Below are 121896 nucleotides of genomic sequence, written 5' to 3' on the forward strand. Positions count from 1 at the left end.
CTATGACCTTCAACCGTGGTGTTTGAACGAAGGTATCTCAGCCGGATGTAGCGATCCTTTGCGGTGGTGGTGACTCTAGGTCATTAACACTCCCAGTATTGTTGTATCGGGTCCATAGGTTTGAGATGGCCTGTCTGGACACACTGAGGTGCCTTGCCACTTCATGCTGCAATGTCCCTCATTGAAAACGCTAGATGGCGTTGAGCTACACTGAGTCTTTCCATTCTCTTATCATCAATAATTGCTTTAAAAAGTGCATGTGGAGTTGTACCATGGATGTGGCTTTTCGTAAAGTCATATGTTTCAGTTCTAGACGATACACAATTTCATGATGTACGTGCATTTTATTTAGAATGCGTTTTGGCGAGTCACTACAGACGTTTCTGTTCATCGTTTCTTTTCTTAAACGTTTTGACGTCGTCAACCATTCTCCCACATTTTGGGATTCAACATGAATTGGTTTGTGTCAAATATTTTTCCTAAAATTCAAATTTATCCTATTTATAGTTGTCCACAAACCTGTATATTTATTTCGTCGTTCCCTCTCTTTGCAGCTACTTCGCGGAAGAGGAAGAAGCGGGAGGTACTGATTACCGATGTAACAAGATTTGCGATTGGCTACCTCCATTCAATGCCACCAATCACCGATCAAGCCATGTTATCAACTGTTTTATTGTTGTTATTCAGTGACGTTATTACATTGCGGAACAATCATTTGACCTCCCCTCTTGTCTCGGGACACAGCTGCTGGCTGGGATCCTGGAACAAATACAACCGATGTAGCACAAGGTCATCATTCATTATCTTCAGTCGTCAGACCAGTCAACTTTTGAAGTTTTATCTGGATAAATCTAAACAGTAATTTTGGAAAACTGCAATAAGAGGAATAAAACCTTTCATCATTTCACTGTCGTCGCTGATTGTTCTAGTGCAAGCTGGAGTGAGTGAGGATGCATCAAGACTGAACAGAGCCTTTGAAGTGGTACAATGCACTCAAACTCAATGTTCAGAGGTCAACTTCTTAATTTTGATGGACACGGGGTTTCGGGGTATATTCTTACTCTTTTATCCACCTGGTGAAGGAGTAAGAATTTGCTCTGAAACATCGTGTCCACAAAAATGAAGAAGTTAACATCCACAAATTCTTGCCTGGAATAGATGCAGCTGTACCTCGTTTTATGCCCAGTGCGGATGCTGATGGTTTCTCGTGGGAGATCTGCACAGTTTAAGTAAACTTAACCTCAGTACCTTTCGTTACACTCCACTACTGAGTCTAACAAAACCTTATAGGAGGTCTCGTCAGGTTACCTCTGAGAATGACCAATCAGAACACAGCTTACCATTCGCACACACCTTATGAACTTTCTATCTCGAAATGGTTTCGAAACGTTTTCAAATGCTATTTAGCGTACGATCGCTTCCGGGTGATGCACACGGCACACGGCACACGGCACACGGCACACGTTACAACCATGAGAACGGTGAGTAAACAGTCACTGAAAATAGTGTTTTGGGCAATATTCAAGGATGTCATCTTGCGGAAATATTAACTAATGGTAACAATGTCAACAGAAACCCCAAAGCCTATATACTGCAGGTCAATTAACTGTGTTATTTTTGTTTGTGGAGATATCTGTGTCAGTGATTTGAATGTTTTGTAAGTCCCTCCGATCCGTAAGTAGTAGCCGTTGTCAGACTGGTTAAATCTATTTAACCGTCTCGCCATTGATTGGACGGTCGTAGGTCGCCCAAAGATTACCTGACGCGACCTTCTACTGGGGTTTGTTAGACTCAGTGGTGGAGTGTAACAGATAACACTGTGACTACGTTTACTTAGACTGGAGATCTGCATCCGTTAATGTTTCCCACCTTATGTCGCTAACACGTCGACATATATATGGTACAGATGAAGCAGTAGATTATACATCACCATCCTATCCCTTTACATCTGTGTCCAGTGCAAAGACCATTCATAACTACTCGGCCCGTTCCGTAACCTGAAAGAGTAGGTTACGGAAAGGACCCAGTAGGTGCGAATGGTGAAAAAAGACATGCCACCGTTTAGCTGAAGAAACAAGAACTCGGGAACACACTGTCTGAATGGGTAATTCTGAACAGTTTATGCGTCACATTTAGCATATTCTAATGCTGTTGATCACTGGATTGTCTGGTCCAGACTCGACTATTTATATATTATAATGATTTGGAATGATTTCGACCATAAACAACCAACCAACTAAAGAATTACGACAATATTTAAGGATATACCAGATCTTATATTCTGTGAAGGCGACATTAGAATCTATGTCGAAACGTCGTCCTCTCAGAATACAGTTGTATATCCATAAATACTGACACAATTCTTCATCATCCCAACTTCAGAAATGCCAATCAAAGAAGTCAACCAACCAACGACCCTAAAAGATTTTATCACCTGACTGAAAGATTGGTTACAAATTGCATTGCAGGGATACGGCTACTCCGGCTACGAGGCATTCTCAACAAAACACTTCAGGAAGCATACAATTGTTTGCACCAACGACCACTCAAGAATGTTTTGAACATTTTTTCAGTCAAAATCTCTTTTCTCTCTGTAGCCTCCATGACAGCAATGCGACACTTATTTATGGTCTTATCGTGACACTGCTATGGAACATAGTGTATGCCCCGTTAGAATTGCATATACATGCTCACTTGTCATTCCGGCATAGTGTATTCTAGGTTCATAATCCAATGTACCAAGAACGGTTTACCCTGACATATATGTGTCCTCTGCGCACAGTGTTCCCATGATTTGTCACAAAGTGCTGTACACTTACCACTTTGTTAATTGCAAGTGAGAGTTTGATCAATCCACTCAAAGCAGCAAAGCGTGACCCCTTACTTTCGGTGAAAAAAACAAAACTTAAAACCATGTGTTCTTGTTGACAAACCTACACTGACAGGCAAAAGAAAAGCCTCACTCCTTTGAATGTCGCCAAAGGAAAAATCAAAGGCAAACATAGTCATCAAAGCAAGGTGGATTTAAAAGTGACGGATGTATCAAGGCGCTCCAAGTGCTGTTCTTTGGGGGATTATCTAGTGCCTATCATTGTGTAATAACCATATGTAACACTACATTTCACCGTACCGATGACGTCACTTTTCTAATGACGTGCAGACGTTCCGGTCAATTGTCTGTCCACGTGCGCCCACAAATGTTTAATAGGGTCCACATCCTGGGAACATCATGGCCGTGACAGAACCCGAACATTGTGATTGACAAGGTATCCCTGAACAATTCGAAAGGCATGTGACCAAGCATAGTATTGCTACAAAATCATTCCCTGAGGCTGTCAACGTAAGACTGCAAAATAGCACCGCTAGAAGAACCTCATCTCGATACCCTTGTACAATCAGGTTACGATGTACCATTCATTTATCACTAAACCTCACCTCATCACCTCAAACATGCTTAGTATCCCGAACACGGTACACAATAACCCACAGACAAACACATACGATTTTATGCAAACATAAAATTATGCTGGTTAAAGTTTTTGCACTCTTGTACATTTTCACGCCTCTTCATCCGACTTTATGTAGTGCATAAGAATAGACAGAATGTTCGTGTGTGCATTGAAGTTCTATTTTCACTTTGTAGGACATGTACAAAAAACCTCTCTTTGGAGAAAAATGAAGATTTCTGAGAAGAGAGAAAATCGTGAAAAACTCATTAAACATTATCTGCTAAAAATCATGAAAAACTGCGAATAAAGAGTAATCGAAAGAAGAGTAATTGCATTACTTTAAACAGAACCTGTACTTAACATAGTATTAACACGACGATGAGCAATGCATTGTTTTCCTTAAGTCTGGCAAATGTCCAAAGTCCGCGGTGTATTTAATTTTCATTGATTTTTTAAAAAATATGAATGTGGCGTATCCTTGATGAAACGGAACGTGCCGCTGTTTAGAGTCGTAATTGACGAAAAACAAATGCTTTGGTTTTCTGCGTTGTGAAATCCCTCCATCAAATATACGCCTACCGGGAGAAAAAAGATGAACTGAGATTAATACAATCGTCATTCTCATGATAAACTTAATGAACGTGTTATTCTTTTCAACCCTGCAATATTGTCTTTATCTGCGCGGCGACAAGGAGCCTCCGAGACAATTATTCTGGCTGCTTCATGGCCGACACTTGAGGATTGAGAGCCTTGGAAACTTATGCCCAGGACCTCATTGGTATGCCATCAAGGATGCACACACGGGTTTGGGTGGAATGGAACATGAAAAGACGTATCCACTAACTGAAATGTTGGCCAAGAGTTCGAAAGTCCAGACAATGTTCCTTGTTATATCAACACAATAACCCTGGTTATCACACGGGTGCGACACGTCTAACATCCAAGAGAAATCCTGTACATAACTACAGAAAGCAAAGTTAGAAATGGGCAAACAACCTCATATTACCATCACCCAACTCAGTATTACCATCACCCAACTCAGTATCACCATCACCCAACTCAGTATCACCATCACCCAACTCAGTATCACCATCACCCAACTCAGTATCACCATCACCCAACTCAGTATTACCATCACCCAACTCAGTATCACCATCACCCAACTCAGTATCACCATCACCCAACTCAGTATCACCATCACCCAACTCAGTATCACCATCACCCAACTCAGTATCACCATCACCCAACTCAGTATCACCATCACCCAACTCAGTATCACCATCACCCAACTCAGTATCACCATCACCCAACTCAGTATCACCATCACCCAACTCAGTATCACCATCACCCAACTCAGTATCACCATCACCCAACTCAGTATCACCATCACCCAACTCAGTATCACCATCACCCAACTCAGTATTACCATCACCCAACTCAGTATTACCATCACCCAACTCAGTACTACCATCACCCAACTCAGTATCACCATCACCCAACTCAGTATCACCATCACCCAACTCAGTATTACCATCACCCAACTCAGTACTACCATCACCCAACTCAGTATCACCATCACCCAACTCAGTATCACCATCACCCAACTCAGTATCACCATCACCCAACTCAGTATCACCATCACCCAACTCAGTATCACCATCACCCAACTCAGTATTACCATCACCCAACTCAGTATCACCATCACCAAACTCAGTATCACCATCACCCAACTCAGTATCACCATCACCCAACTCAGTATTACCATCACCCAACTCAGTATCACCATCACCCAACTCAGTATCACCATCACCCAACTCAGTATCACCATCACCCAACTCAGTATCACCATCACCCAACTCAGTATTACCATCACCCAACTCAGTATCACCATCACCCAACTCAGTATTACCATCACCCAACTCAGTATCACCATCACCCAACTCAGTATCACCATCACCCAACTCAGTATCACCATCACCCAACTCAGTATGACCATCACCCAACTCAGTATCACCATCACCCAACTCAGTATTACCATCACCCAACTCAGTATCACCATCACCCAACTCAGTATTACCATCACCCAACTCAGTATTACCATCACCCAACTCAGTATCACCATCACCCAACTCAGTATCACCATCACCCAACTCAGTATCACCATCACCCAACTCAGTATCACCATCACCCAACTCAGTATCACCATCACCCAACTCAGTATCACCATCACCCAACTCAGTATTACCATCACCCAACTCAGTATTACCATCACCCAACTCAGTATCACCATCACCCAACTCAGTATCACCATCACCCAACTCAGTATCACCATCACCCAACTCAGTATCACCATCACCCAACTCAGTATCACCATCACCCAACTCAGTATCACCATCACCCAACTCAGTATTACCATCACCCAACTCAGTATCACCATCACCCAACTCAGTATCACCATCACCCAACTCAGTATCACCATCACCCAACTCAGTATTACCATCACCCAACTCAGTATCACCATCACCCAACTCAGTATTACCATCACCCAACTCAGTATTACCATCACCCAACTCAGTATCACCATCACCCAACTCAGTATCACCATCACCCAACTCAGTATCACCATCACCCAACTCAGTATTACCATCACCCAACTCAGTATTACCATCACCCAACTCAGTATCACCATCACCTAACCCCATCTTACCATCACCCAGCATCACATTCACTCAGACTGAAATCACCTATCACCCAACCCGATATCACCAACACCCAAACCCATCTCACCATCACCCAACCTGATATCACCATCACAAAACCGATATCACATCACCTAATCATATCTTATCAAAACCCAACCCGATATCACAATCACCCTACCTGATATCACCATCGCAAACCGGATATCACATCACCCAAACCCATCTTACCATCACCCAACCCGATATCACAATTACCCACACGATGTCACCATCAGATATCCCTGTCACTAGACCCAATATCACCATAACCCACCCCATCTTACCATCACAAAAGCCGATGTCACCATCAGCCAAACCGATGTCATCATAAACGAACCCAGTCTTACCATCACCCAACTCAGTATCACCATCACCCAACCCAGTCTTACCATCACCCAATCCAATCTTACCACCACCCATCCCAATATTACCATCATCCAAACCTATATCACCATCAACCAACCCAATATCGCCATCACCCAACGCGATATCATATCACGCAGCCCCATCTTACCGTCACCCAATCCGATATCACCACCATCCAACCTGATATCGCATCACCTACCCGATATCACTACCATCCAACCCGATAATACTGCCACTTACCCGATATCACCATCACCCAACCCCACCTTACCATCACCCACGATCTTATCACTAAAGCCGATATCACCATAATCCAAACCGATATCACCATCACCCATCCTTATATCGCCATCACCCAACCCGATACCAAGGTCACCAAGCCCAGTCTTACCTTCACACAATATTTGTCATGTCATGAGTGTATGTATAACCAGCAACGGTTACACCGGGGACGTCACCTTCAAATTCTCATAGCAATACTATGATACTACTACTACTACTACTACTACTACTACTACTGCTACTACTACTACTACTGCTGCTGCTGCTGCTGCTACTGCTGCTGCTACTACTACTACTTCCACTGCTACTCCTGCTGCTACCACTGCTACTACTACTGCTGCTGCTGCTGCTGCTGCTACTCCTACTACTACTTCTACTACTACTCCTACTACTACTTCTACTACTACACTATCACCATCACAGATGTTTTGTTTTAGTTTATTGTGTGGTTTTCTTGGGTTGTTTTTTCAGTAATTATTAATTCAGCTTTGGTAACCACGGTTTTATACATCCAAGTGGCCAGGCACTACTGGTTTAGAGACTTAATATTAATAATATATTTTTTTCCCTCGAAAACCTAACATTATTGCTTCGATACCAAAGCGTGTTTCAACTCTATAAAGAAATGTTTCATAGCTGCTTATATATCGGGATAGTGAGACTTACATATAAATATTGTCAATGCACATTTATTCAAGAACTCAAATATTGGGTCAAAGTGTTGAACCGCACGTGAGTGTTTCCAGAGAAAATGGTTGCTCATGGTTAATGGTTAATCATCGATGTAACATTTCTACAATTATATAACTAATGCGGAACATCGATGTAACATTTCTACAATTATATAACTAATGCGGAACATCGATGTAACATTTCTACAATTATATAACTAATGCGGAACATAGATGTAACATTTCTACAATTATATAACTAATGCGGAACATCGACGTAACATTTCTACAATTATATAACTAATGCGGAACATCCCCCAAGAAGTTGCAGTTATCACAAACTGGTGAAATGTAATTCTTTGACACACTGGATAGATGGAGGGCCGCACAAAGACCATAAATCATTTCTAAAATATTATATATCATTAAATAAAAATGGTAAGGCGGCTTTGTTATCCATAATCATTGAATGGAGGTGCCTACATTTAACTGTATCATTCATAATTTTTAACAAAACTGAATGTTTTGCTATATTTATAAACATACTGCTCCCTATTGTCGTTTGAACACCATTTTGAAGCTGTACCATCATTTTAGAGGTTTATGTAAAGGGTTAGAGAAAAAAGGTTCACACCGATGATGATGTATTTAATCAAATAATTTGAGATAATAAATTAGTAATTCTAAATAAGAAGTCCGTGTATAACGATCACTGGGTAAATGCTTGATGAAAGCAGATGGTGGGAACTAGACTCGAATTACAAGAGGTATGTATTTTGAAGATAAACAATAGATATTTCGACACATATTTGTTAAAACCAGCTGTCGCTTTCTCCGCGTCGTCCATCTCTCTGAGACCAAATCACATGACATTATCACCCAAACATACCGGAAAGACCGTCACAAACGATATGCACCAGCCTGGTTCATGTTACTTTAGCGTTTTGTTTTGCTTCTTATTCAAATGTGGACCTCCTCGTTGCCACTGACATTCAGCCTGTTATACGGAGTGGATGTTGTAATCTGTGTAACGTTACTCACGGACATCACTCGATTCTTATTCCTGTGGCATAATAACCTCTGTATGAGGCATTTTTCACAGTGTCGAATTCCATGTTTGTTATTTTGTGGAGAACGGCAGCTAAAAAACCGAAAATGAGAAACTACAGAGCTTCAAAATTGGTTTTTGACGGCACAGATGACAAACGAATCTAACCGCATGTTTAATTCTCTTATAAATTGGCATATCACGTGACTGACATTCAAAGACGTCTTCCACTTTCAACGTGTGCATATTTGTACTTATTTAATTCAGTGTGATCACTATGACAGCCAGGTAAGAAAGCTTCTTCGTTTTGTCATATTATTAGATTTTGTTGTATGCATATCATAATGTACTTCCTGATAGCAAGCAAAAACGAGTATTTAATAACTAAAAGCTCTTTGAGCCTGTTTTCAACGGAAATGTGCCTTGGTGCGAGTGAGATCTGTTGTGATGATGGTAAGATCGTGATTTGTGCTGAGTGATAGTGGTATGCATATGTGACTTGGTGAGAGAGATAGATCTGTCGTGATGATAAAAAGATAGTGGTTTCTGCTGAGAGACAGTAACATGCATATGTGACTTGGTGAGAGAGATAGCTCTGTCGTGATGATAAAAAGATAGTGGTTTCTGCTGAGAGACAGTAACATGCATATGTGACTTGGTGAGAGAGATAGCTCTGTCGTGATGATAAAAAGATAGTGGTTTCTGCTGAGAGACAGTAACATGCATATGTGACTTGGTGAGAGAGATAGCTCTGTCGTGATGATAAAAAGATAGTGGTTTCTGCTGAGAGACAGTAACATGCATATGTGACTTGGTGAGAGAGACAGATCTCAGGGTTGTGAAATTAAGCAGGTTAATGGTGAGGCATGAGTGGGTGGTGATGGATACGTGCAGCCGGATGATGAGGCAAGCTGATGGAGTGAAATAGGTGGCTGTTTGTGCGATCAGGCCATGTTAATGATGAGGTATACGTGGTTGTTTGTGAGATCAGGCAGGCTAATGATAAGGCATTGATGGATGTTTGTGAGATCAGAACGTTGGTAGCGAGACAGAGGTTGTTTATTAGTTACAGAAATAGTCGCAGCAGAAAGAGTTGGATAGTAGTGAGATAGGGTGGGTGATATTGGACGTGATATGTGATGTAAACCTTGGCTGGGTGATGATTATTAATTGGAACTGGTTGAAGTTCGCGCTGGATCAAAGGAAGATAGTTGTCCTGGAACTCAGGAAGAAACAGTTGGGTATGTGTGGCGCAAACATCCCACAGCAAACAGCTTTATCAATAATAGTTCAGGAATGGAAATGCAAAAAAGGACCCATCTTATTTGCAACTAGACTCTAAAACCACAGTTTCACAATAAATGGTAAAGTTACGTCAATCACATGTATGACTGGGCCGAAGTCCTAGATCCGGCCACCCATCCGTTTGTTCATTGTAATGTCAGTCCCGTCTATTACCCAACATGCTGGACATGCAGAGTACATTTACCAAGTTAGAGCTATAGTCTTGGATGGATGATTTTAGAAACGTTTCATGGTATGTGAGTAACGAGTACTGTTTGGTTCATTTGTCTCTTAACGCTTGTTTCTAGTTCATGTGATTGTAGGACACCGATTTCTATTTCGTATCATGTTCATACGGACCAAGAACACTGGTGTGTATCTACTCTTGACCAAGAACACTGGCGTGCATTAACTATTGCCCAAGGACACGGATATCTATCTTCTATTGGCCAAGGACATTAGTTCTGTGTTCGTACAGACAAAGAACACTGGTTTAGGGGTAAATGTAGTTTATATTGTTCACTGAAACTTTTATATGTGTACATAGGAATTCAGTCAAACACAGTCTCAGCACAGATATTTGTTTCTCTGTCAGTGTTTCAAGACACGATGTTTCTTTTCAATTTATCAAAGGACACCCTCGTCCTTTTATTGACCTAGGAAGCTTGTGTCTAGTTCATACTATCCAGGCTGTTAGGAGACTGTGTTGTCTGGAAACTGTATTATTAATTAAGTTATAATTATTAGTAGGTCACAACGTTGATTGTTTGAATGATATGGGTCACATTCCGTATCATACATGTCAGCACTGTTCGTATTTTGGCAGCAGGCATCTAAGAAAGTGCTTAGGAGTTACCTCCCCTTGACCTTAATGTTGTGATTATTTGCGTACTTCCGGGAGACTTCTGGAGCATTCTACTATGATGGCGATGGTCGTATGTGCTCGAACTTTCGGGAAATGACTGAATGTATATATATAACGGCTAGTTGCCGTGTTGTCGACGGAAATACACACTGATTACTTGAGTACATATCTGCCAGTATCTCTGTCAACGCTTGATCGTCATAACCGCTGTCTGACTGCTCGCTGTCTTACATTCTGCTTAACTGTTTCTCACTCTCACATCAGGACTTGGGTGAGTTGACATTATATTGTAAACCAAAAGTTGCTGTGTTCTGTAATCTGATTGGTTGAAAAACATGATCAAATGGTATTAGATTCCCGGAAACTGCAAGACTATTCACTGCGTATTGACACGTAAACAATTGTTTTGTTGTGTCAGCAACAGTGGCGACGTCATTCAAATCATATTGTGACGTAAAATTAGAATGACGTCACAAATGAGCAAATCCAGATGATACCATCAGTACCATGGGAACCAGCTGAAACGGCCAGCTGATGACACTTCACTGCTGTACCCCTACTCGATGTGAACGAGTGCAGACAGTAAAACCCCTTTGGTTTACTTTTTTGTTTACAATGTCGATAAACATCATGTGTTTCGGGTGTTATTGAGTATTTGAAGCACGGGAATATTTCATGTTTATCTCCTAATTGTGACCCATTACTTTAGAATTGACTCAGTAGTATTCTACACGAAACCTTTCTTGTGAATCTGTATATTTTTGCCTTTGTTTTGCTGAATATAAAGAATCATTGAAAATCTTAAACTTCTCGGTGTTATATATTTTGCCGGTTCTAGGGGGATTTCTTACACCTTTTGTCACAGCAAATTTTTAACCTTAAAAAGGCCCGTGAAGATTCGTGGTAGAATTGGTTTTCAACAACCCATTCTTGCCAGAAGAGTCTACCAACGGTACACACACAGACTCGCTCACTTGGTTGACACATCTCATCGTATTCCAGTTGCGTAGATCGACGCTCATGCTGTTTATCTCTGAGTTTGCTGGTTCATACACGTCTCACTCGAATCTTCAGTACTAACTGCTGCTAAACTCACCCATTCTTTCACTCACTCCCTCATACTGTCACTCATTCACTCATACAACGTACTGTAATTCCCCATGGCCCCTAGTATGGTGAATCTCTATCGGTTGTTGGCGATCTAAAGCAAATTTTTCTGTTCTGTAGAAATATTGTTTTATGATTACAACCTAGTTTTAAGTTTCTATCTGTGATAGTTTACAGTCCTTCATTAACAGATATTTATTTTGCCTAAATTTATTTTTGACGTACACCAGTCATACGTAGTTATATACAATATGGCTAAAACACTGTCAGGTGAATTTACATTTTCACTCTCTCTCACTCACTCACTCACTCACTCACTCACTCACTCACTCACTCACTCACTCACTCACTCACTCACTCACTCACTCACTCACTCACTCACTCACTCACTCACTCACTCACTCGGACTCAGAATCAGTACTCCTAATCAATACTCCTGGTACACTCCTACATCGGCTGGTGCCTCCTCGACACTCAAAGAAGCCCACCTATGGTCAGGCCTATGTCCCCGATACGTTTCGTGCAAACACGAAAAATGGCGGATCAACATGCTCAACGATCGATTTGCTCGCGGAGAGATTTGAGATGCGTGCGTAAAATCTAAATCATACCCCGTGGGTTGGTTTGTTAGTAGTTTTATTTATTCATTTATGTATTATTTTAATTCATTTATTTATTTCTCCTTTCTTAGTCGATGTAATGTCACGAGATACACAAAAATAACTCTATGGGTGTGATGATATTACATTCGGTCTGAATTGATGAGGTGGCTTTCGGAAATATACGACCGAACAAACACCCGCTGAGTGATCTGACTAATACTGACTAAATACACTTCGAGCAAAGTGCGGTAGTGACAGACGGCGTCATCGGGACGGTTCCAGGAACGCAGGCATGATTTGTGACAGCAACGTTCATGGAAAAGGGGGATCGTTATGATGAGAGCGACCATACCGAGGAACCGTTCACAAGCGATGGTAATTCTGCTAGCATAATCACGATACATTTTCGAAATTTATTGACGAGTTGTAAATACCAGAAACAAGCATGAAACTGAACACTTTGTTTGACTGTGTTCTAAGGCCTAATCTACTAACACACGGAGTTAGAAGAGTAATATCACTTTCACGTCCCATAACTCAATGACTTTCGGGGGAAAAACTTTAAACATTAAATGATTTGGGATCTCTCTCTCACTCACTCACTCACTCACCAACCCTCGCATCCAGTTATTCACCCACTCAGGAATTTACCTTTTCACTCACTCAGTCACTAGGTCATGTATCCTCACTCACTAACTCACTAACCCACTTGTTCAGTAACGCTCTCATTACGCTACCAAAACGCACGTACATGTAATAATTACCAGACCAGGCGTCAGTGCTGGGGCCACGTCAAGCATACAGTCTCACACTGGTTATGGATATACGCCAGCAAGCGACTCTGGATTAGCGCGTTAAACCCACTAAGCCTTTAATGATATCCCTGAAGTAGCTCTGTCGGTGGTATGGTATCACCTGTATCGGCTACCCAGGTAATACAGACTGTTGGGTTGGGTGGTATCTCTCGGTGATGCGATGCCACCTTGCATCCAGGTGACCCCACTGTATAAAGGCTGCAGACACTGATCTCATTCCAACCATTCTCACATACTGTCGGTAGGATTGCAGTGTCTTATTATACTGCAAAGGCAACAACAATGCATATTTCTGGTGTGATGATGATATGTCATGAAAATACTCTGAAACACTACTGACTGTATAATTACCTCGGCATTTGACCGCACCGTGATTTTTTCCAAATGTTATCATCTAACAGAGATTCTAAAAAGTAATATAAATTGCTTCTTTCCCTGCCATATGTGTGTATACGTCGGAGCTGAATATACCCATTTCTTCAAACACTCTTCTTCGTATAGTTCTTTTTAATACCGCGCTCAGCAATATTCCAGCTGTAGGACTAGTGGTCTGCAACCAAGTCGGGACCATATAAACCAGTGCCTGATATCATGAACATCGAACTATGCAGTCGGTGCTGGTTCATCAACCAAGTCAGCGTGTCTGCTCACCCTCTCTCTTTAGAGTAATTGTGCACATAGATGTTCCTGATGTTGATCACTGGATTGTCTGGTCCTGACTCGATTATTTACAGACCATATTGCTGGCATATTGTTGAGTGCGGCGTAAAACTGAACTCATTCACGCACTCACTCTGGAAGGCATGGGAATGTCACGTAACATAATGTGTTGTTAGGTAAGAGTTGGTTATTTCGAGGCCATTCCGTTTGTCGACGTATGTACGGAGATTAGAATCACGACTGAAACCTGGATTGTGTCAGCCTCCAGCATATCATATCCCAGTTCATCTGTGATTACGACCTTGGAGTGGCGGCGGCATAGACAAGTGGTTAGAGCGTTCACTCTCCATGCCCAAAACCAGGATTCGATTCCCCATATGGTTGCAATATGTAAAGCAAATTTCTGGTATTCCCAGCCTTGATATTACAGGAATATTGCTAAAACCGGCGTAAAACCACACTCACTCATTGATTCACTACCGTCCGTGACTATTTCGCTTCCACGCCTTATTTCGAAAATCGTGTAACAATCATCTAATCAGATTTAATTCAAGAGTGATGGTGATCATTACGTCACCTACAAACGAACCTGTAGAACGGGGGTAGATGGGGTTTTTTTCTTCAGAAACGTGAACGGTATTTCAGATCTGTACTGGCGTGTGAGTTCGGTGGAGAAACCGTTAGCAATTATATGGGCGGTGGGGTAGTCTCGTGGTTAAAGCGTTCGCTCGTCATGCCGAAGACCAGGGTTAGATTCCCCACTTATGAACAATGAGTGGAACCCATTTGTGGTGTGATATTGTTGAAACAGTTCTAACAAAACGGCGTTGAGCAATATTCACTCATTCACTCATTAACAACTACGAGTATCTGTTTGTCAACTGCATCAATAAATATGGGTGAAGTGACAAAAATGAAGTATTTTTGTTACACTATCCAAACTCGATGTCGTAGGTCTTGATGTTCGGGGCCAAGGTGATTTTCTCCGACCCAGTGTATTGGACCTACAAGTACGACAGGTGGTGGGGGTCAGCGTGGTCATGTCCCAGTTAGACCTGCAGATGCACGTGCGACGCAGGTGTTCGAGCTCAACATGGTCACGTGGTCGTGTAACCCTTCAGATGAACGTATGACACAGACAATTAGCAGGATATCCTGTTACAACATTTGTCCCTGTTTGAATGTTTAAAACTATTGCTTGTAGAAACGTCCACATTCTTCTACACACTTTCTACATTCCATAACACAGGGTTCTGTGAACGCGATTTCCGATATTACGTTTCTTTGGACACCTTTTTAGTTACATAAGCGTCTCTCCTTACACATATTAGTGAGTGTACTTTGCCTAAGTTAACAAGACGTATTACACCTAAAGTCACAGCATCTGAAAGTAAAATCGATCACACGAGTGTCTGGACGCCTAATGAGTGGCACAGGTGCAGCATGAAATTCACTGGATGACCACTTCAGGCCGGTATTACGACAAGAGTAGGCACCAGTGACCTTTATATGTGTAACAGTAACGAAGGTATACATACAGGTGACATTTGCATAGACAATATAATCGTAAGCAATCTAACGTTCACCTGCAGGCGAACAAAGTGTAAAACCTCAAAACCAGATAACAACCAGTTTCGCATATCCACAACGACAGATTAACGTTGCAGCAAACCAGCAAAACAGCCATGGGAATTCTAATTTTATAGCTTCAAAACTCCCATCACGGCATCAGGTATCCGCGGCAGCACTGTGTCAATATCATGCGGTATCCTAGACTGGGATCGATTCTGATTGTAGCAGGATGCAAAGCAGTTCGGGAGAACCTTGACGGCGTGTTTCATTGTTCAGAATGTCAATCACTAGATCGTCTCGTCTACGTTCTATTACTTCAGGCTTTCGTTGTATCATTTGCTGGGAAACAGAAAGTATGGTCATGCCTGTAACATGAAAACATTTAAAGTTCAACACACGCCAGTAATACCCATATGAAATACACCAGAATGGAGTAACCAGGTCTTGTCTATAATACTTCTCTCCAGACGCTATCAGTCATCCCTGTAAACCTCCCTGTGTCAAACAGGTGCTCCTGGGAGTGGCGTTTAACAACACTGTCTCCACATACGTCAGAGATAGTGATGATAGTAGGTTAAGGAGGACAATATTACCCGTTATCCCACCTACAGGACATCAGTGAAATATCATCGGCCAGACACCCACATACCGTGCACTTCCGTTATCAACATGTAGGTGTGACTAGTTGTTAGAAAGCAAAGTAATGTGTTTTTTCGAATTTCAATTATGATAGGAAAATGAATCCTTTTCCGCCTCTCTCCAGTTCAACAATAAACCAGACAGAAGTACCAGATTTCGTTTGCTCTCGTGGGTGTTTAGGTGTGTAGGACATTTAATCCTTTTCCGCCTCTGACCAGTTCAATTACATGAACCAGACATAAGCACTCGATTTCGTTTGCTCTCGTAGGTGTGTAGTTTGTTTTGGGTTTTTTTATGTAACCTCGCACTACGTGTGTTTTGACCAAACAGAACTGCACTCTCCTCGTGTGTTTAGAGTGAGTCAGTTTGGTTTTACGCTGCTTTTAGCAATATTCCAGCGACATCACGGCGGGGGACACCAGAAAATGGGTCTCAGACATTGTACCCATGTGGGGAATCGAACCCGGGTCTTCAGCGTGACGAGCGAACCCTTTAACCACTAGGCTACCCCACCGCCCCTCGTGTGTTTAGAAATATAACGGGTAAGAGCGAAACATTTCCTTTTGTTATAGCATTATATTAGAAACGACCAAGGATTAACAATTACCGATGCGGCCTGGATGTGTGCAAGGGAAGCTGGAAAATTGGTTTAATGACTCTAGTTATGATATACAGATGTTCTTCCGAAGGGTATGGATCAGAACACATAGTACGTAAAGTCTCAGGGTTGAAATCACGCCAAGCCTCTCGGATGGTCCATCACCTATAAACTGGTATAAAACTGTGTCAAGATTATGAACAATTTGTGGCCCTCTACAGGAAGTATTTCGACTTGTAAGAGGACGCAGACCAGTCGACAGACTAGCGGTATTTCTCAACATATATACAATTCAGATAACAAACGTAAAGGCAGCATGTCAGACCCTCGCACAGAGACACTCACACAAAATCGCACAGACACTCACGCAGACACACAGACGCGAACACAGACGTGAACACATCTGTGATCAAACGATTATGAGACCAAAATCTGAAAAATACCAGCTATAAAATAACTGCTATAGAGGAAAGAAAGTTGACACAATATCAAATAATCTCTGCATCGAATTTTAATACCCTATCATTAATGAGCCTTGAGGCAAGCTTCACATGCTCCTTTGAACTGGTTAGATTTCTAAGGTTTCAAACGTTTGGGGCAGAGTCTACACATTGTGACATGAGTCTGAGACGAAACCAGCATTACAGAGTAGGGACTTCTTCCATAACTATGCTGCGGCTTCGTTCCATTTGCCTGATCTTAAGCAGTTGGATTTGACAGGACATAATTGTTACTTTTGTCATTTTGATGCTGGTTGAGCGTCTTTCTACTTCATAACATTATGACTCCAAACAGACTTATCATTGTCCCTTCGATAGACCATGATGAAAGTAGTTTCCCTTCCATAAACCAGAGTTAGAGTAGCTTCCCTTTGTTAGACCAAGGTTAGAGTAGCTTCCCTTTGATAAAGGAACCAAGACTGCCAGTAGAAGCAATCAGTGTGAGAAGGTACTAGGTGGGCAATTGTTATTTTACCAACCTGCATCACGCGTGTGTGCATTGGAATTGTTAATATCCAGTCAATGGGATATACATAGCACCCTGGGTATAATGCCACCCTGGCTATAATGCCATGTTTTTAGCCAGGTCGAATTTTCAGCCTATTTGACAACCTGCCAGTCTGGTATATATGTAATGCCATTTGCCGAATGATAGTCATTTTCAAGGTCATTTTCCACTGGTTATAATACCAACTGCACAGGCTGCACGGATTGGTTAACGGGTTCATGCATCAAATTAATTGACCGAACTCATCAATGCTCTAAGTAGTCATGAAAATCTCAGGTAGTCATAAACATGAGACAATACACTTCCTGGCACCTACAACCCCAAGTCACTTGCAGCCCCTAGATGCTGGAATTATAAGGCATCTAACTGCCCTACCTGGTTATAATGTCGTATTTTCTCCGAGACAAATGTTGGCATTATAACCAGGGTATACTGTAGTTCGCAAGATACAACAAATCTTGGTGTGATTGACAAGTTTCCATACCTAAAAGGTATTTGCTTCAGCACTGGTACATGAGCACATCTATGCAGAGTGTTCTTTTGTTAGCGCCTATACGTACTGATATTTTTAGATGGTCTCCGAGATCACAATGCCCATATAAGTTTAACTAATTCCACAATTGTTTTGAATTAAACAATACTTAATGACACTGAATAAGATTTGGCTTTCGGACCTGCCAACATGAACAACAAGTGATTTTTGCTATTTCAGTCTATTTGAACACACCTGCAACAGCGCACGAAAATGTGTCCTTCGTCACATCGAAGCAACATGCCGATTTTGGACGAACGGTCGATTCCTGCTATAGACAGCAGGGAATGAGCTAATTTCGTTAGTTTAATTCACGTATAAACAGTAGGCTTTTTCTGTAAAATGCTAAAAAATACATTTACTTGAAGGCAAACTGGAACATTGTACATGCGTTTATTTTGATACGCAGACTGCTAAACGCAGTCGAGTTGAGAGAACCTCACGCTCTGTTGTGTTTAGATTGAAGTGTACACCATTTGCTGATGACCTTCCGCATGCTGCCGGCAAAATAGTGACGCCTGTAGATACAACGTGGATTTACCACACACTTGGTGCACAGTAAACCATGACTATTCAATGAACCAAAAAGTTGGCCATCGATAGCTGGGCCGTACCTCTACGTGTTTGATACAATCTGCAGAGACTTGTCTCCATCGCAGTTTTGTCGCGTCAGATGGCCTCTGTTGTCACAGGGACTACCGGCGACCGAGGTAACAGAGCAATGTAACATGTAACAATGATGGGGTAACACTGACGAGGATAACATTGTTTATATAACAATGTTGGGAAATACTGATTGGTTTAACAGCAATGAAGGAACAGAGTTTATGTAGCGATGGCGGGATAACAGACTGATTTAACAGAAATTAAGGAACTGGGTTTATCAAGCGATGGCGGGATAACAGATAGGTTTAACAGTAATGGAGGTAACAGGGTTTATGCAGAAATTGAGGGTTAACAGATCAGTTTAACAGTAATGAAGGTAACAAGGTTTATGCAGAAATGGTGGAGTAACAGATTGGTTTAACTGTCATGGAGGTAACCGGGTTTATGTAGCAATGGTGGGGTAACAGATAGCTTTAACAGTGATTAGTAACAGTGATCGGGGTGACAATGTTAGTGGAGATGGTATTGATTAAAGTATGAGTCAATAAGGTAACACCGATATATATGCAAGGTTCCAAAACAAGGTTCTAAAACTCTGTGAGTTGCCTCTCCCACCAGTGTCTGGATCCAGAGTTTAGGGGTTGAGTTTAGGACTGTCATGTTTGTTTGGACAGTTCTATGCATTGAACCAAATGAGACTTCACATTACATATTAGCCACGGAGCTATATTCAAAAATGCAAATAAAAATCTATTCCTAACTGTTCTAGATGCTGCATCCCATTTTTTACAGGGAAAAGGCTTCCATTCCTCGGCCATGTGTCAAAGACGAAAGCATGGTGGTGCGATGTCCACTGGACCTATGTATTCACAGAACGTATGTAGCTAACATGACCTTGAATGGAATAACGCATATCTGTTTTCCTATTCGATACGGAAAAAACAAAGTGTAGTGACAGCACAACACGCAATGCATCGGCACATCTGCAAGTAACTCGGCCACGCTGGCATTACCAAACGTACAATCACATCCAGCAGTCAATATTCTGCAGCTTTGGGACCAGGGCTAATTTTCTTGTTATCCGTCACGCTGTTTAATGTTGTTAAAGTCCGGCCACAGCACGCAAAGCTGTTCCAAAGTCTGGTTGTTGCAAATGATGACCAATCGCCATGCGAAGAAACATCCCTTATCGCTCCCTGATCCAAACACGTACTCGACATTAACATGGAAACAATTTGTAATTCTCAACGGTAACCATTTGTTTTTCTTACTCATCGTCCTCACCCGACTGACATACTGGCCTACTTGTTTACACGCGGTTGTCTGCTGCATTGCAACCTTTGCTTCGCACCAATAAAATCAGGTTCTTGGGTAGTTTCCGCGGTAAACGTATTTCCCAAGGGGCGTAATTCAGACTTTCCTTGTTCCATATCTCGCCAATCTCACGTAGTTATGTTGATAGTAAATGAATTTGAAGCTTTTTGCCCCATCATATCTCTGTTTGACGTCTTGTCTAACGCCATTGTTTCCATGACCTACTGGCCCCTTGACCTTTCCGTCGGGATCTCCGCTGATATCGCTGACGTCATCATACATTTGAAGAGCGTGTCACGCAGTTATGTTTATGGAAGTTTAAAACGTCAGCTTTTCTGGACATTTTACATGCGATAAATCTTATTTCTTGAGGATTTATAAAACTTTTGGATAAAGCAAAATTGTAAAAAAAATTGGTCTTTGACATATTTTATCGAACTGATTGTAAACTTTGCATTCATGGGCGATAGTGTGGGTAACGTTATAAATCGGCAGTTGTAAATTTAACTGTAGCACGCTTGTAGATATAACGTCCATAAGTAATAGTCCGTGTGCAGCCGTGTAGCAATATAAACGTATAAATAAGTGGCAGATATTGTGTTGGTATTCGTATTTTATGCGTTTTACACCAACCCTATCGATTTGTGGTTTTCCGCTGATTTGTTTGGGAGTAACGCAGTTTAAAGTGGTTTAGAGCTAGTCATTCGCTGTAATAAATTTCGATTTTCTGCTTCAATTCGATTTCCGTGTCAAATGTCGAAAGCGTCATACTTTTTACTTGTTGGCCATTTTTTACGTCAGTGAGAACCAAAGCATGAACAGACCTAGTGAACCAGTACTTTTCATGAGTGTCCTCTCCGGTTCATTAATGATGGCCACTGGGGTATTTAGACAGGAAAGGTCACATCTTTAATTTACAGAATAGGAGTGCAGTTGCATCTGGTGTGAATCGCCATATGCCCATACTGAAGGTCAGTTGTCAGGTATTTCACAGGCATGGATGTAAACCACTGGCTGTGTTCACACGTGTATCTCGCTCACACATATATGATAATGTAGACCAGTATATTTAAAGACGTTGATTTTTCTGACAATATAGTTGTAAAATAATGAAGGATTTTAAGTGTGGAAGACACGGCTAGACGTGAGTGATGTGAGTGATTGAGGGTGATTTATGTTGATAGTGAGAGAAACAGTGACGAGAACGATGTAATGGAGGGTAATGTACACTAATAATGAGTAACAAACATTGATGTAAGTGATAAAGGTGATGTATGTTGATAGTGAGAAACACACAGTGATGCAAGTAATGGAAGGTGTTATATGTTGATAGTGAGAAACAAACAGTGATCTAGGTGATGAAGGGCAATGTATACTGATAATGAGTAACACACTGTGATGTAAGTGATAAAAAGGGTGATGTCTGTTGATAGTGAGAAACAAACAGTGATCTAGGTGATGAAGGGCAATGTATACTGATAATGAGTAACACACTGTGATGTAAGTGATAAAAAGGGTGATGTCTGTTGATAGTGAGAACCACACAGTGATGCAAGTAATGAAGGGTGATGCATGTTGATAGTAAGAGACACAGTGTGACACGAGTGATGTAAGTATTAGCGAGAAACGAACAGAGTTCAAGTGATGAAGGATGGTGTATGTTAATAGTGAGAATCGAACAAACAGTGATGTAAGTAATGAAGGGTTATGTATGTTGATAGTGAGGAACACACAGTGATGTAAGTGATTAAGAGTGATGTATGTTAATAGTGAGAAACACACAGTGTTGTAAGTGGTGAAGGGTATGTTGATAGTGAGAAACACACAGTGATGCAAGTGATTAAGAGTGATGTATGTTAATAGTGAGAAACACACAGTGATGCAAGTGATTAATAGTGATGTATGTTGATAGTGAGAAGCACACAGTGATGTAAGTGATTAAGAGTGATGTATGTTGATAGTGAGAAACACACAGTGATGTAAGTGATTAATAGTGATGTATGTTAATAGTGAGAAACACACAGTGTTGTAAGTGGTGAAGGGTGATGTATGTTGATAGTGAGAAACACACAGTGATGTAAGTGATTAATAGTGATGTATGTTAATAGTGAGAAACACACAGTGATGTAAGTGATTAATAGTGATGTATGTTGATAGTGAGAAGCACACAGTGATGTAAGTGATCAATAGTGATGTATGTTAATAGTGAGAAACACACAGTGATGTAAGTGATTAATAGTGATGTATGTTGATAGTGAGAAACACACAGTGATGTAAGTGATTAATAGTGATGTATGTTAATAGTGAGAAACACACAGTGTTGTAAGTGGTGAAGGGTGATGTATGTTGATAGTGAGAAACACACAGTGATGCAAGTGATTAAGAGTGATGTATGTTAATAGTGAGAAACACACAGTGTTGTAAGTGGTGAAGGGTGATGTATGTTGATAGTGAGAAACACACAGTGATGCAAGTGATTAAGAGTGATGTATGTTAATAGTGAGAAACACACAGTGTTGTAAGTGGTGAAGGGTGATGTATGTTGATAGTGAGAAACACACAGTGATGTAAGTGATTAATAGTGATGTACGTTGATAGTGAGAAGCACACAGTGATGCAAGTGATTAATAGTGATGTATGTTAATAGTGAGAAACACACAGTGATGTAAGTGATTAATAGCGATGTATGTTAATAGTGAGAAGCACAGTGACGTGACCGATGTAATGGAGGTAATGGAGGGTGATGTATGTTGATAGTGAGAGACATGGTTGTGTGGATTTATGAAGGGTGGACAATCTCTTAGCAAATGACTAATGTTAATGTTCAGACAAAAGAGAAAAAGCGACTCTTGTCGGTAAGTAAATTTTAAAGTTCAAGAAGAACTGAAGGCGTGAAGCGATGCAGGTCTTAAACATAATTATAAACTTGTATGAATTCTTCAGCACGATTGTGCTGACAAGTAAAGAGACTACTACCGGACGATCACTGGTTTCTGATACTCTGCATGACGAATCGGCCACCCACTTCCTTCAGTCATTGTACTGTCAGTATTGTCAAACCTTTTCAAAGAACAGTGTCTTTAAACCATGTCATCAAAGCGTGCACATATTAAACTTAAGCACCGTGCCTTCTGCTATAACTGCCCGTGTTCTGGTTATGGGTACCAAGCAGACAGCCAAACGTACACTGCTGTGCACTCAGTAGGTATGTTACTGACTTCTTTGAAAGCAGATGTTTCACTTTGTGACGTTATATGTATAATGGATCAATGTTTTAAACAGGATGGTGCAGTCTATGTTTTGACACTGCATGACATCTTGCACAACAAGAGTTTTCTTTTTCCAAAATAACCCAAAAATGTCTCATTATAAATCCACCGAGCAGCTACTGTAGATAAACTGTATATATTTTAAACAATATACTACTTACAATAGGGTGTGTCAGTTAAATGTGAAAGGACTAAAACATGTCCTAAGTTGTTAATTTAAACAGGGATGCAACTGGCTAACCAATAAGACGAATCTGAGAAAAGCAGGTGTTTGTACTTGCACTCGTGTATTTAAACGTGCCACCATCGTCAGTAACATCCAGAAACTGTACAGCACGATAGACGTATCATGATATAAATGCAATAAACGTACGCGCGATCTCTGTTGTCTGACCATTTCTCTTGTCCCAAGATGTTCTATATAAAGGAGTCCGGCTTTATTAGAGGATAATTTTATCAGACTGTACAAGCATTTTAGAGAGTATCAGCGTTGAAACCTTTAACAAGGCTTCGTCTGTCCGTTAGAGACCCAGTTAGTCACATCACTGTGGGTAGCTTTGCATTCCAGTGTAAGGAAGGGTTTATCTGGTCTTCCCTTGAGTTGTTCTGTTTTCTTAAGTTTCCATTGAAGTCGCCATCCCAGACAACTTATACCTATGCAGGCCGGCGGAATCCTCTCTTCTACACCTTCTGATGTGCTACGTTTACACCACGTCTTTATAATAAAGTCAGTTTTTCGCTTTAGTAATTGTATGCATTTCACCCTTTGCGACTCTCATAACGTTCACTAGACCCAGTCTTTGGGACAAATCCCCTTAACTCTCGGGTCCGGTTCCCCCTTTAACTGGCGTCACTAATCCCCCCTTTGTCCCTAGTTGGCTTAAAGGACGTCTGTGTGTACAACAGCCATACACTTAACACGTTCATCCAAAATGGCGACGGTGAATTAGCCAAGGGCGGATAACTCCCTTTGAAATATGAATTAAGACGTGACCTGTGATGCTTGATTGTAACCCGAAACTGTTCTGACTGTAGACTACAGAGGGTCGAGTAGATAAATTGTTACGTGTGTTAACAGGAAATAATCATGTCTCACTCAAAGATTTTCCACATGACAAAGCGTGTGATTTTTCCTTTTGGTCTAGCAGCCTCGTAACTTCTGTAGTCATACATTGCTCTTTGTGGAGTAGCGTCTACCGCAAACCATGTTCTCCTTGTCTATGTACACAGGGTCATGGGCTATTTACGTTCTTGTTATGTTTACTTCACTCTCAGTTGCACAATCTGGCCACGTTTCATTAAAAGGTGTTGCTGCAGCGAATGATTAATGCAAATATGACAATGGACCATAGTTTGTCACAAAGTTTTTTTAACATTTTTTTCTCTTGAAAGTGGAGCATATAAACAAAATATCCTCAAACTTTCACTTTTTTTTAAAAAAAAAAAAAGCCCATTATGTTGAGTCATGAGTCTTCCACCGTTTTTCACTCTCTTATCTTTACAAGTCTCAAGAAAATACGTCGAGATTAGTATCATGGAGAAGATATACGCCCCAGAGAATAAAATTTATCACACCCGCTTGTAAAAAAGATTGATAGAGAAACCTGAGTCCTCGGGTTGCTAAATGCTCCATTGTTTCGGGGAAAAAAATAAAGTTGAATAGCACCTGCATTACGTATTCTGAAAATGTTTCAGAAGTATAAAAAAACTGTGACAGGCTCCTATAGTGCAGAAATTGTTCTGAAGTAAAGAAAAGAACAGAAAAAAATGCTTCTGAAACCCAAGTCTGCGTCGCAAGTTTTTTTTGCAAAAAGATTGTGGTAACTGTATAACTAATATGAGGTAGACACAACACCACCACCAGACCATGCAATCCCATGACACAGTAGACAAAGCACTGGACCATTCCATGAAGATAGATTCACATCACAGGCCTATTACATCAAGGTAGAAAGGCCAGTTGCCTTCTTGACACAGACGTATAAATCATTAGTGTTAGAACATGTATGGCTGTATTAAGTATGGTTGAACAAGTGTTTATAATACATATTCATATAAAGTATGTAAATTGTCTAGAAACATGTTAAAGTGGTTGCAGCCCACGGGATGTCTAGTGATTGGTAGAGAGGAGACAGGGGATACACTTGAGAGCGTAGCTGACAGCCCTTCCGATCAGAGTTCCAAGACGTGTGTGCCTGGACGCCTATTACAGCCACGCAAGGCCCCTGTATTGAACTACTCGACTCCACACTCCAATGCAGATCTATAAGGTAAGTCATATGTTGACTAAACCATCCTACTATTCGCAAGTGTAAACGCAATCTGCATTAATGGCGCTCGCATCCTGTCAGGTCAATAAGCATACAGAAGTGGAATTGGATATCGTCTTTTTTTTCAGATGCAACTTCATTCTATGAATGTAACTATTGATATAGCGTTCTGTGGGAATTGTTTTTAACACGCCTTGCTTGGTCCCAAATGGGGCTGAACTAGTTTTGCACTCCTAAGACCATGTGTTTCACTGTGGTGTGTTTTAAAGTAAATGAGAGGCAGATAATGTGAACTGTTATCCATATTCGCTCCGTTGAGTTTAGATGACGGGTTGTCATCCAAGACTTCCGTGTATGCAATTACACTTGCTGTTGCCCCCGTGTAGTTTGTTTACCTCCGCTTGTTTCCGCAGTCCGTCGCACCCATACAGCCACAGGTGTGTGGAAATTACATCGTTACATGGATGGATAGTGAAGTTTCACAGAGGGTCCACTCTTATAACTCGTCACTATATGCACCCGTAGACAGCATCCGTCTATCCGTCTGTGAGTCTACCCGCCCAGATCTCTATATGCCTGTCCCACCTCGTCTACAGTATCTCTGACCACCCATCTTACCCCTATGTAATTGTAGAATCCCTGTCTGTCTATGTGCCCTCCTTCAATGTATCGCATCTGAGTCGCCAATCTGTGCCCTTTCACATTCCTCGTCTATCTGTCCCCTCCCCCCATCTGTCATGTCTCTGTCCACTATCTGTCCCCGCATTCATCTATCGTATATCTGTCCTTTATCTGTCACCTCCCGTATCTATCACATCTCTCTTCCCCGTCTGTCCCCCGTCAGTCCCCTCCCCCTCTATCACATCTCTTTCCCCTGTCTGTCCCCTCATTCATCTATCATATCTCTGTTCCCTATCTGGACCCTCCCCCATCTATCATATCTCTCTCGCCCGTCTGTCCCCTCGTTCACCTATCATATCTCTCCCCTGTCTGTCCCCTCATTCATCTATCATATCTCTCCCCTGTCTGTCCCCTCATTCATCTATCATATCTCTCCCCTGTCTGTCTCCTCATTCATCAATCATATATCTCTCCCCCGCCTGTCCCTTCATTCACCTATCATATCTCTCTCGCCTGTCTGTCCCCTCGTTCACCTATCACACCTCTCCCCTGTCTGTCCCTCATTCATCTATCATATCTCTCCCCTGTCTGTCCCCTCATTCATCTATCATATCTCTCCCCTGTCTGTCCCCTCATTCATCTATCATATCTCTCCCCTGTCTGTCCCCTCATTCATCTATCATATCTCTCCCCTGTCTGTCCCCTCATTTATCTATCATATCTCTCCCCTGTCTGTCCCCTCATTCATCTATCATATCTCTCCCCCCTGTCTGTCCCCTCATTCATCTATCATATCTCACCCCTGTCTGTCCCCTCATTCCTCTATCATATCTCTCCCCTGTCTGTCTCCTCATTCCTCTATCATATCTCTCCCCTGTCTGTCCCCTCATTCATCTATCATATCTCTCCCCTGTCTGTCTCCTCATTCATCAATCATATATCTCTCCCCTGTCTGTCCCCTCATGCATCCAACATTTCTCTGTCTCTTTGTCAACTCCCCCATCTATCCTATTCCTACCTCTGTCCCCTCTGCCTCCTCATTCATCTATCGTTTCCTTGTCAACTGACTTACCCGATTCGAAGCAATGAGAAAACCAACATACGACCACGGGACGGTTGTGGATGGTTACGATATAAACGGTGCATGTCGAGCTAGTGAAGTTCGGCCAAGTGAAATTCACTACTACGCTTTGGAAACACGAAAGGCTTGGAGTCATGCTGCTGTAGATACGTGCAATGGCAAGCCCCGATGATTAAAACGGGCAATTTGCATTGGAGGTGTAACTGACACAGGCCTATTGGGGCATGTTTTCAACCCAAAGACGTTTTTTAGGCAATCATAATAGCTTTTTACACTCTTTGTTAGAATTATAAAAAGCTTTAAGGAATAATGAAAATGTTTTGAATACCCCCACTTTTTATTCCGGGTTAAGGTTTAAAAGATGAAACGATAATAGCAGCTCGCATGACGATATTGTGCGATAGATCCCTTACTTTATACATGTAAGGGAGTCACCAGATTGTGAGACAGGTCGCTATTCTTGGTTGCATGGGGTGCACGGTGCACAATAGCGGTTACAGAAAAACTCCATGCTTTCAGCTTGAGTGATTTTAGTTAATGTTATCGCCGTTATACAGTGGTTATTAAAACACTGTAAATTCGACGGGACTTTCAATAAACATGCCTTCGTTACCATTACCCTTTGACCGTCAGTCGTTTAAATTGCCACCTTTTTTCAAGGCAAAGGAAACGGGGGACATTGTTGCTATACACCGGGGCTTCCCTTTTATTCTGCTGCCGTGATTTATGTCCATATCGAGACAGACACTGCAACACAGGATACGAGGTTGTGAATTTAAAATCATCAGCATCTGAATATCAGAGCGCCAGCGTTGCAATGAAAATGACATGGCTTTTTCTACTTATAACATCACGAGTTTACGGATAATGCTTGCTCTCTGTGTTTAATTGCTATAGGTTTATGCAGGGTTAAGAGGGATGACGAGGAGATTGTATCAAACGTCTTTGGTGAATTGGTGGACGACGTCGTTAAACACGACCTTGGAGGGCCGGAACGTCGGCTCAGTCTTCGTTGCCGACTTCGTCAATTACGCAGCATCTCAACTCATTTGTAAACATGAATATTGTTACACATAAAAGCAAGGAGTGAAAACAAGAAATACCTTAAAAGTATCGCGGCATGAAACAGCGTTTTATGTTTTGAAGAAAGGGACAGATTTGAAGATAAAAAGACGATGTATCTAGTGATGGAGCAATGATAGGGTGTATCCTCCATGTCAGTACGAATGCATAAATTAGATGTGCCATGTACATATAGTTAATAGACGTACGCGCGGAATATATATACAGTTTATGGACTTATAAGTGGACTGTGCATGTAGATTGTCATTGATATTCGGCACGTCATAAAAATATTATAAAATAGCATAGCCAATCTCCTTATTTTTACGATTTAGTCGGGCAGTACTTCACTTTGAAGAACGGCTCTATCTGACAGGGCGAACGGCTAGCGAGGGTATGGTCAGATTTCAAAGTCTGATTTATTGGCAGAATACTACTGGCACAATGGCATACGATGTCCACTCACGAGCCGCAGTCCAGAGTCAGGGGCGCTACTCCCTGTATTCTTAGCTTTGGTAAAGAAACAACAGTTTGGAGAGACTATGTATGAGAGCAAATATAGGTGTCGGCAGTTTTACATGGCTCAGTGGATCACGTTGTAGGACTTGGTGGACTACATGCCATTTTAATTCAAGTTGCCTGAATTCTAATGACAATCACCAGTCCAGACTCGATTATTACAGACCGCAGCCATGTAGCTGGAATATTGCTGAGTGCGGCGTTAATAAACAAACAGGACAAAAATGGTTTTCTGGTCGGTTAACGCCGCACTCGGCTATATGCCAGCGATCTGTGAATAATCGAGTCTCGGCATGACAATGCAGTGGTCAATAGCATGAGCATGGGATATACGACGACAAGTGTGAAACAAGTCAGGAAGCCTGACCACCACACCCATTTTGTCGAGTCTTACGAGAAGAATAGGTTGCTGAAGGTCATTTCTAACCGAGAATTTGTAACATCTCCTAAAGAAACGTGGACCCATATAAGTGAATTAGCTCACTGGTGCTTAAACCAAATTCTGAAAATGCCCCAATCATTTAGATGTCTTTTGACAATGTTTTCAGTTTGATGCCGCCAACCCCTGTTGGACGAGATGGTCAAACCAAAACGTTTATGAAAATGTTTTTGTGTTTTGGTTTCTTTCTCAGCAATCCCAATCCATATTAATGCTTTTTCATCCGTCTTTCAAAGTACAGTTTATAATATTGCTCAAGTCATTTTCGTGAGGGTTTTTTTTTGGACTGTACCATTATAACGTGTAGGTAACAGATACTAGCTAATCTTTTCGTTGAACCGTAAATGGTTTAAGGTGTCTTCGAACAGCCTGGCTGCTAAAAGGACACTCTGCTGCTACTTCATGTCATGTTGAGACAACAAGATGTTGTTGTTGACAATGTCTTCAGTGAAGCTGTTGTTCACATCAATAAGTTTCCAGTCATCATGTTTAGCCAACTTAAGACGTGTATAATTTGTAGTATGTCAATTGCGCAACTTCATAAATTAAACGGAAAGTTCAGAGATGTCGTTGGATAGCTGGTTAGCCCATTACCTCAACACTAAAGTCTGAAGTGTTTTGTCGCTGGAAGAGTACATTATCAAATAATTCGTTAAAGTAGTTTTCCCTAGGTATATATCAACATACATATATTGTGTGTGTGTGTGTGTGTATGTATATATGTGTGTATATATATACACACACACACATACATATATACATATATACACACACACATGTATATAGAGATAGATATATATATATATATATATATATATATATATGAACTCGGGATATGATTATTAAACGGAAATGTTGAAATTTTAGACTAACCTTGTCCTCTGAGGGTTCAAGCGTGAACTTCAGTATAACACACTGATGATGATGATGATGATGATGATGTACACCACTGCGATATATAATTCTGATAATAAACTCCATATCTGTGACGTAGTAACCTGGTGAATACTGACGGATTTGGACAATTCGGATGCACCTGTATTGTGCTAGAATGTGATTAACGTCATTGTGATTGAGCAAACAAGGTTATTCGGGTGTGAGTATGTGGGTATGGTTTTAAGCTGCTTTTAGCATTATTCCAGCAATATCACGGCGGGGACACGAAGAATGAGCTTCACACATTGTACCCATGTGGGGAATACAACCCGGGTCTTTGGCATAACGAGCGAACCCTTTAACCACTAGGCTACCCCACCGCCCCAGGTTATCTTGGATAAACATTAAATAGTATTAAAAGAGTATATCTACTTGATACAGCAAGTCATTTCTTCCCTTTGCACTGGCCTCCCGTGACCCAATCATTTAAGGGACCGCAATGGCTAATCTAGAGGTTAAACCGTTCGTTGGTCAAGTGTTCGATTCCCGACATGGGTACAATGTGTGAAATCCATATCTGCTGTCCCTTGTGGTTATTCAAATTTTGCTTGACTATTGTTAAGAAAATACTTACTCAGTCAGTCTCTCTTATGTTCGTATTTGTCACGTACTCAGTTGTGACTAGTTATCATTGAATCTACTGAAATCATTGTCCTTGCTCCTTTTACTCTTGCATGGGGAGACATCAATTGTGGACCAACTCGATAGTATAACTGATTGTCAAATTAGATATACAGTGAGTCTGGTTCAGCCCTAGCCTGAAACTAACATAATATTCGAACCGTAGTATCTTGGGGAAATACTTTGAATTTCTTCTTGGAAATACCCTTATCTTTATGTACACTGACACATACCCGTGGACTCAGTTGGTATGACGTCACTAGCCCAGATCTTCCGATAATATACATATTTTTCACTCGGCTTGTGCATGCCTTGGTTCTGTACGTACAGCCACATAGAGGCGTCCGGAGGTCTTCAGTACCCTCCAGACGTTCACCTTACCCGGCGACCCGACCGTATCAGATCTAGCAGTAGGTCTGTCCTGTCAAGTGCCTCACAGATACACGATTCATCACTACAACATGAACGTCAGATATCCTTGTTAACGATATGTTAATAAGCCTTGTCTTCACGTCGCTAACGAACCTTACAACCCACCATCGACTGGCCGCTGCTGACCTCCAATAAGGCGTAACCCACCATTGTAATTGAGTAATCGCCAGAAACGGCTTGGTAATCCCCCAAGGTCTGTTCGCGAACGCGAACGCGAATGATCTGGCTCACACAGTAGATACCGTAGTTCCCAAATTAACAGTATGGTGGACACACCACTAATAGGTTTCAGGTTTTGTTGGAAAGTTGAGTGATGATCTTAAGAATGAATCTGGTTTTTCGTCGCTCCCGGTGCTATGTCACCACAAATGTTTACTATTACTCCGATTAGAGACAAAGATTTTCACCATGCTGGCAATCAAACCCGTGTCTCAGTGTGACGAGCCATCACTCTAACCACAATGCTGAAAAGGTTCTGAAAGGTACACGTTTGGGTGAATACTTAGAGGTACACGTGTTGGAGATTAGCATACTGAGAGGTACACGCGTTGGTGAATATCATACTGAGAGGTACACGTGTTGGTTAATATCATACTGAGAGGTACACGTGTTGGAGATTATCATACTGAGAGGTACACGCGTTGGTGAATATCATACTGAGAGGTACACTTGTTGGTGAATATCATACTGAGAGGTACATGTGTTGGAGATTAGCATACTGAGAGGTACACGCGTTGGTGAATATCATACTGAGAGGTACACTGAGAGGTACACGTGTTGGAGATTATCATACTGAGAGGTACACGCGTTGGTGAATATCATACTGAGAGGTACACTTGTTGGTGAATATCATACTGAGAGGTACATGTGTTGGAGATTAGCATACTGAGAGGTACACGCGTTGGTGAATATCATACTGAGAGGTACACTGAGAGGTACACGTGTTGGAGATTATCATACTGAGAGGTACACGCGTTGGTGAATATCATACTGAGAGGTACACGCGTTGGTGAATATCATACTGAGAGGTACACATGTTGGTGAATATCATACTGAGAGGTACACATGTTCGTGAATATCATACTGAGCGGTACACATGCTGGTGAATATCATACTGAGAGGTACACGCGTTGGTGAATATCATACTGAGAGGTACACATGTTCGTGAATATCATACTAAGAGGTACACTTGTTGGTGAATATCATACTGAGAGGTACACTTGTTGGTTAATATCATACTGAGAGGTACACATGTTCGTGAATATCATACTAAGAGGTACACATGTTGGTGAATATCATACTGAGAGGTACACTTGTTGGTTAATATCATGCTGAGAGGTAGACTTGTTGGTGAATATCATACTGAGAGGTACATATGTTGGTGAATATCATACTGAGAAGTAGACTTGTTGGTGAATATCATACTGAGAGGTACACGCGTTGGTGAATATCATACTGAGAGGTAGACTTGTTGGTGAATATCATACTGAGAGGTAGACGTGTTGGTGAATATCATACTGAGAGGTACACATGTTCGTGAATATCATACTAAGAGGTACACTTGTTGGTGAATATCATACTGAGAGGTACACTTGTTGGTTAATATCATACTGAGAGGTAGACTTGTTGGTGAACATCATACTGAGAGGTACACGTGTTCGTGAATATCATACTAAGAGGTACACATGTTCGTGAATATCATACTGAGAGGTACACGCGTTGGTGAATATCATACTGAGAGGTACACTTGTTGGTTAATATCATACTGAGAGGTAGACTTGTTGGTGAATATCATACTGAGAGGTTCAACTGTTGGCGAATAACATGCTGAGAGGTACACGTGTTGGTGAATATCATACTGAGAGGTACATATGTTGGTGAATATCATACTGAGAGGTACATATGTTGGTGAATATCATACTGAGAGGTACACGTTTTGGTGAACATCATACTGAGAGGTACACGTATTGGTGAACATCATACTGAGAGGTACACGTTTTGGTGAATATCTTACTGAGAGGTACACGTGTTGGTGAATATCATACTAAGAAGTACACGTATTGTTTGATATCATACTGGAAGGTACAAATGTACATGTCATTCACACTATGAGTTAGGAGCATGGAATTTGATCAGCGAGACACAATAATGTGGCTCTGACATTTCAGTAAATTGAATTTGATCAGTAGTGGTGGACTTGATGCAGAATCAGCTTACAAAAATGAAAGCTGTATAGATACAACGTGCTTCATTAAACATGTCACCCAAAGCTTTGATATGACAGAACTGGCCATGTCAACATTCAGCAGGTTATAGTCTGTTAATATTCTACGAAAAAATCCCGAAGCGACTAATATTTTATGTGCATTATAGGAATGCCTATTTCGTGTGTGAATGTCGAGATCAACGCGTCCAGGTCCAACAGTCCGACAGCTGATTCGCTGCTGCAAATTGATTAGAGGAGGGTTCTAGTTAACATGGCCAGGCTGGACTTGCAAGGGCTGTAAAACTGTATATTACTATTATCTGAGGTTCTCTTTGGCAGAGGAGCTCAAATATCGGTACATCTAATTTTGCCCTACCTCACACATAAATGTAGGGTTTTATTGGCTAAACGCTCTTCTATTACTATTCAATGTACCCCACTGACAAGGGAGTTACACTGCAATGTACCCCGCTGCCAATGGCAGTTCATTTGGTACTTCATTGTAGTACTTGTTTATCTCGAATAACATCGAATCACGCATGATGCGGAATTACCGATGTTTTGCGAATGACATCAGACATAAGAATCTGCCAGCCTCTGCTGCCAGAAGATGTCCGAGGCTAGTTCCCTGGATTGGCGACAGCTGTGATATATCACAGTAACTGAGATATATAAACTAATTATCTTGTGGGGTCTTATGGGTTCTGACCTGATCAAGAACGATAAGTGTCCTGACAAAGAATTTAAGATACATATGTGAAATAAAAGCATATGAGAAAGAGAGAGACAGATTTAAGATACTGAAGGTGTAAGACGTGTTTTAAGTGTCTAAAAGAGCATTACAGGGTTGTGTGTTGTGGACTCAGAGGATATACTGTTTCTCAACCTATCCAGTCTCCATCCAGCCACTATCCAGCTACTGTCCAGCCACTGTTCATTCATTGTCTAGCTAATGAGAAGACAATGTTAAATTACTGTACTTCTATCATCGTGTGGATTGTTATTTGAAGAAGTGTCACAAGAACTTGTCATTAGAACTTTAGGAATGAAAAGGCATTCTTAAACCATTGGATTGAGTTGGAACTTCATATCCTCGGCCCTCACCATGGAGAGAATATAAGAACCCTCATTCAACGTGGAAAAACCTGTGGAAATCCGGATGTGAGTGTAAGAAATGGACGAAGAATTTGTGCTGACGGAATACAGCAAACTGGATTAAGGACTGAAAGCCGAAGCTAGTTACTCGTTTAAAAAAGATTGATATTAACATATCAGCGGGACTGCTATGTCTTCAAGAATGTGCCAGTGGAATATAAGAAAACCAAGTATTTATTCAGAAACAGGAGAGATTGTATTTCATTTGAAGTGTGTATTCTCGGAATTGGATTTCACGATTTAGGATTAAGGAGTTCAAGAACTGTACGTTATTCCAAGATTATTCTATCTGATTATCACCATGGCAAAACATCAGGTGACACTGTACAAAATGATAAAAAACTGAATACTGTGCCTCAAAGAAATGAACAATCTGTGATAACAGAATAGCGAATAAAAAAACTGGCGGAAAAGGGCCAAAGTTATCATCCAAACGTTAGACTGGAAAAAAGAAAAAGTTGATTCATGTTCAAACAGATTTCCCCAAATGTAAAATATATTGAATGTTTGATGAACTCTGATGCTCTGGATGATGTAAAACTTTAATTTCAAGAATGGAAAGAACTATTTTCAAAATTTAAAGATTTGACTGAAACTTATCACAATGGGCTTGAAAGTCAGTCAGCGAAAGAGGAAGACGAAGTCTGGCTACAGTCACAGTTAGGTGCCTTAGTAGAGTTTGAGACAAACGTTGCTTAGTTGACTAAACCTCATCATACAGCAAATGCAATAAAGCCTGAAGATGGCGTTTCGCAAATCGGAATATGCAAGAGTTCAGTCATGTCCTCTGCCTCCTCTGCTAAAATGGAAATTATGGCGAAAAAGGCAGAACTTATTGCCAGAACCAAGGCATTAGAAGAAGAAACAAGATTAAAACAAATGAGAGAGAAATTGCAGCTTGAAACGGAAGTTGAAATCGCTAATGCCTAGTATGCAATTTTGGCCAGTTTGACCAAGAACCTAACAGTTCTCAAGAGAAAGATCATTCTCAAAGGCCCATTAAGGTATTAAATAGCAGAGATGACAGGTTGAATCCAATAGCTAAAGAACTCGCACCAGATCAGAACAAAACCTCTCTAGCTGGAATCAGCAACGCACAGTTGGATGAAGTGTGTTAACAACAGAACGAAATAATCCAGCTTGTGGTAGAACATCAGAACCTTGCCACTCTACCCATCAAGAAAATACCCATATTTAGTGGAGACCCTTTACAATATATGCCATTCATAAGAGCCTTCGAAGATGGCACAGACCACTAGTCCCAAGAATAGGCTGTATTACTTGGATCAGCCCACCAACTGCATTCACATGAATCCGGAAAGTGGTTATGAACAAGCCAGATCACTGTTGGATCAGAGAGTTGGGAACAAATACAAGCCTGGAAATGGTCGACTATTAAGTCAGAAGACAGCGATGCACTGAACAGCTTCTCTATATTCCTGACAAGGTGTGGAAATACAATGGCAGATATACAATACATGAGAGAATTAGATCATCCCAAAAGCCTCAGAGAACTGATTCCAAAGTTACCATATTAGTTAACAGGAAAATGGAGGGCAGTTTCATTTGATATCTTGGACAGAAGAAATGTCACCTTTGCAGACCTTGTTCGTTTCATGGATAGACAAGTACAGATATTGTCACGTCCATTGTTTGACACAATTGTCGATGACAAACAAGCTCAACCAAAACCTAACCTGAAGTAAGCACCAAAGAGATTTGCTACCTGTACATCGAAATCAGAATCATCTAGAAGTCATGAGATAAAAACCAAAGAAACCTACTCTGGTCAGATAAAATCAGAGACGCGTAGCATGCCATTCAAAACACAACAAAGAGCTTTGAGAGCATTCGCCAAGCCATGCTGGTTCTGTGTCGAGGATCACAGTATGGAAATGTGCACACGACTTCAGTTTAAGACAGTGGGTGACAACTAATGACTTTTTAAGACCAAAGGGACTATGTTTTGGCTGTCTACAATTTGGACATACAAGTCGCGAGTGCCCCAGCAGATGGCCCTGCCATATCTGTAAAAATGCAACATGTTTCCATGACCACAGTAGAGATGCTCCAAAGAAAGAAAAGGATCAGACTGAACGAAAGGTTGTAACATACAACTGCTTGGCTACAGGTCACAGTGAGGACCATAAAGAGGTACAGGCCTTTAGTTCCTGTTAGAATTAAAGCCGCTTCCGGGGATAGATATTTCAAGACATATGCCATCTTTGGCAACGGCAGTTCCGCAGCCTTCTGCACCAAAGTAGGCTGAGGAGCTGCATGTCACATGGGAGAAGAAGAATATAGTCGTTGGCACTACGACTCTGTGAAGTCTGTGAATACCATACACCCATGGAAAGAACGGGATGAAACTACTTACAGTTTTCGCACAGGAGCAAATGAATATTTCCACAAGCACTATTCCCCAAAAAGGGTTCTTACATTATTGGCCGCATCTGTGGGTCGTTACACTACCACCTATAGACGCAAGTTACTAATTGGCACCAATGTACCTATGGCACTGGAACCCCTCGAAATCATCAACAGTCATGGTAATGGACCCTGTACTGTAAGAACGATTCCTGGCTGGATGGTGAATGGGCTTGTCCAAGAATCTGAAAAAACAAAACAGATGTGAAAATTAAGGAAGGTTGCACAGGTGAACTAGATAGACTACAGCAAGCCATGCACGGAAGTAGACAATCTTATCGGTCACAATTCAGAGTGGTTTGATCTGAGGAAGACTATTGCAAGGGTACTCAGGATACGGAATGTACTCCTAGATCTGTGTAAAATGAAGAAGAAGCAAAAGAAACCTGTCATGTTGACAGTTGAAGAATTGGAAGAATCATAGAAAGCCATTATTCAGGATGTTCAACAGCAGAACTTTTCAAGTGAGCTTGAAAGACTTACCCCAAGCGAAGGACTCAATCTGAACAGAAGTAGTCTAATCTCCAAGCTTGATCCATTTGTAGAAGGTGGTAGAATTACAGTGGGTGGACGATTAAGTAGGGTCAACATACCAGAGAGCGCCATGCGCCCAATGATTCTAACAAAGAAATCTCATGTGAGTCCGACGTGGGAACTGCCACCAACTAGAATGGTTTTGGAATTTATAGGTGCTTGGCGGACGTCGGAGGGGACAAACTCTGACTTGACCAAGAAATAATATAACTGAAACTTGGAACTCAGTAATTGTGTTACTCAAGCATCAGGTTTTAGTCCATAGCAAACCTATTAACTAATCTTATGATTTGATAACTGAACATGTGATAGCAGACTCTACTGGCTACCTTCACCTATAATTTTAATTGTCCTGGAGTAACTAATAATGAAGATATAGTTCAAATAAAGATGATAACACTAGTCTTCCTTTGAGTTTTATGGAAGGAAATACTGTATCCCTTCCAAAATAAACCAGTTAACATAGGTTAGACCGTAAAGCCTGAAAACTAGTTACTATGGGCTCAATTACATGACAAAAAGTAGTAAGTTAAGTTGAAATATTTACAGTAAATCTTGACATGAATTGTTCCTGACAAACGCAGACACTTTAATACAGGGCTTCGTCACACTTAAACAAGTTAGAATGTTCATTGTCATTATATCTAGCTGTTAGTCAGTTTATGTAGCACAGGATGAAATTATTTGCAAGTAATAATTTGGTATGTAAACTTTCATGGTAATTGTTGCATTCAGATATAAGTAACAATTAGGGGCCGGAATATTAGAGCCGAATTTTAGGCATTGGTTGTACAGACAAAATGTCATATTTGTAACTTTGTTAGGGTTTACATGCGCGTGTTTGTGAGAGAGACAGTCAACTATGTACATGCGTTTTAGTATGTTAAGTAATATTCATTTTCCCTACGTGACGGAAGCAAGCGGGTAGTCTCATGGGTATGAGTTTCTACTGCTTCCAAATAAAGTCTCAGGTGACAAACACAGTAATCACACTTTACTCACTCATTCAAAAACCAGGAAGTTAACAACACTCTAACCTTGTATAATCGGTCAAGGTCATCACATCAGTCTAGACGAACACACATTTTCAACTAGTGGGCGTGACTGTATAGATGCTATGATAACGATCCCAGTCAAGGTTACGCATGTACAAAGTAGTCTTATGAAACCGCCTTATATCTTAAAGTACAAGTACCTAACACCAACATGACACAGACATTCAGCACCGGCCTATGTCCAGAGAGACCAGAAGAAACATACCTTTATATGTTGTTAACTTCATCATCTTCATCCTTCAACTACAGATACTGCAACTGACTATGACACGAATCAGAAACTCTTAACGACCACGTCTTGGTCTCTTCGTCATCTTGAGTTTGTACCTAGAGATAATGACCACGGATTATGACACGGGTCTGAGACTATTTATGACTCATTTTTGTTCACCGCAACTAGTCCTGAACCTTGTGCCTCTTGTGACAGACCATGGGTATCGACTACACTCTGCTGGATGAGGGTAAGCAGAGATATGTTCCTTCACATTCTCACACCGAATTTTGATAACGTTTTTTCGAAACACAGATAACAAACGTGGTGCCGGAATTAACGCACCCTACTTGATCCGCTTACTTACAACCTATGACGATACACTATAGCTAACGCCTGCTTAGACGACTTGCTCGTCGTGATTGTTTAAGTTTTTGTCTGTTTTACTTCCATTCAAAATGGTGAATGTTTGATCAATACGTCTTACATGGTATGAGGATGTAAGACGACATACGTAAAACCAGTGCAGACGAGGAGATTGTGTTTTTAATAAATGTCTTGAAGTTCTTGTTCTTGTCCTTCACCTTGGTCAATACTTGAATTTTATTGTCTAATTTCACATACTGCTCAGAAATAACAGTAATATAACTCATCATGGATGGTGTTTTGTGCCATTTATGCTGTTCGCGAGAATTCAGATAATGATGATAAATGTTAGCTACTTATTTATATATATGTATCTTGTATGTAGTTTTATACACATAGTGGCACATTGTTGCAAGCAAGGACTTTAGTGCCTGATCAAGCATTAAAACCCTGTTTCAAATTACAGCCATAAACCTTCAAGAATATAGATTTAATCTGTAACTTTCGATCAGACAACATTTGAGCAGGTACAATGTTCAGCAATCCTATTACTACTGGCTCGATTGCACATTTATGATGCAAGGTATTTGTTCATTTCTGGATATGGGAAATCGATACTTTTGGTTGTCACATTATCAGAGATGCTTCGGTTATCATCTAACAAAGGTTAATGAGTAGGGGCTAGGGTCATGACTGAAGGGTTTGGGAGGGAACGCAGGGAGGGGTGATTATCTGTCCATGGGACGAGGGGAACGTGTTATAAACCTACATCGACAGTGTATCCTCTCCTTTCTAGACTAGACAATATATAGTTCCAGATGATCCCGGAATGTTTTATCTGTATTCCATTGGTGAGCTTATAGAAGTTACCTCCCTTAGCTGTTGCAGGAATGTGCATTTATACGTAAATTTCGGCGTTCGACTAATAATGACCTGATGCCAAATATTCTAGGGTATTTGAACCAACTCTACTGACATTCCAATGCGGTTGTCCACCATTGCTGTCAATCGAATCGACATTTTGTTAAGGCTAGACGTCTTTCCTTGTCCATTCCTCCTCAGCAAAGCAATTTGAGACTTAGTTAACCTTGATTCTTTCAGTCAGTCTCGTTGTTGTTGACATGGCAGGGTGGTGATAACTTGACAGGGTAGTGTTGACATGACAGGGTAGTATTGACGTGACAGGGTGGTGTTGACGTGACAGGGTGGTGTTAATGCGACAGGGTGATGTTGAAGTGACAGGGTAGTGTTGACGTGACAGGGTGGTGTTGACGTGACAGGGTGGTGCTGATGCGACAGGGTGATGTTGACGTGACAGGGTAGTGTTGACGTGACAGGGTGATGTTGACGTGACAGGGTGATGTTGACGTGTCGCATCAACTCCGCTAGTGGTCGGACTCTTGCCTTGACTCCGGAAGGTGCATGTATTCATAGTATTGCGCTTTATGTAAGTGTTCACTCCTGTTCCTGAAGGTGTTTCGTCGATGTACGTTAGGTAATATACATTGCAGACTTGTGACAAACTATTTGCTCGTTTAAATCATGATGTTTGTGGATAACTCCGCATCACATTGGATGTACGGAATTCATTCTTACACAATAACTTGTATAATTATGTACGGGATGTTCAGAACGACTTCATCAGGCCTGATGTACTTCATCCCCCGTAATAAATCATACTAACACTATTGACTCCTCGTTATTCCATGAGCCAGATCGATCTCTGATCACTGTGCCCAAAACACAAACTGAAATATATGGTGAGAGATAGTCCAACAAGGTAACAGCAACACTGTGGAAACACGTACAACCTACCCTAAACAATTAAACATCTAATGACATTTTTAAGATCTTATGTTATAACCATTTTGATAAATGTCTGTCTACACTGGGTTGTGATTCTTTCTGAAGCGGCTTACAGCTCTTCTTTCTTCGCACTATCATTATTATTACAAGTAGTAGCAGCAGCAGCTCTAGTAGTAGTAGTAGTAGTAGTAGTAGTAGTAGCAGCAGCTCTAGTAGTAGTAGTAGTAGTAGTAGTAGCAGCAGCTCTAGTAGTAGTAGTAGTAGTAGTAGTAGCAGCAGCAGCAGCAGCAGCTCTAGTAGTACTAGTAGTAGTAGTAGTAGTAGTAGCAGCAGCAGCTCTAGTAGTAGTAGTAGTAGTAGTAGTAGTAGCAGCAGCTCTAGTAGTAGTAGTAGTAGCAGCAGCAGCAGCTCTAGTAGTAGTAGTAGTAGTAGTAGCAGCAGCTCTAGTAGTAGTAGTAGTAGTAGCAGCAGCTCTAGTAGTAGTAGTAGTAGTAGCAGCAGCTCTAGTAGTAGTACCTGTGGTACCTGCAGTAATAGTCGTCGTAGTAGTAGCAGTAGTAATACTTAGTAGTAAGAGCAGTAGTAGTAGTAGTAATAGTCGTCGTCGTCGTCGTCGTCGTCGTAGTAGTAGTAGTAGTAGTAGTAGCAGCAGCAGCTCTAGTAGTAGTAGTAGTAGTAGCAGCAGCAGCTCTAGTAGTAGTAGTAGTAGTAGCAGCAGCAGCTCTAGTAGTAGTAGTAGTAGTAGTAGTAGTAGTAGCAGCAGCTCTAGTAGTAGTAGTAGTAGTAGCAGCAGCTCTAGTAGTAGTAGTAGTAGTAGTAGCAGCAGCTCTAGTAGTAGTACCTGTGGTACCTGCAGTAATAGTCGTCGTAGTAGTAGCAGTAGTAATACTTAGTAGTAAGAGCAGTAGTAGTAGTAGTAATAGTCGTCGTCGTCGTCGTCGTCGTAGTAGTAGTAGTAGTAGTCAGCCTCCACATGTCCCCCAACCCTCTCTGCCGTACTATGAGAAAGCCAACAAACACCTAACACCATACTAAACGTTGATGCTGTACTCCCAGAGGACGATCGTATCGAACCGCTTTATTGTGTGATGTTCTCCAGCTGAAGCCTACTGTTGTAAATATGATTACACTCCACAGATATCTTCCTGAGACATGTCTAAAAAGTGTCTGAAGCAATCGTCTCATCCACGTATATTACAACCAATATCATCCAAACTGCACGTGGAGAGCCCTATGAGACGCACTTAAAATCGTTTCTGCTTCTGTGATAATGCGAGCTCTAGCACTAGACTCAATCGGCCTTGAAAAGTCAATCTCGGGCGACAAGTTAATATATTGGCTCTTTGCAGCGTGACGTGGCGGCCTCGCCGTCTATTTCTACTTTCGATTTACGTTTGTCCCGCCACTGGACTGGCCCTGTGGCCCTGCAGTGAGTCAGCACCCACTCCGGTTACAGCGTTATCTATCATATATAGTCGGCTTTTGGACATTCCGACATAAAGCTATACCTTGCAATCATGTGGGGGTCTACACGATTGCGAGTGGTCTAAATGCTATTTTACGTGCAAGGAATTATCCAGCGTTTAATCTCGCCTGAGGTAAACTCAGTTTGTAGAACAATTAAACCACTCTGGAAAGTTATGTCCATTGTTCTTGGAAGTGTTTAAGTGATCCAGGGCAATTATTTCTATTTAAAAACAATAATCTTCATCATGCCTGTTACACCACCCTCGTATTGAGTAAGTACTCCCTCGTGGTGTAAGCCGTTTAATCACGTTCACTGCGCGTGATGCCTCGCAGAGTTTATTCAAACAATTATCTTGTAAGGGTAATTATCTGTTAAGATATCCTCAGCTGTCTTTGTGTCCTTTCTGTCCTCTAAAACTGAAGTACTTGATTTAGTAATTATGTAAAACATGCTGTTATCCCTAAATGCAATATCCTATCTGAACTGTTCTAAAATGTGTGTAACATGAGCGGGGTGTATACTTATATTACTGGTATTTGGCCTGAGGTCTTAAGTACAGTAAACATCTGACTTTGACTTTGTTACCGAGGCTTGTTGTAAGTCATTATCGGACAATTAACAATGTTTTAACAGAGATGCATTATGACCATAGGAAGGGCTTTGCTGTGATTGTTCCCACAAAACACATTGCCATGTGAAGTATGTTGCACAGCCTTCATTCTCCCCAAATGCCTCAGATCCAGTGAACAATGTTACAAAAAAACTTTAGTTAAGAAAGTTTTTTATGAACCGGAATGTATATTTACTTATGTGTATGATGTAAAATTGTACTTGTACATTCCCCGTTGAGGTTTTGTAACAAAAATTCAGACAGAGCACACCTTGATTTTCTGCAACCGTCTTGACCTCGTGGTAGATGGGGCCTAAACACAGTGAGACGTCATCGCTCAGTCCAGCGTCCTGTGACGTCACATCGATGAATGGACATGACTTCCGCCGCATTCGCCAATATAACGACTGTTTGACCCCCAGAAAATGTATTGACACATTGTACTAACATAGAGTACAGAGCAACGACCTTGGGAGTGACAAGAAAAAGTAGTACACGTAACTAGTCAAACAAGCCCCTTTTCAGTGATACAACGATTATGTCATTGAGCAAGTCGTCTCTAATGACAGGAGAGTAAGAGCACTCCATACTTGAGGAACCTTCACTCCAATCGTATTCAAAACAGTGAAACCTCGTTAATCAGGACGTTACCAGTTGTCCGGGTTATCGAATAGTCGGATTTGTAATTTTGTATTTTACACGTGCGTTCCGACTGACCACGTGGCAAGACGTTGGGGCTACCAGAATCCAGACTAGAGAGGTTTCAAGGCACCGTGGAAGTACGGTATCCTATTATGATAACCACGATCCGTTCGTCTTCGGCAGCCCATGCATGCCTCAGCCAGTGGAGACCCGGGTTACAACTGGTCTTCAACAACTCATGCTTGTCCTAAGAGGCCACTGACAGTATTGCTTGGTCAAGGTCGCTAACTTGGTTGACACGCGGCATCGAATCCCAGTTGCGTAGATCGATGCTCATGTTGTTGATCACTGGATTACTAGGTTCAGATTCGATCGTTTAAAGACCGCCACCTTATAGCTGGAACACTGCTGTGTGCGACCTTACACAACAAACAAACGAACATTCAAAGTAAACTGATAATCATCATATAAACCTATAGCTGGTGACGTCACTAAGTTTCTGGGGTGAAAGCACCATTGCCGCAGACATCATCGTCCTTCCCCGCTAGCGAATCTGTTCATCATGTTCATAGTGACCACGACGATCACAGTCTGTGTACGCTGACCCGTAAAGGTCCCGGGGTAGAATAGGCCTTCAGCAACCCATGCTTGCCATAAAAGGCGACTATGCTTGTCGTAAGAGGCCATTAATGGGATCGGGTGGTCAGGCTTGCTGACTTGGTTGACACATGTCATCGGTTCCCAATAACGCAGATCGATGCTCATATTGTTGATGACTGGATTGTCTGGTCCAGACTCGATTATTTACAGACCGTCGCCATATAGCTGAAATATTGCTGAGTGCGGCGTAAAACTAAAACTCACTCACTCACTCACTGACCAAAATAGTCGATGATCGAATCATGAAGCTGTAGGAAAGTGAGTACTACACGAGTAGAGAGCCTCATTATTTGTTGTTAGTGATTGAAGCGCCGCTCGTGTCTAGTTCTTCTTGTCGTTGACCGTAAACGTTCCGCCAATCGTTGCAAGTTTGTAATCAATCAAGTGTAGCTTCTCGCAGGTCACACAGCCTCCTAACATAGCAGCGGGGAAGCTAATCAAAGATGTCTACCCCTAAAGGTGAAGGTCGATGGGTGTGTGAGTCATTCCCCAGTGGTCTTCATCGACTGGGAAGGAACAGGCCGGCTTCACAGATATGACATTAGCCTCCACAGATGTCAATTTATGTAGGAGTATTTTATTTGTCTGTCCTTGATAGGACCTGACCCGAAAAGTCACAGAACTAGTTATGGAAAGTCGAAATGAACTGAGGGAAACTGATCGTGGAGCGGATACTTCCAGATGATTTGAACAAACAAATATAGATACTGATATTGGTGCTGATCGTGCAGAATGCAATGTGGTAACAATGTTGAGGACGACGACGACGACGATGATGATGATGATGATGATGATGATGATGATGCTGATTATCAATTAGTGGTGTTCGTGGCTTACGACTTTGATGACCTTTAGTTGACTATGAAGTAGACGAAAACACAGTCATGACAATGACAACTGATGATGATGTTGATCATGCAGATGTTGTTGATGATGACAATGATGATGATGATGATGATGGTGATGATGATGATGACGATGAAGATGAAGATGGTGACGATGTCGATGCTGATGATGTTGTTGATGCAAATGAGAATGTTGTTGATGATGGTGATGATGATGATGACGATGATGATGATGATGATGATGATGGTACATATGACTAATTAAAAGTGACTAGTATGTCAGCGCTATCCCTGGGTAGGAGCAGATCATGTGGGATGTATAGGGTTTCCTTTCCGTCTCTTCCTTCCTTGCTAAATGCCATGCCAGTAATGAAGCGAAGCCTGCTAAGTATGGTCAAACATATTATTTTCATATGTCAAACATCTCAGATATACTTGTTACAATCTTAAACTGTTTCCGATATGCTAGATGTTGCTTAAAAGTTAATGGATATACTCTCAGTACGTGCTGGATTACCTCTGTGACACAGTGGAATGACAAACAATGCAACTTTATACTTGGGTGAAAACGAGCTAATCTGCTGCCCTGTATCAAAGACACCAAGCTTGGTACTGATGAAGTTACTGGTTCATAAGAAAGAAAGGTAACTGCGTACAAAGGACTTTTGAATAAAATAGGCAAAAGTTTTGGATAACAGGTTCTTTAGTTCGCGAGTGTCATACAACGATCGGTAAAGCTTGATCACCATACTTTGATCGTGATAGTTAGATAATGAGATGATAGTAATTTGATTACGATATCCTGGTGATGATGGTCGTTTATAATATCTTAATACTATACTTGTTTTCCTATGAAGCGTGTGAGTGCGTGAGTTTAGTTTTACGACACCTTTAGCCATATTTTTGTAATATCACGGCGGAGGATACCGGAAATGAGCTTCACACACTGCACTCATGTGAGGAATCGAACCCGGGTCTTCGGGGTGACTATACGAACGGTTTAACCACTAGGCTACCCCAGCGCCCAGTTTTCATCATGCAATCGTCTCAATTACTATGCTAGTTCGGCCATGAAGACTGCGATTACAGTAATGTGATTATGATACACTGAAGACGACATTTGCTGTTTGGCAAACTTAAGTCTTTCCCTGTCGTTGCCTGTCAAAGCGATCTGCGTGACTGTCAATAAACAGCTACATCACGAGGCGAGTAAACGACGCTGCACAAAACAGCTGATAAAACAAACGCATGTCATGAAGACGAGTAACCACAGACAGGTTAAATTACAAACTTCAACTTGGTCCGGTTGCAGAGAAATCAATGACTTGAAAATCGAGTCCGCATTACGAACGGATCGCTGCACATGCAGTATGTATTCAACTCTAAACACTTAAGGTATTCGAAAAGAATAGATAACTGGAATATAAAGGTATCAGGTGATGTTAGGGGCGCCTTGGTAAAAGGACGTAGCAAGTGTAAAATGACCGTCATCTGTACACGACGACTGTGTGAGTACATCAGGACCTGTCCGACTTACACTTATGGACAGGACGTGTGTACTTGTGGTGAGGACAAAGAGGAAAACGGTATCCAGGCACCAACCCTGTCTGGATGCTTCGTCCTATACTGTTCATGGACGTCACATTCAGACCATGAATCGACACACACCAAGACCAGATACTTAGTATATCGTCCCCAGTATCAATATGGAACGGATAATTGAAATGGTGTTTATTTCGTGTGAATCGAATGTATTTCATTCCTTATTTCTTGTAATCAGGAGGATGGTGGGGTAGCTTAATGGTTAAAGCGTTCGCTTGTCACACCGAAGACCTGGGTTCAATTTCATCATGGGTGGAATGTCTTTGACCCATTTCTGTTGTCCAACGATGTGATTTTGCTGGAATATTGCTAAAAACAGTCACTCACTCATATTTGTAAGAGTGATGCAGAACTATTTCTAACAAATGGCCTGCGAATTCGTTTTCTGAAAACCTTTGGTCACAGTTGAAGCGTAAATTTAACAAATCTGATCTAGTGGAAATTATTAAACTCAAACACCCTTATTTGAACACAGTCATTCACTCCTTCACTTACTTGGACGTGCGCTTCTACTTGCACGTCAGGGGGTGCTGATGTGGGTTTTTTTTATTACTTATTTAATATTTATTTTGTCCTTTTTTATGTCTGATGTTTTAATGCAAAACAACGAACTAATTTTGATATTCCATTTCCTCATTCTTATTGACAAACCTCTGAACCTTCATTTTAAGCTACATAAACCCTTAATGGTACTTAAAACATTTTTCTAATATATGTCTTAACCGCATTTCGCGTTAATCATTCGCGTAGGAACATTCGGAAGAAATAGCCATTTCAGATGTGTTTGTTAAGCTTGCCCGAGTTATGTCCCTTGTATATTCTGGCCCATCTTTCATATCCTGTGCTTTGCTTTGTCAAAGGCGACGCACCTCTGTCCCAGATTTGAATTAGGAATTTGATACTTGCATTTTAGAACACTTCGTCTTATTTAAAGCGCGAAAATGCTTAGACGGATTAAATTCACCTAGTGTTTGCTATATTTTCTGTTTGTTGAAATATATATTAAATTTTCTCTTTGTGACTACTCAGTTGCATACTTTTCCCGTTTGTCAAAAAAATCCTCTCTTTCGATGACTACTTTTGTTTAGCTTAAACGTTTTGATATCATCTGATTTCCATTTATTTTTCCTGTTTTCAAAAGAATCTGCTTTGGGAGATAACAGACCGATTATCCTCTGACGGGAACGTTCTAAATTTAGATTTATTTTCCATTAGATATTTAAAATAAAATATTTCTTCATCAGTAATGTTCACCTTTATCTGAATAGCACGTATAATACCACACAGGACATTTCCACGACCGACCTTCAGAATGTGTGTGTGCAAGGGCTTATTTTTTTCAGGGTATGTACACCTGGGTTACTGGGTGAGTAAGGTTTTACGACGCTTTTTGCAATATTCCCTCAATATCATGCCGATGAGGGGCTTCATGTATTGTACACACGTGGGAAACAGAATTCGGGTCTTTGCTGTGTGAGCGCTATAAAAGCTACCCCACCACCTCATATGCAAGTATTATTAGTAATCAGATGGCGATCCTGTAAGTTTTCTTTTATCTATATCGACTCTGAAGGCGAACAGTCATTAACATCACACTAGATAAACTTTGGTTCTTATGTGTGATATGTATTGTATATAGTAAAATCTCATTTCTACAGTAGACGGCATTGAATCCTTTACATGGTCAAGCCAATGGGAGAGATTTGCGAAGTACTGCCAGAGAGTTTATGATTATTGCTGAACTGACTTATCATGTATTTCAAGGTGATCTATTTCCCTAACGTTGTGTCAAATGTATGCGTGTTGAAGTGTAATCACTGATATATATGTCTTGCTATCTGTTTACCTTGTACTGGAAATGCATAAACTCTGGTATATTTGCCAGACACCGACAAATGTGTTTGTATGTTGAAGTGCAATCACTGGTATATATGTCTTGCTATCTGTTTACCTTGTACTGAAAATGCATAAACTCTGGTATCTTTGCCAGACACCGACAAATGTGTTTGTATGTTTAAGTTTCACGAAATTAATAGGATTTTCCGAGAAAAGTAGTTTCAAAACCTACCACCCTGATGTTCCTGTGTCCAGATTTCTAAAACCTCTGATTTATTGGTAATCAATACTAAACCAAGGGGCGGTTATTCAGCCAAGTGGATAAAGCGTTGCTCGTCACGTCAAAGACCGCCCTCGGTTCCCCACATGGAGGCAATGTGTGAACCTTGTTTCTGGAGTCTCCGTACGTGGTATTGCTGGAATATTGCAAATCTCTCGTACTATCAACACACTAATAATATAACGAAGCGGTTTGTTTGAAATCCCCCCAGGACAGGACAGTCCTACATGAAGCGCCCATACAATATCAATTTGCCGTAAAACACCTCCGTCATTGTTGATGTTCAAATTTGACAACCTTCTGCAAACTTTCCATTAATTCTATCCTCACTGCAAACCAACTGTACCATACATAACAAAAGTGACAGGGAAAAACACGATCTTCTTCAGCGCTGGCCTAAAGCACTGACATCTGAATTTACTGTGAAATATCTTTGAAAATCATGTTCACTCAAGATTTTGCCGATAACTTGTACAGATTATGTCCACAGGTAATGAGGAAGAACGAGGAAGTCCCGAGTTGCAAACAATTGTTATTTCCGTCAATCTGACAGATGACATATGCAGTAATTATTGACCTGAACCTTTCAAGATTTGGAAAGCCATTTTTGTGGTTAACAATGGATGGAGGAATACAGTTTTTTCTCGAGAGTTTGAGGCGAGAGATAGTGCTGGACAAAGTTGAAAAATCAACTTTTTTAAAATTAAATGTTTACTGAGCATCAAGCACAACCATCGAGCTGTCGAACATGCCCATGGTAAAAATCCCATTTTCCCAAAATAACCGCACGTGCAAAAGAGTCCTGCAGATACCTAGTGTCTTGTTGTTATTTTCCAAAGGCCAAAGGCGAATTTTATGTTTAAGTGTTATAAACACACCACATATATGACAACCATTTGCGACATTGTCAGAGCCTCACGCTTCTCGCCCCACCTGAACGATTTAGTCGATGTCAACATAAAATGGTCAATAGGCCTGGATGCTGATATCACACAGTCGTGACCCAGTGCCGTTTATGCTGATGACGTCACTCTCAGCATCCGGTTGCGCAGATGAAGGTCTTCGTGCGGGATGGTCATTCTTTTTCTTCAAGTTCTGGGAGTTTCATATGTCTGACCAGTCTTGTTGAAGTGTCTCATTAGTCTCATCATTGTCTGCCTTGTGTACCAGAACATTCTAGTAGAATGGCTGTTCGAAACCCCAAACCTGCGACATTAGAATTGCTCGTGTTCGCTCCGCTGTTGATAATAGGACATCTTGATATGGGCCTTTGACAATATACGCAGTTATTATCTAATATTGATAATTGCTGTTGACTGCGTTGTATGCCTCTAGTAATTACCATGCATGTGTGATTCGACGGAATCAGCTCAAACATGCAGACGTTTTTCACTTTATGTTGGTTTTGTTTGGGAAATAATCCATACCAATACGTGTACTTACTTTTGCACTTGAGTTTACTCTAAATGGATACAATGAAGCCCCCCCTGGTTGACATTAAAGGCACGATGTCATATTTTCGACAATATTAGGGCATATGCACTCACTTTAGCTTCCTATTTGTGCAATAAAAGACATATTATCCTTTACGACGTGCCTGAACTCGATAATTGAAACGTCGAAGCGATCAGTTTCCAAACAGAAAACACTTGCCATATATGGAATGTAAACAACTGCTCCGTACATCAAAAACACACAGTGCTGTCGGTGTTTGCCGAACTTATTTCGGGATATAGGATGTTCGTAAATAGCGCGCCAAGGTGCATAATTCTGTCGGGTTCGCATGAAATAATGTTCGGCCGGTAGAGGACCGAGCACTGCGCAGATGAAGTAGGAATTTATCTACTGAACGAAGTTTTTTTGAAGACTGATACACTGTTGTGAGAGTGCAAAGTCAGAAGTCAACGACCAGATGAGGAACGAAGTAAAAAAAATCGTATTTTCACCTTTCACAATATATATGTTGTATCTATGGTATATTTGATACATAGCAGTGCCATTAAGTCTTCCTCAGAATTGAGCAATTTCAGCTCAAAGAAATTGCTGAACCATCTTATTATTCTTAAACCTTGATCTCCCATTGAAATTCATAGCGTTCGATATCGGAAATAATAAATATGTCAAAGGGAGGCCTTTTAATATTTTACGAGGCAATAAAGTTCTGTGTCTCCATATTACAACACAGACTTCACCCCCGCAGAGAGCAATGCAGTTTGAAACGTACAGGAGCACGTTAGCCTTTTCTAAAGGAGTTAAATTTCGGCGATATTTCATCTGTATAGGCTACGCTTCCTTCAATGAACGTTTGTTGTCAGATATATGAATCGGAGACAAGATGCGCCCCCAGAGTATACGTTTTGCTGAATAATCATAAAGTGGTAGGAACAATAGAACATAAATCACAACAAAACATGAACCTGGGAGTCGTCTCTGTTTTAGGTGATGCTTAAACACAAGATTAAGATATGGTAGGAATCTCCGCCTCTTTTAGTACAGACTTTGTGATAATGTTTCTTTGGGGTGTGTTCTCTACCTGAGCATTACGTCTTTTGACCCACTAGGCTAGCTTACCAGAAATAGGTTTTGACATCCTGGGCCTTGATCTTCGAACTTGTCTTAGCGTTGAGATAGTCGTAAATTAATGTTAATGTTTGGCACTTACGACTGTCTTAAAGCTAAGAGAGCTTCCAGAATCTAGTCCCCGGGCTGTCTTTTACAAAACTCTCGTAAGCCTGAGATATCGTAACTTTTCTCGTAGTATTCGTACCTGCTATGTTATAACACAGGAGGTGCGAATACTAAGTTACGAGATCTTAGGCTTACCACAGTTTTGTAGAAAGGGCCCGTGGGCCCTTATTCTCGAAGCATTCCTAGCCCTAAGAATTCTTAACTTTGATCGTAGCCAGTGTGTTATAAATGGCTTAAAGAAGTTTGTAGAACTACGAACGTTTCGAGAATAACTAGCCCGATATTAATATTATAAACAAACGTTAAAAACAAATTGATTCCAGATGTTTGATAGGTTCATGTTTTGTGTACGGCAGTAATATGACAGCTGGTTAAAGGGAAATATACCGAAATCTTTTCAGACACATGTACTTCAGTTGCACTTCACTTTTTCTCACCACTTAAACTTTTGCGTGTTCGTTCACCTTGGACAAGCGCTTTGTGTAAAGAATTCCTATCAAAATATTTACACGATGTTTTATAAACTGTAAGAGGTTCTTTGAAATTTGACACCTGGGGCAAGGGCAACTATCCCCCACACGTAGTACCCCCACCCAGGCAATAACCACAGAGCCCCCGGGTCACATCGTGGAACCCCGCCCTACAACAATAGCATTAAGTTATATGGTTGGAAACCGTAGGCCACTAAATGGAAACTCTTCATGTAATTAAGAACGATGAGCCGCGACGTGTACGTGGCTGTTGCGTGGCTGACGACGTCACCGTCACTAGGCGGAACAATATAGCTGATCTCTCAACATTCTTGTCACCTTATCATGTGGTTCAACGGAGTGCATGTGCCCTCGGCGTCTTAGGAACTCGCATTGCACAGTTGTGTCTAGCATTCGTTACAGAAACCTATAGCCGAGGGTTCGAATCCGTGTCCGCCATAATTATGTTTCAATGAGATTCTTGGCAGACGGTTTGAGTGAGTGAGTGAGTTTAGTTTTACGCCGCACTCAGCAATATTCCAGCTATATGGCGGCGGTCTGTAAATAATTGAGTATGGACCAGGCAATCCAGTCATCAACAACATGAGCATCGATCCGCGCAATTGGGAACCGACGACATGTGTCAACCAAGTCAGCGAGCCTGACCACCCGATCCCGTTAATCGCCTCTTACCACAAGCAGAGTAGCCTTTTATAGGAAGCATGGGTTGCTGAAGGCCTGTTCTGTCCGGGACCTTCACGGGTAGACATTTAGACACTTCTTCACCTGAAGAAAGGGCAAGAAGTAGTCCAAAAACCTCATGTTATACAACAAAGAAGAAGCTGTCATCTGTATATTGTTTTTTTCATGTTTTGAACTTTGTCCGTAACTGTCTATACGCGAGTTTAGTTTTACCCCGCTTTTTACAATATTCCACACACAATACTGCGGGGAACGCCAGAAATGGTCTTCACTTATTGTTTCTCTCTGTGGAATTAAACCCGGGTCTTCGATATGATGATTGAACATTTTATTTACCAATAGGTCATCCCACCTTCTCTTGTCAGTATTACATTTGTGCTTTCTTTCACAAAGGTGTTATCGCTTTAAACCACACTCACTCACTCACTCACTCATGCCGTTGTGTGAAAGAAGTATAAATTACGGCATGAATGTGGAATACACCAGAGTTTCCTCTCATGTACGTTACATTGCCTTCTATTTCCCGATGAATATTGGATATTTGAATCAAAACCATGAAAAAAAATTTTCACAAAATATATATTAGCGATCATTTTGTCTAATCTGTTCATTAATTTGTTTGCGGGCGGTGAAGCAAACGTGTGGTTAAAGCGTTCGTTAGTCGAAGAGTCCCTCTGGCATATGTCGAAGACTTCCTCTTGCATATGTCGAAGAGTCCCTCTTGCATATGTCGAAGAGTCCCTCTTGCATATGTCGAAGATTCCCTCTTGCATACAATATGTGACGCCCATTTCTGTCTTCTACTAGTATTGAATGGCATAGATCTACTATTGCTAATTACTATTGTATCCCAGTCGAGCAGATCGACCCCCGTGATGTTGGTTACTGAACTGTCTGGTTCGCACTCAGTTATTTACAGACCTCTGCCATATAACTGGAACTAAACACACTCTCTCACTCTATAATTTCGAAGCTGATCCAACAACCGTTTTCTGTATTCTTATGGTGTTTTATCTTTTTAAAACATGCACCATTATGTCGGAATATGATCCCAGGCGGAAGGAGTGATGCAAGCTCCACTTTCTGCATCAGCTGTAAGTCCTGGTTCAATATTCAATAGTGGGATTTCACACGCCATTAACGTCTGGCTTACGACATCCTCAGTACGCACGAACGAAAATATTGTACGATAAACATCCAAGCCCCAGTGTCCTAGTGGCACCCACACTCATTCATGACGACATTTTCGTCCCTGTAAACAAACCCACCCCTTCTCCCTGTGAATTTGGTGTGACGCTAGTTCGTTATGTGTGACTTGTGACCTTTACCATTCACTGCGTAATATGTTGACTGGGAACTACTTCCGGTGTGGACGATAGCAGTGGCGGTGAACGGGACCGCCAGCTAACAATTCAAAAAACCCTTTAATAAGTTGCAAAGAAAACAGCTACCCCCTAATCCAGCTTACAGTTGACCTTTACATGCCACATGCAAAATGCGGATACGGGGATGTTTGGCCCGCCCTCTACAGGAGTTTTCTTTTCCTAATGACGTCACAATTCCTACTGTGACGTAAACCACGATTGATCTATTTAGCGAACAAAGGTCATCCTCGAGAGCATCGCCGGTGGGGAGCCAGACAGGACCTATATCAACTTCTCTGCTCGCGGAGACGGACGTTTTCTGACGTAAGATAGCCTGTTTAGGTGGAGAGAGCACGAGCTTGGGCTTAACCTTTGAACCTTTGGGCCACAATCAAATTTAAGCATGACTGACGGGTTTAAACCTTGACATTGGGTCGCCCAACTTGTAAAATGATAACACAAGATGTTTATGCGCCGATGCACTCTCGCTCAGTAGATTTTGAGGGGGAAAAACAAACAAAAATTGAAAACCAGTTAGTTATATAGAAATGAGTTATTAGCTGTCTTTTCTATTATGAGACGTATATGATTATATCAAGGCGTGAAATCAATACGCTTTTTTCCAGTAACGTGTCGAGGTAAACTAAATGGCTAGCTCTGTCACAGTAGCGTGCCCAGTGATGATGATGTGAACTGTCACGCCTATGTCTATTTTCATTTAATAAACACCGGCGTCCTAATTAGCGCCATTACTTAGTTCTGGAAGTGAAGTCACCGGCTGCTTATGAAATTTCATGAAATTCTAACCAACTGGTATCTATACCGTCGTCTTTTTTAATCACAAAAGGAACCGTGGTGACGACAGTTTCCGGGGAATATATCTTAACAGAATGGAGTTAAATTCCCCTTACCATCGAAGATAGTATATCACGCTGGTGTGAGCTTGACCGTTAATATCAGCAGTATACTGACAACAAAGCGGAGATATAGGCTTGGAATATCACTTTTGAATTATTAAAGGTGTTCAGTGATTCGTTCCTGTAATTTTCACGGCTTTCACGCCTTGTACGTCAAATGGTATTATCAGCTGATAATCGTAACTGGATGTTCTCTGGAGCAGACATTCAAGTGCATTAACGATGAAAGGAGGCGTTGTCACGGCAACCCGTGGAAGGCGAAATATCTAGTTTATATCTGACAAAATATATTCGGGTTATATTTCAAGCGGGGCGTGACAGTGATAGTGTTAGGGGACCTTTATGAATCTCCGCAATGTATTCATTGGAAGAGCCAAGAAAATTATTTGGAGAGTGTAAATTTTGTTTGCTTTCACTGCTCTTAAAATTATGAAATATTGTAAGAACGTAAACCCGAGATCATACGACTCATGGTTTACACTACTAAGTACACAATCTGGTTCCTGAAAGTATATTCTCAGACTTCGCTGTTAGCTGTCAGACTTCGCAAGATATTCCAACCTGAAACATGACACTTGTGTTCATAAATTTCTGTAAACATTTTCTATAATATTTTTTTAATGTTTCTTTTTAAATAAATACAGAAGGATACGAACCATCTGCATCTGTTGTACTAATCCTCAGTGTTAAGACAAACTTACGTCCATGGAAAGGTATTTGACTTATGGCTATCCTAGAGCTAAGCCTTTACCTAAAATCTATGTTAGTATATCGGACTTACGGTCACCTTAGTGTTATGACTGTATGTATGTGTGAAGGTATAAAGTTAGGGTCGCCTTGGCGCTAAGATTTCCTTAAGTTTATGTTAAGATATGGGAATATCGGCCACCATAACGTTAAGACTACCTCAAGCCTACGTTAAGGTGTGGGAGGTATGGTCACCTTTGATGCTTTGTAACTTAAAGTATCACAGATAACAGTGTTTGTATTGTGAATCATGTAACCAGTTTTTGGTCGTTAGAAAATCAGTGTTGTATTTGTCATTCTAAAAGTGCTTTATGGCTCAACTTCTTTATTATGCAAGGTCACAACGTTTCGAGACAGATTCTAGTCTCTTCTTCAGCTGCAGTGAGGGTAAAACTAAAGGGTTGCAGTATATATACACATAACAGTAGACTGATAACAATGGGTAACAAGATATACAGGTTTCTATTAATTGATGTACAGGCTTCGATTGATAGATGTGCAGGCTTCAAATTATGTACAGTCTTCAACTGATTGGTGTGCAGGCTTGTGTTGATTAGGTTAACGAGTTACAGGTAAAGATGTTTGGATAAAGATTAGTCACTGTGGATAAGGTGGTTCCATGCATTTGGTAAGTAAACACCTCCGTCTCTGTTGATTGAGGGATTGTTCCGCTTGATTGCAATGGCTTCTAGGAGCTTCCGTTTTTTTATGTCATTGGCGTTCCTAACTAATGTCCTGGTGTTGTCCCAAACAATCTTGTGATTGGGGTTGTGCATGATGTGTTCACATACAGCAGACTTCTGATCCAAATTTTGAACTGATGTTTTGTGTTCTTTAAGTCAGCAACACCATCACCAAGACCCTGAAAGAAACTCCCAAGTCAACTAAACCAGAACCTTCCCCCATCAGAATTAACATACCATACCATGGCCAGATAAGTCATCGCATCAGCCGTCTCATCAAGAAAACAACAGGAATAGACGTCACCTTCCGTAGCGACACCAACCTGAAAACGCTACTATCAGCTAATGGACGTGGGCCATCAACACCTAAATGCAACAACCCAGCAGGATGCATCTACCAGATCCAATGCAGTTGTAAAGAGACATATATTGGTGAAACTGGTCGACCACTGGCTATCAGGTTAAAAGAACACAAAACATCAGTTCTCGAAACGTTGTGACCTTGCATAATAAAGAAGTTGAACCATAAAGCACTTTTAGTTTGATTCCTCCAACTTCTAAATGCCTTTGAAACAACGTATTTGTCATTGTTATATAATATACATCTGTTCTTATGGTGGTTGTTATAAACAACAGTGGTTAGGTAACGGACACTACAGACTGGGATTACTACAGTTCCTGTAACGTGATATGTGATAACAGTCATTTGTATAAGGAGTGTTATAAACAACAGTGGTTAGGTAACGGGCACTACAGACTGGGATTACTACAGTTCCTGTAACGTGATATGTGATAACAGTCATTTGTATAAGGAGTGTTATAAAATAACAGTGGTTGTACAGTAATTGTTAAATATTAATGTATTCTTGTGTGGTAGGTGAATATACTACTAACAGTGCTTCTATTGCAAGTGTTATAGACAACTGTAACTGGTGTTTGTTCATGTAAATAGCACTGCTATGGTGGACATTTTTAGAGAAGTCCGAAGTAACAGATGTACTTTACATAAATCGGATCTCCTCTGAAAAATCCATGTCTGAGTTAATCTTCCCATTCACCAATCTTACCCGGACAGGAAACGTTTCAGAGATAGAAATGAAGCCGCCCCAACCGAAGTACTATGGATAGTTTGCAGAATTTGTGAGTTATTTTTGATAAACCCATGATATAACAGTAACGTAGAAATAATAAGTCGACTGTTGCAGAGAACTAAAAGTAGTGGTTGATGAATATTTACGGAAGTAAAGAGCTGCTATATACAATTAGTGGTATGTTTGAGTTCTTTATAACCGCATTTTATAAAAATACTTCCGATATGAAGCACTAGAATTAGTGTTATCTTTGAGTTCTTTATAACCGCAGTTTATAAAGAACTTCCGATATGAAGTACTACAATTAGTGGTATCTTTGAGTTCTTTATAACCGCAGTTTATAAAGAACTTCCGATATGAAGTACTACAATTAGTGGTATCATTGAGTTCTTTATAACAGTGAGATGGATGCCTGAATAACAGTGAGATGGATGCCTGAGTGACAGTGAGGTGGATGCCTGAGTGACAGTGAGATGGATGCCTGAGTGACAATGAGATGGATGCCTGAGTGACAGAGAGATGGATGCCTGAATAACAGTGAGATGGATGCCTGAGTGACAGAGAGATGGAAGTGACGTCAACACCACCTGGTGGACAGCAGTAATGACTGATATGACTGTTATTCTCATGAAATGTGGACAAGATAGCATTGGTCCACTGAATTTCATTCATGTATCTTTGTTTTCGGCTGATCTACACGTCCTTGAATAACACCAACGTTTCACTGATACTTGGGTTTTGCGTTTCTTTTTTTGAACAGTGTATATGAGAAGGATATCACGCAGACATCTACGTATCTACATGGCTTAGCTTACAATCTCGCAATGATTCGGTGAAACGTCAATGGACCGGCGTGGTGATGGAGTCCACTGTTTCTACATACACGATTGGGCAATCGACATTACTGCCAGTGTAATATCCTACCTGAACGTACTGGATGTCAGAGATCTTAAGCTTTGATTCATTCTTTGAAGATATAAATATTGATCCGTACGCTGTGGTCGCTCGACAGCCGTCCGCCCACACATCAGTGACTGTCCTTGAATGAAGGTACTACTCTTGCCACTACTCGGCCCTTTCCGTGTACATACCGCATTTAGCAGGGACTTGAGGTTTAAGAGAAAGATCATTGTTGCCACTGATTACGGCATAAAGTGAGTGAAAAAGTGACATATTGTTTTGACTTCCTCTCTTCAGTGTAATTAAAACATCTACTTTTTCAGCGTAACAAGCATGGTCAGCGTTCTTGGCGTGATTTGAATATTAAAATCCTGACTGACTGTGAGATGGATGCCTGAGTGACAGTGAGATGGATGCCTTGCTGACAGTGAGATAGATGTCTGAGTGTCAGTGAGATAGACGCGTGAGTGACAGTGAGATGGATGCCTGAATAACAGTGAGATGGATGCCTGAGTGACAGTGAGATGAATGCCTCAAAAACAGTGAGATGGATGCCTGAGTGACAGTGAGATGGATTCCTGAGTGACAGTGAGATGGATGCCTGAGTGACAGTGAGATGGATTCCTGAGTGACAGTGAGATGGATGCCTGAGTGACAGTGAGATGAATGCCTCAATAACAGTGAGATGGATGCCCGAGTGACAGTGAGATGAATGCCTCAACAACAGTGAGATGGATGCCTGAGTGACAGTGAGATGGATTCCTGAGTGACAGTGAGATGAATGCCTCAATAACAGTGAGATGGATGCCTGAGTGACAGTGAGATGGATTCCTGAGTGACAGTGAGATGGATGCCTGAGTGACAGTGAGATGAATGCCTCAATAACAGTGAGATGGATGCCTGAGTGACAGTGAGATGAATGCCTCAATAACAGTGAGATGGATGCCTGAGTGACAGTGAGGTGGATTCCTGAGTGACAGTGAGATGGATGCCTGAGTGACAGAGAGATGAATGCCTCATTAACAGTGAGATGGATGCCTGAGTGACAGTGAGATGAATGCCTCAACAACAGTGAGATGGATGCCTGAATGACAGAGAGATGGATGCCTGAGTGACAGTGAGATGGATGTCTGAGTGACAGAGAGATGGAGTGACGTGATACATGTTTCCTGAAAGTGCCAGATGACAACACCATGTGTTAACATTGGTTAGACAATAAGTTCAAGATAGATGTCCAACGCTCCGTTACAGTACGAAATCTTCCTTTGGAGGTAACAAGTTACCTCACAGTGCCAAGAAATCGATCACGCTGGAAGAATGCTGCTCTCATTTTGCCGAATCCATTCATGAAAAACAGACGTTTAGAAATCCTCGATGAGGGCCCAGATAGCACTTAGGTTCCCGAACCACAGTGAGCTATAAGCCAGTAGTGTGGATGGCGCCAGAGCGATCAACCACGTCTCTATTCAGACAATATCAGTTTAGCCTCGTAACCGCCATAGTGAATTCCTTCATTATTTAAGGCTTTGAATAAAATGTTCAATTGGACTTTGCGTGCCCATAGCCAATTACTTAGGGGCATATTGAGCTGCTGCTTTTTTAAAAATTCTTACGTTTTAAACCCTTTGAAACGTGGTTTCGTTGCAGGTTGTCTTCTAAAAAGGGCAAGTTAAAGTTAATGCTAACGTATGTTTTTGTTGAAATCCTAAGTTAGAAGAAACGTTTTCAAGATAGGTTTCTAACGTAAGGTTAAAATAAATGTGAAGGTCGCTTAAATTGATTGTCGAATCTGCCGTAGTATCCAAAAGAACCTCTTCAGCCTCATGAATGATTCTGAAGATGGCTGGCCAGGATATTGTGGAATGTAGCCACATTTCAGTTGAATATAGTTGCATGTTTAGCCCCATATTCACCAACTGTAGGACATCATATTCTGAGAACACAGGAATACGCGCCTGTGCGTGTATGCTTTCCATCATTAAAATTCTGACGTTGAACGTAACTCAGAGTATAACATTCTGAGGTAGGACATACCTCAAGGTTTGACATTCTGACGTTGAACGTAACTCAGAGTATAACATTCTGAGGTAGAACATACCTCAAGGTTTGACATTCTGACGTTGAACGTAACTCGGAGTATAACATTCTGAGGTAGAACATACCTCAAGGTTTGACATTCTGACGTTGAACGTAACTCAGAGTATAACATTCTGAGGTAGAACATACCTCAAGGTTTGACATTCTGACGTTGAACGTAACTCAGAGTATAACATTCTGAGGTAGGACATACCTCAAGGTTTGACATTCTGACGTTGAACGTAACTCAGAGTATAACATTCTGAGGTAGAACATACCTCAAGGTTTGACATTCTGACGTTGAACGTAACTCGGAGTATAACATTCTGAGGTAGGACATACCTCAAGGTTTGACATTCTGACGTTGAACGTAACTCAGAGTATAACATTCTGAGGTAGAACATACCTCAAGGTTTGACATTCTGACGTTGAACGTAACTCAGAGTATAACATTCTGAGGTAGGACATACCTCAAGGTTTGACATTCCGCCGTTGAAAGTATCCCAAGGTATCCTTCTGGGGTTGAGGATATCTCCAGGTATCATAGTCTGGCGCTGAGGGTATCTCCAGGTATCACATTCTGGCGTTGAGGGTATCTCAAGGTATCGCATTCTGGAGTTGAAGGAATCTCAAAGTATACATTCTGTGGTTAAAGGTATCTAAAGGTATCATATTCTGTGGTTGAAGGTATCTCAAGATGTCACATTAAAATGTGTCTCGAGGTATCACATTCATGCGTTGATGGTATCACAAGGCATTACTTTCTGATATGATATCACAAGGTATCATATTCTGGACTTGACTGTATCTGAAGATTTTATGACATAAATGGGGTGAAGGTATCTGAATTCTGGCTTACAATTATCACAAGGTATTACATTCTGGCTTTGAAGACACCCAAAGCTATTACATTCTGAAGGTGTCTCGATGTATCACAGTCTGCTGTTGAAGGCATCACAAGGTATCACATTCTGGAACTGGGGGTATCTTAGTGTGGCATACTTTCAGGTGAAGTGTTCCTCATAATAACCTACTCTCATCTGGATGTTTGTCAGAATGGGGTGTGCTGAAGATATGCCACGTTTGCCTTCTCCAGGTTTGAATTATCAGTTTCGGGACTTGCAAGTATGTCAGTGTATCATATTCAGGGTCGTCGGATTTCAGTTTCATGGTGTATGGTTATGCCACACAGAGACCATATACCGACGTCGGTATATGGTCTCTGCGCCACGGTACTTTGGTTGATATTTGTAGATGGAATCTAACTTCATTCATCCAGAGTATGCTTCAGTTTTGCCGCGATTTAACGTAAACCCGTCGTGTTCTGATGTCATTGGAGCGCGAAGGCGTCAGCTTTTGTGTGAATGTGCTATGAAGTTTCGAAGAAGGCCTCAGCTTTTGTAGGTGCAACTACAGCACCAAGACAGGCGCCAGAAGTGAAGTGTTTAATGACTGCATTGGCTTGAAGTGGATAAAAGAAAATCACAATAGTCTTCTTGCGTCTTGCGGATTTTGATCTTGTTCTGAAGCTGACGTCAGATTTTCAAGATGTGACTTTTTAATTGTGTTCAGTATCCAAATGGAACAACAGTCCAACAGAACATCAAAATCCGATATCTCCCAATATGAAATAAGTTCTACTGAGACTTACACGAGACAAGATTTTAGATAGGGGCAGTGGATAAACATAGTGGTTTAAGACTAGGGGTTCCATTCCCCATATGGGTGCAATGTGTGAATCCCATTTCCGGTGACATTGCTGACATCCGTAACATTGCGGAAATACTGCTAAACTCACTCTCTATTTGTGATGGTCAAAGGTCAACTCTGTCAGGAAGTCACGGACATACTCGGACACGGAGTGAATGATCACATCTGATGTTTCTTCAAACAAAACACATTTTTATGCATAGCTTAAATTCAATTCCCTTGTTTAAAACAAGTCTCGACAAACAGATGTAGATAGAATTGCGAACAGTGAGTTATCACCAGAAACAGACGCTAGGTTTAATACCATGTGGAAAGATACTGTCAGGACACAAGGAAGAGTAATTCATGTTAAAAGCGAATACTTATTCCTCATGGTATATTTACATTTACAAAAGTGGTTTTATATTGGGATATATCTATCCATGTAATAAAAGCCTCACAAAAGTAAACTCTGAGGATGTTCCGTCGGGAGTTTAAATGAAATATAAAACTGTTATGGTGTGAATTGCAGCATCTCCATGTCGTCCTCCTGGCATCACTCCTACGCATTCCTCCTACAAGTCCAGATTCATCAGAGGGGAAACAGAAGGTACCTGTTATATCTTCATGCGAACCTCTGTTCTAACACGACCCTTTCATGGTGTGGGTGTTCAGGGCTGGTGATTGGTTGCAATCAGATTCAGCTGTGCAGTCAGCGACGATGTTTCGAGAGTGACCTTTCGTATGGCCTTGGTAGTTGAGGTATGCTCTCGGGAAAGTTAGAACCTCTTTCCCAACGCAAATGTTTCATCTAGACAGAACCCATTCCTGTAAAGGAAGGTTCAAGAGCGTCACCACAAGCTAACAATTAGATTCTTGTGTGTCACATCAACACGTGGTCCCGGCAAATGAGGGGACATCTGATTTGCTTGTATCAATCAAGTTCAGTCAAGTCGATGTAACACATGTTCTGATTGGCAAAAAAGAAGGAGGATAACTCGCGTTGCCATTTTTGCCGCTAGGTGATATTATGAAAACTGGGAAATATGGCCATATTAGAACAGGGGTTTGTGGGAAGATATGACAAGTAACCTTCGTGGGAAGAGAATGATGTTTCCCACACGAGAGGTATATGAATGAGAACAAAGCTATGAAATATTCGTTTTCTACAGAATCATCATCGCTATACTGATAATGTGACATATCTTCCTTTAAGAAGATTTTCGTGATTGATTATTTAATGTGCTCTAGTTCTGTAACCAGAACACACTCATTCCCATGATATGTATTTGTGAGAGATTTCTCACCTTCCTACAGCTGTTTAATGTCACGACGTAGAAGTGCGTGAAAATAGGCTGCGTTTATCGCTTCAATAAAATCGACGCCCACCTACATTGGGAGGGCAGACACATGTTAAATATTGAATAATCTTAGAATGTTCAGTTGATATGTCACAGCTAATGGAAGAGCCTCAGGTTTGCTTGGGCTTTTGGGGCACCTTTGACAAATTAAGGTTCGGGAACAGGAACAAACATTGATGCATTGTATTATACTTAGACAAGTGTAATCGAAATGCATTCAACAATGAATTTCCTGGATATGAGTGATATATAGGTGAGTGAGTGAGTGTGGTTTTAGGCCACCTTTAGCGATATTCTAAATGGACTTCACACACTGATCTACTTGGGGAATCGAACCCGGATCTTCAGCTTGACGAGTGGATGCTTTAGCCGGTATGCATATCTAAGATTTTGTATCGAGATGTAACATAAACCTTACTGACAATGAAAGGAGAAGTAACTGATAGACAGATAGCATTTCATTACTGAGTCGTAACACGCCGGTTGATGTTCGCGGTTGTTGCTCGTCCTTGACTCCTAATACGGGTTTTCATAGACAGCAAGCTACTGTTTGAACTGCTACTGAAGTATCCGTCGTTCCGCTTGACGTTCACCCCACACACAATCATGTGTGAATGTAAAATCTCTATAAATGGAACCCGTGAAGATCCGGGTTAGGATCGGTCTTCAACAACCCATGCTTGTAAGAGGCGACTAGCTGGATCCGGTAGGCAGGCACGCTGACTTGGTTGACACATGTCATCGTATCCCAATTGCGCGGTTCACAGTATTTTACAGACCGCCGCCACATAGTTGGAATACTGCTGAGTACAGCGGTAAACAACAACCAACAAGCTGGGAATATATTGTAGAATAATATTTGTTTTTAATGAATGCTGACTCTGTGTTTCTCTGTCTGTCTGAATATCATCCCACATAGTCGGGTGTGATCGTTCAGCGGCTGGATATACAGCCTGACCCCGATCTGCATTGGTTGCTAGGGACGTGTATTCTGTAGGACACTAGATGTTACGTCCATTCTTCTCTTGTAATGATAATCCAAATTTACAGTAATAAGATTCGAAAAAAGAAATATTTAACGCTGGTTCTGAGACATGTTCCAGGAAGTCAGTCATTGAATGGTCTGGTCCAGAATAGACTAACTGCATATTTCTGTCATCTAAGTAGCCATGTAGGCTTTAGGAAATAATGAACTTCTAGTTCCATTCCGATCTTTACAGCTTTCGTTCATATCTGATATTACGAATATCCCATGTGTCAGATGATTTTTAACTAACTTTGCTAAACGCACTTTTTGTATTTATCAGCGGGTGGACACAGTGCTTGGAGCCCTAAAAACAATTTTGAAAAAAACCGAAACAGCTCGAGAGCTCTGCAGTTTTCTCAGCGCAACGACTGCATTTGATTTATGACAGCGTGTCGGATGACGTGAAATAGATGCCCGGATCCTGTGGTTAAGTTAATAAGCGAACCCAAACTATTGACATTTTGAGATTTGTTCAAGTCTTAAAGGTCAAAGTATTTTCTCTATGAATAAAATTTATAAGCCCATATGTGATATTTTCTTTAATTATGCCCCCTGCAACTTCATGGGGTTGGGAATGTAGGCAAAGGTCATTCCTCAATGCCGATAGCAGATACATCGGACATAATGTAGCGTGATTGTCCTGTGCAAGGTCGATGAACACCATGCAGTGAAGAGTGTTGACTGGACAATGTGTGCGGTCCCATTGTGCGTTGATGTTGGTAATACTTCCGGTATTGGTGCTACTGTGTGTGTTGATGTTGACGTTAGTACTACTTCGGGTATTGGTGCTGGTATGTGTGTTAGTGTTGGTACTATTTCCGGTATTGGTGCTGGTGTAAGTGTGTGTGTGTGTGTGTGTGTGTGTGTGTGTGTGTGTGTGTGTGTGTGTGTGTGTTTTGACGTTGGTACTATTTCCGATATTGGTGCTGGTGTAAGTGTGTGTGTGTGTGTGTGTGTGTGTGTGTGTGTGTGTGTGTGTTTTGACGTTGGTACTATTTCCGATATTGGTGCTGGTGTAAGTGTGTAAGTGTGTGTGTGTGTACGTTGGTACTATTCCCTGTATTGGTGCTGGTGTGTGTCTTGATTTTGATGTTGGTGCTACTTCCGGTATTGGTGGTGGTGTTTGTGGTGATGTTGATGCTGGTACTATTTGCAGTATTGGTGCTGAATTGTGTGTGCCTTGAAGTTAGTACTGTTTCCGGTATTGTTCCTGGTGTAACTTGGTGTTGGTGCAACCGTCGGTATTGTTCCTGGTGTAAGTTGGTGTTGTGCAACCTTCGATATTGTTCCTGGTGTAAGTTGGTGTTGGTGCAACCGTCGGTATTGTTCCTGGTGTAAGTTGGTGTTGGTGCAACCGTCGGTATTGTTCCTGGTGTAAGTTGGTGTTGGTGCAACCGTCGGTATTGTTCCTGGTGTAAGTTGGTGTTGGTGCAACCTTCGGTATTGTTCCTGGTGTGTGTTTTACTGCTAATGCTGCTGCTGCTGGATATAAGCAAGGATAATAAATCCGGGTCCCTATGCACGAAACGTGACAGCCTGTCGTAACTCCATAGTTTGTCTTAGGTTTAGGAATGTTAATATATTACGAACGGTATTACGGTACCCAGGAATATAAATAAAATGAGATTCACAAATGTAAAGGCGAGTCCCCTTGACATACCAGAATTTTGGAAGATTCGACCTTTGATTTCGTTTAAACTGCCTCGTGATCCTTCCGTCTTAAGACTTTATTAATGGCGTAATTGAGAGAGCATTTATAATGTAAGTCAAACACCATTGTTGACACAATACACGAAATCTTTGAATCCTCTCCAGATACATTATACTGTGTTTACTACCGATTTACCGCCCTAGAATAACCTTAAAAACGTGCTTTTCCCAAAAGTGAGTATGGTTTTACACCACAGTTTATAACGTAGCATAATCTCCAGAGGGAGAACCCGTGAAGGTCCCGAAGTAGAATAGGTCTTCATCAGTCCATGCTTGCCATATAAGGCGACTGTACTTGTCGTAAGGAGCGACTAACGGGATCGGGTGGTCAGGCTCGCTGACTTGGTTGACACATGTCATCGGTTTCCATTTGCACAGGTCGATGCTCATGTTGTTGATCACTGGATTGTCTGGTCCAGACTCGATTATTTACATATAACGGGAATATTGCTGACTGCGGCGTAAAAGTAAACTCGTTCACCCACTGACTCAGAGAAACACTTTTTTGTTTGGTTTTGGCACTGGGGGGATATCCAAGTTAAAGACTCGATTATTTACAGACCTCTGTCATATAGCTGTAATATTGCTGAGTGCGGCGTAAAACTAAACTCTGTCACTCACTCCTGAGGGAGACTCCAGAAAATGGGCTTCACACAGCTTACCTACTTTTAGAAATCAAACCGCGTCTTACGTGTGGCGACTAGGCTACCCCACAAAATATTTGGAAGTTCAAAGGGATGGTCTACTTGAAGCCGCTTTGAGCAGCATTTCAGTTTTCAAACTAACGTATATATTAGAGGTGTTAAAAAATCGCGGACCATTATTGAGAAACAAGTCCTTGTTCCTCACGACAAGCGGATATTGTAAAGAGAAACAGCCAGAGAAGCAAGCACATCGTTAGTGATAGGAGTAACTTTTGCTGCACGGTTCATTCCAGTTGTAGATTTATTTCACGAGCGTATGACAAAGCATGAAACTGACTAGCGTGCTCGCTGTAAGTAACGTCAAAAAGATAGCGTGTGAATGGACAAGATCATTTAAAGAAAAACATATTGACCGCACAATATCGGAGACAGAGAGTATTTAACATTCACGTCATGTGACTTCGTGTGCGTGGGAGGAGGTGAATCATGCAGGGTCTCGTCCAGCCATATAAAGTTCCGATTACAAAACCTTCTATTTTTGTATGCATGTGAAATCCTGTCGAATGTGTGCCGACGACAGTGCTGGTTTGTTGGAGTCCTACATGGTGATCTGATTACTACTGAGCGTGGTACACAATGTGTGCAATTCACGTAGCCTCGATACCAGACATGGTGAAGGAGAAACTTGCCTACGTCCAATCAGCACGGTCGATTCCAGCAGATCACATGACTGTAACCTAGTACCCTTTATTCAAGTTGAGATCTGCAAGACTTCGAGAGGACGAACAACTAATTTGGTCAAATTGAGCGAAAATGTATAATATCAAATTAGATTAAGGAGCATTGAAACGCGCGACCCTTTGCGAAAGACAGTTCGGTCATTACAGATTTGACAGCAATCTACATGATGACATACAATCGATGTCATCAGCGTATACCCTACCCTGGATGGAGTACGTTTAATAAGCTGAACGACGAAGGGGGTCAAATACTTAATTCTTCAGTCGGATTGTGGGGGTGGAATATCTCGCCGGCAGGGTCGTATAAGCAGCAGTACGTCTGTAGTGGGAAACGGTGGATTATATCAGTATATACCATGACCTCAATTTCTTATCACACGGTGGGCGTTGTATCGGAAAGAGAGAAGGAGCAGAGAATCCTCAAGAAATGTTAGTGGGTCAGGTTTTTATGTCTTATATTTTAACATCGTGACATTTTTTTTAATCTGTCGCAATGTAATGCATTTTTTAGGAGCAGAGGGAAATTCCATGATAACACATGTTGTATTTGGGATTACTCTTTCTCAATGCAATAAAGTACAGATTCTAGTATTTTCGTTTGGTTGAGTCCAGTCCGGGATTCGAACCCACACTCTCAGAGTCAGGTACCTAATTATCAGCACTCAAAGTGAGCCATCTAACCCACCCAGCCACTTACCGAGAAATGGCACTGTGCCTTGAAGAAGAAACGTCAAATGTTTGTGTTCTAATCTGTAACAATATGACAGATTTAGGAGATACATACACCAGTAAACATCATTGCAATGTTAAAACACTGACCCAAACTGTTCCAGTTTAGCAGAAACTAATCGGTACCCGTATGTTACATTTCCTAGATGCATACGAGCACAAAACTACGCTTTACGGTATTAATGCATTTGATTAGATTCAATACTTCCTACTTAGCTACGAAGTGTGACGGCGGTTACAGTGTTGTTGAAAGCCGAGAGGAACTTTTGAAAAATGTTTACTTCCTTACATTAAACCAATTCCCACCTGTAAATCAGTTTGATTGAGTATCCATTATCAAAGTTTTTTTCCTTCGGAAATTGTAAGCTTCTGTTTTGCTTGACCATTCACGCTGGAACGTTTTCATTCACCAAGAAAGGACACTCACAATATTTCAAGTTGTGTGTATATATTTAAAGACATGTCAAATGCTATCGTCGTATGATTGGTGCATGACCTTAAACGAAAGCGACAAAGAAGCAATGTTCATGAAAATTGTTTGATTGGCCAGTGGTACACCAGAACACCGGGTGTCGTAACTCATTATCCTATTCGTTTCACAGCTATATTTACCTCAACGCAAAATTGAGTCATTTTCGGCAGATAATCGGGAGATATTATTTTCTGGCGTTATGGTTACGTGTTGCTTATGTTACATTGATGCCCCGTCACCCAGAGCTCTGTTGATTCAATGACACTGTTGCTAATTCAATTCCTGTGAGTATTTCTCCACTGAGAAATGCAATTTACAATAACAGAAATGTCGCAACATGATTTGACGGTCTGTGGATAGAGGTGATGATAACAAAGTCAAGTTGCCTCATCTTGGCCATTTTCTCGGTGAAGAACCAAGGAACGGATATGGGGTTGATGTTTTTGACCGGAAGTGGGGGTGTATACCCAGACTGATCGATAAGGAAGCAGCTAAGATATTGACAAGGCGCCTTAATACAACTCATCTAAAATCGATGGGTGACTGTCAAAGTTAATCCCTGAATAGAAACGGAATTAGAATATTTATTGTTTTAGGTTTGCCGACAGATGAATTTAATGGTTTATGGAATAAAGACATACTCTTACATATGGAACAGCAGTGATGTTTAACGTTATCTACAGAATGGATAAAGGTTCATCTGCTCAGAACGGCCATACATGCTGGGGATGTGTTCGAATGCTGCACAACCCGCTCTTGAGATCATAGAGAGATAAGATTGCGTTTAACGAAGTAATGAAATTTCTCAATTCTAAACAATCTCAATCCAACTTCGGAAATTGCCAATTTTCAAAGACTCTGACTGTAGCAGGGGTGATAAATTGTGCTCTCGGTGACACCGTATAAGGTCATGGGCCCTGTTACCAGTGGGAGACATTGACTCACAAGCATCATATGATCTGATCTTAAATTCCAAAACACATTGTTATCTAACTCTCAAACGGACAGTAGGGAATATTTTGCATTTTTAACATCTATTGAAATATTTCAGATCATTCATTTTTTCAACTGACGAAAATGCAGATTTTTCATATAAAGTTTCGATTTTGCAAAGATGTAATCTGTTTCTATCTGAAAAAAAATATATACCAGTGATTCTTTTGGTAGCAAAACCAATATTGAGTCAATACATTTCAATTATAAAGTTTATTAATGTCTGTGATGTTGTTCTTGTCTTATCCCCCCCTCAATCTTGTACAGAGAAAAATAAACACATGGAACCAACACTATGAATAAATGAATGATTCTCAAAGGGAACGTTCAAATTACGGGTTGTCGCCGCGATCGGTTTCACCGTATCGTGTTTTCATCTGCATTGTGTTGGCGTTAGAAGAAGCTGATTACTCCAACAACTGGAACACACACTCTCCACGTCCATGTGGGTTCAAGATCTCACAGCACGTAGGCGCTACTCGCTTTTATGAAGTTTAAATCATTAGCCTCTGTTTGCTCCTACATCAGTCAAAGAATGATGAACAATTCTGCTGACAACCTTCGTACATATCTGAAACATATATTTGTATATCCACTGAAGGATATATTGTACAGATGAGTCACTTGTCACTCCGTCAGATCCGGTTGCAAATTTACGAGTCAAGAACTATGCATTTCCAGGGATGATGAAACAGCTGATGTTCCTCAAGGGACATGATACCTTATGCCTTGCTTCACCAAGCCGTAGTTAATGCGACGTGTCAGACAGTTACACACAGGTGACACAGGTGATACATGTCAGTGTTGACATGTAGATGAGAGCACATCCTTTGCACCTGCGACACCAATCAAACAAAACTCCCACAATATGTTTCAAATCAAATTGGCTTGCAATTCCCTGGTACTGCGTGACAAAACTAGACTTGATTTAAACATGTGCCCTATGGCTTGTTAAAAAGTACTTTTGTACGTGATGTATATTCTTTAAACACAGAGAATGCCACTGAAACCTCATCATCGATTATGCAGGCTGTTTGGTTATGACCTACCTACACAGTTCCATTCTGTCAATGAATATGCTACTCAATCTTTCATAAACTACGGTTTTATTCATATTAGTGTAGTTACTCTGACGTGCCCCTCGAATCGTTCATATTAATATAATAAAGTTCTCGTGGTATCCAATTCGTTTATATTACTGTCATAACCTCCGTCAGTCACGAGTCTTTATTTAGCTGGAATATCTTTGTCATTCGACGTGTGAACATCCGGTACAGAACTGGTTGTCCTTAGAGACGACTGGCGGTATTTGGTGGTCAGACTCACTGACTTGGTTGATACATGCCGTTGTATCCCAACTCATGCTCATGCTGTTGTGTGTCCGACAACCACCTTTATATCTGCCCGTGGAGAATAGGGTGTAAACTGGACCTCGGCGACTTCCGGGATCGGATGGTCATGTTCACTGACTTGGTTGACACATGACATTGTATCTCAGTGGTGTAGATCGATCGAATAGGGTGTTAACTGGACCTCGGCGACTTCCGGGATCGGATGGTCATGTTCACTGACTTGGTTGACACATGACATTGTATCTCAGTGGTGTAGATCGATCGAATAGGGTGTTAACTGGACCTCGGCGACTTCCGGGATCGGATGGTCATGTTCACTGACTTGGTTGACACATGGCATTGTATCTCAGTGGTGTAGATCGATCGAATAGGGTGTTAACTGGACATCGGCGACTTCCGGGATCGGATGGTCATGTTCACTGACTTGGTTGACACATGGCATTGTATCTCAGTGGTGTAGATCGATGCTCATGATGTCAATCACTAGAACATTTACAGACTGCCGCCATTTAGCTGGAATATTGCTGAGTGTGGCGTAAAACAAAAACTCGGTATAGCAAACCGAGTCTTTCATATTACCATGATAACTCTATAGTGCTACCCGGTTCTTTCATATTACTTCAGTTAATTATGCCATCAATCGGATGTTTTTCATGTTGGGCACATTGCCCGCTATGACGCCAGCTTCATGATTTTCGGAATTTTGTCAGAGGCGACATGTTATATTGTTGTCTGGGATAGTTTGCACAGAAGTGGACGTTTAAGTCTGGATAAACTGCAAACACCTTTTGTTCGGACTTCATAAGTGTCGAAGGCTTTGCAGCTACCCTTGAAGTTATCTTGAAGTTATCTTGAAGTTAAAGCTTTCGGGCCCAAAGTCCTTATTCCGAAGGTCAGTTGTGTCAGACCTGATTTCAAGATCCTTATTTGAGTGTTACTAAGCCGAGGACTGTTCCAGCAGCTTTATTATCTGTTGTCTACATTTCACAAGTTCTAATGTGGAGTCGAATGTGCTCTTCCCACTAACACTTCAAAGAGCGGCCAGTGGATCAAAGGCTTTCGGATCACTTATTTGCAAATACAGCATACACAGTAGCAGAGGTGGGACCTTCTTAGTCGGTCCAATCAACCCGAGGTAACAATTTCATCCATGTAAGTGGGCAGAGAATTCTCCGTGCGATTGCATTCACTTAATATCTAAGCGGGTTATCTGCAGTGTCCCAAAGAAAACGAAGGGTCATTTCAGAAACGCAACAATTTTTCAACCTGAGAACAGGTTATAGGTGACAGGTGCCCGCAGTAGTAGCAACGATGTGGGTGGACGCAGAATCAATACTCCTGCATAGACCGGTGGGGGTGGTCATAACACGCCATAATCCATCTTTGATGGTGATTTAAAATGAGACAAGATCTTTCCACATCTCCCAAAATATCTGCCAAAATAATTTGATTGTATATCTATATCATAAGTATTAGTTTATGAATCAGATTGTGATGATGTTAAAACACATGTTTATGATAATCGGGATCTTTCAATGCATCTTTAAATTCTTTAATGTTTTGGAATAAATCTCCCCGTTCACCTTTGGCCTGCAGAGCGTGGTCTTAAACGTAATCGGCCAGCCAACTCATGAGCACAGAAGATACCAATATTTTGTGTGTTCATTCCCGTGATGGTTCTGTGGGTTTTAATATGATCAATTAATATGACACTGTGACTACACACTTGTACACACTTTCGCTGCAGGTTTCTCAGCACCATACACCTACTCCTAGGTAGTTCTGATAACCAAGACCTGCATTTCAGAAACCGAAAACACCTTTGATAGCGACGGTATTACCATCTCGTGTCACCTTCACACGCCGTGATATATCGAAAACACCTTTAATAGCTTCGCTGATACCATCACGTGTCAACCTCACACGCCGTGATATATCGAAAACACCTTTAATAGCTTCGGTGATACCATCACGTGTCAACCTCACACGTCGTGATATAACGAAAACACCTTTAACAGCTTCGGTGATACCATCACGTGTCAACCTCACACGTCGTGATATAACGAAAACACCTTTAACAGCTTCGGTGATACCATCACGTGTCAACCTCACACGTCGTGATATAACGAAAACACCTTTAACAGCTTCGGTGATACCATCACGTGTCAACCTCACACGTCGTCGCACGTGTCTTGTGACAGGACAATCAGTTTTGTTTACAGAAAATTTGACTGTCGCCATGCTAGACTTCATCCTTGTGTCAATCACATTAAGTGCAATATGCACATTTCATTGAACACGGTCAAGTTAGCCTATGCGTTTCTTTCTAAGTGTGTATATCTTTATACATAGGCTTTTCTTTTCTTTTGGTGAAATGCAGATTTGATCAAATGGTTTATTTTAAATGTCAGTCACAATTAGATCACACTTTGTGATAATGGGAACAATTTAAAGGATTTGCAATTTCCCCAAAATGTCAAAAGCCTTTCTCAGTAATTGGAGACATAAAATATGATTTTTCTCTCCATGAAGTAGCAGGTTGGACATGCAGCTTAAGAGTGATCCCTTGTTGCCTCACGTTCATCTCTGAAATACGTCATGTGTAAGAAACAAATTGAATGAATGTTCAAGACAAGTCGTCTCAACCACTAAGCAAATCAGTTCTAGGATTATTTCATTAGTTCCCGTCAGCCGAAATGCTGATTGAGACAAGGGTTTCGATTGGTTGTCTGTAAGAATAGAGACGACGTGGGAGGTGATATATAACGTGTTATTTGATTGGTTGCACTCTCGGTAAAGGTTACAAGGCCATCATTCACAATCGCGCTTGACGCAATTTACCTGATGTTGAACAAACACAAGGGAATAATGACATTGGTCATTCATTATAAGGCAACGTCACGACTGACGCCGTTCTCCTTGACAAACACTTGGTAATGACAAAGCTGTGTTATCTTAACATCAAGATATAATTCCTTGTTGCTGGGTTGCTGTGTACATCAACGCTAATCTTACCATAATGGTGGTACAACACCCTAATGTCTGGCACACTCCACACTGGTCATGCGCTCATTATCCTCATAAATATTAAAATGTAGAGAATGAGAAACACTTGCACTTTTTTCTTTTCAAAGATGTACATGGATCTTGGGTCATCGGTGCATAATTGTGTCAAAACCATGGGGTTTTGGGGGTCCAAACATCCGCGTGAGGGAGTGAGTGACTTTTTGGTGGATGGGTGAGCGAGTGAGTGGCACAATTCCAGCCGTAACTGAGTTAACATCCAGATGATGGTCAGTTGACAAAACTATGTTGAAGCCATGAAACCAAGTTAGCCAACTGGTGTAACTGTGTACCGACAATGAGGAATGTAAAAACTGTTGATGTCTTAACTCGACGGGTCTAGTGGAAATCAGTTTAGTGTGGACAGGTAAAGCGCCCATGGAGGTACACATTGTGGATGTTGGAATGCTGACCAATATCATGATGAGATCCTTAATCCGATAATTATACCTCTGATGCCTACAACAGGTACGGATAGACGATAATCACCACCTTTCATGTTAAGGAGCTTGGGAGTGTATTCATTAGGATGCAATAGAGCGTATAAATATCGGCCTTGCAATATCTGGTATAAGAGCAAGGTCATTTGCATGTATGGGGGACACTATTCAGCTGATTCACGGATGTAAGACATGTTGAATATGACATTGTCTGTTTAGATAACCCGACCCTTAACTTCCTTCTGAAGAGTACATAGGCGTTCCGGATATTCATCTGGCTTTTTACGGAAACACGGGTTATCCTCGTAGGTTCATATGAATGCTGTGTGGCCCTGTGTTCTATTGGTGTCAAACTCTCTGCAGTGTTAGGCCCATACGGCGTGCCCCATGCACAATCGTTGGTTCGAATTCAAATTCCAGGAATGATTCTTATATATCATTCCCCTGTACATGGTTTCAAAAAGTTGTCAATGTCTGGCACAAGAACCAACATGATATCCCACTGATACTGACTGCTGTGATAAACGTGAACTATACATCAGTAAACAGATAAAAGCAGTCTTTCTATTGATCCTTCAGGTCGGTTATTCTTTGATAGCTCCGGGAAGGTAATGAGAAATTGTGTGTGTTGCTTTTGTTGCCATTTTACTTTGAAGTTCAACTCCGAAGCCGTATGATACTGTAAACCGACCGACCTATGTCAGCGAGCACTGAATGACTTGTGAAAGATTTACACACATCAGTACTCGAGAAACGGCTTAATACTCCCACGAACCGCAAGTACCTAAGTCTACTTTCATATTCCATCGATACCTTTCGACCAGATGCAATTATCCAGAAACGTCAGGACAGCAAGGAGGCAGAGACATGTATGATAAAAAAATATACAAACTCATAAACGACTTGTACTTTTGCCACACAAAAGAAATTTCCTAGAATTCAAGCCAATGAACCTTGTTGACAGCAGTCTATCACCTTGCAGGGGAGGTAATGAACCTTGATTAATATTCCCATTGTTAGGGCAGCACACCGCATGCTACATAAATAATTCACGGACGCTGCGAATAGAAACAGTGTTTGAATAGAATGACATGATGCACAAAGAACGTCATACTATGATTTCAGGCACGTACAAGCGGACATGAACAATTCACACACGCCTCCCGAGCTCGATAACTGCAAATGCCATTTTTATGACGTCCTGTGGGTCTTATCCAGCCCCTGCCATGACCTGTACTTTTGACGACCATGTAAACAAGACGAATCGAGTACTTCGTGACGTCGCCTGTTTCCTAATGGTGTTGACCTGGGGCTGAATTATCGTTTTATTGTGAGGCTGATTAACTTGTGTCCAGGATCTGGTACAGGTTCTTTTCACCTACGGCGCTATTCCCAGTGTCTACCACGAAGAAGGCAAACCAACCACCTCCATTTAATGTTTGGATAACACTAGTAACAGTAATAATACGACAACCGTGAATGTTCGAATTTGGACCAAGCTAACCTATTCCTTGAAGCAATACAACCTGTCTAGGCTAATCAAATGTGTCTCAGGACACGAAAAACAAAACGTAAGTGTGACCTCGTCTACACTGTATCATCCCTTCAGTTACAGAAGTAAAACATACATCTTTTGTATTCGGAGATAATACTCTACCAGAAACACGTGCTTCCATACTGCAATTATAAGATTTACGGTACATACAAAACGGCAGTGACGTCGACATGATAACACAGTAACCCACAATTATGAAAATCTGGTCAAATGTGAAAATGTATTTAATCATGCGGCGAGATGTACATGTTTTTACCAGATTCTCTCCACAGTTCTGATAATTCCTAATCAAGGACCGAAAAACATAACCGCAAGAAACAGAATTCTTTTGTGCCCCGTCGATTTTGTAAACCTGTTCTTGAAGAGAATTTGAACAGAAAACGGATATGCTCTAAGATGAACTAGATAACTTTGAACTTTGAAAGAGGTCAACTGCTTGGCACGAGACACTCACGTGCATTTAAGTGACTTCAGTTTGGTGAACTGTCCCGGGGCTTATGTCTTCTTTTTACGTTTATAATGCACTGCTGTGTGCTATGAGTTACCTACCTTTGTTTTGCTATGAAGAATAATAGCGGGTATTCAAAAATGGGGAGTTCATGACAACGAAATCGCCGATAGCGTATGAGGTGGCCATTTCCTCGGGATATGAAACCCGGACCACCAAGCAGGAAATGCTGCTGATGGCATAAAGGTCCAATCAGATTTCACCCAGGAGCGAGACAGATTCTGAGCTGGGTTGGTTACAGGTGAAATGGCACCAGTTCCTTTCTAAACCGATGGGTGGCAAGTGGACCCGATGATTGTGTCCTAACATAGCTACAATAGTTGGATAGTACAGTAACACACAAGTTTTGCAAGGCATCATGTCCACGTCCATAAATCTGAGACAGTTTGTATTTGTTTTCTGTTTTCCAAAACCAGTTTACCACGGTAGTCGCTGTATAATACATCTGAGTGTTTATCTGAAACATAGATATTTTGTCTTGCCTGAGTCTACGATGATTTGTAATCATAAAAGAAGTGTCTTGAGACGGACAACGGGAAGGGAGCTTACTCTGCATTTACAACCTGCAAGCGACAAGCCCACGTACACTGGTTCACTAACCGTATTTGCGCGGCTGAGATTGGAGGAAATATTATCTAGGGACGGTGGCTAATACAAATGGTTCTGGACTAAAAGGTCATTCATTTAAGGTAATCTGGCACAGTTCTCTGTTTTAGGACATCGTCTTTTAGTTCACAGTGTCAGGCATGGACCATTCTGTGTTTCCGGTACAAGCTTAAAAGAGGCTTCAACCTTTATCATCTATGAGTACGAAAACTGCTGCTTCACGTATGTCAAAACTGACATTCAGTTCCACACTGCTAATGTCAACAGTACTTGCATAATTCGAAAGCAAATATGCTATTCTCAGAAAAGTTATAGTTATGCTTATTTAGAATTTATTAGCAATTCACGTGTAATTTTGATTTTTTTTAAATTTTGATGGGTGGCTCAGTTGGAACGGCGCTTTTGTATCACTGCCAGATTCCTGGATCGATCCTCCACATGGCCCACAGTCAATGTAGCCTGAACTAACACGGACGTAACACGGACATTTTTCCAAAGCGGCGTAAAACATCACCCAATCGCGCATGAACGACATCACCTTCATCTCCTACCTCATTCATCACAACTGGGCTCCGAATGCAGCGGGTGATTCAGGTATAAATCGTTTAGCTGATGACATACTAGCAGTGTAATCTCCAGTGAACCAAATGAGAAAGAAACGAAAATCGCGTGGCAGCATATCTGCCCTCTTAATTTTATAACGCTTAAGGAAATCGTCGTTTTCCTGTTTGTCTACGGTATTTATTGACATGGAAAGCATACGTTTGCGGCTTGTTAGCATTTCTCGAAATAACTCACACAATTTCCATTTTGATTATGCCCTAAAGATGTTAATAAAGCATCGCATTTGTGTCTTTTATTACAAACCCACTATCGGGTAATAGAGCAGCATAAAGGCCAAGCTCTCTTGTATTTCATAACCAATATCGTACATTTTCTTCCTTGAACCCGTCCAGCATGTGTGTTGCCGCAGCACAAGATGAGGAATTAACAAGCTTGAGTGTTGACAAGCCGTAAACGTACATGGAATGTGAACTCAACTTGATCTGCTTTTCAATACAATTTGTCATGCAGGATCAATGCCTGGAGCGGGGGCGTTGTTGATATTCGCCCAGTATTGCAATCGGGTTCTGTTAACACACCATCAATATGTCACTCAGCTGCAGTGATCGACCTTTTATGAATGGCAGTGAAGAGCTGCTGTTTCGCTAGATTGTTAACTCTCTAGATTTGCTGGGGTACGTCGAACAGTGATTGAGAAAGGCTAGTGTAGCATACCACATCTTCTCACCATACCAAGGGTTTCAGTGTTTATTTAAAAGATTAAACTTCTCATAAAAGCTCAGTTCCTTTCTCAAAATGAACGCATGTCGTATGTTTAACGTCAACGTTTACGTCTAACCACTGCCGCTTATCGAAACAGTTTCCCTGGGAACGTACAAGGCAAAACAGGAGTGAAAATCAACTCGCCAGTAGACCACGAACTGGATATCCAATAACGCCTTAATTACTATTATGGCACCAGGTGTTCACGAACAGCATACGCACGTGGAACTCTAACGTGCGCACCATGTACTCATTATACGGAGCAGCGAGTGTGATCGCCTCGTGATTGATGACTGAGTGAGTGTGGTGGGTTTGGGCAATACTCGAGCAATCTCATGGCATGTGACTCCAGAAATGGCGTTCTGACAAGTGGGGAACCCGGACCGTCAGCGAGACGATCGGACGCTGTAACCACTACCACATCGCGTCCAGTGATTAGTGAAGATTTTATGACAAAATCGGCGATGACCCTTTAGACTGAACAATTGCAATATGGTGAACAACTGTCAACGCCATGGTTCATCCCACGTCACACCAGTGCGTACAGTTTCGTTGTTTGGTTCATTTGGTACTCGGACATGTCTCATCAAACAAGTGATGTGGATAGCAATTTGTCTTACCTCACATATAAATATCGTTCTCTGATTGGCTAAGGGCTCTTCTGTCATTTACAATGTCCCCCACTTACGGGCGAGGTACGTTGTAATATACCCCGCTGCCAATGGCAACTCATTTGGTACTTCGTGATAGTACTTCTATAGCTCGAATAACATTGAATCACACATGATGCACGGACATTACCGATGTTTTGCTGATGCAGATCGATAGAAGGGAGATAACTCTAAATTTGTTTTTTCTTTGTGTGTGTCTGTACATGTGTGTGTGTCTGTGTGTGTGTGCGTGTGTGTGCGTGTGTCTGTGTGTGTGTGCGTGCGTGTGCGTGTGTCGTTTGCCAAATCTAGAGATGGCTATGAAAAGATTTGCAACGCATCCCAAAAAATAAATTATGACAAAATGCTCAAATGTAGTCCCTGTGAAAATTAAGAAGAGGAATTACACCGCGACGATTTCATTGTCACTACCTCGGGAAAAACAGCAAGATGCAAGATTCGAATCGTTTGATTCACACAGGTTGGCTGAAGTATACGATGCGATACCCATGCTTCAAACAGTTCAGAATTAACATTGAGTTGTTCGGTGAGATAAATACGCTGTTCACTGGTCCCTCAGTGGCCCATGAGTTGATGTACTCTCGATGTTCGTTTATGGTCCCCTCGCCCCACTGGGAGCGTTATTAACCCTCGTTATTTGCTTATTAATGTTCCCTGAGAACGAAGGGCGAGGGGAACATAAACAAACATCGAGAGTACATCGACCCATGGGCATCTTGCTATGTGACACCAGTCAAGGTCGGTTTAATAGCACAATTAGCTGCAGGTTAGGAGAATGACGTAATGTAACATAGGTCAGTCTAGGCGGCTGGGTGGGTGTCTGACTCCGACCTTCAGTCGTTCCTCGCAGAAAAACCCTTCATGGAAATACAGATCAGTACCATTCCCACAAACCGATATTTTGACAAACCCACAATTCCAGGTCCTTCCTGTTGTTTGGGTCACGTGAGTTCGCTAGAGTTACGTCTGCCTGTGTCGTGAGCTGACAAGCGGAGACAATGCGAGATGCATGATGGAGCTCCAGCTCCCTAATCAATTGGGAATCAATCCGAATTTTCTACTCGGTCAACTAAATCTCTAGCATGAAGCTATCATGATAGCTATCGGTAACACAATACAGTAAACAGACGCTTTGTCTGTTGTTGAATATCCTATCGTTGGGTATGCTCGCTGTCCGTCTACACATGCGACATGAGTTATCGTTCCTGATCGTCTACAAGAGTGAAAAATAAACAGTAATCCCCCGCGCGGCTGCATAGGTTTTCTGTGCGTAATCAATCCCAGCTTATGCATCCCTAGTCCACTCTGGTCATTCTGCAGGGACTCATACCAGCCAGTGAAACCGACGCTATCTTTTTTTTCGACGCTTAATTGTCATTTTGTAAAATAGCTCGGTAATGTGAAGGTGTGCATTGTTTGCATTTGATATTTAGCGGCAAAAGAGATATTTCAATATTTTATAATGGATACTTTTGGATCAGCTCTCTGTACACAGACGAGACAACTGGTAAAAAACTGCAGTCGTCGACACAAGTAAATCAATGGGAATCCATTTGTATTGCTTCCGGTACGGCTATATGACCGTTTGTCAGTGTAATGAGCCTGATGTATGCTCATTGTGTTACTAGTGGACATATTGTTTCCTCGTTATGAATTACTGGCCACTGGTTACAGAGACGGAAATAATCATCCCCCGCGTTTGGATCGAAACGATTTGACAAAAGTGTCATTAAAACACAATAAATTCTTTATGTGATCCTTTGTCGCACTGTGACTGGTACATATGTGCCTTGATACTTACATAGTTAAGGACCCTTTACACCGTGGTAGTACACTAAAAACGTTAGCGTCACAAAGCGTTCGGTCCAGACTATGACCTAAAACATTTACCATCTAGTACTAACAGCGAAACAGTGATCAACGGTATATGAATGGATCGCTTAAGGCATTGGTTATGTGAGCACACGTGTCCTAGTCAACCAACAGCAAACGCCAGTCACCGGACTCAAAGCGTTTTTGACCTTTTTTACATGGCATCGCCCAGAAGCATGAAATTCGTCGAGTCCGGAGCAGATAATCCGGTGATAGCTAATCTTGTTCAGGAAATACAGTGATAGCGGATCTTTACCAGACAATCAGCTGTCACAGCAGTGTGTGTACTTACTTTATGGGAAATAGAGCAATGTGCTAAGTTTGAATCTATTCTGTTGAGAACAATATGAGAAATTAACTGTGTTGCTTACAGGTACAGCGAAACACTTAACACTAAAATGACCTCAATAAGAACAGTTAGTTTTGAAAATATTGAACCCAGGTCGTCTTCAGCAATGCTGCATCACCGATCTTGGGGTCGTATGTTTCCTCCTTGTGTTGCCCGTAACAGGTCAAATTTACTTTCTGCAGTTAAATTTGGCGATTGTACTCTGGAATATCACGCTTTTCAAGCAGGTTCATCAATGCTAAAAGTTTACTGCAGTTGCTGAGAGCACTCGGCCAGTTACCTGACAAACAGTATGCTGACGTTGTACACTGTCAGAAATATTCTTTTCATGTTGTGTTTTCTTCTACGGTTGTAATGATACAACTTATTGACCAGATAACGCAGAGTAAGATAGAAGGAATATTGAATAATTCGCCTCACTGACATGACAACTACATACACTGGTACAACTTCGGTTCATTGTAAAACCTTTGAAATGCATAACTGGTGCAATGAATCTTTCCAGGTAAATCATGCAAGTTTGGAATTGTCGTAAAACCTGAAACGAAAATAGCCCAGAGCGCCATGCAGACAAACAAATATGACAATAATCGGAGGCGTGGGTGTTTAATCACCTAGCAAATACTCAGTGTAAGAGCCATAACGCGTACCGATTAAGGTGATTTTTTGTTACGTGTCGCGCCTCTCCCTTACCACGATGAAATCGCGTTAGGGTATACTATTTCAGGATGGCTATTAGCTATAATCAAACGTTTTTAGATGGATCTATATGATCAATGGGATAGACGTATGGCATAAGGACTTTCTAAAACGCCGGGAATCTCAAGGGGAAAACTTATGTGCTATTCTGCTTTAATTTCTTTGAGATTCTTCCACACACTCGGATGTGGGTCGAATGGTGAGGAGACGTCCCGACGCTCTGGAAGTACTTTCTAACTCATAAATATACAATCACATAACCAGATATTATTACCGGAATGAATGGGAAGAATCTGGCTACCTATTCTGGAAACGTTCGTAGCCACTACGAACCTCTTATACCCGTTCTTTACACATTGGCTACGATCAACTTCTTACGGCCACGAACGTTTCAATAAGGGCCCATCATCTAATAATAGGATGTGGAGATGGAGCACGATTTTTGTTTGAAATAATTTTGATAATGTAAATTACGTCATCAATGATTACCTGTGACGTTATCAGATACGGTGACACCATAATACACTGTGAGGTAATTATTCCACAACACTTGTAATTGTAATATGTGGCTTTTTCATAAACACGCCAACTACACTCATACTGTATTACGATGCATTCTGATAATAACTCAAGGTTTGATGATTACTTTCTGTTTCTAAAAACACGAAAGTCGAGCTCATTGTATCCAGTGGCCTGTACATGACTGTCACATGAAACAACACGAACTTGACCAGACAAAGCTTTGTAAAGGATGGTCACATGTAACATATGGTACAACTGGGATTCCGTAGTAATCTTGTGACTTTGATTTCGTCGTCAAAGCTGAGAACCTCCAAGTCTCATCAAAACTGGTTAGGTTCTGTTGGTTCGGCTGGACCAAGGGGTGAGCGGTTCAAGGCGAATTCGCCTCAAGCACGCTCCGGATTCGGCTGAATAGTCCCAGGTTGTGTATTAATAGCGCGCCAGTACACTTCTGTCAGCCTCGTCTTTTATATGCTCGCATTGTCATCTGCATAATTTATCGGTGGTGATTTCTATCTTGTAAATGTACTCTGCATATTTTCATGAAAGTTGATCAGAGCGAAATGTTGGACTTCCTCATAGATAACATCTATATAGAATTAACGGTTGACATTATATGTTTAGTAAAATGTTCCCCAAGGGTTCTGTTGTTGTTTCCTTGTGTATACGAAAGCGTACATTCTGTCACCGTGAGCGTCAAAACAAGATAATCTGACCATATCGTTTAACGCCAGGTTTAGGTACATCGGTGATCTGATAGCGTTCCACAGCCTTTAAATAGTTATTATAATAATTTACTTTCCCTGATACACCAGTTTGAACTGGAAATACAGGAGAGCAATGCTTTGTGTGTTTTATATTTAGATCTGCGCTTTAAGATTCAGGACGATAAAAGACGGGATTGAAGACAGGAGGGAAAACTTTCCTATTAGGTGCAGCACTCTTCCCGTAGCTAGAGTATTTCTATGGAACTTGCTCTTTCTCCGAAATTGTTCAGTGAAATTCACACTACTCTTTCTGAAATATGTTTGGACACAAGTACATTAAAGCCCTAATCAAGTTGTTAAATGGTTCCAGTCTTTTCCCCTGTGGCAGATCGACCAAATAGAACAATGTCATCATACTGAACAGCAAAAGAAACGGAAGTTTCGAAAAATTGAAATATAAAAAGAAAGCGTTCATGTTCATGTTTTCCATTTGAAAGCCGCGGTTGCGTTTCTCTTGCTGTTCAATATAGTACTACAGTGATTCGTAAACACTTGCTTACAATATGTGTAGCATGCATTTCGTGTTTAAACTATGAGTCCCATGAACATGCATACGGTTTTGACACTTTCGTGCAATTACAACGGACATCGTTGAAGCTTAATAATTCTAATGTCAATAAATGAAATGCAATACACAACATATTTCCCTCGCTGTATTGCTTACCCAGTCAACCCTCGATGTATGTTTAGGTTTGGGTAAGCTAAAGCGTAACGTCATTATATAGAAACATAAAGAGGTTGTTTCAAACCGTTGTATAAGGGTTACAGTATCCCAACTTTGCGAGACTTTGTGTCATCTGAGTGTTTGTTCCCTCTGAATCTGACGGAATGGTCTTTGACCTCTGAGACAACTGGTTACGACCTGAAGACTCTAACAGATATAAGTCTGTCACTGATATCCTAATCATGTACATCAGAGGTAGTCACTCTCAAGGCCAAAGCACTAATGGCGTGCATCCAGGGAAGCTGTTTACAGAAAGACATGGCATAATATAGAGCTTATCGTAAATAGGTACATCCTCATCTTGACTACTAAACAGTCTCGGGATATGACTGACGTCATACGCTGTCACAACGGACACTCTGTAAAATGAAGCGTTATGGAAAGCAGGCATCCTAATTTACCTTCAAAAAGGGGTAGCCTAGTGGTTAACGCGAGCCCTTGGTTATATATTAGGCTGGTTTTGCAAATGCATGTCCCGATGTCCTGTAAATAATTGAGTGGAGGTAAACCAGTGGTCAGTATTATGAACATAAACGGATCGACTGTAAGTTCTTGCAGGATCCCTGGGATCTGCCCAAACCTCAGCTTCTGGCCGATCTGTGTTGATGTCTCGCAAATATCTATAAGCCCAGGTGTTGCTGAATCATTAGTCACGACACAAATTTAACAGACTATTCCACTTAGAGACATGTCCGGCTACGGAAAGATTCACTTTACTTAATGTTCCAAAAACTACCATACCCTCCCTAAACACACCACCAGTATCGAACGAAAGTACGTCGTTGAGAGCAAAACACTGAGTTGTTTACAATAACATAACGCCTGCAAGGTCCAGATCTACCGCAAACATGAATACATATTGGCTATTAAGCTGTTTTGATGAAAACAAGGCTTATGTTGGGATGAAAGTGGCACATTTCTTCCCCAGCAACGTGAGTCACCGAGACGCGGTTATCTACACTGATACAGACGAATCTCGACACCGGTTATAAATAGATGTGTGGTTGGAACAACATGCTGTTTTGCATATCCGGCTGTAGGAGTTGTTATTCTTCATTACTGCTGGTAGCGTCAGTTCTCAATAGGTAGGAAACAGTGACAGCTGTATTATACAACTAGCTGTAATAGCCCATGACTGTTATAGCCCATTACTGCTGGCCACGTCAGCCCTCAACAGGTAGGAAAGAGTGACCTCTATATCATACAACTGTAGGGGTTGTTACTGTTGGCCGCGTCAGTTCTCAATGGGTGGGAAACAGTGACAGCTATATTATACAACTGTAGGGGTTTTTACTCTTCATTAGAAAACAGTCACATGTATATTCTACAGGTTTATCTTCTTTTGGGAATGAAAACATTAACGTCCATGGAAAGATAATCAGTCGCCATTATTTAAGCATCTAGTTTGATGCATTCTCTGTAGGCTGATGACGTCATTGTGCGATGCAGTTTTTATGACGTCATCGCTATCTGATTCCAGCCTTGATGTGGTTGATAATATACCTGTAAACACGTGGCTCTGTTGGAAACACGTTGAAACTGATACTGCTGCATAAGTGTTTTCATGGTCAGAAGTTCTAGATGGTAATATTGGATTCGCTTGTAGAATATCGCAGGTATATGTTTAGACACCGCGTGTTTACACCTATCTTGCCGCACCGCTGGTACGCGTCACAGATACGTGCAAAGGCACGGCAATATTGTTCTATTCCAGTTTAATAGCTCGCAGTGAAGGGATTTCTATCATTTATGTAATAATTATGTTCTCCGAGACTACCTTCACTGCTGCACAAAAACACCCTCTTTCAAAACTGCTAATTACCTGTTTATGGTAGTCACACTCAGGACCAGACACTTCACCCTCGTCATCCCCCAAATGTGATTCTTACAGAAAATATTAATATGAAATGTCGACTGTAATTTACAGAGACTGTACAACACCTGTCAGTGGATGCCCTTTCTTGGCACTAACAGCATGTCGTAAAGGACATGATGGCATGCCTTGCTGGTTCTACTACCATCTGTGCCTTTGACTCCGAGATTCCTCAATGGTACAACCCCGAACATGTCCATGGTGTCAACTATTTCCGGTAGAAACTAAACATATTGTACACGTTTTACCATATCCGGTTATAGATGCGCATGCGCAGTAACCTTTATTACGAACAGAGAGACATGTCTACGGGTTTGTTGTGGGTGACAGAAATGACAACAAACTGTTCAAATTGATGTCCGTTGTCTGTTATTTGTTTACACCCAATATCCACGTGTAGCTTAGAGAAACAAGCGGGATGTGACTCAGTTTGTTCAATAGACGTATATCAACATGCTGAGATTAACCGCTCAGCACTGTCTAATTAGCAAATTAGTTGACATCATAATTGTGAATTGCATGTAACATTAGTAATATCGTTGAGTGGCATGTGCTCATGACACATGAATGGTTGAGTTTAGTTTTGCTCCGCACTCATAAATATTCCGGTTGTCTGTCAGCCGTTGAGTCTGGACCAGACAATCCATTCGTCAGTAGCATGAGCTTCGATCTACGCGGCTGAGATACGATGACGTGTCAAGCAATGCAGCTAGTGCAGCCACCGAGTTCATGTGGCGCTCCCATCCTCACGAGATACCCGTTCACAGCTGGATGGATTAGGACACGCAGTCAAGTATACTGCACGTTCCTGTACCCGCAACTAGGTGTTTGCACGTATTCATGTGGCCACCATCTGGCCATTTACCAACGGATTCGTGAGTTCTTTTGAGTCTTTTGTGTACTGTACACCAGTCGTTGTGACATGTACGGGTGTGCACACAAAGTTGACTCCAAGGTTTTTACACCTGGTCACAGGTGGGCTCGATTCCGGCACCTTCAATTCGCTGGATCACTCGCCCACCTCGTCCACAGCGAGCCTGACCACCCGATCCCTTTATTCCCCTCTTACGACAAGCATGGGCTACTGAAGACCAATTCTGACCTGGATCTTCACAGACGGGATCTACATGCGGGATTCGAACCCATGTCCATGTGATCGTGTATCGGACATTTGTAATTTACGCAACTCAAACCGACCAAAGACAGAGTCTAATAATATTAATAAAACATATCACAACACCGTTCTACTATCAAGTAAACCGCAGCTTAACTCATGAAAACTAAATACAGCATTGAGAAGCGTGTCCTTTCAAAAACTGCTGATTCGACTGTGGTGTGTCTCCATTCATTCGGAAAACATCAGTGGGACGATATTGCCTCATTCATGCTCGAACAGTCGTTCCTGGAAGACGAGATTAAATGGGATTAGCGTTCCGAAATCACACCCGGAAACAGGTAGAACAGCGCTTCTCTTGTATCACTCCGCGGCACTATATCCAGGAAGTCATAAAGGCAGATGTGCGTGCCTTGTTGATAAATGCGCGTTCTGCGAGATGAGACAGCGCCAATGCCCCCGGGAGCACAAAGACCCCCCGCGAATGCTGTAATTCCATGTTTTCCGGTCATGTGACGAGGAATTTAAGTTTTCGTTTGGGTCAGTCACTTTATGTTTGTCTGCCTCGGGTGACACTGCCATTTTTAATGCACTTACACCGAAGTATGGGCGCTTTTGAAATGTTTGTTGTAGACAATATTATTCATGTGATCGCATGAAGCAACAGCTCCCACACAGACAGAGGTAACCAGCGACGTAAACTTTAGTTTTAAACCCATCCTACCATCGACTGTTTCCACTGACGATTTCTTGTGGTTTTGGAAACGTAATTCACCCTATTCACACATTCCTCATCTTATATCTTCCTATTAGTCACACCGAAGAACCGAGTTCGATTCCCCACATGGGTACAATGTGTGAAGCCCATTTTTGTAGTCCCCAGACGTAATAATGTTGGAATATTGCAAAAAGCAGCGTAAAACTGACTCAACTTTATCTTCTTAGACCTGCTTCCTTTACTCGGCCAAATACTTCAGCTCATCTTTAGACGCCAAATACTTTATCTCTTTATCTTCTTACAAGGTCAGCCATTTCACCCCTGCATCTTCTTTAGACGGCAGAAATATTTCACCCCTTTATCTTCTTTAGACGGCAGAAATATTTCACCCCTTTATCTTCTCTAGACGGCAGAAATATTTCACCCCTTTATCTTCTTTAGACGGCCAAATACTTTATCTCTTTATCTTCCTTTCAAGGTCAGCTACTTCACCTCTTATTCGTCTTTTATAATCAGATGCTTCACCCTTTATCTCTTCACATGATCAGTTAATTTACCTCTTTCTCGCCTGTAGGCTGTCATATACTTCACCCTTTATTTCCGTTACATGGCCCACTAAAGTATTGTTCACAGCTCTTTGGAAATACCAATTATACATGGCTTTCTGTTCCTGTGAGGAGTGAGTGAGTGAGTGAGTGAGTGAGTGAGTGTAGTCTTATACTGCACTCAACAATATTCCAGCACTCAACAATATTCCAGCTATATGGCGGCGGTCTGTAAATAATCGAATCTGGACCAGACAATCCACTGATCAGCAGTATGAACATCGATCTGAGCAACTGGGAACCGATGACATGTGCCACCTAAGTCAGCGAGCCTGACCACCCGATCCCGTTAGTCGCCTCTTACGACAAGCATAGTCGCCTTCTATGGCAAGCATGGGTTGCTGAAGGCCTATTCTACCCCGGGACCTTCACGGGTCTCCTGTGAGGACGCCGAATGTGTGACGAGTATGACCAACTAAACATGAAGCGTCAAAGTCAGGGAATAACGTACCCGTCTTAACTATCTCACTGCCGGAACAGATTCCATTGGTCATAGAATATATACTGAGGAAAGATTAATAGATAAAAGGGTCGCAGAAACTCCCCGAAAAGACCACACCCTATGATTTTTTACTTTTGTCCAAATCAGTAAAATAGTGACATAATTTTGTTGGAACTGAAAGCGATATTTGAACTTACATATACATACCTATAAGTGTAAAGGTTCTGCAGCTTATATCCAAAGAAAATATAGTTTAAAAACCCTCATGTCCCCTTCAGCTGTAGCTGAGTTGTTCGACGTTGTGTCCTTTGAGATAACATCCCCGTCAGTGATGGGTAATAGATATCAATATTTACTTACTTGTATACATACCTGCTCTGCCCCGGGGTCAGACGAGCACCAGCAAATAGACTCATTTCTCACAAGGCCTAAGCAACATACGACTTCGAGGGTCTAATTCGAGATACTCATTTGTCAATATTCACACCGCAAGATGCCCCAGTTATCTGACCCTTGGCTAGGCTTAAGCAGTGCATCGCTAGGAATCTCCCCTGGTGGAGTGTCGAGGCTGCATGCTCACTAAGTAAAGTCTTCTTGTCGTAAGAGCACAATGAGAATGGGATGGTTGGGTTGTGTGATTTGGTTGATCACTGTGGGGATTGGTTGGTTGTACTGTATGATATGACTGATAATATTTGGGATCAGGTAGTCGGATTTGGAAATATGTCTGATTATATTGGGGATCAAGTGATCGATCTGTGTGATATGGTTGGTTGTAGTGGAGATCAGGTGGTGCTGCTGTGTGATATGGTTGATTATACTGGGGATCAAGTGATCGAGCTGTGTGATATGGTTGGTTGTAGTGGGGATCAAGTGGTCGGATTGCATATGTGAAATAATTAGTATGTATTTATAACATTTACATCATCATCACCATCATCAACAACAAAAATAAAAACAAAGGACACCGTTAGGCAAATGCACAGCATTTAGCTGTATAGCTGCATGGACGATCTAAAAGTATGGACAAAATCCACGTGTGTTGATCCTTGAAAATAGCAACATAGCATATGCAGCTATAGCAGATAATCTAAAAGTGAATTCTATTTTTAATTTAACTTCAGAAAAAAATGGTAGAAATTAATGAGATAAATGGTTTCATGGCAGTGAAATAGCAGACAGAAGGTAACAAAAATAACCACGAGGCTGGAGGAAATATGCTACACCAGGAAGTTCTGGGTGCAGTGACCGTTTCCAAACCGACAAGCATGTCTATTCATGCAAACAAACTATAAACAAGTCTCATGTATTACATCATACCTCTTTTTCCATGATATCCCTACAGCCCTGTGTTTCATCTGTAGAACCCCAGGTAATAGTTCATAAATCAGGTTGGCATTAATAGACATGTCAACGTCACAGGTAGCTTAAGGTTATTCATAAGCAGTGGCATAACAGAAGAAAGTTCATTGATCGTCGTGTTATGCCACGTGTGCTGTTTGCTAGGAAATTATCTAATGTATTTTAAACAATAACTTGTTCAAATACTAGTTTTAATGTTAAATGAAAATTGTGTGAGCGAGTGAGTTTAGTTTTTTGACATGTGTCAACCAAGTCAACGATCCTGACCACCCGATCCCGTTAGTCGCCTCTTACGACAAGCATAGTCACCTTTTATGGCAAGCATGGGTTGCTGAAGGCCTATTCTACTCCGGGACCTTCACGGGTCTTAAATGAAAATATTTGTTACACACCTTCGAGCATACGCAAAGGTTTGTCGGTCTTCTGTGGTGTTGAGCAGCATTCTCTTGCTTTTCTCCTTCTCTGTGGATCCGGGTGAGCGTCTTCAGCAACTCATGCTTGAATCCTCAATGAAGTTGCGGTTGAGAAATGGTTCTCAGCAACCCATGCTTGCCTCCCAAGACAGATCTCCATGTTAGAATGTTTGTTTGGATGGTTTACTGTTTAACGCCACACTCAACAATGTTAGACCTATATGGTTGCGGTCTGTAAATTATCGAGTCTAGACCAAATAATACCAGTGATTTACTGCATCAACATCGATATACAACATTGGGATACTCTTTCCACAAGCATGCTTTCCTGAAGACCGAAACCGCCCCTAAGTAGGCCACGTCACTTTGCAAGAACCCAGTAGGCCTACTTCCGGTCACCATCACTTAGTCCGGTCTAGTAAAGTCAAATTTGGCGGTCGCGCATTTTGAAACCAGAACCATTATTGGATATTTATATACCGCACATATCAATGCAACTATTGCTTGCTCAAGGCGCTGGAATTTGTTTCCCTCGATCACTGGATGTCAGTCTCAGCGTCACATCGTATTACCAATCTCAACTCCCTGGGGAGTATACAACTCATGCTGCTACTAGGCGCACCGAGTTTATTGTTGCTCTCTCCTCCTAACGAGGTACCCAGTTCACAGCTGGGTGGACTGGGACACATAGTCACAGTACTTTGGCCAAGTTTACTGCACGCTGCTATACCATCTGGTCATATAAAAACGGATTCGTGGGTTCTTTTAAGTGCACAGGGTTATGTACTGTACACTAGGGGTTGTGTACTGTACACCAGGGGTTGTGACAGCACAGAAAGAGTCTGCACACAGAGTTAACTCCAAGGTTTGTATACGCGGTCACAGGTGGGCTCGATCCCGACACCTCAGCCTCGCTGGATTACTAGCCAGGCGCTTTAGCCAGCTGGCCTACCGCTCCAACCAAAACTGGTTCCTGAACATACGCTTCTCACTGGAAATATGGTATCGCATGTTGACGTTTGCAAAGGCAACCGGGAACCATCGGGAGTAGCGCCTTGAGAGACTTACATGCCATGTTTTGACGCAGGTCTCCACAGGTTACAGGTTAGAACTGACACCCGACGCTACTGTGCGGTCTCACGGACTTGGGTGCATGTCATCTTGTACCAACTGCATTAATATTCTCGTACTGCATTGTTTGTGGTAAATCGTGCCACGACAAAAAGAAGTGTGGCCACGTTAGCTGAGGTATGCGCGGCAAGAGCAGAGGAACAGACTCTCAGTACGCAACTTGTTAATGAAATTATCACATTTTATATCGTATCATAAATATATTTTCAGACGATACGCATGTGTGTATGTTCATAATGTACTGTTCTCAGTTTGAAACAAGGAAAACGGAGTCAGTTACCCAAATACATGTTTCGTTGTACTGCTCCATGTCATTGCAAATGCTTGAGTCTGACTAGTTACCATAGTCCAAACCTTTTCGAAATCGATAATCGTTTACATCGTGCACATTAAAAATGTGGAAAACGTGTACAGTGTAGAAACACTTGTTCACAACAAGAAAGTGGACAAAAACGAGCAGTCTCTAATGTCTCATAGAGCCGGTTTGTATTCGATAATACCAAGGCGGTGAGCTTCGACTATACAGAGGGTGGTGGTTGTCAGTTACATTTGTAGGTGACCACGGCCTGCCATAATATGTGACCTGACTTTATATGTTGGTTTTAAAACACTTCCAAAAATATACCCAAATGACCCTGTTTTAAGATTTTACTGATTATGACATATAAAACGGGTGACACGGGTTGAGGGTAGTGGGGAAGTGGGTATGCTGTTCCGATGGGTGCTAACGGTAGATAGAGTGAGTGAGTGAGTGAGTTTAGTTTTACGTCGCACTTAGCAATATTCCAGCTATATGGCGACGGTCTGTAAATAATCAAGTCTGGACCAGACAATCCAGTGATCAACAACATGAGCATCGATCTGCGCAATGGGGAACCGATGACATGTGTCAACCAAGTCAGCTAGTCTGACCACTCGATCCCGTTAGTCGCCTCTTACGACAAGCATAGTCACCTTTTATGGCAAGCATGGGTTGCTGAAGGCCTATTCTACCCCGGGACCTTCACGGGTCAACGGTAGATAGAGGGTGCTTAAGGTAGGTAGTGGGTGCTTAAGGTAAGCAGAGTGTACTTAAGGTAGGCAGAGTGTACTAACGGTAGCTAGAGGGTGCTGACGTTCGGGAATACTTGCTCTTTTCGCGACACCCTCTGCTCGCTCCATTCGTGAAGATTGTTCTGCTTTTGCCAACGGTGGATTCAGTTTACGGGGAATGATGTTGCTCCTGGCGTTGACGAATATTGATCACAGAGTGAGTTTTGTTGTTCATATGCATCAGCGTTTACGATATTCTGTGGATCGGGAAAGTCATACTGTGTACCACATCTAAACATCGTCGGTCATTAGGCCTTATTAAAGTTTTCCAAATTTTATATAGCAAAGTGGACGCATTTGTGAAAACCTATTACTCGGAAGCAATTCCTTATATTAACATTTACCATATGTCGGAGGGTTTGTTTCAGATGAAACATTTCATTGGCTTTGCGTGTGTTTGTAAACGTCCCATCAGTGTTGCAGGTTAAGCTCACCTTTTCACATAACTGTTTGATTTTGTATATCAGATTTAGTAAGACTCATACAGTGGTGAATACGTCTGTGAGCAACCCTCATGGTTATGGAAAAGCGTTCCGGCTGTAATTGCATGCCGCTATACGATGATCTAGGATGACACTGTCTGAAATGAAAATCAACGTTACAGCCGCCGGCGACAGATGGCTGCAAACTCAATGAGCTGGGCAGGTTGTTTTCGCCGGCGCTAATCATACAGTGGGTGAGCGGATAAACATTCGCGCATACAACTTAAAAAACTAGTCATACCTGGTTCAAGGGAAGGTATACAGGGTCGCACCCTCCTTAACATGCCAGGCATTTGACGGAAGGAAAAGACATGTGTTGAACAACCCACTAGCCTAAATAGCCCTTTCAGTAGGGGTGTCGTCCACCGCAAACACCTCTTTATGACTTGAGTGACTCTCCCTCCTTAACAGCGTCTACAGACGCATGTTAATATGGAGTGGCGGTGTAAGATACCTATATACTGCAACACACACGGAGGGAAGAACGTGGGACGTACGTCTGTCAGTGACCGGCAACAGTCTTGCTTTACAAATATTTCCCGGACGGTGTATTGGTAAATCTGAATCTGAGACTGCAGTTTGTTACGAATGAATGTAGATGTGACAAAGATTCTAAATCCAAATCTTGAAAGTTTAAAAAAGCGTTATTGTGACTCGTTCACTCGTTACAGATTCATCTTGCTGGCATCACATTTTATGATGTGTAGCTAACACTGATTTGAATTCAAAATAGAAAATTATCGGGGCAAGTAAATGAATAAGTTTAGTGAACAGTAGTCTTTGCGTAGATTTGAGCGGTTAGATATCAAGTCGTAAATCTCTACGACTACTTAAGCACACATTGGAAGTGTTAGAGGATATTATACAATGTAGGCCTAAAGGGTATCTCAAAACAGACAACACGCGATCCTCTGAAACACTCTCATAGACCCCTCTTCCCCCTCCACCCCTCCCACCCCACCCCGTCTCGACGATACACAAGTGATACTCAGATTATGAAATATGACCAACCACTTGGAGGTGGAAATATGTCAAAACACGAACCTTGGCTTATTCTGTCTAAACTATTTCTCAGGATGTCATGAGTATGTTGGTACGCAAACATACCTTCTTTGACATGTGTTTGTACAGAATAACCGCCACACCATTACGTATCTGCAGTGTGTGCTCAACACAACGCCCCACCCGTCAACCGTCGACCTTTCTCAACAGAGCACGAGGACGGTGTCGAGTGACACGTGTGACGTCATCGTTGTGCTACGTCACAACAGGGCGTATGAATCAGGAGCGTACAACAATGTCGGCTTGTAGAACGGCCTTTCACAGCCGCGGCAGTGAAATATGAGGTGGACTAGTGTTACTTAACACTTCGAGACATCCCGAATGAACGAGTTGTGAACCACCCACCGAATAACGCGTGGTTGTTGGCAGGGGGAAGGCGCATTACGTCGCCTTCAAGATAATTGCACCTCTATACAAAGGCCCATAGAGCGAAGTGCGGTGTGGTGCAGAATAGTCAGGTGATATGTTGGCGTCAAATGTTGGTGAAAGAATCACTGTACATCATTGTAGATGTCAACGACAGCAGCAGCCAGTGTAATTAAACAGCACACCGGCAACAGATGCACGTACATGCTCTGCCATGTAATTAAAGTATCCGCATGTCGCTTGAACTAAGGCAAATAAAACATAGAAATGTCACAGTCATAAAAACTAAATTATTCGGATCCACCTTGTGCTAGTCGTGCATTGCATACGATATCACGAGGCGGATGTAGTGGGAAGCTCTCACAAGAACCTCTGGTGTCCCCCGCAGCCCGCAGTAGTTTTTTTTTTTTTTTTTTTTTACTTTTCTTTTTTTTTTTTTTTCTTTTCTTTTTTTTTTTTTTGGTCTTCTTTTATTGTTTTTGTTTTTTGAATATTGCTCAATCCGGCGTAAAACTACACTCACTCACTCATTTGTGGAGTTTTGTTAGCCTGTTGTACGTGGCCATGTAAATATTATGTGCGTGTTTTCGATGGGTGTATGGGTGTCTTAAGTGATAAACCAAACCGATAACCGTTGACTGGATTGAAATTAAATTTCAGTAGGCACTGATCTGTTAACCATGGTGCAGCATCTGACTGTGGGAGGACAGACAGACAGACAGAGTGGAGAACAACACAGCGAATCTGAGTGTCAAACGGGTACCCTGGGGTAGCCTTAAAACGGGGCAGACAAACACACGTCTCACCCTGGGGCAGAAAAACACACGTCTCACCCTGGTCGGAATAAAACATCCTATAGCTCTCTTCCAGGTTTCAGTTCATACATCCATGTCGGCTTCTCTGTACCTTCACACTTTCGTACACCACCTTTAAATTGCTGTTGCAAGTTGACATTTGACCATAAACTGTAAACTGCCACGGATGAATCCGCTGGTGTCTTAGAAATGTGTTTCAGTAGTATCACGTTACTATCATCTTTAATAACTAGTTGGTTGTCATATTACGGGCTAAGACTGATGTTATATGCCTACAAACGCCTTCTTTCTCTCCTTTACCTCGACATACCGTTAGGTCTGATTAAAGTGTTTGGCAAACACCTGGTGTCGTTCTGAGTCGTTCCATTTGTATTCTGGTGCTTCGTTATAGAATGTGGTCATGATACGGAAGCCCCATGTCTATTTAATTGTTGTTACGATACCCCTAACATCACGTATTGACGATAACCCGGGTGACCCTCCAGAGTGGCGAACTGAGGGCACCAGACAGCTAAAGGTCAGGGACAATGTCGGGATTGGGCTGAATGCGTTGTAATGGAAGTCTTTCATACTAACTTGATATCAGGTGGAATTCCATGGGCATTAAATAGTGATCTGGAAAACATACCTTACTCTACCCAGCTCCTCTTACTGACTGTCTACCCAAGTGCGCTTGCTAAACGTCTACCCAGTCGAACTTACCAAATGTCTACCCAGTTGAACTTTCCAAACTTCCACCCAGCTGCCCTAACCAACGTCTACCCAGCTGTCCTTACCAAATGTCTACACAGCTGCCCTAACCAAACTCCTGCCTAGCTTCGAACTTCTACCCAGTTGCCCTAACCAAAGTCTACTCAATTCCCGTTGCCTACCGTCTACGCAGCTGCTCTTAACAAGTATCCACCCAGCTGCCCGGTTCAACGTCTACCCAGTTGAACTTACCAAGCGTCTTACCAGCTATCCTTACTAAACGTCACCTCGGTAGCCCAACTTCGGCTGGGAAAATTAGTGCCATTAAAAAATACTGCCATTAATGCCTTCACTTTCACACATGTACGAAATCTGATTTGACGTCAAGGTCTTGAATTCTCAGTATTAGATATACTGCATTTTTGAGACCTTTAAAGTTTGTGCAGAGTTGTGCTTTGACACAGTAATCTGTGAACAAGTTTCATTCACGGGCGATAATATCTACATGAAATATACCTACATGAAGCTAACTACTTGACAGTGGTAGTACTCAAGGAGAATGTGACACCACGTTCCAAGCAACTACTTATGGTAGCTCTACCACCTGATACGGTAAACATATTGAGTATATTTACTTACATACACCGTCAGCTACAACATAAGTCCACTGACATTTTATTATGCTATATCTATAGCCGAAAGTCTATTTTAAGGTTCCCGCGTGGCTAAATGTGGCTCTGTCAGTAACCTTTTAACCTTAAATCACATTTTATCTACACATTAATCGTTCACATGCCCCAAAACCCCTAACCACTTTACAAAATGTAATTGTTTCTTGTTTCTCAATTATTCCTCAAATAGAGTAATCGCATGTTCGCCTGATTGGTAGATAAGCATAAAGAAAGGTCTTTAAACTAAGAATATGTCCTGACCCAGTCGCCTGGTGCAGATCATTAATAAAGGATAGTGTCTCCTTCACGTAAACGTTCACGACTGTTTGACCAAGAATGGTTAATGTACGTGTCGAACAGAGCGTGATTAATTTCATTTTATTTTACGCGTTGTGATACTAATGAAATAGTCATCTGATTATCCTGACATAGGGTTTTATATAAAATTAGTTTCATTAAATTACGTGGAATCGGAATATCAGGGTATCGTAAGTGAGATAAGTATCCGTTAGCTTAATAGTCTTTAATATGCCCGTGAAGATCCGGCTTTGGAAATGATCTTCAGTAACCCATGCCTCTCGTCTGAGGCGACTAACGGCATTGGGTGGTTAGATTCGTAAATTTGGATCACGTAGATCATCGTATCTCAGTTATGTAGACAGATGCTCATGCTGTTGATCACTGGATTATCTGGTCCGAACTGGTTTATAGACAGGCCGCTGCCATCTAGTGAGGCGTTAAACAACAAATCCAACAAACAACCAACAAATCATCCTCATCTCTAATGTTTATATGGCTTCCGGCCTGGTTGATCGTGTATAGGCCCACCCAACAGTGCGGGCTGGCTCTCTGTGTATAAGCCCACCCTACAGCGCGGGGAAATGTTCAAACCATCAGCCACTGGTTTGATTTGTCAAGACATTGTGATTCACAGAATTAGACCGTTGTAACGATGTCACGTTCACTGTTTTCGAAAACAATACACACCGTGTTGAATAAAAGGCAGATTTCGGTTCTTCAAGTTATAGTGAGTGAGTGAGTGAGTTGGGCTTTACGCAGCTTTTATCATGGCGGGGGTCACTAAAAATAGGCTTCACAAGTTGTACCCATGTTGAGTGCAATCTATTCATGGAATGTGATATTAAGGAATTTTCCAAGCACCAAAGCAAGGCTGCATTCCTGCAAGCATGACTTACATTCTCCACGTCCCTCCTTATCACAGGCGTCTACCCCTGACTCAGTCCATGTAGCCTGATATAGCTGTATTATTGGGTGATATTAGCCTCTCGGGGGCTGTACACGTAATCCACAGATAACCTCACTGGTCACAACTTCTGAAGCTGACGCTGACACCACGACTCGGATGCACCTGTACATGTCAATATTCAGGGAAATAGACAAGCATACGCGTGTCAAATGTCTACGATAGGCCAATGGTGATATACAAACTGTCATAATACACATCAGTTGTCATCGGAAACAGCAGCATGTCATGCATCATGACATTTGTACGTAAGAGTTGCAATGGATTTCACCATGTGGAACGTTACTGTGCAATGTGGCTATGAGGTGTCTCTGGCGGAAGGCCGTGAGTAGCTTGTTACTTCTTGTCATACTTTCATTTCATTATAGCAACATGTTATCATACTTAGAATTACCATAGCAACATGTTATTATTTCATATCATCATAGAATGATGTTGTCATACTTTCATGACATCACAACGTGTTGCAACAATTTCATATTATAAACGTTTCATACTTTCATATTATCATAGTACCGTATTGTCATACTTTCTTGATATCACAGCAACATGTTGCTATAATTTCATATTATCATAGCTACAAGTTGTCAGACTTTCATATTATCTTTGCAACATGTCAAATTTCATAGCCTTGTTACATGTCAGTTTCATATTGCTATATTTGGTAACATGTTACCATACTTTCACAGGAACCTGGTAGTATGTTGCCAGATAATTATTGTATCATCGTGAATTGTTGTCATGATTACATATTACCATAGCAACATATCATATGACCGTGTGTGCTGATATGCCTTAGCGTATAACATTTACTTGGATGATTCAAGTAACCCAAATCGGACACAATCGGTTTAAAAGGAAACTAACAGCTGAGTTATTGGCAGTGTTCATTGCTGTCATTATTACATCGATTGTGTTTCTATAAGGAAATTTCACTCCGGTCTCCTCAGACCGGACTTTATCCTACAGCGGCACCACCCTTTGTAGTTTCAACAACTTGTGCAACCTATTTCTGATGACCCCGCCGCGATATAACGGGGATATTTCCAATTGGAGCGTAAAACCACTACCCACTAATTCTACTACAGGATGTGGGAGGGGATGAGTTAGGGGTGGTGGTAGGAATTGGTCCTCAACAACACATACTGGTCTCCCTCACAGTCCCTCGACCGTATTATCTCCCTACTGCCAAGCCCTCTGTGCAATGCTAAAGCCTTAAATCTAGACTTCACCAGGTTAGTCTCCTCAGGGCTCTTTGCAGTTTATATGGGTTAGTGTGTTACTATCAATATGATAAATATTTAGAGACTATAAGCTTTGGTCTAACTGGTCACGAATTGTTGCCTGCAGTTCTGACCACTGGACTACGTGGTGGAACATGCAGAGCGTGGCGTTAGACAACAAGCACGACATGCTACTCCGCTGTGACGTCCTTGTATCGTAACCGGCGCTGAAATATGACAGTGTAAATACCGTTGCTGTTTGGTTTAATCCAATGTCCTCGGTGCTTTAAAGGGTAGCCCGGTGTTACAGGATGTGCCTGCCTGTTTCATGATCACCTGTTATCGTCACTAGATTTATAACGATCTACAAGGTTATGATATAGACGGAACCCTGATGAAGGAGTAAGTATACTCCGAAACAGTGTGCTACTTTTAAGGACGAAGAGACAGCCATTACTATTAAACTTCTAGATGTATCACTTCTAGGTACAGTTCAAAGACTCACTAGAAAGGACTGGTCGTAGGGTAGATTCCAGTCGGTTGTTGAGGGGTTTTGAGGCTACTTGTTTGATTGCCAGACTTGTTTGATTGCCAGACTTGTTTGATTGCCAGACTTGTTTGAGTGCCAGACTTGTTTGATTGCCAGACTTGTTTGAGTGCCAGACTTGTTTGAGTGCCAGACTTGTTTGATTGCCAGACTTGTTTGATTGCGTAGATCTATGCTCATGCTGTTGATCTGAATTATCTGGTCCAGACTCCATTATTTAGAGACCGTCGCCACATAAGTGTTGCTTGTATTCACACATGTGGAGAAACCTGTCCACGATCAGACTGAAAATAATCGCTCGACATATTTACAAAATAGTTAAGAGTCAGGCATTTCCTTGATGGATTTGTATACATGTTTCTTTATGGAATAAAACTTGTTTGACCTCGTGATAACACATATTCACTTTTACAGTCGAAAACGTTTCATGTTCACAAAAACTAGGTCGTCCTGTGCCCGCTAACTCACTCATCCACTCACCCAATCATCCACTCACTCACTCACTCACTCATCTACTCACTCTCTCATCCACTCGTTCACCCACTCATCTACTCACTCACTCCCCCATCCACTCACCCACTCACTTCCTCGTCCACCCACTCACCCATTCACTCACCCACTCATTCACTAACTCCACTAACTCACTCCTCCATCCATTCACCCACTCATTCACTCATTCACTCACTCATCCACTCACTCACTCACTCATCTACTCACTCTCTCATCCACTCGTTCACCCACTCATCCACTCACTCATCTACTCACTTACTCACTGCCTCATCCACTCGCCCACTCACTTCCTCATCCACCCACTCACTCACTCATTCACCCACCAACTCACTCACTCAACCACTCACTCACTCCCTCATCCACTCACCTAATCACTCACTCACCCTCTCGCTCACTCCCTCATCAACTCACTCACTCACAGTCACTCACTCAATCCCTAACTCAATCCCTCATCCACACACTGACTCACTCACTCATCCACTCACCTAGTCACTCACTCACCCTCTCACTCCCTCCTTCATCCACTCACCCACTCACAGTCACTCACTCAATCCCTAGCTCAATCCCTCATCCACTCACTTCCTAATCTACTCACTCACTCATCCACTCACTCCCCACCCACTCACTCACCCACACATCCACTCAGTCACTCCCTCACCCACTCACTCACTCACTCCCTCACTCATTTACTCACTCACTTACTAACTCTCTCATCCACTCGCTAACTCACACCCTCATCCACTCACTCACTCACTCACTCATCCACTCACCCACCCAAACACTCAGTTACTCACTCACTCCCTCACTCACTCACTCACTCACTCACTCATCCACTCACTCCCTCACCCACTCACTCACTCACTCACCCACATATCCACTCAGTCACTAACTCACTCATCCACTCACTCACTCACTCACTCACTTCCTCACCCAATCACCCACACATTCACTCACTCACTCACTCACTCACCCATTTACTCACTCATTCACTCACTCACTCACTCATCACCCACTCACTGACTCACTCATCCACTCACTCACTCACCCTCTCATCCTCTCAGTCACCCTCTCATCCACCCACTCACTTACCCTCTCATCCACTCACTCACTCTAACATCCACTCACTCACCCACTCACTCACTCACCCACTCACTCACTCACCCCTTCACCCACCCACCACTCTCTCACCCACTCACTCACTTCCACATCCACTCACTCACTCCCACATCCACTCACTCACTCACTCACCCACGTGCCCACCCACTGACTCACTCAACCAGTATCGCAGCTGTATTGTATTGGTCGGGTGTCTGTAGAGAGAAAGGAAGAACTGTGGTTTGATCCCTGGTTTCGCCTAATACATGAATAAAAGCTGGATCGCTATTGTTGATACCCTGCCTGTCACTTTTTATCAAAAGAATACAACCATTTGCCTGGGAGTCAGAATACTGCATCAAAGTAATATTGTTTCTCATTGAGCACTCTAATATAGTATTACTGCATGTCAGTAGCTCATCTCAAGGTCGTTGTTAGTGATATCATTTCTAGAATTACTAGTCTGTAAAGGCGACGCTGTCATTCTGGTGAACTTGACAGATACCACATCAGCACAATAAGACATGTGATGGCGGAACTGTCATTTGAAATATTCTCATCGTTGTGACTACGAAGTGATCCTCGATTGTCTGCTCCATCAATCACTTGATTGTCTGGTTTTTGTACAGGCCGCCGTCTCATGGCAGGAGTGCTGCTGTACCATGCGTGCGGAGTCAATCTGTGTCGACTCTGATTTTCAGTAGTTAGTAGTCCAGTCGAATAATTGCCAAATGGAATCAGTTTGGGCAGATAACCACGGCTAGTATTTCCCTTGCACTGACGTTGTTTAACATACTGGACCAGAGGCGTTATTTCAGCTTGTTCAAGTATCCTTCAATGCTTCTGGTGCTCGTCGTCATGACGCAATGTACTAGACCAGAGTTGATGTTGATATTGCTGCTACTGTCGTATTATACGGTAGAATAGGTTATTTCAAACATATTTAGTCAGTACTATCTGAAACCATTGTTTTAAATATTTTGATATTGCATTAGGTAAAAACGTATGTTTGGTATTTGTTACGTGACTGCGCAATACCTTAAAAAATATGTAAATTTTGGTTGAGAGTGAATGAGTTTAGTTTTACGCCGCTTTTAGCAATGTTCCAACAATATCACGGCGGGGGACACCAGAAATGGGCTTCATCCATAGAACCCATGTGAGGAATCAAACCAGGGTCTTTGACGTCACGAGTGAACGCTTTAACCACAAGGCCACCCCTGCTGCAGAGATGCCAAAAGAAATCTTGTAGCCTAGAAAGACCTAACGGAGCACTTTTGTTAAACTAAAACACAAATCAAGTTCTTATTTGTCAACAGTTGCAAGTATTTAAAATTCAATACTCCCCGATCACCCCTATATGAAATGTGCGGTCTCATGTGTCTACCGTGCAGCACGTGCGACTTTAGAATGTTTATCAAATGACTGGGACACGTACACTGAGGCTTCAGTCCCTCCGTGTACATTTCTTACAGGGGACAGTGCCAGTCTACACCCGTCTATAAATTACTGAGATGATTATCTAGACGGCTCGGCAGAAACAGTCAGGATCAGTCGTGACACAACTTGGGTTAGAAAAATGTCAGGCCTATAAGTTAACGAGTGATAGATATCCTAAGTACACAAAGCTGTCTCAACCGATAAGAAGTCTCGTAAATAGCTCAGCTTTTCGATCTGTACAGTTCTTATTTGCATACACGAATTTAAGACGGTTGGGAGGGCACAAAATCAGTCCCAAAGACAAATACATGTTTATGTCAATTATGACAGAAGTCTACTAATATCAAGGCGGAGGACATAAAGAAAGTCTTCAGGGAAGTAAGGGCAGGGCTCCCACTCAACTCCCAACCTCATCGGCGTTACGGGCGAACGCTTTAACTGCAAAACTTGTCCACCGCTCTGGAGATATAATTATAACCATTGCTGTGATCGCTCCATTTATATCATCTTGTTGATACCATATGTGATTGATCACGTATAAACTTAAACACATTTTAGTGAAATATTAGTCATTATTACTCAAACCACAAGTTAAACCTAAATTTTAAGTAGCATCCCCTGTAGTTTTTTGTCAGTACAGAACCCGACACGATAACGAACATACCGAAACTGTTATCTTACCTCACACACAAGTGTCGTTTTCTGATTGGCTAATCAATTATTTTCAATGTAACCCTCTTACAGGCGGGCTACATTGCAATATACCCCGCTGCCAGTGGCAACTCATTCGGTACTTCGTGGTGGTACATCTTTATCTTGAATAGCATTGAATCAGGCATGATGCACGGAAATTTCCGAATGTTTTGCGAATGCAAATCGATAGAAGAGAGAAAACTCTAAATCTGTTCTTCTTGTGTCGTCTGCAAAATCTAGCGATGGCTAGGAAACGTCTTGACTCACATTCCAATAAATAAATTTTGACAAAACGTTCAAATATAGTCCCTGTGAATATTAGCAAGGGGAATTACATCGCGGTGACTTTACTAAGACAATACCTGTGGGAAAAACAGCAAGATGCAAGCATCGAATCGTTTGATTCACACAGGTTGGCTGAAGTGTACGATCAAATACTCAAGCTTCAAACAGTTCAAAATTAACATTAAGGTGTTCGGTAAGATTAATACGTTGTTCACTGGTCCCTCGGGGCTAGTGGGTTGATGTACCCTCGATGCTTGTTTATGTTCCCCTTCTGGCTCCGGGAACATAATCAAACATCGGGTGTACTTCAACCCATGGGCCCATCGTGACAAGTGAACAACGTATAATAGAGCCCTTATCTGCGCTCGACATGTGCACAGTAACCTACTTTAGCAAAAATCAGAATACAGAAATGTACCAAAGGAGAAGTCCATTCCGGATTGTGCCGTTTCCTTGATCGGGACTATTACACTATTGTAACAGATGTATTTGATTGTGTTATATGAGAAAGGTGCATACACAGTAACAAACACTTCGCTGTGCAGAATACCACCACAACATATGGATGCGTTTTGGGGTTACGAAATATGGACACGTCCCCAGCTTTGGGTAGCTGCATTTTTATTTTCTTTAACGTACATTTCTGTATACAGAGAAGTTTCTGACGTACATACCTGTAGTACCTGTGCCCATAACGACTCACTCTTCTTCATTTAAAAACAACAACAACAACAACAACAACAACTAACAAGAATGAGCATCGAGCGCTGTAGAACAATATATGGCGCCGAATAAGGTTGGCCGGGTGCCGTCCCAGAGTCCCCACACTCTAAGCCCAACACAAGAGACCGCACAGACAGGCGGATCCAGGGAGGGGGATCCCTTTTGTCCTGAAATTTTCTTGAATCATCAAAGTCGGGTGAAAATGAAATGTTCACACCATTTTCTCAATAGTGTTCACCCCCGACACCCTTTCTCAAAACGCTGTGTCCTCACCTGTTAAATATGTTTAATATGAGAGACTGGCCGTAAATATACCGTAACAGTAGCGTGTTGTACTTTTTGACAATATGGCCGAATGCTACAGTTATATGTACATCCATAACCCCACTGAACAGCGTATATATTGCTGACATTAGGTGTTTTGGTAGATTAATCGTTGTGGGAGCAGACCAAGTGTCAAAGAGAAGCAGCTCGGGGTGAGGGTCTGTGTCTTTTCATTACGCCCCTAGGTGAAAACAGTCCTCATGTTAAATCCTGTGCTCCAAGTCCTCGTGTTAAATCCTATGATCCAAGTCCTCGTGTCAAACCCTATGATCCGAGTCCTCACGTCAAACTCTATGCTCCAAAACTTAGTGTCAAACCCTATGCTCCAAGTCCTCGTGTCAAACCCTATCATCCAAGTCCTCGTGTGAAACGCTATCATACGAGTCCTCGTGTGAAATTCTATGATCCAAGTCCTCACGTCAAACCCTATGATCCAAGTCCAACATTTGTAAGTGTTTAGGACTCAATTACAGTTATTCCATGAGAAATGTTCTGTAATTGGAGACTCATTCATCTGACTGTTATTGAGTCACTATATAATATCTCCTTTATCGTCCCCTTAATGTACACAAATAGTCTGTTTTCAATATAATTCATGGTTTCATTCATTCAAAAAGAGTCCTCGTGTGAAATTCTATGATCCAAGTCCTCAAGCCAAACCCTATGATCCGAGTCCTTGCGTAAAACTCTATCATCCAAGTCCTCGTGTCAAACCCTATCATCCGAGTCCTCGTGTCAAACCCTATGATCCAAGTCCTCGTGTGAAATTCTATGATCCAAGTTCTCACGTCAAACCCTATCATCCAAGTCCTCGTGTCAAACCCTATGATCCAAGTCCTCGTGTCAAACCCTATCATCCAAGTCCTCGTTTGAAATTCTATGACCCATGTCCTCACGTCAAACCCTATGATCCAAGTCCTCGTGTGAAATTCTATGATCCAAGTCCTCACGTCAAACCCTATCATCCAAGTCCTCACGTCAAATTCTATGATCCAAGTCCTCGTGTGAAATTCTATGATCCAAGTCCTCAAGCCAAACCCTATGATCCGAGTCCGTGCGTAAAACTCTATCATCCAAGTCCTCGTGTCAAACCCTATCATCCGAGTCCTCGTGTCAAACCCTATGATCCAAGTCCTCGTGTGAAATTCTATGATCCAAGTTCTCACGTCAAACCCTATCATCCAAGTCCTCGTGTCAAACCCTATGATCCAAGTCCTCGTGTCAAACCCTATCATCCAAGTCCTCGTTTGAAATTCTATGACCCATGTCCTCACGTCAAACCCTATGATCCAAGTCCTCGTGTGAAATTCTATGATCCAAGTCCTCGCGTCAAACCCTATCATCCGAGTCCTCGTGTCAAATTCTGTGATCCAAGTCCTCGTGTGAAATTCTATGATCCAAGTCCTCGTGTCAAACCCTATCATCCGAGTCCTCGTGTCAAACCCTATGATCCAAGTCCTCGTGTCAAACCCTATCATCCAAGTCCTCACGTCAAACCCTATCATCCAAGTCCTCGTGTCAAACCCTATGATCCAAGTCCTCGTGTCAAACCCTATCATCCAAGTCCTCGTTTGAAATTCTATGACCCAAGTCCTCACGTCAAACCCTATGATCCAAGTCCAACATTTGTAAGTGTTTAGGACTCAAATTTAGTGTCAAACCCTATGATCCGAGTCCTCGTGTCAAACCCTATGATCCGAGTCCTCGTGTGAAATTCTATGATCCAAGTCCTCACGCCAAACCCTATGATCCAAGTCCTCGTGTCAAACCCTATCATCCGAGTCCTCGTGTCAAACACTATGATCCAAGTCATCGTGTCAAATTCTATCATCCAAGTCCTCACGTCAATTCCTATGATCCGAGTCCTCGCGTCAAACCCTATCATCCGAGTCCTCGTGTCAAATTCTGTGATCCAAATCCTAACGTCAAACCCTATGATCCAAGTCCTCGTGTCAAACCCTATCATCCAAGTCCTCGCGTCAAATTCTATGATCCAAGTCCTCACGCCAAACCCTATGATCCAAATCATCGCGTCTGTCAGCTGTAATCTGGCCTTCTGCATGATGAAGGCTGTCCGGCATTAACGCGCAACTTCATATTCAACGAAAAAATCAGAAGCTATGATCCAAGTCATCGTGTCAAATTCTATCATCCAAGTCCTCACGTCAATTCCTATGATCCGAGTCCTCGCGTCAAACCCTATCATCCAAGTCCTCGTGTCAAACCCTATGATCCAAGTCCTCGTGTCAAACCCCATCATCCAAGTCCTCGTTTGAAATTCTATGACCCAAGTCCTCACGTCAAACCCTATGATCCAAGTCCAACATTTGTAAGTGTTTAGGACTCAATTACAGTTATTCCATGAGAAATGTTCTGTAATTGGAGACTCATTCATCTGACTGTTATTGAGTCACTATATAATATCTCCTTTATCGTCCCCTTAATGTACACAAATAGTCTGTTTTCAATATAATTCATGGTTTCATTCATTCAAAAAGAGTCCTCGTGTGAAATTCTATGATCCAAGTCCTCAAGCCAAACCCTATGATCCGAGTCCTTGCGTAAAACTCTATCATCCAAGTCCTCGTGTCAAACCCTATCATCCGAGTCCTCGTGTCAAACCCTATGATCCAAGTCCTCGTGTGAAATTCTATGATCCAAGTTCTCACGTCAAACCCTATCATCCAAGTCCTCGTGTCAAACCCTATGATCCAAGTCCTCATGTCCTATGTCTCGAGTTTAGTTACTGGGTTACACCCATACAGGATATGACTGTGACACAAAGTCTGTAGCATCGTATGTGTTAGACTACTTAGTCTCTGAAGATATATATAATTTTGAAAAACAAACTAATCCATATGAATTGAAAAGGCGCCCCAGGGAGACCAGAAATTCTGAACCTGAGGAATTCTAGACTTGATGTACAAGTGAAAACATGTATCATAGTACAGTCTCGTTTCCTATTTACTGGGTTCCGTGCTTCTGCGCCACTGTGTGCGGATACCAGTCCAGAACTTTCAGTTAATTCATTTAACTGGACGCATAAACATTAATCACTATGATTTCAAACGTGTAAGGTCTTGTATATTGCAACACTACGCTCCTTCTAATCCTTGCAAAACACGTCGTAATGCGTGCTCTGTCTTACATCGACCTCTGACAAACGGAAACCTGGAAATCGTGGAAATCTCAAAAAAGAGGCTCTGCCGCTAAAATACTTTGGCGGTCTGGTACGGAACTGATGTTGTATCAATCTCATCTTACAGAATTACACTGAATATACACAAACAACACGTAAGAGGTGTAACTAACGAGCCAGATGCATTGAGAATCATTTTACTACCTCATCGATCAGGGACAGTCTGTGATTTTTTTAGTTAAGATCGATATAAAATGTAGAATTAGGGTGTTATTTAAGTTTAAAATTAAAATTCTTTTGTAATTACTATTTTCTTATGAAACAAGCAATTGGAATTCTATGTAACCAGAGTTGTATGTGGTGTCTATTTTCACTTTTACATGAGAACATTTGGATCGACAAGAGAGTAGGCCATTGTCTTAATAGGTTAATGAGACATGTTTCGGTTACAAGTTATCCAGTTACACAAGTTAATACCACAGTAATACTTTGAAACAAAGGTCATAAGTGAATGAGTACGATTTTGAGTTACAACGGCAATATTTCAGCCACATCGAGACTAAAAACAAATATTATTTTATCATAAATGTATAGGGAAATTATAAAAAGTCTCTCAAGGAGAGAATGATGCAGGCAATGTAATTTTAGCTTTATTTCAAACATGTGTCAAACGTGATGACCTTCACGATATTCATGGTGACCGCCGCAGAGATACTGTTTCTTGTAAAACCCAGCACTCGCATGTACGTAAGTATTAATTGAAGATGGGATTAGAATTGGTCTTCAGTAATCCATCCTTGTCATTAGAGGCGACTAACGGGATCGGGTGGTCAGACTCGCTGACTTGGTTGACACATGTTATCGTATCCCATTTGTGTCGATCGATGCTGATGCCGTTTGATCACTGGATTGTCTGGTCCAGTCTCGATTATTTACAGACTGCCGCCATATAGCTAGATAATTGCTGAGTGCGGCGTTAAATACCATCTAAACCAAACCAAACCAAATTTACTGAAATGATATTTACATGTGTTACGTCCGTTTTCATGGAATCCTCACCAGGTTCGCTTAATGTCACGACGATAAAGTCACTGGTCACGTAATAGCAAATTCCGTTCACAATGCTTACCACCAGAAGTGCGAATGTACAGGTAGGCGTAACTGACAGAATTCCAAAGTGCATCGCTGACGTCGTAGCTGAAGAGGCAGTTGACAATGTGGCAAATTCTGGTAGAGTAAGTGCATGATCTAACTCCCACGAAGAAGTCGTGTGGTTCGCCAAGAACTTGCACGAGGATGATGGACAACGTCCGGTAGACCTTATGACTCAGATGGGTTTTGCTTCAGGCAGTAACGCTATCTTGTTGTCAATGCTACAGTTTCTACCTGATCTGTTGTACACAGGCAACATGCACCCTGCCTAGCTATAAAAAGCACATGCACCAGGTTAATCATATTCGTTCTCAGGGTTGCTGGACCAATGAGTGCAAGACCGTACCATGATAACTGACTGGGGACAGGCAAGGGTTCAGTCACCCCGCACAGGTAGACGGGTGTAATCGCTTGTTTAGCTATCCACTCATTATAGTCTTTACTATCAGGAAATGTACACAATTAAGATTTCCTGTTCACCTGGATTTCCCCTGAAGGTTCACCTGGATGTTCAACACAGGTCCGAAATGATGATAACGCGGACAGTACGTTACCGGAAATACTTACTACATGTACGCATTGTACATTTGCATTTCAAAGCCCCAACTTGAATTATAGTCAATATATTTCATAGACACTTGTTGCCGTCCACACTCAATTCACTGATGCTACTCCGTCTGCGACTTGCCCTTCACTTATGTACAAAGCACCAACATGAAACAGCCATATATTACCCGTGTGTATATACTGTAATACACTTCAGTCCTTTAATATCCCTAGATTGTGTGACGTGTGTTAGTAAACGTTTCGCGCGTGTCTGTTTTTTGTCGACTGGTGATTTCGATACCAGCTACTACAATTTACAACCTGACTTTTGAAGAAATAATGCTCCCAAAAAATCCGATAAATCTGTCCATTTTCTTCGCCACCTGTAGCATATGTGCGCAATTTGGACTACAGCAGGACTTTTCTTGTAAATCGACAGGAAATCAAAGCGATGCTTCATTTCTTGAAAATCGACACGTCTTCTAATGAAAGATAAACATGACATCTTCCATTGTAAAGGTAACAGGTTGTGGAAATTGATTTCTCCAACAAACCCAGTGAATAATAGGATTTATGGCATGCCGAAGCTATATGTGTTCTGATATAGATTTCCTAATGTTTGATAAGTTGCCGTGACCAAGTGCTTGCTCATTGTACCAGTGGGTGACAAAATCAGCTGATAACATCCCCGCGTGGAACGTTAACAATATCTTAATTGGCTATCAGTAGCAACCATTGTTGGTTATATGCTTCGATGCGAAGGCTGTCGATAGACAGATGTTTTACACGTACCGGTATTGTGTAAAATTGTCGAATTATGTCGAAATAAGAGCTACCAACTGGGCAAAATATCACCTACAACAAATAAAAAAGCGTTATTTAGATTCATTTTGAAATGTTCGGACCCGGCTGATAAGGCACTGTGTGATCTACTTGAAGTAGTGAAGAATTAAGCAAAAAATCTGGAAATCTGCTTTGTGATGCCATATGATGAGCATGCAACAGAGATAGGATCGTCATGCGTGGCTACGGCCAGAGAGAGGTCTTCTGAGCAGATCCTTGACGCTTGTTTGCTTAGTAAGATCAAGATCTCTTACAGGTTTACTGATTAAAGGCCCATGTCGTATGTCTTCGCAAATACGGGAACTAATAACGATAGGGAACCTGCTGGAGCGAGTAGTAAAGGATATCAGCTCCTGCAAAATAGCAACAGGATACTCAAGTGACGAGGGTAGGGCAAATATGCAGGTAGACAAGTAATCAGGTAGACAAGTAGACAGACATACAGGGAAGCACGTATGCAGATAGATAGGTAGACAGGCCTACACAGGGGCACATATACATGCAGGCATGTAGTCAGACTTACAGAGGGACACATGTACATGTAGGCAGGTAGTCAGATCAGACTTACAGAGGGACACATGTACATATAGGCAGGTAGTCAGACTTACAGAGGGACACGTGTACATATAGGCAGGTAGTCAGACTTACAGAGAGACACATGTACATGTAGGCAGGTAGTCAGACTTACAGAGGGACACATGTACATGTAGGCAGGTAGTCAGACTTACAGAGGGACACATGTACATATAGGCAGGTAGTCAGACTTACAGAGAGACACATGTACATATAGGCAGGTAGTCAGACTTACAGAGGGGCACATGTACATGTAGGCAGGTAGTCAGACTTACAGAGGGACACATGTACATGTAGGCAGGTAGTCAGACTTACGGAGGGGCAGATGTACATGTAGGCAGGTAGACAAACGTATAGAAGTGCACATGTACATGTAGGCAGGTAGACAAACGTATAGAAGTGCACATGTACATGTAGGCAGGTAGACAAACGTATAGAAGTGCACATGTACATGTAGGCAGGTAGACAAACGCATGGAAGTGCACATGTACATGTAGGCAGGTAGACAAACGTATAGAAGTGCACATGTACATGTAGGCAGGTAGACAAACGTATAGAAGTGCACATGTACATGTAGGCAGGTAGACAAACGTATAGAAGTGCACATGTACATGTAGGCAGGTAGACAAACGTATAGAAGTGCACATGTACACCCAACATCTCAGATCAACTTCAACTCCAACTCTTTTGCAATAGTAGGCGCTAAACATTTAACTCTACCCTCTGACACCTTATGTAACTGTACATTGACATAGTGTCTACCGTCCAACTTAATGTGTATAATACATTAATATCTTAACAAATTACCGATGGGGGAAACCATCACATAGATGTAGATGTGTATTTGCATTAGTTCCTATTTACTTATAATAGAATACATCTCTTTCCTCGTGATCACCCTGAATTAACCTCTCGTTGTTTGTTTCCATTACATCTATAACATAAAACCTTAAACCATCCTCCCATCCAAGGATAAGTAACCGTTGTTCATACGTGTTAGCCTCGCACCACACAGCAGATAACACGTGTCTCATGGGGGACTTGAGCGTCACAATCTGCATGAATGTAGTCCCCTATCTAACAAGAACCATTACCACGCAATCAGTTCTGAGCGAGATGGATCCCCATGGGAGTTATTCATGAACTTCACAATAGTTTCCGAGAGAGGAGAGTGTGAGACTTGAATGATCGTGCTCCCCAAGAAGGCATTGATCAAACAGATACGTCTTTCCAGTAGAATCATCACCGAGGGGAGAGATTCATTTTCCTAAGTAATTTGTTGTCAGATTAATGATGTTTTTTATTTATGGATGAAAGAACGCTGTTGAAATAATTGCAAGCTAAACGTGAATATTCATTTGTAAGTGTTTAGGACTCAATTACAGTTATTCCATGAGAAATGTTCTGTAATTGGAGACTCATTCATCTGACTGTTATTGAGTTACTATATAATATCTCCTTTATCGTCCCCTTAATGTACACAAATAGCCTGTTTTCAATATAATTCATGGTTTCATTCATTCAAAAGGGCGAGTTGGCCTTGTTGTTATAACGTTTGCTTGTCACGAACAGGGTTCGAACCTCTCCCGCCCTGTCCACGTGGCCAGAGTGTGAAGCTCAGTCCAGTTGACCTCGTCCGACATATGGTTGGGGGGTGGGGGTAAGGGGGGGAGGGTGGGTGGGGGCTGGATGAGGGTAGGGGGTGGGGGTCCAGGATTCGATTCCCTACATGGGTGTAATGTCTGAAGTCCATGTCTGGTGTCCCCCGCCGTGATATTGCTGTTATATAGCTGAAAGCCGCGTAAAGTCATGCTCACTCACCCACTCATCCGACAAATGTGTGGAATATTGATGAAAGGAAACTCTGTACCCGAACGATTTACGCAACGAAACATTTGTTTTGTTTTGTTCCTATATCTGTTCTTATTTACGTTATGTTATTCTCACTCTGGGTTTGCCCATTTTCCAGAGTGAGTGAGTGAGGTTAATTTTAGGCCTCTTTTACCCTGTTTCAGCAACATCACGTCGGGTGGGCATATACATGTTTTTGACAAAAAATGAGCTCATTACTCATTGAACAAGAATCGCACCCAGGTGTTTGGGGGTGACGAGCCAACGTTTTCATCACAGAACTACCAAGGGGCATCTACAGGGGGAGGGATATATGAATACAGGATGGGCAAAAATTACTAGTCAAAGGAGAAATATAATAGATTTTTGTCCATTTGGTAGGACCCGTGAAGATTCGGGTAAGAATGAACAACCTTGTCGAAAGAGACGGATCTGGTGGTCAGACCCGCTGGTGCCTCTCGTACAAAAAGCATACTCGCCTTTTATGGCAAGCAGGGGTTGCTGAAGGTCTATTCTACCCCGGATCTTGACGAGTAGTAACAGAAAGAAGGTACACTGGATTAGATAATACTATTACAGTGGCAGGCATGCACGTCTGCATACTGCTGTCTCAACCATGCTGGATCTATTCCGGTCATATAGTGCCAGCTCTCTTTCATACATTAGACGTTGTGCATGGGCAGATCCACCTCACGCGACCCCTACCAGTCGTTGTTACATCCACGTAATGCCGAACGCAAGGCAGGGTAACAACAAATACTATTCTTTCCGATCTCGCCCAACAGAACCAAGTCCCGTGTTACATGTGCATCCGTTCATATTCAGTTCACGCTCTGTAAGTATTTACAACCTGCTTGATATTCATTTAAACAAGGACGCACATGGTGGGAGTGTTTGGGGTATGGAGTGTTTGGTGAATGAATGGATGTGTCTTGGACGGGACGCAGGGCTCTAGAGGTGGAGACTGTGGGCGGGTAATTCTGAAATTTAGATTTAAGTTATTTCTGCTTTTATCACGATGGTTAAATATTGCCCCACCAACACGTGTACCACTTAAAGCTTTCCAGTGGGGAACACTGGAGGTCTCTGGGAATCTCTGGTTCCCGCGCACACGTATCTCTCACACTATTGTAAATGGATGCTTTTCAGTGATCTTTGTCTCGAACACACAGTGGAATATGTGTTCGGTCTGGATGTGCACCGTCAGATGAATGAAGCAGCAGTATAACTCACTCATCGTCCACATAAACACCATCCACATCGACATCCTCCTGCACACGCACACGCACACGCACACGCACGCACACCTACATACACCACACCACACCACTATACCCTTACCCCCACACACATACATATACACGCGCACTCGAGGCTAGCCTATATAACTATATACCTATATTAATTGACAAGACCCTGAACCTAGACTCCCTTTATTTAGGAATTTAACATTTTACACAGGACGAGACAGTAGCGAAAATAATGTGGTTCAGGGACAGTGAGACTAACAAACAAAAAACTCACCTCTACTTCATCTCCACCCACCTTTACTTCATCTCCACCCAACTCTATTTAACCTCCTCCTCACCTCATTCCACCTCCGCCCCGTCCAACTCATATTCCACTTCCATTTCATCTCACCCCACTTCTACTTCATCTCCACCTCACCTCCACCTCATCTGCACCCACCTCCACTTCATCTCACCCCACTTCCACTTCATCTCCACCTCATCTCTACGTCATCTCCACCTACCTCCACTTCATCTCCACCCACCTCCACCTCATCTCATCCCACCTCTTCTTCATCTCCACCCACCTCTACTTCATCTCCATCTACTTCCTCTTCATCTTCACCCACCTCTCCACTTCCACTCACCTGCACTTCATCTCCACCCACCTCCATCTTTTTCCACCCACCTCTACTACAACCCCACCCACCTCTACTTTATCTCCAACCAAATCCACCTCACCTCCACTCACCTCTCTTTAATCTCCACCCACCTCCACTTCATCTCCACCCACCTCCACCTCATCTCATCCCACCTCTTCTTCATCTCCACCCACCTCTACTTCATCTCCATCCACTTCCCCTTCATCTTCACCCACCTCTTCACTTCCACCCACCTGCACTTCATCTCCACCCACCTCCATCTTTTTCCATCCACCTCTACTACAACCCCACCCACCTCTACTTTATCTCCAACCAAATCCACCTCACCTCCACTCACCTCTCTTTTATCTCCACCCACCCCACTTCATCTCCACCCACCTCCACTTCATCTCCACTCACCTCTTCTTCATCTCCACCCACTTCCTCTTCATCTACACCCACCTCTTCTTCTCTTCCATCCACCGCCACTTCATCTCCACCCACCTCCTCTTCATTTGCACCCACCTCCTCTTCATTTCCAACCACCTCCTCTTCATCTCCACCCACCTTCTCTTCATCTCCACCCACCGCCACTTCACCTCCACCCACCTCATCTTCATTTACACCCATCTCATCTTCATCTTCACCCACCTCCACTACATCTCCACCCACCTCCTCTTAATCTCACCCACCTCCTCTTCATCTCCACCCACCTCTCTTCATCTCCACCCACCGCTACGTCATCTCCACCCACCTCCTCTTCATTTCCATCCACTTCCACTTCATCTCCACCCAAATCCACTTCATCTCCACCCACTTCCTCTTCATCTTCACCCACCTCTTCATCTCCACCCACCTCCATCTTTTTCCACCCACCTCTACTTTATCTCCAACCAAATCCACCTCATCTCCACCCACCTCTCTTTAATCTCCACCCACCCCCACTTCATCTCCACCCACCTCTTCTTCATCTCCACCCACTTCCTCTTCATTTCCACCCACCTCTTCATCTCCATCCACCTCCTCTTCATTTCCACCCATCGCCACTTCATCTCCAGCCACCTCCTCCCCATTTCCACAAACCTCCACTTCACTTCCACCCACTTCCTCTTCATTTCCACCCACCTCCTCTTCATTTCCACCCACCTCCTCTTCATTTCCACAAACCTCATCATCATCTCCACCCACCTCTTCATCTCCCTCCACCTTCTCTTCATCTCCACCCACCTCCTCTTCATCTCCACCCACCTCCTCTTCATCTCCACCCACCTCATCTTCATTTCCACCCACCTCCTCTTCCTCTCCACCCACCTCCTCTTTATTTCCACCCACCTCCACTTCATCTCCACCCACCTCCTCATCTTCTCCACCCACCTTCTCTTCATCTCCACCCACCTCCTCTTCATCTCCACCCACCTCCTCTTTATTTCCACCCACCTCCTCATCATCTCCACCCACCTCCTCTTCCTCTCCACCCACCTCCTCATCATCTCCACCCACCTCCTCTTGCTCTCCACCCACCTGTACTTCATCTCCACCCACCTCCACTTCATCTCCACCCACTCCCACTTCATCTCCACCCACCTGGACCTCATCTCCACCCACCTCCACCTTTACTCCACCCACCTCTACTTCATCCCCACCGACATCAAATTTATTTCCACCCATCTCCACCTCATCTCCACTCACCTCTCTTTCATCTCCACCCACCTCTACTTTATCACCACCCACCTTTACTTCATCTCCACCCACCTCCTCTTCATCTACATTCACCTACCATACATAATACACAGTCCCAGCATACTCCACCATTCATGGAGTCACTTCATTGATAAAACATCCATCTGACTAGTCGACGATGCGCGTGGGTGGGTTTGCAATCTCTTACGCTTCTGTGGCGGACCTGTATTCAGTGCGAGTGGCTGATTAAGGAACCGCTGCAAAACCATGGTAAGTCTCGCTTGTCGTTCAGATCTAACTATAGTGTTTGTGTATTTGCTGTGTACATTTATATCGCAGTTCCGTGAGCTGGTTATAACTAGGCCAGTGCATGGCAGGCCAGGGCTAGCGGCGTATCACGCTGAGTAAGGATATTTGTGTATAGTTTGAAATAATCATATATTTGAAAAGAATTATGTCATTAACGTGGCTTTATGTTTTCGTAAGTGCTACTTCGATTGTAGAAGTGTATTTGCCAATGTCTGGAGGTAATCCAGCTATTTACTTGAATGGTTTCTGTAGTGTTTACATGAATCATTAATGTGGTCAAGTATGACGTTATCGTCGTGCAATAGTTTGGCTTTTAAACTAAATATTTCCCCTTTGTCTATACCAACTATATAGGTCAAACGGTACAAGCAATTATATATTGTACATAAATATGAATGTAAAACAGGTTGGGAAGATGTGTGTCCGTCTGTGTGTGTGTCGCTCTCTATATATGTCGGTGTGTGTTCATTCAAGAATTTGTCAGACAGTTCTAGGGTACTTCGTTATACTGCTGCAGTCGTATAATATCGCCCGGCACAAAATGGGTTACCTTACTGGCTTGAATTCCTTAAAATCTATTGACATGATGGCTGTACGTGGTTCGGCGCGGTTTCGGCTGTTCACGTGAACACTAACACATCATTGTCACGGCCTATGGCGCCTATATCGTGTACATCGGGGAAGCAAATATCAAAGGTTAGTTTAAATTGCCCCGAGGGTCGATTTTCATTTGACTATTGATTTTAATCAGTATTAGCAAATTGGTGCGATGAGCAAAGTGATTTACAGCCATTAAGTGTCATCCGGATAGAGGGCTCCCTGGTCAGCTGTGGTTTATGATAAATGTGAAACTGACTATCTATCTTATATCAATGCAAGAGTAGAGGGACATTAACTATAATTAGATAGGGATGGACCACTAAGGAGTTGACGATCTCTGTGTGGAGAAGACGGTTTCTTATTTCAATAAAAGGTCAGTAAATGTGCTTTACGATACCTTTAACATTTTCAAACATGTCGGTCAGAGATATTTGCTCCTGAAGTACAGGGGGCGTCTTTAAAGTGAACAGGGTTGAATTACCGTCGATTTCGTTTTGCATGTTATACCAGATACAGACAGAGCAGTGTTTAGTGTGAAGGATCCGAGTTACTTCACTGTGTGGTGAAGAAACGTATACCCCATATACAGACGTAATACTTTTGTATGGCATTAGAGTAAGCATATATGACCTCGTCTTTCGTGTTTGAAGTAGAATCATTAAGGAAATTAAGGAACCCTCCTGGGAATTACATGTTGTCTTGGACTGCCAACTTCCGTTGTCTCAAGTGTATAAAGGCCACTGCAAGTATCGACGCTGTTAGCATTTCCAATGATTTTTTTTCGAAGTTGGACAGCTCAGGTTGTGTCGAAATGTACATCTGCCTATATCTCGAAGTTAAACTGGCCATTCATGTTTTCTTATGATAATGGGTACTTGAGTTGTCTATCGAAATGTTCCAGTTAATTAAAATTTAAAATAAACTGCTCTGTGCTCACGTGGACTACTGGAAATTAAAGCATTACTCCAGATATCTCGAAACCATTGTAACTACTGCCGTTATTTCAAAGTCAACAGAACTACGGTGAAAAGTACTACTATCGTTATTTCGAATTTAACGGTTCTACTGTCGTGATCTCGAAGGCAATGGCGTCACTGTCGATATCTCCTCTCCAGGTATCTCTTAAATCAAAGTTTGAGGGTCTTGAGTATTATATTCCCGTTCATCAAAAAAAATTATGAGACGGCCCCCCCGCAAACAATGCTGAATGACAGACAAGCCTTAAAACATATATCAAACTGATGTTAAACATGTACATGGGATTTCATTTTTATCACCTATCCAGCAGTGAGTGTTATGTCGCTTTACATAGTAATATGGCGGCTTGTTAACTCTGAACAGGCCGAAGACTGGGGTGCGAATTTCATTCCCGTGCACTAATCGTTATAATCAGCCAAGGGACGCAACTGTAATTACCTTCCACTACAGTATTCTTTACAGCTGCCATAGTTTCACGATATTGTGAAGTCACGTGATATTTAGAATATTCACCGTCTTAAGGATTTTGGGTAGCCCACTGAATTACGCGTTCCCTTTTCAAACTGAAGGATGAGGTACTGGATCAGTGTGAAACTCATGGTGTGTACATTGCTACTGATGATATTGCAAAGAGCAACATAAAACAATATCCATTCGCCTGAATAATAAGTAGTGAATAGGATGCACTGTACACAATGTTTAGTAAGAAATGTGATTCAGGTGATATATAGTCGTAACGCTAGTACACAACACCGATCTCTCAACACCATGCGGTTTATTCGGCAACCATGACAAAGACGAGCCAGAACTAGGAATGGTGACCTATACCATTCCAAACAAAACAAAACAAACGAACGCGGATCGTGCATGATGGCGTGACCGTCCGCCATCCCGCCTTCACTTGAAAAGGTAATGTCTTGGGTAAAACTATGTGTAAGGAATGAATTATATGAAGGACCAAACAATGAAACAGTCATTAAGTCAAGTCTCACTCTCCTCATCGTTGCCACACTGGTGGAGCACGAGTACGCAGTGGTCGCCTGGAAGGGGTGGATACGTCTGCCCCAGACTCTTGACTAGAGGGAGACTCGAGGTCTAGGGCTGCAGGATCGGGTCCGCCTGGATTGCACACTCCAGGTGGGTCACAGGTGGGAAGCTTTGTCATCTGGGAGTGAGCGAAACTTTGAACATTGTGACGCTCAGTCAAGCCTCTGATTTGATCGATAGGAGTGGTTCTGAGTAGAGTTGGCATTGCTCGGTGACAGTCTGACGGCTGCACCTCGTATAGTCTCGAGTGAAACTGACACTGGGTAAACTTACGTACTGGTCCCGAACCCGAGTACCTCTCTAGCCCCCCTTTCCGTATTCTGGAGTTCAAATTGGCCGTAGCAAGGGTCAGAGTAACTGGTGAGAGATGACCCCCCTTCGGGATTATAATGGAGGCCTAGCTCCTCAATTGCTTTCTCAGCGATAGGGTTTTTGTTTTGATTCTTCGGGGAACCAATGTCCAAATAAATGCCTTGTTTCTTCAAAGTCGGATCCTTGGCAAGTGAGATGAATCCAGGTGCGGGATCCACTCTGATGACACCTCCATCAGATCCGCAATGCCTGAGGTCCACCATAAGCATTACGATGGCATTCCGCATCATGTTTCTCACTGGCTATGATGCAAGATTTGTGACAGAAGAAACAGTTTCACGGAGTACAAAGATGAGCTGACCGTAACGTTTCATTACCTCTGCGGCAAACGTGGAACATACCATGTCCGGGACAGGTCTGGGGTTGCAGTTGTGAAGGGATACGCTTCAAAGATATGCAGTGATGGCAAGCGCGTCTGTAGCTGGGGATGTAGCTTTATCAATATCCAAGGCATAGAAATATCTCCTAAATATCTGTTTGAGTTGATAGAAAGAGGGGTGATTGAAGCGAATGTGAAGGGCAGTTAGGAACCCCTCAAGGCCTGTTCTTGGTACAACAATACGTTCTCGTGCTTGTCGGAATGGTGTGTTGTCTTTGACAACTAGGAGGCCATCATTTGCTACGGTAGTCACTCTCACATACCGTTTAACATCAGGAATATCAATAACCTTCTTACCTGGGCGTGTCCCTTGAGACAGATTAGAGTGTGTACGTTTAAGATCAGGGCACTCGTGCTGTGATGCTTGTCATGCAACACGACTTGTAAATGGCATTTTGGCAGCATTCTCATTAACATCCTGAACACTGTAGGGAGAATATCACAGACGAGGGGACATTGGAAACACCAGTGATGTGTGTGATGGTAACACGGCACCTGCTGACCATTGATAGGAATGTTGTGACTCTGGCACTAGCGGAGAAGCAACCACGGTTGAGCTTGTTGAAGGCTTGAACACAGGGTCTGCTATCGGTGAGAATCTGTGTTGGGGAAGATGTTGCTGTGATGTATGTGGCAAAGTGCTTGACAGAAGTGCCTATAGCAAGTGTCTCAAGCTCACGTGGAAGCCATTGCATTTGATGCTTTTTCAGTTATGCATTGAAAAAACCAGCGAGATGGGTCGTTCCATTCCGGTTAACATACATTGGTAGCTGCAACACCTTGAACTTTGATGGATGCATCTGTGACAATACAGAGTTGATCTGTCGGGCGACGTATAGCAATAGTCCGGCGAGAGGTCAATGCAGGTTGGGCATCACGGAATGCTGCAATGAGGTTATCTGACCATAAGATTTTCTCATTTGACTGTCGTACAGCTGTTGCAGAATCTAAAAGGGACATCAATTTCGCGTAGCCAGGGATGACACGACTTACTGTCTTGAATGTGCCAATGAAAGATCGCAGTCCTTGAACAGTGGTTGGAGGTTTC

The 121896-nt window shown here is 42.0% G+C and overlaps 4 protein-coding genes and 1 long non-coding RNA gene across 5 annotated transcripts in view; 3 read left to right on the forward strand and 2 right to left on the reverse strand.

Moving 5' to 3' along the window:
- LOC137256123 (uncharacterized) overlaps window positions 1–905 on the forward strand; it is a 44343-nt gene extending 43438 nt beyond the window's left edge. The window contains exon 3 of the long non-coding RNA XR_010954548.1: window positions 555–905. This is a non-coding gene — a long non-coding RNA (uncharacterized lncRNA). The remainder of the gene's footprint in view (window positions 1–554) is intronic.
- Window positions 906–4432: 3527 nt separating this feature from the next.
- Window positions 4433–6145, forward strand: LOC137255547 (mucin-3A-like). The gene has a single exon (XM_067792974.1). It carries the CDS (start codon window positions 4433–4435, stop codon window positions 6143–6145), a length of 1713 nt encoding a protein of 570 aa, XP_067649075.1.
- A 39294-nt stretch (window positions 6146–45439) lies between these two features.
- Window positions 45440–107149, forward strand: LOC137255548 (uncharacterized). Its single transcript, XM_067792975.1, has 3 exons — window positions 45440–45641; window positions 105695–105957; window positions 106127–107149. The coding sequence occupies exons 1-3, from the start codon at window positions 45440–45442 to the stop codon at window positions 107147–107149; spliced, it is 1488 nt and encodes a 495-aa protein (XP_067649076.1).
- Window positions 107150–115399: 8250 nt separating this feature from the next.
- LOC137255549 (uncharacterized) lies at window positions 115400–116113 on the reverse strand. The gene is made up of 2 exons (XM_067792976.1): window positions 115842–116113; window positions 115400–115535 (listed from the first exon to the last, which is right to left on the reverse strand). The coding sequence occupies exons 1-2, from the start codon at window positions 116111–116113 to the stop codon at window positions 115400–115402; spliced, it is 408 nt and encodes a 135-aa protein (XP_067649077.1).
- Window positions 116114–116407: 294 nt separating this feature from the next.
- Window positions 116408–121543, reverse strand: LOC137255551 (uncharacterized). The gene is made up of 3 exons (XM_067792977.1): window positions 121352–121543; window positions 120108–120215; window positions 116408–117256 (listed from the first exon to the last, which is right to left on the reverse strand). Exons 1-3 carry the CDS (start codon window positions 121541–121543, stop codon window positions 116408–116410), a joined length of 1149 nt encoding a protein of 382 aa, XP_067649078.1.
- Window positions 121544–121896: the final 353 nt, after the last annotated feature.

Source organism: Haliotis asinina, chromosome 11 (genome assembly GCF_037392515.1).
Source record: "Haliotis asinina isolate JCU_RB_2024 chromosome 11, JCU_Hal_asi_v2, whole genome shotgun sequence".
Taxonomy (NCBI): Eukaryota; Metazoa; Mollusca; class Gastropoda; order Lepetellida; family Haliotidae; genus Haliotis; species Haliotis asinina.

Excerpts from the sequence above, each read along its gene's own strand:
- LOC137255547 (XM_067792974.1), top strand. The coding sequence starts at position 4,433 with ATGGGCAAACAACCTCATATTACCATCACCCAACTCAGTATTACCATC.
- LOC137255548 (XM_067792975.1), top strand. The coding sequence starts at position 45,440 with ATGACAACTGATGATGATGTTGATCATGCAGATGTTGTTGATGATGAC. Across the intron at positions 45,642-105,694 it reads TGATGATGATGATGATGATG|GTGAAAACAGTCCTCATGTT; the intron begins GTACATATGACT and ends TTACGCCCCTAG. Across the intron at positions 105,958-106,126 it reads ATGATCCAAGTCCAACATTT|AGTCCTCGTGTGAAATTCTA; the intron begins GTAAGTGTTTAG and ends TCATTCAAAAAG.
- LOC137255549 (XM_067792976.1), bottom strand. The coding sequence starts at position 116,113 with ATGGGTGTAAATGAAGATGAGGTGGGTGGAGGTGAAGTGGCGGTGGGT. Across the intron at positions 115,536-115,841 it reads TGGGTGGAGATAAAAGAGAG|TAGAGGTGGGTGGAAAAAGA; the intron begins GTGAGTGGAGGT and ends GTGGGGTTGTAG.
- LOC137255551 (XM_067792977.1), bottom strand. The coding sequence starts at position 121,543 with ATGCAATGGCTTCCACGTGAGCTTGAGACACTTGCTATAGGCACTTCT. Across the intron at positions 120,216-121,351 it reads TCACAACATTCCTATCAATG|ATGACAAAGCTTCCCACCTG; the intron begins GTCAGCAGGTGC and ends GCTCACTCCCAG. Across the intron at positions 117,257-120,107 it reads GTCAAGAGTCTGGGGCAGAC|GTGAATGTAGATGAAGAGGA; the intron begins GTATCCACCCCT and ends TATGTATGGTAG.